Source organism: Melospiza melodia, unplaced genomic scaffold (genome assembly GCF_035770615.1).
Source record: "Melospiza melodia melodia isolate bMelMel2 unplaced genomic scaffold, bMelMel2.pri scaffold_37, whole genome shotgun sequence".
Classification (NCBI taxonomy): Eukaryota; Metazoa; Chordata; class Aves; order Passeriformes; family Passerellidae; genus Melospiza; species Melospiza melodia.
Window position 1 is genome coordinate 2,005,400 of NW_026948690.1, and position 123,845 is coordinate 2,129,244.

Below are 123,845 nucleotides of genomic sequence, written 5' to 3' on the forward strand. Positions count from 1 at the left end.
CCCCCCGCTGTCCCCAATGTCCCCAGTGTTCCCTCACCATGGCGCGGGGTCCGTAGGGGCCGCTGTGGCCGATGGGGACACAGGTGACACCGGCGTCCTGGTAGCGGCGGCACACGGGGACGGCGGCCGCGGCCGGGACCTCGAGCAGCAGGGCCGGCTCCTCGGCAAAGAGCAGCACCAGCGCTGGGGACAGTGAGGGGACATTGGGGACACTGGGGGGACACTGGGGGGGTTTGGGGGGTTGGGGACATTGTGGGGTTTGGGGACATTGGGGACGTTGGGGACAGTGGGGACCTTGAGCAGCAGGGCCGGCTCCTTGGCAAAGAGCAGCGCCAGCACTGGGGACAGTGGGGACAGTGAGGGGACACTGGGGGGACATTGGGGACATTGGGGACACTGGGGACCTCGAGCAGCAGGGCCGGCTCCTCGGCAAAGAGCAGCGCCAGCGCTGGGGACAGTCAGGGGACATTGGGGACACTGGGGACACTGGGGACATTGGGGGGGTTGGGGACATTGGGGACAGTGGGGACATTGGGGACATTGGGGGGATTGGGGACATTGGGGGGATTGGGGACAGTGAGGGGACACTGGGGACACTGGGGACAGTGAGCGGGCATTGGGGACATTGGGGATGCATTGAGGGGACACTGGGGATGCGCTGGGGACATTGGGGACACACAAAGGACACATTGAGGGTACATTGGGGACAATGGGACACATTGGGGACACACAGGGGACACACTGGGGACATTGGGGACACACAAGGGACACATTGAGGGGACATTGGGGACACTGAGGGGATATTGGGGACATTGGGCACACACTGGGGACACACTGAGGGGACAATTGGGGGGACATTGGGGACACATTGAAGACACTGAGGACATTGAGGGCATTGGGGGACATTGGGGAGACATTGAGGTGGCACTAGGGACACATTGAGGTGACACTGGGGACACTGGGGTCACACATGGGACACATTGGGGACACTTTGAGGGGACACTGGGGGCACTGAGGGGACATTGGGGACATTGGGGGGATTGAGGACATTGGGGACAGTGGGGACACATTGAGGGAACACATTGGGGACACATTGGGGACACTTTGAGGGGACATTGGGGACACACTGGGGACACACGGGGACACACAGGGGGTATTGGGGACACACTGGGCACATTGAGGGTACACATTGGGGACATTGGGGACACGTTGGGGCCACATTGAGGGGACATTTGGGGACACACTGGGCACACTGTGGGGACACACAGGGGACATTGGGGACACACTGGGGACACACAGGGGACATTGGGGACACACTGGGGACATTGGGGACACACTGGGGACACATTGAGGAGACAATTGGGGGGACATTGGGGACACATTGAGAGGACATGAGGGACAAGCTGGGGACACATTGGGGACACATTGAGGGGACACATTTGGGACATTTTGGGGACAGTGGGGACATTGGGGGACATTGGGGACACAGAGGGGACATTGGGGGACATTGGGGGGATTGGGGACATTGGGGAAACACTGGGGACACATTGGGGACACAGGGGACAGAGGGGACATTGGGGACACGGCGGACACTGGGGACATTGGGGTCACACAAGGGACACACTGGGGACACTGGGGGCATTAGGGACACTGGGGACACATTGGGGACACGCAGGGGGGGACAGCGCTGTCACTGACGTGTGACGCCGGCGGGCGGCGCGGGCGCGGTGACGGTGACGCCGCAGTTGCCCACGAAGGCCATCTCCAGCAGGCAGCCCAGCAGGCCACCGTCGCTGACGTCGTGGCCCGCCGTCACCACGCGCTCTGGGGACACACACACGGGGCACCGAACGTCACCAAGGGTCACCAAGTGTCACCAAGGGGCACCTCGGGGTCTTGAAATGTCACCCATGGTCAGCAAATGTCACCCATGGTCAGCAAGTGTCACCTCAGGGTCATCAAATGTCACCCAAGGTCATGAAATGTCACATCAGGGTCACCAAATGTCACCAAAGGGCACCTCGGGGTCTTGAAATGTTACCTCAGGGTCACCAAATGTCACCTCAGGGCCATCAAATGTCACCTCAGGGTCACCAAATGTCACCCAAGGTCATGGAATGTCACCTCGGGGTCACCAAATGTCACCCAGGGCCACTAAACATCACGTCGGGGTCAGCAAGTGTCACCTCAGGATCATCAAATGTCAGCCAAGGTCATGAAATGTCACATTGGGGTCACCAAATGTCACCAAGGGGCACCTCGGGGTCTTGAAATGTCACCTCATTTTTATTTCTAGTTTATTTTTGTTCATTTCTACTTCTAATTCTATTTCCATTTTATCTTTATCTTTTTCATTTTTATTTTTTCTTTAATTTGAATTTCAATTTCAATTTTAATCTCTTAATTTTTATTTTTACATAAACTTTAAATTTTTCATTAATTTTCAATTTTTTGGGCTTATTCATATTTCTATTTAATTTTGATCTTTGATTTTTATATAAACTTTAAATTTTCTATTTATTTTCAATTTTATTTTGGCTTATTCATATTTCTATTTAATGTCGATCTTTGTAATTTTAATTTTTTTCCTTCGATTTCCATTTCCATTTCGATTTCTTAAATTTTTACTTTTACTTAAACGGTCATTTAAATTTTTTATTTTCATTTGTGTTTATTTTTTAATTTAAATTTTATTTAATTTATTTTGATTTTATTTTGATCTCACCCCCACCTGCCTCTCTTGGCTCCCATCCTCCTTGGCTCTGATCCCCTGGAACGTTCCGGAAGCCCCGGGAACCCCCCCGGCCTTTATCCGGCCCTGGGGGGGCAAATTCCAACTTTTGTATGGAATTCCTCCCCAATTTATGACCTTTTATGGCATTTATGACCATATATGGAATTTATGACCTTTTACGGCATTTATGACCTTTTATGGCATTTATGACCTTTTATGGCATTTATGACCTTATATGGAATTTATGACCTTACATGGCATTTATTTCCTTATTTGGCATTTTTTATATTTTTCAATATAAAATTTAATGTATGAATTTAATTTTATATTATTTATTGTTTCATTAAATTTATTATCTAAATATTTTCAATATGTTTAATTGCATTAAACCCACTGAAGGTCATAAAGCCCTTAATATCTCTATTATTATTATTATTATTATTATTATTATTATTATTATTATTATTATTATTATTATTATTATTATTATTATTATTATTATTATTATTATTATTATTATTATTATTTTCTTTTATTAAAATATTTATTATTTACTTTTTTTATATTATCCAATATAAAATTTAATATATATAAATTTATTTTACATTATTTAGTGATTTGTTAAATTTAATATCTAAATATTTTCAATATGTTTAATTATATACATTATATACTTTCTTTTATTTTAATGTTCATTATTTCATTTTTTATATTATCCAATATAAAATTTAATATATATAAATTTAATTTTACATTATTTGGTGTTTCAATTAATTTAATAACTAAATATTTTCAATATGTTTAATTGCATTAAACCCATATAAGGTCATAAAGCCATTAATATATCTATTATTGTTATTATTTTCTTTTATTTTAATATTTATTATTCAATTTTTTTATATTATCCAATATAAAATTTAATATATAAATTTAATTTTACATTATTTGCTGTTTCATTTAATTTAATATCTAAATATTTTCAATATTTTCTTTTATTTTAATGTTTATTATTTCATTCTTTTATTTTAATGTTTATTATTTCATTTTTTATATTATCCAATATAAAATTTTTTATATATAAATTTATTTTACATTATTTAGTGTTTCATTTAATTTAATATCTAAATATTTTCAATATGTTTAATTATATATATATTACATTTTTCTTTTATTTTAATATTTATTATTTCATGTTTTATATTATAAAATATAAAATTTAATATATAAATTTAATTTCGCATTATTTAGTGTTTCATTTCATTTAATATCTAAATATTTTCAATATGTTTAATTATAGATACTATATTTTTTCTTTCAATTTAATGTTTATTATTTATTTTTTTATATAATTCAATAAAAAATTTAATAGACAAATTTATATTTACATTATTTAGTGTTTCTTTACATTTAATATCTAAATATTTTCAATATGCTTAATTGCATTAAACCCATATAAGGTCATAAAGCCATTAATATATCTATTATTATTATCATTTTCTTTTATTTTAATATTTACTACTCAAATTTTAATCACTAAATAATATAAAATTGAATTTATATATTCAATTTTATATTGGATAATATAAAAAAAATAAAAAATAAATATTTTTGGGGTTCCAGATATTTCTGGGTCTCAGGTTGGATTTTATCGGTTCTGGGCTGGGCTTTGGGGTTCCAGGACGGATTTTTCAGTTCCCGGGATGGATTTTGGGGTTCCCAAATTTCAGGGTTCCAGGTTCGATTTTGGGGGTTCCAGGTTGGATTTTGGGGTTCCCGGGATGGATTTCGGGGTTCCCAAATTTCAGAGTTTCAAGTTCGAATTTGGGGGTTCCAGGTTGGATTTTGGGGTTCCAGGTTGGATTGTATGGTTCCCAAATTTCAGGGTTTCGGGTTCGATTTTGGGGTTTCCAGGTTGGATTTTTCAGTTCCCGGGATGGATTTTGGGGTTCCCAAATTTCAGGGTTTCGGGTTCGATTTTGAGGTTTCCAGGTTGGATTTTGGGGTTCCTGGGATGGATTTTGGGGTTCCTGGGATGGATTTTGGGGTTTCCAAATTTCAGAGTTTCCAGGATGGATTTTGGGGTTCTTGGGATGAATTTTAGGGGTTCCGGGTTGGATTTTTGAGGTTCCTGCTCGGATTTTGGGGGTTCCTGGGATGGATTTCAGGGTTCCAGGTGTTTCCCCATCTCAGGTTGGATTTTATTGGTTCTAGGTTGGATTTTGGGGGTTCCTGGGACGGATTTTGGGGTTCCCAAATTTCAGGGTTTTGGGTTCGATTTTGGGGATTCCAGGTTGGATTTTGGGGGTTCCTGGGACGGATTTCAGGATTCCAGGTGTTTCCACATCTCAGGTTGGATTTTATTGGTTCTAGGTTGGATTTTGGGGGTTCCAGGTTGGATTTTGGGGGTTCCCGGGGTTCGATTTTGGGGTTCCCAAATTTCAGGGTTTCAGGTTCGATTTTGAGGTTTCCAGGTTGGATTTTGGGGTTCTGGGTTGGATTTTTGGGGTTCCTGGGACGGATTTCAGGGTTCCGGGTGTTTCCACATCTCAGGTTGGATTTCATTGGTTCCAGGTTGGATTTTGGGGGTATCTGGGATGGATTTGGGGGTTTCTGGGTGGGATTTTCGGGTTTCTGGGCAAATTTTTGTGGTTCCCACGTTGGATTTTCAGGGTTCCTCGGCTCCGTCCCCCATGCCCAGCACCCTGAGGGCGCAGTCAAGCGCGGGGGCGCTGTGGGTCGGGCACCCCATGGACACGACGGCCCCGTGGGGCCCCAGGAACCGGGGCAGGGCCTGCAGGGCTGGGGGGCTCCTGGGGCGGATTTGGGGGTTCAGGGATGGATTCTGGGGTTCCCGGGATTGCATTGGTTCCAGGCTGGGTTTGGTGGGTTGGATTTTGGGGATTCCAGGTTGGATTTTGGGGGTTCCTGCTCGGATTTTGGGGGTTCCTGGGATGGATTTCAGAGTTCCAGGTGTCTCCACATCTCAGGTTGGATTTCATTGGTTCCAGGTTGGATTTTGGGGTTTCTGGGATGGATTTCAGGGCTCCAGGGTGAAATTTTGGGGTTTCCACGTTTGATTTTCACTTTTCCTCGGCTCCGTCCCCCATGCCCACCACCTTGAGGGCGCAGTCGAGCGCGGGGGCGCTGTGGGTCAGGCACCCCATGGACACGACGTCCACGTGGGGCCCCAGGAAGCTGCCCAGGCTCTCCAGGCCGATGCCCCCGCTGGCCTCCACCAGCACCCGCGGGTGCGCGGCCTTGACGCGCGCGGCCGCCGCGTGCAGCGCCTGCAGAACGAGGAGAACGTCAAAAAACCCAAAATTTGGGGCTTTGCAACCCAAAACCTGCCCAGTTTCGGTCCCATTTTTTGGGTTTATCCCAATTTTTTTTTTTTGTTTATTTCCCCATTTTTTTGGGTTTTTTTCCCATTTTTTGGGGGTTTATCCCCATTTCAAAAGGTCCACAGCCCCATTTTTGGGGTTTTTCTTCCTATTTTTCGGGGTTTTTCTTCCTATTTTTTGGGGTTTCCCCACATTTTTGGGGGCTTTATCTCAATTTTTTGGGGGTTTTTTCCCCCCGTTTTTTAGGGTTCATTCCTTTTTGTTTGTTTGTTTGTTTTTCCCATTTTTGGGGTTTCATCCCAATTTTTGGGGTTTATCCCAAATATTTGCACCATGTTCTCATTTTTTGGGTTTTTTTCCTTTTTTTTTTGTTTTTATTCCCATGTTTTTTTTATTTTTTCCCACTTTTTGGTTTCGGTTTTTCCATTTTTCTGGCGTTTTCCCCCATTTTTTGTGTTTTTTTTCCCCCATTTCTTTGGGAATAATCCCATTTTTTGGACTTTATCCCTATTTTTGGTGTTTATCCCCATTTTTGGAGTTTTATCCCCATTTTGTGAGGGTTTTATCCCAATTTTTTGGCATTTATTCCAATTTTTTGGGTTTTTTCTCAATTTTTGGACTTTACCCTAGATTTTTGGCTTTCTTCTCCATTTTTGGCGGGTTCATCCCCCCTTTTTGGGTTTTTTCCTCATTTTTGGGGGGTTTTCTGCTTTTTTTTTTTTTTTTTGTTGATTCCCCATTTTTGGGGTTTATCCCAAATTTTTTGAGATTTCCCCCCCCCCTTTTTTTGGGGGGGGATTTATCCAAATATTTTTAAATTTTTTTCCCATTTTTATGGGTTTCTCCCCATTTTTGGAGTTTATCTGTGTGCAGATCCCGGTAAAAGGGGACAATGTCAGTGAACCCCAAAATTTGGGGTTGGGCAGGATTTGAACCCCAAATTGGGGTGTCCCTGCTAAAATTTGGGCTTTCCCCATAAAAATCCCCACAAATCCGGAGAATTTAACCCAAAATTGGGGTGTCCCTGCTCAAATTTGGGTTTTCCCTATAAAAATCCCCACAAATCCGGGGATTTGAACCCAAAATTGGGGTGTTCCTGCTCAAATTTGGGTTTTTTTCCATAAAAATCCCCACAAATTTGGGGATTGTTCCACCCAAAATTGGGGTGTCCACCCCCAAATTCCCCTTAAACCACAAACACCAAAAAAATTGGGATTTTCCACCCAAAATTTGGGGTCTCTCCCACCCAGATAAATCCCAAATTTGGGGGTTTCCAGCCCAAAATTTGCCCAGTTTGGGTCCCCAGAAAAAATGATCAATTTTGGGATTGTTCCGCTTAAAATTGGGCGTTCAAAATTGGGGTGTCCACCCCCAAATCCCCACTAAACCAGAAACCCCCAAAATTTGGGATTTTTCCACCTAAAATTTGGGGTCCGAGCCACCGAGAAAAACCCCAAAATTTGGGATTTTCAACCTAAAATTTGCCCAATTTGGGTCCCTATAAAAATTTATCAATTCTGGGATTATTCCACCTAAAATTGGGGTGTCCACCCCCAAATCTCCCTTTAAACCAGAAACCCCAAAATTTGGGATTTCCAACCCAAAATTTGCCCAATTTTGGTCCCTAAAAAATGTATCAATTCTGGGATTATTTGACCCAAAATTGGGGGTTCAAAGTTGGGGTGTTCACCCCCAAATCCCCTTTAAACCAGAAACCCCCAAAAATTTGGGATTTTCCACCCAAAATTTGGGACCCAACCCACCCAGAAAACCCCAAAATTTGGGATTTTCAACCTAAAATTTGCCCAATTTGGGTCCCTATAAAAACCCATTAAAAATGGGATTATTTAACCCAAAATTGGGGTGTCCACCCCCAAATCCCCCAAAACCACAAACACGAAAATTTGGGATTTTCCAACCAAAATTTGGGGTTCGACCCACCGAGAAAAACCCCAAAATTTGGGATTTCCAACCTAAAATTTGCCCAGTTTGGGTCCCCAGAAAAAATTTATCAATTCTGGGGTTGTTCCGCTTAAAACTGGGCGTTCAAAATTGGGGTGCCCACCCCCAAATTCTACAAATCGCCCTTAAACCAGAAATCCCAAAAATTTGGGATTTTTCCACCCAAAATTTGGGTGGAAAACCCCAAAATTGGGGTGGAAAACCCCAAATCTGCCCAATTTCGGTCCCGATAAAAACCCATTAAAAATGGGATTATTTAATCCAAAATTGGGGTGTCCACCCCCAAATCCCCACTAAACCAGAAACCCCAAAAATTTGGCATTTTCCACCCAAAATTTGGGGTCTGAGCCACCGAGAAAAACCCCAAAATTTGGGATTTTCAACCTAAAATCTGCCCTAAAATTTGGGTCCCTAAAAAATTTATCAATTCTGGGATTATTTAACCCCCCAAAAACCCCGATTTTTTTGAGTTTCTCCCCCAAATTTTCACCTTTTTTCCCCAAATTTTCGCCGTTTTCCCCCAGATTTTCACCGTTTTTCCCCAAATTTTTGCCATTTTTCCCCCCAAATGTTCGATTTTCAGGGTCCCCCGATATTTTGGGGCTCCCCCGTGGGCTCAGAGCTCAAATCTCCACCATCCCCACCCCAATTTTGGTCCATTTTTGGGGTTTTCTCCCCCAAATTTTCACCATTTTTCCCCAAATTTTCACCTTTTTTCCCAAAATTTTCACCTTTTTCCCCCAAATTTTCACCTTTTCCCCCCAAAATTTCGATTTTCGTGGTTCCCCAAATTTCGGGGCTCCCCCGTGGGCTCAGAGCTCAAATCTCCACCATCACCACCCCGATTTTGGGCCATTTTTTTTAGTTTCTCCCTCAAATTTTCACCGTTTTTCCCCAAATTTTCCCCTTTTTCCCCCAAAATTTCGATTTTTGGGGTCCCCCGATGTTTTGGGGCTCACCTCTGGGCTCAGGTTGTCGAGCAGGATGACATCGGCCCCAGCCTTGGCCGCCTCCAGCGCCTGCTTGGCGCTCGTGCACTCCACGCCCAATTTCCGCGTGAAGCCCCCGGCCCGGCGCGCCCCCACAATCAGCTGTGGGACCCCAAAATAAACCCAAAATTTAGGGATTTGCCCCCAAAATTTGGGTTTTTCTATTCAAAATTAATCCTCAAAAATTGGGGATTTCTACTCAAAATTAATCCCCAAAAATTTGGAAATTAATCCCCAAAAATTGGGATTTTTTTTCCCCAAATGAATCCCCAAAAATTCAGAAATTAATGCCCAAAAATTGGGAATTCTTACTCAAAATTAGTCCCCAAAAATTGGGATTTTCCCCTCAGATTCATCCCCAAAAATTGAGAATTTGACTCCCAAATTAATACCCAAAAATTGGGGATTTCTACTCAAAATTTTTCCCCAAAAATTTGGAAATTAATCATCAAAAATTGGGGATTTCTATTCAAAATTAATCCTCAAAAACTGGGGATTTCTACTCAAAATTTTTCCCCAAAATTTTGGAAATGAATCCCCAAAAATTGGGAATTTCCCACCCAAAAATTGGGAATTCCTACTCAAAATTAGTCCTCAAAAATTGGGATTTTCCCCGCAAATTCATCCCCAAAAATTCAGAAATTAATCCCCAAAAATTGAGAATTTGACTCCCAAATTAATACCCAAAAATTGGGGATTTCTACTCAAAAAATATCCGCAAAAATTGGGGATTTCTACTCAAAATTTATCCCCAAAAATTCAGAAATTAATCCCCAAAAATTGAGAATTTGACTCCCAAATTAATACCTAAAAATTGGGGATTTCTACTCAAAATTTAAACCCAAAAATTTGGAAATTATTCCCCAAAAATTTGGGGTTTCCTATTCAAAATTAATCCTCAAAAATTGGGGATTTCTACTCGAAATTAATTTCCAAAAATTTGGAAATTAATCCCCAAAAATTGGGAATTTCTATTCAAAAAATTGGGAATTTCTACTCCAAATTAATCCGCAAAAATTGGGAATTTCCCCGTAAATTAATCCCCCAAAATTGGGAAATTCTACTCAAAAATAATCCCCCCAAAATGGGGAATTTTCCCCTCAAATTAATCTCAAAAAATTGGGGATTTTTCCCAAAATTAACCCCCAAAATTTCAGAAATTAATCCCCAAAAATCGGGAATTTCTACTCAAAATTTCCCCCCCCCAAAAAATTGGGGATTTCTATTCAAAATTAATCCCAAAAATTGGGAATTTTCACCCCAAAAATTGGGATTTTTTCCACCAAAATTATCCCCAAAAATTGGGAATTTCTACTCAAAAATTGGCAATTTTCCAGCAAAATTAATCCCCAAAAATTCAGAAATTATTCCCCCCAAATTGAGAATTTCTACGCAAAATTAATCCCCAAAAATTGGGAATTTTTCCTCAAAATTAATCCCCAAATTTGAGAATTTCCCCCTAAATTAATCCCCAAAAAATAGGATTTTCTACTCAAAATTAATCCCAAAAAATTGGGAATTTCTACTCAAAATTAATCCAAAAAATTGGGAATTCCCACTCAAAATTAATCCCCAAATTTGAGAATTTTCCCCCAAATTAATCCCCCAAAAATAGGATTTTCAACTCAAAATTAATCCAAAAAATTGGGAATTTCTACTCAAAAAATTGGGAATTCCTACTCAAAATTAATTCCCCTAAATTTGGGAATTTTTCCTCAAAATTAATTCCCAAATTTGAGAATTTTCCCCCAAATTAATCCCCAAAAATTGGGAATTTCTACTCAAAATTAATCCCCAAAAATTGGGAATTTCTACTCAAAATTAATCAAAACAATTGGGATCTTCTACTCGAAATTAATTCCCTAAAAATTGGGAATTTCTACTCAAAAAATTGGGAATTCCTACTCAAAATTAATTCCCCAAAAATTGGGAATTTTTCCTCAAAATAAATCCCCACATTTGAGAATTTCCCCCCAAATTAATCCCCAAAAATTGGGATTTTCTGCTCAAAATTAATCCCCAAATTTGAGAATTTCCCCCCAAATAAATCCCCAAAAATTGGGATTTTCTACTCAAAATTAATCCAAAAAATTGGGAATTCCTACTCAAAATTAATTCCCCAAACAATTGGGAATTTTTCCTCAAAATTAATCCCCAAATTTGAGAATTGCCCCTAAATTAATCCCCCAAAAATAGGATTTTCTACTCAAAATTAATCCAAAAAATTGGGATTTTCTACTCAAAATTAATTCCCTAAAAATTGGGAATTTCTACTCAAAAAATTGGGAATTTCTACTCGAAATTAATTCCCAAAAAATTGGGAATTTCCCCACAAAAATTGCAAATTTTCCCCGGAAAAATTGGCAATTTCCCCCCAAAATTAATCCCCAAAAATTTCCCCAAATTTGGGGTCCCCCCACACCCAAAACCCCCCAAATTTTGGGGTGCTCACCTTTGCCAGCGCTCTGCCATTGTCCCGATCCCCCACTAATTTGGCCCCCAAATTTCCCCCATTTTTACCCCAAATTCGGGGTCCCCACAACCGGAACCCCCCCAAATTTTGCCCCCAAATTTTGGGTTTCCCCACCCCATTTTCCACCCATTTTTTTTCCCATTTCTCCCCCATTTCCACCCAAATTTCCCCCATTTTACCCCAAATTTTTCCCCATTTTCCCCCCATTTCCCCCCCAAATTTGAGTGTCCCCACAACCAGAACCCCCCAAATTTTGCCCCCAGATTTTGCCCCCATTTCCCCCCAAATTCGGGGTCTCCCCTCTTCATTTCAGCCCCATTCCACCCCAATTTTTCCCCCCATTTCTCCCCCATTTTCCACCCAAATTTTTTCCCATTTCCCCCCACATTTTGGGGATCCCCCTCCCCATTTCCCCCCCAAATCCGGGGGTTCCCACAACCAGAACCTCCCAAATTTTGCCCCCAAATTCGGGGTCTCCACACTCATTTCCCTCCCATTTTCCACCCATTTGTCCCCCAATTTTTTCCCCATTTCCACCCAAATTTTTCCCATTTCCACCCAATTTCGGGGTACCCCACAGCGAATTTCACCCCAAATCCCCCCAAAATTGGGGTCCTTACCCGTTTAAACCCCTTCCTGTCCCTCACTCAGTTCCACCACCGCTCGGTGCTTGTCCTTGAGCAGCCCAGAGCCCCCATTTCCCCCCCCAAATTTCCCCTCATTTTACCCCAAATTTTTCTCCATTTCCCCCCCAAATCCGGGGGTCCCCACAACCAGAACCCCCCAAATTCTGTAGGGTCTCCCCACAACCAAAACTGCCCCAATTCAAGGGTCCCCCCACTCATTTCCCCCCCAATTTCGGGGGTCCCCACCTGCCGGATCCCCCCCCCCCCCCATTCTCCCCCCATTTCTTCTCCATTTCCCCCCCAATTTTTTCCCCATTTCTCCCCCATTTTCACCCAATTTTTTCCCCAATTTCGGGGCTCTCCCACCCCAAAATTCCCCCAAATTTTGGGGTCCTCACCTGTGTCACCCCCTCCTCTGTCTCCAGTGCCACCGCTCTGTGATTGTCCAGATGCCCCCTCCCCAAATTCCTGATCCCCCTCCCCATTTTCCACCCAATTTTTTTCCCCAATTTCGGGGTTCCCCCACCCCAAAACCCCCCAAAATTTGGGGTCCTCACCCGTTTAACCCCTTCCTGTCCGCTGTCGCTCTCTCTGTGATTGCCCCCCCAAATTTCCTCCCCATTTTCCACCCATTTTTCCCCATTTCCACCCATATTTTTCCCATTTCCACCCACATTTCGGGGTTCCCCCGACCCCAAAATTTGGGGTCCTTACCCGTTTAACCCCTTCGTGCCCGCCGCCCATCTCGGCCATGGCCCTGTGCTTGTCCTTGAGCAGCCCGAACGCCCCCAGCCCCTCCCAAATTTCCCCTCATTTTACCCCAAATTTTTCCCCATTTCCCCCCCAAATTTGGGGGTCCCCACAACCAGAACCCCCCAAATTTTGCTCCCAAATTTTCCCCCCAAATTCGGGGTCTCCTCTCCCCATTTCTCCCCTCATTTCTCCCCTATTCCCCCCCCAGTTTTTCCCGCCATTTCTCCGCCATTTTCCACCCAAATTTTTCCCTCATTTTCCCCCAAATTTCGGGGTCTCCCACAACCAAAACCGCCCCAAAACCCCCCAAAATTTTGGGGTCCTTACCCGTTTAACCCCTTCGTGCCCGCCACCCATCTCAGCCACGGCCCTGTGGTTGTCCTTGACGAGGCCGAAGGCCCCCAGCCCCTGGCGGTGCCCCTGCGCGCCCCCCACGCCCAGCGCGTACTTCTCGGCCGCCCTGAAGCCGGGCGTGCCCTTGCGCGTCCCCGCCACGACCCCTCCCCAGTTTCGGCTCTCGGCGACGCCCCGGGCCCGGGCGGCCATGGAGGCCACGCCGCTGCAGCGGCCCAGGACGTTGAGGGCCGTGCGCTCGGCCAGGAGCAGCCCGGAAACGGGGCCGCGAACCTCGGCCAGCAGCGCCCGGCCCGGGCCCAGCCGGGAACCTTCGGGAACCTTCCAGAGCACGGAGCAGCCCGACAGCGCGAACACCGCCTCGGCGAACGGGCAGCCGGCCAGCACCCCGAAAAATGGGGGGGTTTTGGGGTTAAATGCGGGGGTTTTGGGGTTAAATCCGGCGGTTTCGGGGTTAAATGCGGGGGTTTCGGGGTTTTTGACGAGGATGTGGGCGCGGATCTCGGCGTTCCCCAGCGGCGCCACGGTGGGGTCGGGCCAGGGCGCGTCCTCGTCCAGCCAGGAGCGCGCCAGGGCCCGCAGGCGGTGCGGGGGAGGGGGGGGGCGGCCAGGGGGTCCCCGAAGGGTTCGGGGGTCCCGCGGGGTTCGGGGGCGCAGAGCCGGACATGGTGCGGAGAGACCTGGGGAGAGAGAAAGGGAATTAGGGGGAGGATATTGGGGTCCTTGGGGGGCATTTTGGGGGTCTTGGGGGTCTCTGTGAGGATTTTGGGGGTCCCAGGAGGGTCCTTGAGGGGGTTTTGGGGTCCCCATTGGGATCTATGGGGAGATTTTTGGGTCTGGGGGCGATTTTGGGGGTCCCAGGAAGGTCCCGGAGGGGCTTTGGGGTTCTTAGGGGGGTCCTGGAGGGGATTTGGGGGTGTGGGGAGGGGGCTTGGGGGGATTTTGGGGTCCCAGGGACGTCTTTGGGGGTCCTTGAGGGGGTTTTGGGGTCCCAGGGGGGTCCTTGAGGGGGTTTTGGGGTCTCCATTGGGACCTCTGTGGAGATTTTGGGGTCTGGGGGGGATTTTGGGGTGTGGGGAGGGGGTTTTGGGGAGATTTGGGGGGTCCTTGGGGGGATTTTGGGGTCCCAGGAGGGGATTTGGGGTAATGGGGAGGGGGCTTGGAGGGGTTAATGGGGTCCCAGGGGAGATTTTGGGGTCCCCATTGGGATTTATGGGGAGATTTTTGGGTCTGGGGGGGATTTTGGGGATCCCAGGAGGGTCCTTGGGGGAATTTCGGGGTCCCCCTTGGTGTTTTTGGGGAGGTTTTGGGTCTGGGGGGGATTCTGGGGCTCCCTGGGGGGATTTGGGGGTGCTCAAGAGGAAATTTGGGGTCGGGTTTGGGGGATTTGGGCAAATTCAGGGCCGATTTTTGCCCCTTTTTTCCCATTTTAGGGATTTTTAGACCATTTTGTGTCAATTTTTGCCAATTTTGTGCCGATATTTTCCCCTTTTTTTCTGGTTTTGGGGCTTTTGGGGCGATTTTGTGTCAATTTTTGCCAATTTTGTGCCAATTTTTGCCCCTTTTCTCCCATTTTAGGGATTTTTAGACAATTTTGTGTCAATTTTGGTCAATTTCATGCCGTTTTTCCCCCTTTTTTTCTGGTTTTGGGGCAATTTTGTGTCAATTTTTGCCAATTTGGTGCTGATTTTTTCCCTTTAATTTCTGCTTTTGGGGCTTTTTAGCCGATTTTGTGTCAATTTTTGTCAATTTTGTGCCGATTTTCCCCTTTTTTTCCCATTTGAGGGATTTTTAGATCATTTTGTGTCAATTTTTGTCCATTTTGTGCCGTTTCCCCCCCCTTTTTTTCTGGTTTTGGGGCTTTTGGGGCGATTTTTTGTAAATTTTTGCCAATTTTGTGCCGATTTTCCCCCTTTTTTTTCCGATTTTGGGCCAATTTCTGCTGATTTTGTGTAATTTTAGCCAATTTTATGCCAATTTTTCCCGTTTTTGCACTGATTTTCCCCCTTATTTCTGGTTTTGGGGCAATTTCTGCTGATTTTGGGCAATTTAAGCCGACCTTATGTCATTTTTTGCCATTTTTGTATCGATTTCCCCCTTTTTTTTCCTTTTAGGGATTTTTGGATTATTTCGTGACCATTTGAGTCAATTTAGTGCCGATTTTCGCCCTTTTTTCAAATTTTGGGGATTTAAAAATAATTTCGTGTCAATTTTTGCCACTTTTGTGCCAACTTTCCTCCTTTTTTCCTGATTTTGGGCAATTTAGGGCGATTTTGAGTAATTTTAGCTGATTTAGTGCCGATTTTTCCCGATTTTGTGTATTTTGGGAATGTTTGGGGTGATTTTGTGTCAATTTTTGCCAATTTGGTGTCGATTTTTCCCCTTCTTTCCCGTTTTGGGCCGATTTCTGCTGATTTTGTATAATTTCAGCCGATTTTGTGGCAATTTTCGCCAATTCTGCGCCGATTTTCCCCCTTTTTTCTGGTTTTGGGCCGATTTCTGCTGATTTTGGGTTATTTTAGCCGATTTTATGCCAATTTTGTGCCCATTTCCGCCCTTTTTTCCATTTTAGGGGTTTTTAGACAATTTAGTGCCGATTTTTGCTCTTTTCTTCCCATTTTAGGGATTTTTGATGATTTTGAACCAATTTTGTGCCGATTTTTCCCCTTTTTTCCCGTTTTGGGCCGATTTCCGCTGATTTTGGGTAATTTGTGTAATTTCAGCCGATTTTGTGCCGATTTTGGCCCTTTTTGCCCCAAATCCCGCGGTCCAGGGGCCGTTTTGGGCCCGGCCCCGCCCCCTCCCCCGCCCCTCCCCCTCCCCTCCCCCGCCCCTCCCCCTCCCCTCCCCCGCCCCTCCCCCTCCCCTCCCCCGCCCCTCCCCCACTCACCGGGCGCGCGCCGGGCCCGAATGAGGCCCCGGGGGGGGGGAATCTTACCCGGAGGGGCGGGGCCACAGCGCGGGCGCTGATTGGCTGCCGCTGCTGATTGGCTGCCGGCGCTGATTGGCTGCCACGCGCAGCCAAAAAAAAAATAAAAAATCCGAAAAAAACCCAAAAATAAACCCGGAAGTGTTTGGGGGGGGGGGAGGGGAAATTGGGAAAAAAATGGGGGAAAATTGGGAAAAATTAGATTTGGGGTCATTGGGGGGACATTGGGGACAATGAGAAAAAAATGGGAAAAATGGGGGGAAAAGTTGACAAAAATTGGGGAAAATTGGGAAAAATGAGATTTGGGGACATTGGGGACAATGAGAAGGAAATGGGAAAAACTGGGGGAAAAATTGGGGAATATTTAGAAAAATGAAATTTGGGGACATTGGGGAAATTTGGGGGGAAATTTAGAAAAATGAGATTTGGGGACATTGGGGGCACATTGGGAAGAATGAGAAAAAAATGGGGAAAATTGGGGGAAAAATGGGGGAAAAAATGGGGGAAAATGGGGAAAATTGGGGAAAATGAGATTTGGGGACATTGGGGAAAAATTGAGGAAAATTTGGAGAAATGAGTTTTGGGGACATTGGGGACAATGAGAAAAAAAATGGGGAAATTGGGGGAAAATGGAGAAAAATTGGGGAAAATTTAGAAAAATGAGATTTGGGGACATTGGGGGAAAAATTGGGGGAAAATTGGGGGGAAAATGGGGGAAAATGGGGAAAATTGGGGAAAATGAGATTTGGGGACATTGGGGACAATGGGGGAAAATTGGGGGGAAATTGGGGAAAATTTAGAAAAATGAGATTTGGGGACATTGGAGAAAAAATGGGGAAAATTTGGGAAAAAATTGGGGGAAAATTGGTAAAAATGGGATAATTGGGGGGAAATTGGGGAAAATGAGATTTGGGGACATTGGGATCATTGGGGGAAAATGGGGGGAAATTGGGAAAAAAGAGATTTGGGGACATTGGGGACACTGGGGGGACATTGGGGAAATTTGGGGGCAAATTGGGAAAAATGAGATTGGGGGGATTGGGGAAAAATTGGGGGAAAATTTGAAAAAATGAGATTTGGGAACATTGCGGACATTGGGGGAAAATGGGGGAAAATTGGGAAAAAATGAGATTTGGGGATCTTGGGGACACTGGGGACATTCCAAGGCACTCCCTGAGCTGGTTTATTTCCCTTTATTTCAGGCACTGTCTGAGCTGGTTAGTTTCTTTATTTGTATTTACTATTATTAGATATTAAATATATTACTATATGTGTTTTTAAACGTATTATATTATGTTGTATTATATTATATTATATTATATTATATTATATTATATTATATTATATTATATTATATTATATTATATTATATTATATTATATTATATTATATTATATTATATTATATTATATTATATTATATTATATTATATTATATTATATTACATTATATTACATTATATTATATTACATTACATTACATTACATTACATTATATTATATTATATTATATTATATTATATTATATTATATTATATTATATTACATTATATTACATTATATTACATTATATTACATTATATTACATTATATTTTATTTTTAATTTTTTTTTATGCAGGGGATCGGTGACCCTGCCCTACAATTCTGTCCTTCCCCAGCAAAACTCGATTTTATCTCTGGTTTTCTTCAGATTCCAAATTCCAAATTCCGTCCTGGGGCTGTGAATGCTCTGCAAACACAAAAATCCAAAAAACAGAATTTGGTTTTTATTTATTTTTATTTCATTTCATGTTTTAATCCATTTATATTGCATTATATTATATTATATTATATTATATTATATTATATTATATTACATTACATTACATTAGATTACATTACATTATATTATATTATATTATACTATATTATATTATATTATATTATATTATATTATATTATATTATATTATATTATATTATATTATATTATATTATATTATATTGTATTGTATTATATTATATTGTATTATATTATACTATATTATATTATATTATATTATATTATATTATATTATATTATATTATATTATATTATATTATATTATATTACATTACATTACATTACATTACATTACATTACATTACATTATATTATATTATATTATATTATATTATATTATATTATATTATATTATATTATATTATATTATATTATATTATATTATATTATATTATATTATACTATATTATATTATACTATATTATATTATACTATATTATATTATACTATACTATATTATACTATATTGCATTACATTATATAGTATTATATTTTATTATTTTATATTTTATTTATTTTTTTTATTTATTATTTTTATTTCATTTTATTTTTAATACTATTTTATTTTATTTTATCTTATTTTATCTTATTTCATTTCATTTCATATAATTTCATTTCATTTTTATTTTATTTTATGTTATTTTATTTTATTTTATTTTATTTTATTTTATTTTATTTTATTCTGTCCTTCCCCAGCAAAACTCGATTTTATTTCTGTTTTTCTTCAGATTCCAAATTCCAAATTCCGTCCTGCGGCTGTGAATGCTCTGCAAACACAAAACCCAACAAACAAATTTTGGTTTTTCAGGGCATTTATGGCCCCGAGCAAAGGGCAAACCCAGCCCAGGGAGGAGAGGTTGGGAGAAAACCAATCCAGCAATAAAATCAATCGAAATCAATCAATCAATCGATAAAATCAATTAATCGATAAATAAAATTGAACAATAAAATCAATCAATTGATAAAATAAATCAATCGATAAATTAAATCGAACAATAAAATCAATCCAGCAATAAAATCAACCGAAATAAATCAATCAGTCGATAATATCAATCAATTGATACATTAAATCAAACAATAAAATCAATCAATCGATAAATTAAATCGAACAATAAAATCAATCGAACAATAAAAGCAACTGATAAAATAAATCTATCGATAAAATCAATCAATCGATAAATAAATTGAACAATAAAATCAATCCAAACAATAAAATCAATTGAACAATAAAATCAATCGAAATAAACAAATCAAACACTAAAATAAATCAATAAAATCAATCAAACAATAATTTAAATCAATCAATAAATTGAATCGAACAATAAAATCAATCAAACAATAAAATCAATCGATAAATTGAATCGAACAATAAAGTCAATCCAACAATAAAATCAAACGAACAATAAAATAAATCAAACAATAAATCGATTAAATAAATCAAACAATAAAATAAATAAGTCAATAAATTAAATTGAGCAATAAAACCAATCCACACAATAAAATCAATCGAGCAATAAAATCAATCGAAATAATCCCTCCCAGTCCCTCCCAGTCCATCTCAGTCCCTCCCAGTCCATCCCAGTTCCCTCCAGTCCCTCCCAGTTCCTCCCAGTCCCTCCCAGTCCCTCCCAGTCCCCCCCAGTCCCTCCCAGTCCCTCCCAGTCCATCCCAGTCCCTCCCAGTCCCTCCCAGTCCCTCCCCACCCCCCCCAGTCCCCCCAGTCCCCCTCAGTCCCTCCCAGTCCATCCCAGTCCCTCCCAGTTCTTCCCAGTCCCTCCCAGTCCCTCCCAGTTCCCCCCAGTTCCCCCAGTCCCTCCAGTCCATCCCAGTCCATCCCAGTCCCTCCCAGTTCTTCCCAGTCCATCTCAGTCCCTCCCAGTTCCCCCCAGTCCCCCCCAGTCCCTCCCCGCCCCCCCTAGTTCCCCCCAGTCCCTCCCAATCCCTTCCAGTCCCTCCCAGTTCCCCCCAGTCCCCCCCAGTCCCTCCCAGTTCCCTCCAGTTCCCCCCAGTCCCTCCCAGTTCCCCCCAGTTCCCCCCAGTCCCCCCAGTCCCCCCCAGTCCCTCCCAGTTCCCCCCAGTTCCCCCCAGTCCCCCCAGTTCCCCCAGTTCCCCCCGCTGTTGTTGCGGCTGCCGGCGCTGTGAGTCACGGGCACGCCTGCACTGGGAGCGCTGGGAGCGCTGGGATGAGCCGAACTGGTGTTACTGGGAGCACTGGGATGTGTCACTGGTGTCACTGAGAGCACTGGGATGTGTTACTGGTGTCACTGGGAGCACTGGGATGTGTCACTGGTGTCACTGGGAGCACTGGGATGTGTCACTGGGAGTGCTGGGATGTGTTACTGGTGTCACTGGGAGCACTGGGATGTGTCACTGGTGTCACTGGGAGGACTGGGATGTGTCACTGGTGTCAGTGGGAGCACTGGGATGTGTTACTGGTGTCACTGGGAGCGCTGGGATGTGTTACTGGTGTCACTGGTGTCACTGGGAGCACTGGGATGTGTCACTGGGAGCACTGGGATGTGTCACTAGTGTCACTGGGAGGACTGGGATGTGTCACTGGTGTTACTGGGAGTGCTGGGATGTGTTACTGGTGTCACTGGTGTCACTGGGAGCACTGGGATGTGTCACTGGTGTCACTGGGAGCACTGGGAGGTGTCACTGGTGTCAGTGGGAGCGCTGTGCTGTGTCACTGTGCTGTGTCACTGGTTATTGGAAAAAGGCTCCCAATATTCCCAGTTAGATTGTGCCTGGGCCAGTCTGACCCTCGCTGCTGGGCCAAAGGCAGCAACTGCGGTGTGTCACCCCAGAGATACCTTGGCTTGCTGGAGATTGCAGCTGGGCACTGAACAAGTCCAGGCTTGTTAGGAACCCCGTTTACCTCAGGAGGAATGGCTTCAGGCGATGGTGAAGAGAAAAAGGAGAGGATTCTGCTGGAGGGTTTAATGTCCAGAGGTTTATTCCATGGTTACAGAGGTCTGAACGTGAGCAACTGCTCCAACAGAACCCGACCGCATGCTCTGATTCACCTTTTTAAGCTCAGGTATAGGGGGAGGGGAGGTACAGGTGAGCCACCAACCAGGTGAGAGGGGCAGGGTCTCAGGGGAAGATGACACCCAGACAGGCCAATGACCCCTGGGCATAGGGGCATCCTTTGAACTTGACCAACCACACGACGCCTTGCTGGAATGTTAAGCCTGATTGACAGGACTCACTCAGCATGGGGGCAAGGGGGAAGGGAGAGAGGTATAGGCACACCTGGGGGAATGACCTGGAAGGCCAAAATGGGACATTACAGCACACCACATTACCCGGTAGTACAAAACCCGTACACATCGTTTTAAGCCAAGTACCGGAGGAGCATGCATGGTTGTCAGTCGTGGATTTAAAGGATGTCTTCTGGGTGTGTCCCCTGGCTGAAGAATGCCAGAACTGGTTTGCCTTTGAATGGGAGGACATTGAAAAGAAAAGAAAACAGCAACTAAGGTGGACAGGTCTTCCCCAGGGGTTTAGAGAATCCCCGAAACTCTTTGGCAAGCTCTAGAAGAACTCCTAGAACAGTTTAAACCTGAGAAGGGGGTACATATTTTACTATATGTTTATGATTTACTTGCATCAGAGGGAGAACAAGACAAAGTTAAAAGTTCTAGCATAGAGTTCCTAAATTTCTTAGGGGAAAAAGGCCTAAAAGTATCACAAAAGAAACTGCAATTTGTGAAACAAGAAGTAACATATCTAGGACATATAATCACCCAAGGGTATAAAAGGTCAAGCCCCAAGAGAATTTTGGGAATTCTGTCAATCCCTGCCCCAAAGACCAAAAGAGACGTTAGACAATTACTAGGTTTGTTTGGGCATTGCAGATTATGGCTTGATCAGTATAATAAGAGAATTTAATTTCCATATGGCAAATTGAACGAATCAGAGCCTGTAACCTGGACCTCAAATGACAAGAACACCTTCGGAACCTGAAAATTAAATTGTCCCCTGCCCCTGTACTGAGCCTATCAGACCTTAAAAAGATCTTTGACCTATTGGTAAACGTGGAAGAGGGGACAGCTTGCGGAGTCCTTACACGGGATTGGGGAGGATGCAGGAAGCCGGTCGCATCTCTCTCCAAGTTACCAGATCCAGTAGCCAGAGGGTGGCCAGCCTGTGTGCAAGTGATAGAGGCAACAGCCACCCCAGTAGAAGACACACAGAAACTAACCTGAAAGGGGAAGATCCAGGTTCATACCCCACACAATGTCAAAGATGTTTTAAGTCACAAGGCCCCTCAGTGGCTAACCGACTCCCAAATACTAAACCATTAAGTCATCCTAATAAGTACCAAGGGCCTTGAATGTGTCACTTCAAAATGTTTAAATCCAGCCCAGTTCCTCACAGGAGAGCTGTTAACAGACCTGGAGCATGAATGTTTAGAAATTATTGAAATGCAGACTAAAGTGAGAGAAGATTTAGAAAAAGGGCTGCTCCCATATGGGAGAATTTTATTTACAGATGGATCATCACAAATGGGAGCCAGTAAACGGGTCTCAGGGTATGCAATCATAGATAGGCAGAACATGCAAGTTGAGGAAAAAGGAAAGCTACCCTCAAATTGGTGTGCCCGGTGCTGTGAAATCTATGCCCTGAAGAGAGGGCTAGATTTACTAGAAAAAGATAAAGGAACAATCTATACCTACTCCTGGTATGTATTCGGAATTGTCCATACATTTGGAAAAATATGGGAAGAATGGAGATACCTAAATTCTAAAGGCAAAACTTAAATACATGAAGAGCTAATAAAATTAGTACTAGAGTCCCTAAGGAAACCAATAGAGATAGCCAAATGTCACATAAAAGGACATCAAAAAGGGGATATCCTTAAAATGAAAGGAAATTGATTAGCTGATTATGTAGCAAAAGAAGTAGCCTTGGACCAAGATAGACCAGTTAAAATTCTTAAGATAGAAGGAACACCTAGTAGAGAAAGAAAAGAGGAAAGACCCATCTTTGACGAGAAAGAATTAAGTGAGTTAGAAAAGATGAGAGGACAGCAAAAAGAAAATGGAGAATGATGGACCCCTGATGGACGGCAAATTTTAAATAAAGCTCCAGCCCAAAAGGTGATGACAGAGTTACACAAGTTTACCCATTGGGGAATACAAGGATTATGTGACCACTTTCCAAGGGATCAAATGTGCATAGGAGTACCTACCATAGCAAAGGCAGTTACCAAGGGATGTTTAACTTGCCAACAAATTAATCAGAAATTAATGAGAAGAGTACTGTCTGATCTGGGGGAAGAGAGTTGTCCTTGCGGCCGTTCCAAAGCGTGCAGGTAGACATCATAGAAATGTCCCCTGTCCAGGGACGCAGACACTTATTAGTGACTGTGGATCACCTCACCCATTGGGTAGAGGCGTTCCTGACCAAAACAGAGACAGCCCAAGCAGCCACAAAAGCAATCCTTGCAAACATCATTCCCCAATATGGGTTGATAAATAATGTCGATTCTGACCGAGGTCCACATTTTGCTGCCCAAGACTTACAACAAGTTGTTGAAGCCCTGGGAATGAAATGGAGGTTGCACAACCCATTGGCATCCCCAGAGCTCCAGAAGAGTAGAAAGGATGAATAAAACCATCAAAAACACGTTAACTACATTAGTTACAGAAAGCCAGATAAATTGGCCTAAATGTCTACCCTTAGCACTGTTAAAAATTAGAACAAGTCCTCAAACAGGTATAAGAGTCTCACCGTATGAAATGATGTTAGGACCCTCCTTCTTGACAACCCCGTATAGCACAGGAATTTATCCAGAAGGAGAGACAGCCACCCAAAAATAGGTAAAGGCCATAGGAAGGAGATTCAAAGATCTTAGGAAAAAGGTCCTTCAAACCTCTCCCTTAGACACTAAGAGACATAACATCAATCCAGGAGACTGGGTGTTAGTTAAATCATGGAACTCTGCACCTTTAACCTCTGAGTTTGAAGGCCCTTTTCAGGTCCTACTCACCACCAATACAGCCATACAACCCAAGAGAGGGGGTGGACACATCTAACCCAGCTTAAAGGACCTGTACCACCTCCCACTGAAGAGACAAAACCAACCACATCTCCTACTAAGTCTTCTAATGAATGGGTTGTGACTAATCACTCAGGCAATCTAAAGCTAACCCTCCAGAGGAGACCTAAAGACTATTGGAGATTGTCTATAGTAAAAAACTTGTTAAGAACTGTTAAAATAATCAAAACTTGTTAAGAACTGTTAAAAATTGCAGTTAATGTTATTTATATTTTACTTCTGAGTTTGAAAAGTAGATACTTTCCTGTTGCATGTATTATTAGTTAGTGTTTATTAAAGAATGAAGAATTTTTTGTTTGCGTTGGAGCCTTTGTTTGTTTCGGCGTATGTTATGATTTTGTAGGATTAGGCATAAGGTGTATTATGATTTTGTAGGATTAGCATAAAATCATACTATTATTTTGTAGGGTTAGGCATAAGAGTAAATACCTTGTTATTTGTTTGGTGTGAGTATTTTATCTATAATTTTGGATACCGAAAATTCTTAAAGTCATCTGACCATTGAGTTCAAGATTTTTAGATGAATGTTTTTGTGTTAAAAAGTTAAAATACCCCAGTTTACTCCAATCTTAGTGTATAAAGTAATCTCCTATAGAACATCCCTCAGGGCAAAAATAAATTAGTAAAGAAAAGTCAAATGTGTTGACACTGAGAGAATAAAAACTCTGTACTGAAACCAATGAGCTCTTCCATAGGAGAAAAGCATAACCAGGAGGCAAGGCTGGGTGAGTCTACATTCCGCCTAAAAACAGCCACTCCAATCACTGGGTGCAGCTCAGTAGTTGTAGAGTTTAGGGAATGCCTCATACCAGACTCCTGGGAATGCTCTTACTGATCTTACTGGTTAACATCACGCTGGGAAGTCAGAAGAGCCCATGTGCTCAATGTTACTACCCCCTTTACAGAGGGGAAGAAACGGAATCTTTAATACGAGTACATACAAATTTAAACCTAAACTGTGCCAACCTCTCTCTGTTAGCAACCTGTCTAGGGGAAGGGAAGACTTACTGGATTTCACAAAATATAGAATGACTGCAACGACTGCTTGGGAAGCATCCTATAGGAGATGCTTGGCTTTGCTTTGAACGTAAGTCCAATCAAAAAGGCACAGCAGACTTAATAAAAGAGAAAGAAGTAACAACATCAGTAAATGAGAAAGAAGACCTAGAAACATCTCATGGGAAAAACTTATTCATAGATTTAGTGGAAAAGATCAGGAAAGAGTTACATTTAACTAATTGCTGGATCTGTGGAAATACATAAATGGCCGAAGTCTGGCCTTCGGAAGGGATCAGCTTAAGACCAAAAGAAATCTTAAAATGGACACAAACAAGACAAAAGGTACCAGCTATTGGACAAAGAGGAAAAGAATGGCGGGAATTGAAGTCTAAAATAATTGGAGAAGAGTAGTGTATATCTACGAAAGGGAAAATGTATAAAATGTATAAATTTATAAAACCCCAGTAGGAGAAATATCCTGTAAGAGATATTTAGAAATAAAACATCCAGTAGCTGGGTAGGTCCCTAGAGAACCCAATAAATACTGGAAGTATTAATTATTTTTTCTGTATTGGAAAAACAAATATTATTTATTAAATAATAAACAATACCATTTTAATTTATTAATTTTAATTTTTATTAAATAATGAATATCATTATTAATTTATTAAAATATTATTTATCAAATAATAATAATTAATATTATTTTATTAAAATACTATTTTAATATTATTATAATAATCTTAAAATAATATTATTATGTATTAATGTTATATATAATATTAATATAATACATACTATAACATATATTATATTATATTATATTATATTATATTATATTATATTATATTATATTATATTATATTATATTATATTATATCGTATTATATTATATTATATTATATTATATTATATTATATTATATTATATTATATTATATTATATTATATTATATTATATTATATTATATTATATTATATTATATTATATTATATTATATTATATTATATTATATTATATTATATCATATCATATCATATCATATCATATATGATAATATTGATTAATATATATTATATATATCATATATATTATAATATATATATTATATTATATTATAATTGTATAATATATATTATGTATTATATAACATATATATATATTATATAAAATAATATTAAATATATATAATATATATAATTATATAATATATATAATATACATTAATTAATATTATTAATATTAATTACGTATTAGTTATATATAAGTTATATATAATAATACTATTAATGAATCAATATAGAATCTGTTATATATAATATAATAAATTATAATATAATATAATATAATATAATATAATATAATATAATATAATATAATATAATATAATATAATATAATATAATATAATATAATATAATATAATATAATATAATATAATATAATATAATATAATATAATATAATATAATATAATATAATATAATATAATATATGTTATGTTATGTTATGTTATGTTATGTTATGTTATGTTATGTTATGTTATGTTATATATTAATATATAATAATAATAATAATAATAATAATAATAATAATAATAATAATAATAATAATAATAATAATAATAATAATAATAATAATAATAATTTAAAATAATAAATTTAACACTGAAAATCCATTGGGAAGAAAGAAACAGGCTGTATCTACCGAGAAGGATCTAAACTCCATGAGTGTACTGGAAAAGGAATAAATAAAGGAATAAATAAAGGAAGAAATAAAGTAATAAATAAAGAAAGAAATAAAGGAATAAGAGGAATAGACCCATTCTGGGGAGTGAGAGAAATATCCAAGTACTGGGAATTTCCAATGACTCTCAGTGATGCTTCCTGGAAAGCTCCAGAAAACCTGGTTTGGATATGTGGGAATGTGGCTTACACTGAATTACCCGGGGAGTGGAGCAGCACTTGCACTATCGGAATTATTAAAGCGTCATTTTTCTTACTCCCAAAAGAGTCTGGATTTAACCTAGGGGTCCCAGTATGTGATTATTTCAAGAAATCTAGCTGACGAAAAAGAAACTTAATTGAAATTGGAGGAACACAGACACGGAAAAACACAGTATGGACCCCCCAGGAAATAATTTGCACTCATGGATCGGCGACCCGGGTTAAAGATGGGTCCTGGGGACACCGGACCCCAATTTATACGGGGTTAAATCGGATTCTGAGATTACAGGCAGTACTCGAGATGGTATCGAAGTGAGCCTCTCTAGCTTTAGACCACATAAATTACCAACTATCCCAGACTAGAACTGTAGTGTATCAAATCAGACTAGCAGTAGATTATTTATTAGCTGATGATGGAAGCATATGAGGAAAATTTAACTCCTCTGAGTGCTGCTTAGAAATAGATGTCCGCAGTGAAGTCATTAGAAATATCTCAAAGGAAATCTGGAAGTTAGCTTATGTTGGAACACCAGAGTGGACCCCTACATTCGATACCAGCTGGTGGGACAATTTCTGGTCATTAAAAGGAAACTGGTGGGGAAAAAAAACCTTTTTCATCTTATGTGAAATTGCTGGTTTGATCCTCCTACCTTGCATGCTCCCCTGTATAATCCGAGTTGTAGCATCTGCTGTACAAGCAAGTGTAATGATACCAAAAGAGCTTAATAAAAAAGAAGTAAAAGTAATCATGATAATGAATGATCAAGAACATGAAGATGCCAAGCAAATTTACAACCAATATTAAAAATTGTACTTTCAAGAAGAAACAATTGCTAATTGATGCAAGCTTGAGCCCAATCGAACAATTAGAGGGGGAAATTGTAGAGAATACATTGTTAAGGGAGTTGATATAAAGTTCATTGTTAAAGGAGTTAATATAAAGTTCCAACGTTAGTCATAGATTGTTTGTTGAATGTTTAACAGTTATGTCAAGTTCCAATGCTAGTTAAAGGATTTATAATTATGTAAATCCCCTCACTGTCAGGTTTTACCCCCACTGCTCCTGTCAGCGTTCAGAAGCGCATAATCACGAGAGTGATTCTATGCAGGTGCTTTTATTGAGGAGCTCTGAGTGTCAGGGTTACAACCCCAAATCTGTCTCCGACATGCATTCGGGACAAACATGTTTTTATAGTCAATCCTTATATAACTTTAATGTTAATTATTAAACTTATATTGTTCTATTGTATACATAGATTTCAGCTAAGCATGGGCTCATCGTGACCCCCCCCCCCAAACATCTAACATAGTTTCTCAGAATTCTTCTAATGATTATACAATAATTGTATTTAATTACTAAACAATCATCACATCTACCAATTATATCTTTTATCATATACTGCTTACACAGGTGCAAATTCACATGATCTGGCAAACACAAATTCTAACATTTCCAGAGTCTATTTTTAACATTTTTCTACGGCCCCACTATGTCTAGCTTCTTTCTAATTCCCCGAATTTTATGATTTTAGAATCTTTTACTATCATTCCCACTCCCATCTAAATTGTTGAACTGCCCAACACCATAAAGAAGAGGACTGTGTCAGATAATAACCAAATATGAAAATCCCATAAGACCAGGAAGAAAAGAATGACCTAACAAAAACCCCTAGAACAATGACCCACCATGCAAATGAAGAATTAAAATAGAACCTCTAACCAGAGAACACATAACACAACATCAGGACCGTGGCCAGAGCTCTTTGCCTTCGTCACCCTAACCAGAACAGGCCAAGAGCAGTGGAGGGACCATGGACCTGAAACCAACAGTGGCTACCCAGAGACTCTTGAAAGGAGAGAAAACCCAGCCAAGCCAGGCCTTGCTCATCACTGCAGTTCCCTGCCCAGAGCCTTGGGCTCCCTGCAATCCTGCCCTCAAGGATCTGCTCTCACCAGGCCCTGGGCAGCCTTGGGCACTCCCTGCCCTCACTGGGGCCCAGCCATGCTCCAAGGCACTTGGAGTTTTGCTGCTGACTCCTTGAGCAGCTTCTCCATCCTTCTCTGCGTGCCTGAGGCTCCTGGAGCCAGCCCCAAATCCAGCGTGGGGATGATTAAAATACAGAAAGCCCTCAGGAGCTCTTTGTCTCCCTTCCACTGTTTTTGAGTCTCCGGGGCTTGTGCAATGATTGGAGTCAGTTTGGAGTTCTCTTCAGGAAGAAGATTCCAAAGTGCACATCATGATTTTTCTTTTCAGTCAACGGAATATTTTTTTTTGTTTTTATTTCAGAGAAGAAGGGACAAAAGCATTTCCCAGGTGATCTTGATGCTGAATGTCTCCTTAGGATGTCTGGGCAGGGAGAAGAATGAGCCCCTTGCAGGCTGACCCTGTATGGACAAGCTGCTCCTCACCCCCAACCTCACTATGTCTGACATGGCCCACCGGGGACTAACATCTCAAAACACATAAAAAAATGAAAGTATTTTTCCTTATAAAAAAATTTAATTAATAAATAAAATTATAAACATAATATTCTAATTTCTAATATTTTTATTATTTTTATTACATTAGTTTTATATTTCCCTTTAAAAATCTCTACATTTTTTAGCAATAAAAAAAATTGTCTCTCATGCTAAGAATTCCTTTCATTAATTAATTAATTAAATTAATTAAAAACACAATTCCTTTCATTAATTAATTATTATTTCTTGGCGACTTATTTCTTCCTCTTTATGGCAATTAGTTATATTTGTCGTCTTTTTATCATCTTTTTTATCATCTTTTTCATCATCTTTTTCTCACACAGGGTCAAGGGGCAGCACTTTGGGGTCCCTGGAGACATTTCTGGGGCACATTTGGGGCAGTTTTGGGTCTGGAGAGGGAATTCAGAGAGAACTTGAGGGTCTGGAGGACACTTGGGGAAGCCGGGTGGGCACATGGAGGGGCACTCAGGGATTCCGAGGGACAGTTCGGGGTCCGGGGCAGCACTTGGGGATCCAGGGAGGCCTTTGGAGGTCAGGGAGGGTAATTTGGGGGCCTTCGGCGTCCGGGCGGCCCCTTGGGGGACTCTGACGGGGCTCGCTGAGGCGCGGGTGCGGATGGGAGTTGTAGGCGCAGGTATCATACGATTTAATAGGGCCGCGGAGCATCACCGGATTTCGAGGCGCAGCTGCAATGGCTCTCGGTGGGGCGCGGGGCATGATGGGAGATAAAGTCTCGGCTGGAATAGCACCAGAGTTGCGCCGCGGAGCATGATGGGAGCTGTAGTCCCTGAAGTGGCTCGATCACGATATTTGGGGGTCCGGGACGGCTGTTAGGGGACACTTTTGCGTTCGAGCCCCGACTTGAAACCCTCACGGGAACCTAAAAAATTCGGGAGTCCTTGCGGGGAGCTCGGGGAGATCTAACCGTGCTCTTTACGGCGCGGGTCACGGCAGGAGTTTTAGGCTCGGGACTGTTCTGAGGAGCTCTGGGGCCGCAGGGGATGAGAGGAGATAAATTTCCACAAGTGGCTGTACCGAGCATCTGAGGGGTTGGGAGCACTCAGGGGGTCCGGGGCGCTTTCGGGGGCTCCCGAATGGGCGGTGAGGGGGCACTGAGGGATCGTGGAGGGTCTGGGGAACACTGATGGGACAGATGGGGGCGATCCTGGGGTACTCTGGAGCGCGGGGCATGACGGGCGTTGTAGTCCCAGCTCCAATGGGGCCTAATGAGGCCGCGGGGTGTGATGGGAGTTGTATGCAAGGAGAAAATATGGCGCCTTTTTAGGCATGGCCCCTAGGCCCAGATTCCTAGTGATGATTGGCTGGGAACGGTGATGGGTGGGAGCCTCGGCAAATGGGATGTGGTGGAGGCGGGAACAGCCAAATCACCCCCCTACAGTCCTTCCAGGGACAGTCCAGTCCATTCCAGTACAGACCAGTATAACCCCACTAAAGCCCATTTCATTCCAAGGAGAACCCAGTTCAACCCCAGTGTCCCTCCAATCCCTCCCAGTGCAGCCCTGTCCGTCCCAATACACCTGAGTTCATTCCCAGTCGTTCCCAGTTCCTCCCAACCTGATCCATATGATGCCCCAGTGTCCCCAGTTTTCTCCGCAATGCCACCAGTGTCCTCAGGTTGTCCCAGTCCTCCCCAGTGTCACTCCCAGTATGTCCCAGTGTCTCCCACAGCGTTCCAGTGTTCCCCAGTATGTCCCAGTCCTCCCCAGTGTTTCCAAGGACAGTTTCATTTCTCACGGTGGCTGTGGCAGCCAAACCCAGCAGTGGGGTCAGTGCAGTGCCCATGGCCACAGCCCCTTGCAGGGCCCAGTGCAGCTTGGGCTGATGATCCACCCTCACAGCTGGCCCAGGGCAGCTCTGCAGTGCCTTTGGTGGCACCTGGGGCTGGCACACACCTGAGCAGTGTGTCTGTTTGCAGTGGGAAACTCAGCAGTTTCAGATTGCTTCAAAAATCCCAAAAAAGTGAAAACCCCTCTTAGGCTGGGTGCAGCCAGCTCTGCAAGCACAGCAGGGCCCAGGACAGTGAGGACAGACAGGATGGGGCTGGGCAATGTGGAGCAAGGTTGTCCACACTGGGTCAGAGCTCCAGGCACAGCTTCTGTGAGCAGGCCAGAGCTGCTGAGGAGAGACCCTGGGTCAATATCAATCATAGAATGCTGCAATCACCTCTGCTCTAAAGAGAAATTTAATCGAAGACACCCTTTAAAATAGGAATGTATATTTTATTACTGCTCTTTGAAATCTTTCTCCATAACTGGACTAGGAAAACTTTAATGACCCTCTTGGGGCTTTGCTGTTGTTTACATCAGACTCAGTTTTTGAGAGTCAATAACACAAAGTTAAATTTAAACTCCAAATTTTCTTGAAGTTTTAATGTCTCCCACAATGAGGGACACCACTGGGAAAGTGTCCCCAGGTTCCAGTTAGTGCAGAACATTGGAGGCAGTGATGGCAGCTGGGGACAAGCAAGGCAAAGATGTCTCTGGTGCTGAGCAAAGCTGGATGTGTTTGAGGAATGCCAAGGGCCAAGGCCAGAGCCCCAGCCCCTGGCCAGGCAGATCCTGTCCCTCCCTCCTTGCTCAGGGCTCTTGCCGGGATGGGCACTGGCATGTGGGGATGTGCAATGGCAAGGGCAGGAGCATGGGGCGGCCCCTGCCAGGCTGCTAAGCAAGGACAAGGAGGCAATGAGGCCCCAGGCCTGCAAGGGTCACTTGTCTCCTGCTCCTGCCTCAGGCCCAGCAGCCATGGCCAAAGTGCTGCCCAAGTTGGCTCTGGCAGGGCTGTCTTGCAGCTGCTGCCCATCCCTGTGCCCTGTGCAGCCCAGGCTGTCCCACGGTGTCCCTGCCCTGCGCCTCTGTCCCTGCAGGCTTTCGGCATCCCCCGGCTGCCCCACCTGGCTGGGCCCTTCCTTTGCTGACAGCTCTGCCTCCTGCCTGCCTCTGCCTGCCCACACAAAGCCTTGGGCTGCTCCAGGCTCCTTCTGGGGCATGTGCTGCACCACAGCTCTACCCTGGCAGGGAAATTCCTTTCTCCTTGTGCCCACTCTGGTCCTCCCCAGCTGTCTTTGGTGCTATTATGTCTTCTTCAGGCCAATTCCCACTATGAAGAAAAGCTCCAGTCTGTCTGAAACCACCCTTCCATCCCTCCCAGGTTTTACCTGTTCTGTCCTCAGTCTCCACACCACTGAGCCCAGAGCCTGCATACTATACCTTCTGCTTATGTGATGAGGCCTCCAAACCCCATCTTGGGAGATTTTTGGTCCCCTCCAAGGTCTGTGAAAATGGAAAAATCGTGGTCAAAGTTACTTTCTCCCAAATCTTGCAGTGACAGAACAAGAGTCAATATCTTTAAACTGAATGAGGTTGGATTTACATTTATTAGAAGGAAGAATATTTTACAATGATGACAGTGGCACAAAACTGCAACTGTTTTTGGGATTCCAATTCCCCATCCCTGGAATCATCCAAGAGCAGGAACTTTGTGGAGCCTGACCCAGTGAAACCCTCCCCTCCCCAGTGACAGAATTTCTGTAGTGTGGGTTCTCTGATGTGCTGGGCGCCCTCACAATGCTTCTGCCCAGAATGTCTGCTGAGGGCAGCCAGGCTGCTGCAGGGGCAGTGACCTCACAGCCATCGCCATGGCAGCCCTGTCCCCTGGGCCTGGCTGTGTCCTTTCCTCTGCCCCTGCCTTGGCTCTGCTGGCATGAAGAGTTTTGTCATTAATATCTTGTCCCCAGGGTGCTGGGGCCAATGGCTTCCCAGTCAGGCTCCTGGGGCAGAAGTGGCTTTTCAGAGCCCAGCCAGGAATGAGCCCTGAGGCAGCAGCTCTGCAGTGGTGGCCACCAGGCCGGGCTGCCAAGGGAGGCTTCTGGCCATGGCCTGCAAGCAGCTGCTGCTGCCAAGGTGCCTTTGGTGCCTCAGGCTCTCCCTGGCACAGCTCCCAGCACGGCACTCTGCCCTTGTGCCTGAGTCCTTCCCTGTGCTGGGGCTGGCCTGGGGCTTTTCCTGCAGCGGGACCTGCCCTGCTGATGGCACAGGAAAGGCAGTTCCTGCTGGAGCAGGAGGCTCTGCCTGCTATGGGCTCCAACAATTCCAGCAAGGCCCTGTTGACTTCAAAATTGCTGCCTAGAGCACTATATTCTAATAATTGTTATAGCTCCTGAACTGTGGAATAAATAACTGTGCTAGTGATCTTTCCATCTGATCATGATCAGAATAAGCCAGAGACATATTTATATAGATTTTTTGGGTATTCTATCATTGATTCTGCAGGACAAATTGTGTTAAAGTTGAATTCCACCTGTTCAATCTTTTACACCTTTGACAAATACTGGGGCTGGGATTGGATCCAGCTACTCCCAGTCTCCTCTCTTAAAAGGAATTTTAGAAGTCTAGGGGCTCTGCAGGGGTTTGAGGAACCATGATGTCTAGTGGGTGTCATTTCTTCACCTCATGACTCAGCAGGAGTTTCTCCAATAAAGAAATAAAGCTTTTGCCTGAAGCTCCCACTGTGCCCATGACAGGAACCCCTGTGAGTGTCTGGGACACCCCAGCTCTTTGGCAGCCTGGGGACTCCTGGGATGTCACCGTGGAGCCCCCATGAGTGCCTGTGACAGATCGGTGCCTTTGCCGCCTAAGGTGCCCTGGGATGTCACCACTGAATGGCTGTGACTGCCTCTGACCCCACGGCTCTTTACCATCTCCAGAAACCCCTGGGAGGTCTCCATGGAGCCCCTGTCTCTGCCTGTGACATTCCAGCTCTGGAACAGCCTGGAGACTCTTGGAAAGTCTCCATGGAACCCCTCTGAGGGCCTGTGACAAATCTGATCCTTAGCAGGCAATGATCACCAGACTCCTGTTGCTATGGTCAGTTTCCATGGCAACCATCCCTAGTCCCCTGTTGCTATGGTCACTTTCCATGGCAACCATCACCAGCTCCCTGTTGCTATGCTCAGTCCCTTGGCAGCTCCAATGGAGACCCCATGCCAGGGGTGGTTGCCATGGACACCAGCTCAGGCCTGCAGCCAGAGCCCGTTGCCATGGCAACCATTGGCAGCCCCATCCCCAGGCTCATGGGATCCCAGAACCACAGAATTGGCTGAGCTGGGAGGGACCCATCAGGATCCTCCAGTCCAACTGCTGGCCCTGCACAGGACACCCCAACAATGACAGCCTGGGCCTGGCAGCGCTGTCCAAACGCTGCTGGAGCTCAGAGAGCCCTGGAGCTGGGACCCTTCCCTGGGGAGCCTGGGCAGGGCCCCAGCAGCCTCTGGGCAAAAACATTTTCCTGACATCCAACCTGAGCCTGCCTGAGCTGGAGCAGGAGAGAGGGGGAAAGGGGCACTGACTTCCTCCTCATCTGCCTGGCTGTCCCAGGGCATCTTCCTCTTACTTGCAGCTTTCTCCTCCATCAGGAGAAGGTTTGGGAATGGGAAATTTTATTTTGGGAGGAAAACAAGGGGTGAGCACATTGAGTTTTGTACTGGTTTGACAGCAAACATGAGGGAAAGTCTAAGTCAGAATTACAATTTAATGAGAAAATTACGACCAAGGCAATGATACAGAAACACTGCCTTAAACTGACAGAGTCATGATATAACCTGACACCCTGCTGGTCAGGGTGGTGGCAGCAGTCCCATTAAATGGTGGGTGCAGTCCTGTTGGAGTGATGAACGTGGTTCTGTCAAAGCAGTGATCCTGTAGAAGGGTCTGGTCTTCCTCTGAAGGTCCAGTGGTGGTAATGGAGCTCTTGTCCTCTGGGAATCCAGTAGGCAAGGTGCTCCTGGCGTTGCAAGGCTCAGCTTATATCCAGATAGGAATGCTTGGATCCTCCCTCTAGGCGGAGCATCCCACAATGGGATGATGGAATTTTATCAGTCCTGCAGTGACAATCAATGGCCCATTCACAGAAGATATCTCCCCTGGAGGGCGTTATCAGGGCTGAGTCATGGAAGAGATAAAGAACACTGCCCCACCTGTTTATAGCAGTTGATGAAGATGGGGATTGAAAACATGCATTTGGTTACATCTTACATTGCAACCTGAAACAGTGGGGTAATCCCTGCTCAGGGGGTGAACACCACCCCCTTTACCCAAACTGGCTCAGGTGTAAAACACCCACCGTGGGATGGCAACACACACACAGGGCACAATGTCACACTTTCTCTGCTCCACTCTGTCCCTGTCACTCAGTTGCTCTCCCCTCCTTTTCCCTTTTTTCGATCTCTCTCTCTACCTCACATTTACTGTTTAATAAAATCTACTTTGGATTTGGTCTCGTTAGCACCTTAATTGGGGCAGAGGCATCTCTCTACCAGTTTTCTTCACCATATTGCAACAATATTTTGGCACAGTGAGTTCAGGCACTGTTCTTTGACCCCAAGTGCCTTTGACAACAGCATGGTTCCTTCCTCTGAGGAGATTGTGGTTCTTTCTGGAAGAACTCTTGGAAACTTGGATGCAGTCTCTCCTTCCTCCTGGGGAACTTATGGGAGAACTGATGAAGAAAATGTCTGTTGTGGGTAGCCAGTGAAAAAGAAAATATTTTGTTGTTCTTCCTTGAAAAGTTTGTTAAAATCACTGGAGGAGAGGGAATAAATGATGCCAGCGAGACTGACAAGGTTCATTCACCGCATGGTGAGGAACACAAGGCTGCTGAAAGTTCTACAAGAAGCCCAGCTCAAGTAGCTAAATTCCCAAATAACTCCAGCCAGGGGTGTCCAGGAGAGAGTTAGGAGCTGGCAGATCCTGGACTCGACCCCAGGATATCTCCGGGCTCCCTAAGAGGAGCTTTTTTGGGGGCAGAGGATCCACGATCGCCCCTTGGGAGGGTCCCAGGGGGTCCACGTGGGGATGGCCCGGTACCGACAGGGCGGGACATTGGTTTTGGGGATCCCTGTGAGAACCGGGGCTGTGGAATGGGGGACGCCCGGGGTGGGGAGAGGAGAAGGGGCTATACTGGAGCCGGAGTATCCCTGGCAGCCCAGAGACGACGCAGGGACGGGACCCCCTGACCCTGACAGGGGCGTGTCCTGGGGTGACTTCATGATGCTCGTACCCCATCGGTCTGTTTAGCTCAAAAATGAGTTCTGCACCTTTAATGCTGGTCCTGAGAGTGAAGGGGAGGAGGAAGAAGCTGCAGTTTGTTTTCAGAAACTGCACTCACTCCTTCCCATTTTGGCTCCTGGACTGTTGTGATGCCTCAAGGAGCTGGAATAGAGGCCACACGGAGTTAAGAGGAATAAAGTGGATTTTTATTGAAGTACCTTCAAAGGCCACACCCTGGCAGTACCGGAGCCACAACTTTGGCTCTGCCTGGATGGCTCCAAGATGGGAGCATAAGAGGGCTCGGTCACGAGATCTCACATTTTTAAAAGTTTTAGTCCATTGGCACATAACTGCCCAATTAATATCTTCAAATTATGAAGTTTAATCCTCCTTGCTTGCTTGCCCACCCTCCTCTTTCCATATCGTTTATGCTTTGGGCTTGAAGTTTGAAGAAATTGTCCTTGAGTCTCCAGCTAGAACAGGATTGTTTTGTCTTCACCACTCTGTGAAAAGATCCCAGTAACACTTAATATAAAGCTAAAAGCTGCACACCAAAACACAATAGAAAAACTTAAAACCTAAAGTATCAGTTGGTTGTAGTTGGACGGACAGCAGGACAGAGCTCTCCTCTGCTTTTGGTTAGTTTTTAGCTCGCTGAGGCAGGGAAGTTCCCTGGACTGTGATTTTTCTTTTTCTTTGGAGCTGTTTAAACCTGCTCTGGACTGAACACCCAGAACACCACCAGCACCTCACACCTGTGGCCCACCTGGCTGAGCCTGGGCAGTGGCATTTCCAGTACCAGAGGGACTAATAAGGGACTGATAAGAGACTGATAAGAGACTGAGTGAGCCAAGCTACAGCCCAGAGAGGGACTTTTTGAGCTTGTCGTCTCTTTTGTAGCGGCAAGAGGTTTTATTGTTTAATATTGTTCATTTTTTGTGCTGGTGAATGCTTTGCCTGTTAAATAAACAGGTTTTTTTTCCCGTTTTCTCAGAGGAAATCTTTTCCTGATCTGGTTAGGGGTAAGGGCTGCTTGAATCTGCTTTTTAGAGAAAACCCCTTTGGAGGTTTGCTCCCAAATTTGCCCTAAACCAGGACAAGGCAGTTGGAAGAGGTGGGAGCCCCAAGTGGCTGGATTGAGGGGAGGCTGAAGAGGGGAATCCCAAAACACCCCAGCATCCCTAAGCAGGCCCTGGAGAGAGGGTATTCCCAGGACCCATGGGATTCCCAGCAGCCCTGAGATGGGGGACCCCCGGAACCCCAGAGGAATAAGACTGGAAATGGGACACTCCTGGTGGCTTTTTTGGATTCACTCTTGAGTTTTGGAGTTTTTATGGACAACAGATGTCTTCTAGAGAAGGACTTGGGCAGGAGGAATCCCCAATCCAAGGCATTCACACCTTGTTGTTCCCCAAACCAGGATTTCCCATTCCCAAACCTTGGGTGAATGGAGGAGGAGGCTGTGAGGAAGAGGAAGATACCCCAGCACACCCAGGCAGGTGAGGATGAAGTCAGTGCCCCTTTCCCCCTCTCTCCTGCTCCGTCTCCCAGCCCACGTTGGCCCCCGGCTGCAGGACAACCCTGCTGCCAATGTCGTCCTGCTGGGGATGCACTGGGGGGATCTCCTTCCCCTTCCCTTTGGCACAGAGGCAAATCCCATCCTCTCCTTGTCCTTCCTCCCCCAGACAGGGAGCTGAGGATGGAGACCAGGGAGGACAAATCCCCAGGGCAGAACCTTGTGGAAGAAGCCATTTTGAGCAGTGCCACAGTGCAAAATTACAACAGGGAGGAAAAGTTCCAGAGATCCCACGTTGTCTCAGATTTCCCAAGTACCTCATTCTCTGAAGTTTGCAACCAAAAGTTTGTTCTCCACCCTCCTGAGAAGTTTGTTGTTTTCTCCCCTTGGCCATGTGTCCTGCAGGCTGTGCCCCCTGTGCGTGCTGCTCCTCTGCCCTGGCCGGCTGCACTCGCCCATCTCGCTGTGCCCCAGCATTTCTCACCCAGCGTTTCTGTGCCCTCCCTGGGCTCCCTGCACCCAGCGCTGCCGGCTCCTGGCACATAGAGCCAGGGCAGGAGCCCACCCTGCCAAGGGGCTCTGGAGCAGGGCGGGGGCTGCGATGGCTTCTGAGCTCAGCAGCTGCTCCTGGCATGGTTCCATGGAGACCGAGCACAGCAATGCTGCTGAGCATTGTCCCTGCTGAGGGTCACACACTGCCGGGGCACATTCCCTGCCTGCAGGATTGCTGAGCATTGTCCCTGCTGAGGGTCACACACTGCCGGGGCACATTCCCTGCCTGCAGGATTGCTGAGCATTGTCCCTGCTGTGGGTCACACGCTGCCGGGGCACATTCCCTGCCTGCAGCATTGCTGAGCATTGTCCCTGCTGAGGGTCACACGCTGCCGGGGCACATTCCCTGCCTGCAGGATTGCTGAGCGCTGTCCCTGCTGAGGGTCACACAAAGCCGGGGCACATTCCCTGCCTGCAGGATTGCTGAGCATTGTCCCTGCTGAGGGTCACACACTGCCAGGGCACATTCCCCTCCTGCAGGATTCGTGCCCGAACCAAGCACTGCACTGATGGCTCCAGCATCGCTTTCCAACAAAAACAGGGTAAGGCAAACTGTGTGCAGCTCATGGTATTTTAGAGTGTCTAAAACTTGCTAAGTCATCGATCTTAAAGGTGAGATGCATTTGGAATTCATGGCATGGAGAAGTAGTGCAAGATGGAAAAGGGGATCATGGAAATTAATAAATGAAAACATTTCAGATTTCTTTCCATTTTCATTTCACTTCTGGAATGCTGGTTCAGTTTCCCAGGAATCTTCTCCACAGTGCTGTCTGCTTTTTTCAAAAACCTTTCCTGGAGAACGAGGTCAAGCTCCTGCCACAAGATGTGCCACCACCTGCAGCTTCTCTTGGTTTTCGCACACTGTGCCTGCAGCAGGACTCTTGCAGCAAAGCAGGACAAATGTTTAGAAAACTTGACAGCTTGTCCTTTCTTTTCCTGGTGGACTGGGGAGCTGTGCCATTGGTGAGGTTTTCATTGTTACTGTTCCAGGCTAAGAAAACAGGAGGTGGTACCAGGACTTGTTGGGGAACGCAACCCTGACTGAATTCAGAGTATTTCCAGAAGTTGCAGCCAGAAATGGAGAGTTGTGTGATAATCATTCACACATCTCCATAAAAACCTGTAAAGTAATCTAGAACATGAAAATTGGTTGTCAAAGGCAGTTTCTTTCTGTTTTCAGTTTAGATGATTCTACATCTCTTGTGCTGGTATAAATCAAGAGCTTGATAACAATCAGTTCATGATAAGCAGCAGAAGAAGCTGCACCTCCCAGAATAGAAGACTGAAAAAATCTAAAAAGGAGAAATGCAGGGACTGAGTTGGTGAACTTTGTCTGTAAGAAGGGTATTTTTTTCTAAGAGTTTCTAATCCATTTCCTCTGCTTTTCTCCTCCTTAATACGGCCATTTCCATCCCAGATTCCTCATGAAATGAGAAGCCTGAGCTTGTAGAAGTGCCTGAAAGATGCTCTGTTCCTCTGCAGGGGAAGTCAGGGTGAAACAGAAAGCAGTTTTGAAATAATTGTGTGATAGATCAGTAACGTGATGGTTGAGTCTCACAAAAGGCAGATGTTATGGATATGTTAAGACAAGTTTTATAGATTTACAGTTATGGTTTACCCCCCTTGTATTGTTATCACAGGGTTACCTGGTAGTTGGGGTATTTGGGAGGGTTGACTTGTTACTATGGCAACACCTGACCTCCAATCAAGATGTAAAGGAAGTGACCTCCACCACTGGACAGCAAAGAAAGAGTTGATTAACAAGATTTGAGAGGGGCTAAACGGTTAAAAGGCGAAACATGCATTGTGTGGATGAGCACAAGGTGGGAAAAAATCGTTTACTTCCAGTGCCATAATATTTTCTTTATTCAGTCTTCTGTTGTATTTTTTGGATAAGGTTTTAATAATCCTTTTGAATTTTTGGAAGTAAGTATAATTTCTCACAAACTGGGACTCGTCTGAGAAATACACCTGGTGGCCTTAGGAGTTTTTAAAAGGGGCGCCCCTCACCACATATTGGGCAAAGTCTATTGGACTCTTCCAGTTCCACCAGTCGTTGCAAGTTGTAAGCCCAAAGAAACCAAGAGACTGGATAAAGAAAAGAGAGGAAGGGGAGTGAGCATCCACATAACTATTTTTGGCCAGATTGTGATGCCATAATTCCAGTGTATGAAAGTGAGTTTCACATTAGTAAAATACTGGATCCATCCTGGTCCCTTGAAGCATCTGGATATTGGACGGTAGAGAGGAAAAAGGAACAGTGGGACACATGGCGGGGAGGAAAGTGGGGATCCCATAGACAAGGACCCCATGGCTGGCGGGACACATAAGATTGAAGGGTTTGTGGGGACTTGGGAGCAGGGTTCACCCACTGGGGACCCGCGGCGGGATTCCCATCTAGCACACACCAAGGAAACTGGTGAGCTCCACATGGCACGGTGGCTCGCGTAGTGCTCAGAGTGGAGGCAGCCTCTGGGGTGCAGCCAGCGCTGTAATTTCCAGGGCCGGCCAAAGCCGGGCTGGAAGCGGGGTGATTGCCGAGGGGTTTGCTGCAGGGGGTCACCCAGGAGCTGGTGCAGCAGTTCGTGTGCTGCCGAGCCAAGGGGGTCGGGGCAGTCCGGCTGCCAAGCCAAGCCAAGCCAAGCCATGTCAGGGCAGAGCCATGAAACTGAGGGGATCAGGCTGGGCTGGCTGCTGAGCCGAGCCAAATCAGGGCAGGCAGAGCCGCTGAGGCTGAGCCGAGTCAGGCCAGGGGCAGGACTGCAGCCACCGAGCCGAACTGGGGCGGGCAGAGCCTCCGAGTTGAATTGGGGTGAGCAGAGCCACCAAAGCAGAACCAAGTTGGGTCAAAAGCGGGATGGAACCTGCTGAGTCGAATCGGGGCCTGCGGAGCTGCCGAAGCTGAGCCAGGTCGGGCCAGGGGTGGGACTGCAGCTGCCAAGGCAAATTGGACCAGGGGCAGGCCATCGCTGAGATGTGGCAGGTGAGACAGGGAGCAGAGTGCAACTGTGGGACCAGAGCATTGAACCGAGGAGGAGAGGAAGGGCAGGGACCAATCCGGTGATACGGAAGCCCCTGAATCATAAGGGTTTTTTTATTTTTACTTGTCAAAAGAGAAGTACAGTTTTTTGGGTTTTTTTCTCTCTCTTCCCTTTCCTTCTCTTTCCTCATTTCTTTTTTTCCCGGCCCCCCTTTCCTTTTCCCTTCTGAGAGAGGCAGGCTCTGTCCGGAGGGCCTGTGGTTGAAAGATGGGCTCTGTCAGAGGAGGGCCTGTGATTGGCCGGTCAGGATGGGACTGTGGGCAAATAGGGAATCCCCAAGTGGAGGAGTAGAAATTGAAGAGGTACTAATAGGTCTACCTCCAAATAGCCCACTGGGAAGGAAACTAGCCCAGTGGAAATATGACCCAAATACCAGAGATAAGGATGAGCTCAAAGTGATTCAAAATTGCATGGCAGAATGGACCAGAAGGGATATTAGGAGCAATCATGTATGCTGGCTGAGATACGGGTCAGATGAAGGATGGATGTGTCAGGCATTAAACAACCATGTAAGAACTAAGAAACCATTCAATCAGGAAGAGAGTGACTATGCTGCCTGCTGTGGAAGGGACAGTTCACCCTCAAAGTTGAGCATGTGTAAGGTATCAGAAAATAAAGAATGGGACTCATTAGAACACAGCCCCTCCACCTCCAATAACCCCAGATGCACCTCCCCTACCCCTGATGGGCCTAGTCAAAACACCACAAACAGGGTGGCACAAGGAGAGGAAAGCAGATCAGGGGATGGGAAACAAGCAGTGGGATTATATCCCCTGAGGGAAGTACCTCTGTGTGGGGTGCCGGGAGGAATTAGATTTGTAACCATGCCTCTCAGTTCTTCTGATGTGGGAATGTTCAAGAAATAATAGAAAGGATTACTAGATTATTGGAACAGTTGATTAGTGGAACAATTTCTGGGGCCCAATATTTATACATGGGAGGAGATGCAATCAATAATGATTTTGTTGTTCACATCAGAGGAAAGACAGTTCACATCAGAGGAAAGACATCACAAAGATAATCCAAGTGGCTGAGATATGGATATGGGAAAGAGAGCATGTGAAAGGACCTCCTGGGGACCTGAAAATGCCCATAGTGCACCCCACCTGGGACTACAACAGCACTGGGGGAAAGAAAGACGTGGAGGAATACAGAACACTGATTACAAGTGGTATCAAAGAGGCAGATCCATGTAAAATGCCCGTAAGGCTTTCAATGAGCAGAAAAAGAAGGAAGAAACCCCAACAGAGTGGTTAGAAAGGTTGAGGAAAAATATGAGGCAATATTTAGGAGTTGGCCCTGACACGGTGGCAGGACAGATTTTACTAAAGATAAATTTCACCACTCATGCCTGGCCAGATATAGGGAGAAAGTTAGAAAAGCTCGATGGTTGGCAAGAAAGGAGGTTAGAGAATCTTTTAAGAGAAGCACAGAAGGAGTATGTAAAGAGGGACTAAGAGAAGGCCAAGGCAAAAGCCAGGGTAATGGTAACTGCCATTAGGGAAGGAAACCAGCACATAAAGAACTACCCAGGTAAGGGAGAGGGATTCCAAATGCGGGAATATAGATGGAGGGGGGATGCAGCTCCTTGGGACTGGGCACAAAAAGGAGAATTTGGGAAATAAGGGAACCCAGGAGCAGTTTGATTTTACTGTAAAGAGAGTGGGTATATCAGAAAGAATTGCCAGAGGGAAAAGGAGCTGAGGGTCTATGAGACTGAGCAAAAAGGAGAAGTTGAAGTCCAGGGGTGTCAGGGAATGTGCTGGTTTGACCAGGAAGAAGTGGGAATTCTGGGATGCTGTGGTCAAACCAATGGGTGCTCAGATTTTGATATTGGCACCTGATGTGGCCAGTGGGGTTTGGACACCCCTTCGAGAACACACAGGGGTGAAAAACCAGAGCTTCGACCCTGGGAGGCTGTCTTGGGACTTCGATGCAAAGAGGTCGGATCTCCCTTCCCCGTCCAGCTGCTGCTGCTGGGCAGGGAAGGGGCAGCCATGTGGTAGGCCTGGGCCTGGACAGAGATGGGAGGTGAAGAGGCCCTTGACGGTGGAAGGGTGGAGGAGCATCAAGAGACATCGGACAGCCACCCCCCCCCCCCAAGGAGAGAGAGAGGGAGAGCCAGCGACCAAATGTGATAGCAGCCGGCCCAGGAGGAGAAGGGGGGGGAGTGCAGCGAGAAGGTGCCCGGCAGGGCAGCGTGGGAGTTCCAGAGCTCTGGGACAGGCAGAGACTGAAATTTTTAACCCTTTTCTTACATGATTGAGACCTTGCAAAATGCTGATCCTCCTGGAGCTGAATAAGAAGAGAGATAAGAGATGAGATAACAAGGACTAGGCCCGTGGGAAGTGAAGAAGACTGGCTGAGTGGGGGGAGAGATGATGGAGTGGCCTTTTGGCTGGACTTTTCTTGTGTGGCCATAGACTGAATCATTTTTATTCCTGTGACACAGAGACTGCACTTAGGGGGAGGCAGTACCTCAGAACCAGGAGGGTTCAGTGTGGGTACCCCTCGGCCCCAGGGGGTGAAAAAATGGGGGGGACAGTCCCAAAGGAGAGGCTGGTCTTTTTTTTGGAGTGAGACAAGGCATCCTTAAAAGACAACCCTAAAAGCAGCTCTGGTCCATACACAGTGGTGAGAGCACTGGGCACGGAAGGAAGATGTCACAATGGCAAAAGGACTTTCCGAGCGGGGCTGAGTGACATGGAAGCACACGAGGTTTCAGCGTGTTTCCAGGGGAAGCCTGTGGTGCAAGAAGGACTCCTCTCCTCCTCATGAACTGGAGATTGAGTATTCTAAAGGGTGGTGCCGGACTGAGAGTTAGTGATGTGGGGGAATGTATTGCATTGGGAAATTTGGTGGGGGGAAGGAGGAAAGTGCTTTTGTAAGGTTTTTTGCATTTTTTCCTTCTTTCTTATTTTCTTGTAATTTAGTTAATAAAGTTTTCTTTATTTCTAAGCAGGAGCCTGCTTTGCTTATTCCTGGTCACATCTCACAGCAGACACCAGGGAGAGGGTATTCTCATGGGGGAGCACTGGCTTTGTGCTAGGCCTAAACCATGATATTTTTTGGTGGAGAATGCAGGAGTCCAGGGTGCCTCAGAGGTAATAGGCACTGAAGCACAACTCCTCCTGGCACTCCGACTACCAGTATTGGGGTGGATGTTCAAAGCAAAAGTTCCCTCTCTGCACCATGCCACCAGTGCTACATGAAGCAAATGGATTGCTGTTATCACACAGCACACCCGTATTGGAAAACTGAATCGCCCTGGGATTCTGGAAATAATTACAAACTGGCCCGAAGGTGAAAACTTTGGTCTCGCTGATAAAGGGGAACAAGAAGTGACACAGGCTGAAGAAGCTTCACCATAAAACCAACTGCCAGCAGAAGATACATGATACACTCTTTTCACTGATGGTTCTTGCCGCATTGTGGGAATGAACCAGAAGTGGAAAGCAGCCGTATGGAGCCCCACACGACAGGTGGCAGAGGCCACTGAAGGAGAAGGTGGATCAAGCCAACTTGCTGAACTCAAAGCTGTTCAACTGGCCCTGGACATTGCTGAGAGAGAGAAATGGCCAAAGCTCTACCTTTATACTGATTCATGGATGGTAGCCAATGCTCTGTGGGGATGGCTGGAGAGGTGGAAAGAGGTCAACTGCAGCATAGAGGAAAATCAATTTGGGCTGCTGAAGAGTGGAAAGACATTGCTACCTGGGTAGGGAAACTGCCTGTGAAGGTCTGCCATGTAGATGCCCATGTACCCAAGAGTAGAGATAATGAGGAGCACCAAAACAATGAGCAAGTAGACCAGGCTGCAAAGATAGGGGTGTCCAAAATAGACGTAGATTGGGAACATAAGGGAGAGTTATTCCTAGCTAGATGGGCCCATAATGCCTCAGGCCATCAGGGCAGGGATGCCACCTATAAGTGGGCACGAGACCGAGGGGTGGTTTTAACCATGAACAGTATTTCTCAGGTTATCCATGACTGTGAGACATGTGCTGCCATCAAGCAGGCCAAGCGAGTGAAGCCCCTGTGGTACGGTGGGCGGTGGTCCAAGTACAAGTTTGGGGAGGCCTGGCAGATTGACTGTATCACACTGGCCCAGACATGCCAGGGCAACTGGTACGTGCTGAGCATGGTGGAAGCCACCACTGGATGGTTGGAGACCTACCCTGTGTCTCATGCTGCAGCCCAGAACACCATCCTGGGCCTGGAAAAGGAAGTTCTGTGGAGACATGGTACCCCTGAGAGGATCGAGTCAGACAATGGGACTCATTTCAAGAACAGCCGTATCAACACCTGGGCTAGGGAACATGGCATTGAGTGGGTGTACCATATCCCCTACCATGCACCAGCTGCAGGAAAAGTGGAGAGGTACAATGGACTTTTGAACACCACATTGAAAGCATTAGGTGGGGGATCTTTCAAGAACTGGGAACAGCATCTGGCAAAAGCCACCTGGTTAGTTAACAGCCGAGGCTCTACTAACCGAGTGGGCCCTGCCCAATCTGAGCCTTTGCAGAGAGTAGATGGAGACAAAGTCCCAGTGGTACATGTCAGAGGTTTATTAGGGAAGACAGTTTGGATTAATCCTGCTTAAAATACAGACAAACCCATTTGTGGGGTTGTTTTTGCTCAGGGACCACGTTGCACATGGTGGATAATGCAAAAAGATGGAAGAACGCATTGTGTGCCTCAGGGAGATCTGATTGTTGGATAAAATCTATGTAAATATCACTGATGCTGAATGTTATTACCATTGTCTGTGTATAGCTGTATAATGGAGGTATCATGTATGTACTTGTAGAGTTAGAATTTATATTAGTTTTAGTAGTAAGCAGACGATATGGGGATAAGGGGTGGAATGTCCTGGGTTGACTATATGATGCTTTTATCCCCAATCGTCTCATTCTGTTTATGTTGAGTAATAAGTTTTGTACCTTTAAGAGTGTTCCAGAGAGTGAAGGGGGGGAGAGAAGAAGCGCACAGTTTGTTTTCACACACTGCACTCGCTCCTCCACATTCCTGCTCCTGACTGTGTTGTCTGCGGACAGACAGCGGGACAGAGAGCTCTTCTTTTGCTTTTAGTTAGTTTTTAGCTAGCTGAGGCAAAGAAGTTCCCTGAACCGTTTTTTGTTTTTTTTTTTTCTTTTTCCTTGGATCTCTTGAAACTGCTCTGGATTGAACACCTAGGGGAGCACTGGCAGCTGCAGCTGTGGCCCACCGGGCTGGGCCTGGCTTGCGACAATTCCAGCACCGGAGGGACTGATCAGAGACTGAGTGAGCTGAGCTACAAACCGGGGTTTTCTGTTTGTCATCTCTTTTAGAGTGGCAAGGGGTCTCATTGTTTGATGTTTTTTTGGTTTTATTGTTTAATAAACAGGTTTTTTCTACCTTTCTCCAAGGAGGTATTTTTTTTTCCTCCTGGATGAACTGGAGGGAGGGGCTGATTGGATCTGCTTTTCCCACTGGAGCTCCTTTGGGGGATCCTCCTCTGTGGGATCTCAGCACCTCAGGACTGATGTGCCGAGTCACCAAGACCACCCTTGGGGGGCTCGGAGGTCCTGGAATGTTGCCAGGAGTGTCTGGTGGCTGGACTTTGATCCTGCACGGGAGACGACACCTGTATGAGGATGGGAGGATTTCACTGGGATAAATGGTGAAGGGATAAGTTAATCAGAGTGTGAAACACAAGGTTTAGGATTTCTGTACAGGGGGGTCTAGAGAAGTAAGGTGGAGGAATTGGGGCGTGTCCTGTCCTTCTTCTTCTTCTTCTTAGCCTCCATCTTCTGTGGTGATGGTGGCACTTTGGGATTGGTTATTACTAAAAGTGCACTGGTCAATAAGGGTGAAAGGTATTGGGGGAAATAGGTAAATATTGTATACGTAGTTTTGAGTATAAAGATAAGTGACCGCCCCGGGGGCTCTCAGTGTGCTCATGGCTGGCTTGCTGTGCGGACCTCTGTCGGGCCGAGAGAAAATCTTTTAGATAAAAAACTAATAAACACTGAAGACCGAGAAAACACCTGAAGCCTCTTCTCGTCCTTTGGAGCGTGGGCTGCCCAAGGCCATCCCCAAGCCTTTCCAGGTCATTAAGACAGCCGAGAGACCAACACTCCTCCAAATTTGCTCTAAACCTGGACACCTGGTCCCAAAAGGGCCAGTGCAAAGTAGCGGTGTGGTACTTAGCCCAGCAGTAACTCAGAGTCAGCCAGATTTTACTCCAAAATAATTGGGCATGAGTTTCAAGCCCTGAGAATCATTTGTTTAACTTAGGGTAAGCTTGAGTGTTCCCCCATAAGCCTTAAGTGTTGCTATACTAACTTGTCAAAGTTTTACTCCCTTACTGGTTACTTGTTTTTTCCTATATGGTTATTGTTCTAGAGTGTTCTAACCCCAAGTTTAAATGTTGTTGCTTTTCCTTTGTCTCGGGTCTTAGGATTCTGCCCCTTGTACTGTTCTCAACTTCTCCATGTCTATTGTTTTTCACCCTGTGTTATAAAAGTTCCTTTTAAGCAACTCCATTGATCCTGCTCCTTTTCATTTTCACCACCCTTGCCCTGAAGTCAGGGACCACAGAGGTTTGTCACAGCCACCCTTATTGGGACATTTGGTGCCTGAACTGAGACCATGACATACAGGGCTCCCTGTGTCAGTCACGTCAGCTGGGGTTAGCTGATGGATAGGCCAGTGCTCCCCAGAATTTTGAATTGTGCCAGGCCTGGTGGATTCATCGTTACTTCAAGGAACCTTGCCCAGGATCAGCAGGCACAATGACGGTTTCACCTGCATAGGATTGCAAGTGGGTTTGGGGAAATGCAAGACATTTATTGCCCATTTTGCCACTGTGTTTTTACAATATGCACCCACCTCCCATAATTCATTTGGGGTGTTCTGGTGGCTCTTCCCCATAGGGCAGAGAAAGAGAAAAATGGGCAGCCAGATGTCCAAAGTAGAAAGGAGCATATATGGATGCTTTATTCTCACTGATCAGGACATAATATTTTCAAAGAACAAATTAAAATAAATTATGAGGTGGATCATTAAAAATTTTCCAGATGCCTCTCCTGATGAAATCCATACCACTGAATTTTGGGACTCAATGGGAGTTAAACTGTACAATTTTTGATCAAAAGGGACCCCATTGTATCCCACATGTTCCCCATCTTCCACACCACACTGAGTCACTCCAAACTCAGGACCTCCCCTCAAACCTGCCTTTCTCAGACCTTCCACGATGATCCAAGATGGCAATGGCCACGTGGTCTTGGAGCATCATGCCCTTGAGACTCAAGATGGAAGGAGCCTGAATGTGGCTTGGGAGCCCAACCATTCTCCCTCCATCTTAGCTCCTCCACTTCCTGCTATACAACCTTCTCTTCCGCCCTGAACGAACCTCCAGATTCTATTCCCACAACTGCGGGTCATGCCCACTGTCAATCATTCCACCTCCACCCTGGGCCATGCCTCCAGAAGGCCAGCCCAGAAGTAGGCCATCCTAAATCAAGGCCCTTCCTCCCCAAAACCTGACAAAATGACAGTGCCCTTTGCCTCACCCTCCAGCAAAAATGTAACCCCCATGGTCACAGATACTAAGCCCAACGGTCGCACTATATCTAATCCAAATGTTTCTCCTCCAAGGTATTCTTCCTCCCCAGAAGACAGTTTGGACTCCTCACAGCAACCTCACCCCTCAACCCCAGAAGATCCCTAGAAAAGGATCTGGAAAGAAGCAGTTAATGAAGGAGAATGGAAAATGTTCTCAAAACTTCTCATTGCCCTCGTATGTTATGAAAGAAGGGGGCAGAATCCCAGCTATCAGCCATTGGTTTACGGGGATATCATGGATCTGTTAGGGCAGCTAAAGACCAGAGGAAGGACTTAACCTTGTTTTAATGGCCTAATGAGGGCCATGTTTACAGCATGTATCTTAACCCCCTATGATTTAAAATATATTATGACCATGTTGTTGTCACCTACAGAATACACCCTGTGGGAAGGGGGATGGAAGTATTTACTAAATCAATTAACAGCAATGACTATGCTAATAATGAGGCAAGAGCGGAACTGACAATCAACCATCTAGCTGGAGAAGGACAACATAGCCTACCAGATGATCAAGCAGCAAGTATCCTCAGAGAAGTATGGGATGATATCAAAGAGGTGGCTTTGAAAGCTTTAATCCAGATATCGGATGGCAGCACCCTCAATTTGGACTACCTTGGGTGGCTGCAGCTAAAGATTTAGGACAATCAGACCATCTTGGGTGCCTGTTAAGTAAGCAAACCAATGCTACCTCCCTCACACTGAGTGGCCTGCTCTCAGACATAGAGACGATCAGACATGCCACCCTGCAGAACAGCGATAGAGTTTTTACTCTGGGCACATGGGCAGTGTAGACTCTGAGGGCATGCATTGCATACACCTCTCCAGCCACAGGGAGTCAATCCACAAGAGCATTCAGATACTGAAGGAAGGGTTCAAGAAGCTTCAAGTGGAAAACGAAGACTGGTTCAATAAACTCTTCCAATCCAATGGACTAAAGGGTTGGATGATGTCTATCTAAAACAGGACATTTAATTTTCTTAGCTGTTGTTGTATTGTTAATTGTCTCATCTTTGTTTAGATGCTTTTAGAAAGTCTTACAAAATTCTTCAGTTCTGTCTTTGTTGTAAAACAGAAAGCGGGAAGATACCCAACACAGGCTCCTCATGGACTCCTTGGAGGAGAGAACTGGAGGTCAGAATGGCAAAAAACCTCTCAGAGACTCAGTGTGGGCAAGAAAATCCTTAAAAGTACCTAAAAGTATTCTTAAAACCATAAAGCACGTTAAAAATCTTGAGTATCTCGAAGCATTAATGACCCCACTGAGTGTCAGTACAAAGCTCTCAAGGGACTTGTTAAGGCAGAAAATTGGGACCATGATTGCACAAACGTCTGACAGAGTCAGTATCAAAAGGGAAACACCAAGTACCTTAAAATAACTGAAGTACCTTGAAGCATTAATGAGCCCACTGAGTGTTATTATTGACAAAGGCTCTGAAGGGACTAATTACAGCAGATAATTGGAGGCCATGATTGCACAGACCTCTCAGAGACTCCAAGGCAAAAGCAAAACTCAAAGTCCTTTGAAAAACCTACAGTCCCTGAAGGGAGCATTATAGACCCCCAGGGCCATTGTTGAGCAAGGCTCCCCAGGGACTCCTTCCAGCAGATCCTTGAGGCCACTGGGATGTGGGCTAGGGGGGGATGCTGAGGGCAGGACAAGGGGCTGACAGTGCCCAGCCTGGCTGGGGCTGTGCCAGGAGGCCCCCGTGCCTCAGGACAAGGTGTCTCCTCAAAGCCCTTGGTGGCACAGACCCTGCTGTGCCCCAGGGCACCAAGACTTGGCTTCTCTTTGTCCCCACCTGCCATCACTGCCTGCAGTTCTCTGCTCTGCCTGGGGCCTGGGGACACTTTCTCAGTTGTGTCCTTCAGTGGGACCCATTAAAAGTCCAAGAAAGTTTGGAGTTGGATTCTGACTTGGAGTTCTGGAGAGGTTTCTTCAGCTCCCTCTCAGGGACTGATGTTCAGGGCCTCAGCACAAAGCCCCAGAGGCTCATTAATGTTTTTGACTGTGATGCTGAGCTGGGCTGGGCTGCTGGCACAGAGGCAGCTCCTGGTAACCAAGAAGAGCTTCAAAAGCATATTTCTCTTGATGAGCAGCTCTTCTGCCAGCCCAGCAGGGCTGGGACACTGCCTGCAGCCACGCTGGGCACAGCACAGAGGCACAGAGAGCTTCAATCAGTCAGGGCTGGGAAGGTGCTGAGAAGTGCCTGGGGCAGAATCACTGCCAGCCCTTGGCACAGGAACCTCTGGCTGAAGTACAATGCAGCTGCAGATTTTGGAGCCATCTCCTAAAGCTGGAACATGCCAGTGCCTACAGACCCTGTGAGTACAATTCTGGGTATTTCTGGTGCAGAGGAGGTGAAATGCTCATGAAGTTCTGACATGCTGAGATGTTCTAAACAGTCATAGAATATTTCCAATACAATGATTTTGATAACAAATGAGGAAATTTACAAAGGCTAGGTATTCAGTTTCCAACTATTGGAGCATGGCAGGGAGGGAGGGATAAATATTAGTGGTTTATTATTAATTATGAATTTTCACACTTTCCCGAGAGATCTAAACTGTTCCTTTTAGTGATCAATAGGTTCACAGGCGATCCCTAATGTGCTTTCAGCCACTCTGCCCATGGAAAGCACCAGCATCACCTTTGCTGGACCCATCAGGCTCAGTCTGAGCAATCTTTTCTCTAGGCTAGAAACAGAACCTGCCCCCAGACAGTGCCTTGCAAACAGGCAGGGTTCTGTCAGGCCAAGGAGAGTGCACAGAGATTTGGGGTCTGTGAGTGCTGGCAGGGAGAGATCAGGCACAGGGAAACACCTGCAGGAAGAAAATCTGCAGGAAGCAGAGAGAATATCAGGAAAGGAGAGAAAACAATACCCAGAGATGCTGTGGCAGGGAGAGTTTAGAGATGTCCACAGGATCCCCTCCAGTGCAGCCCCTCCCTCTGAACAAGCCCCCTCCCTCCTGTGCCCCAGCCAAGCCTCTGCCCTCAGGGCCGGGGCTCCAAGGCGTGCAGCCCCTCCTGTGCAGGCAGAGCTGCAGCAGAGCCGTGGGGCAGCTCTGCAGCCGCGGGCCCAGTTCCCTCTGCAGAGCACAGGGCTGGGAGCAGCTGCCTGGCCCTGGGGGCTCTGGCAGGGGGCACAGCTGGCTGAGGGTGATGCTGTCCCCAGTGCCCGGCTCTGGGCAATGTTGTGAGTGCAGCCAGGGAAGGAGCTGCATCTCCCTCCATCCAAAGCCATCATAAGGACACTAGGAAGACTCCCTGAGATTTCAGTCCAAGCTGGGAGCTCCAATCCAGGGTGCAAAGCTGTCCTAGAGCATCTCTGAGGTGTAAGATTGCTGCGGAAAGGCAGAGGTGTTGTGACACTGAAAATGCTGTTGGGTTGGTGAAATGAGCAAAGAGAGCCCTTGGCTAAAAATGTGGAACTGGGCTGTGGTGGATCCATCTGCTCTCAGCAAAGATCACGTTATCTTTACAAAAAACTTAGTAATGAGCATATCCTCCATTTAGGAAAAGAGAAAGCCAAGATAAACTCAAAACACAATCAAGTGTGACCATCTCCCGACAGTCTCCACTCATTCACGTGCCTCAGGGAACTCACTCTGTTATACCAAGGGCATGCTAAGGGTTTCTGATATCCTAGAATAGCAGGAGAGACATGGGGGCAGCTTCAAAAGAAAACCTCAGAACTCTGAAACAGAGAAGCATGTACGTGTGTGTTACAAAGGAGGGTGTATGGGAAATGGCTTTGATTTTGCTTACAGGTATCTCTTATAAATCTTCACTGTCCTTTATCCATGAACAGGTCCCCATGTGCAGCCACAGCAAATGTCCAACAGCAGCTCCATCAGGCACTTCCTCCTGCTGGCATTGGCAGACACGCGGCAGCTGCAGCTCCTGCACTTCTGCCTCTTGCTGGGCATCTCCCTGGCTGCCCTCCTGGGCAACGGCCTCATCATCAGCGCCGTAGCCTGCGGCCACCACCTGCACATGCCCATGTTCTTCTTCCTGCTCAACCTGGCCCTCAGTGATCTGGGCTCACTCTGCACCACTGTCCCCAAAGCCATGCACAATTCCCTCTGGGACACCAGGGACATCACCTACTCAGGATGTGCTGCTCAGCTCTTTTTCTTTATGTTCTTCATCTCAGCAGAGCTTTTCCTCCTGACCATCATGTGCTACGACCGCTACGTGTCCATCTGCAAACCCCTGCACTACGGGATCCTCCTGGGCAGCAGAGCTTGTGCCCACATGGCAGCAGCTGCCTGGGCCAGTGCCTTTCTCAATACTCTCATGCACACGGCCAATACATTTTCCCTGCCCCTGTGCCATGGCAATGTCGTGGGCCAGTTCTTCTGCGAAATCCCACAGATCCTCAAGCTCTCCTGCTCACACTCCAACTTTAAACAACTGGGGCTCATTGCTGTTAGTGTATCTTTAGGACTTTGCTGTTTTGTGTTCATTGTTTTCTCCTATGTGCAGATCTTCAGGGCCGTGCTGAGGATCTCCTCTGAGCAGGGACGGCACAAAGCCTTTTCCACCTGCCTCCCTCACCTGGCTGTGCTCTCCCTGTTCCTCAGCACTCTAATCTTTGCTCACTTGAAGCCCCCCTCCATGTCCTCCCCATCCCTGGATCTGGCCCTGTCAGTTCTGTACTCGGTGGTGCCTCCAGCCCTGAACCCCCTCATCTACAGCCTGAGGAACCAGGAGCTCAAGGCTGCAGTGTGGAGACTGATGACTAGATGCTTTCAGAAACATTAAACTGCAGGCCAGTGTTTGCAAATCACTTGTAATAAAAGTAATTTTGAATATTTCTTGTTGGTTTGGTTGTGGGTTTTTTCCCCCTTTTTTAAGGTTTCTTATATTGTCCATAATAAATATCAGTGTTTGGGCCTTTTCTCATTTTGTTTCTCTCCACCTTCCCTGAGCTCACAGACTGTGTGAACGAGGGGCTGTGTTCTTGGTGGCTTTAAAGGAACTAAACGATCTCCCAGCCAAGTTTTCTGCAGGGATGCCTTTTGTTCCTTCTCTGGGGCTGCAGCAGCAATGTCTGTGTGCAGAGCTGGGGGCAGATCAGGGCTGGCCCAGCAGCTGTGCCCAGCAGCAGCAGCAGCACTTGGTGTTGCCAGTGCTGCTGCCCTGGCCCTGCCCCGCTGCCCTGGTGGCCCTGGTGTTGCTGCAGGGCCTGAGTGCTCTCGGGGCCGGGCACAGCCCTGGGGGTGGCAGTGCCGGGGCTGCAGTAGGGACAGGCCATGGGCACTGCTGGGGCAGCGCTGATGCCTCAGGCCAGGCCCTGGGGGCTCCAGGCTCCTTGCTCAGGCTCTCTCAAGAACACGGCCAGGCCAATGCTCAGCACAGAAAAGCCCCGTGAGCAGCCCCAGGCTGGCTGTGGGGAGGCTGGGGGCAAACAGCATGGCTGGGGCTCTGCAAGGGCCCTGGGGCAGACGGGAAGGAGCAGTAGAGCAGGGGCTGATCCATCTCCAGTGCACTGCACAGCCCAGGGCAGCGTCCCAGAGCGTCCTCATGGAGCTGCCAACAACATCCCCCCTCTGCAGCCCTGGCCTCTCCCCCGGCTCACACAGGTGCCCCATCCTTGCAGGCACAGACACGGCAGCACTGGCTCAGCAGCCCCTGTTTGCATTGCACAGAGCAGGGGGAGCACCCCCATGCTGTTGGTGTGGGGACATGAACCTGAGGGAGCACAAATGCCATCAGCCCCTGGGGCCAGCAAGGGCTGGGGGACACCAGGGAAACCACTCAGCTTTGTCCTGGCCTCTGCACTCAGCCAGAAAGTTTGTTCCCATCAGCTGGGAGTTTCCTGTCCCACTGCAGACGCTGTTGCTCAGAGCCGGGGCTGCCTGGCAGCCACCCCTAAACTGCCCTGAGCATTTCCTTGGCTTCACCTTTCATTTTTTTACTCTTCACTGGTACACATTTCTTCCCATTGCTCACCCCTATTCCCTGCCCTGAAACTGCCCATCCCTGTTTGCCCTTTCCTCTCTGGCCCCACTCCCCATTGCAGTTCCTGACTTGGTGCCATGGGAACGTCCCTTGGGCAGCAGGATCATCCTACAAGTGCTGCAGGAATTGTCTGCAGGCTCCTGCAGTGCCTGGTGCTGCTCCCTTGCCAGCGGCACCCCAGGCCAGGGGGGCACATCTGGGCTGCTCTGTCTGGCTCTGGGGCTCCCTGTTCTGGGCAGTGAGGAGGAGCTGCAGAGGCTCTGCAGGACTGACAGGATGGGCTTTGGGGCTGGCAGGAGAAGCTGAGGGACCTGGGCTGCTGGAGCTGCTGAAGAGGAGGCCCAGGGCTCCTCCTGCAACTGCTGCAAGGGTGCTTTCAGAGAATCCCAGAATCAGCAAGGCTGGAAAAGACTTTGGAGATCATCAAGTCTAACCTCTGCCCTGACACCGCCTTGTGTCTTCTGAGCCTCCCTTTGTCCAGGATAAAGAACCCCAGCTCCCTTAGCCACTTCTCACAGGACTTGTGTTCCAGACCCCTCACCAGCCTTGTTGTCCTTCTCTGGACATGTTCCAGCCCCTCCATGTCCTTCCTAAATTGGTGGGCACAGAACTGGACACACCACTCGAGGTGCTGCCCAACCAGTCCTGAGCACAGGGGAACAATCCCTGCCCTGCTCCTGCTGGCCACACCATTGCTGATGCAGGCCAGGAGCCATTGGCCTTCTTGGCCACCTGGGCACACTGCTGGCTCATGTCCAGCCTGCTGTCCATCACTCCCTGCAGGTCCCTTTCTGCCTGGCTGCTCTCCAGCCACTCTGTCCCCAGCCTGTAGTGCTGCAGGGGTTGCTGTGGCCAAAGTGCAGGACCTGGCACTTGGAGTTCTTAAACCTCACCTTTTTGGGTTTGGCACCTGCCTTTATTCTGTCCTGGAGCCCTGCTCCCAGCATGAGTCCAGTTGCTGCTCCTGTGTCCTTCCAGTTTCCTTGTCACTCCCAGGATGTTCCTGGTCACTTCCCCTCACTCCTGGCAGGATCCCTCCTCTTCCCAGTATGAACCCAGGCACTCACAGTCATTCCCAATTATGATGCAATTTGTCCCCAACATGACCCCAGTTGCTCCTAGTTGCTCCCACTTTCATCCAGTGTATTCCCAGTTCTCCCAGTGTCCCCTAGTATAGTCCCAGTATCTCCCAGTATGATCCTAGTCTCTCCCACCAGGGCCCCAGTCACTCACACTTGCCCCCAGTTGCCCCCAGCATGGTCCCAGTTCCCCCAGCACATTCCCAGTGGCTCCCAGTGTGGTTCCAGTCACCACCTGCATGGTCTCAGGCACTCCCAGCATATCCCAGTTGCCCTGAACATACTCGTACTCATTGCCAGGCACTCCCAGTTACCTGAGTGTGGTTCAGCTGCCCCCAGTTTTATCCCAGTCACTGCCAGGACACCCCAGTTGTCACCAGCATGCATCCTGTCATTCCCAGTTTCTCCCAGTTCCTCCCAGTGTGTGCGCAGGCAGCTGCCAACATGGGCCTGGTAGCTCCCAGTAACCCCAGTCAGGGTCTATTGACACCCACTATAGTCCCAGTAGGATCCCAGTCACTCCCAGTATGATGCCAGTGGCCCCCAGTGGGATCCCAGTTGCTCCCTATCAATGCCAGCAGGACCCCAGTAGCGTCCAGTATGATCCTTATGACTCCCAGTGTCTCCCAGTATATCCCAGTTGCCCCCAGCATTCTCCCAGTCACTCCCACTTCCTCCCAGTTGCTTTCAGCATGATTCCAGTTGCCCACAGCAACTCCCAGTCAATCCCAGTATGATTCCAGTCACCCACAGTGTGATCCCAGTCTCAGCCAGCATGGACCCAGCTGCTCCCACTGTGATCCCAGTATGACCCCAGCTGCTGCCAGAATAGTCCCAGTTGTTCCCAGTTCCTCCCAGTATGATCCCAGTTGTCCCTCGAATAGTCCCAGTCCCTCTCAGCATGGTCCCACTCACTCCCAGTTGCTGCCGGCATGGTCCCAGCTGTTTGCAGTGTGGTTCCAGTGCCCCCAGTATGGTCACAGACACTCCCAGTATATCCCAGTGTGCCCAGTAATGTTCTGGTTAGCTCAGAATGATCCCAGTCTTTCCCAGTTCCTCCCAGTTGCCTCCAGCATGATTTCAATTTCTGGCAGTTGCCTGAAGTAACGCCTTAGTTGCTCCCAATATAATCCCAGTTATAGTCTCAGTCCCCTCAGCATGCTTTCAGTATCTTCCAGTTGATCCCAGCTGCTCCCACTCTGTCCACATTTTCCTCCCAGCATGGGCCCAGTAGCTCCCAGTAACCCCCAGTCAGGATCCATTCTCATCTGCTGTAATCCCAGTAGCCCCCAGGATGATCCCAGAGTCACCCAGTCCACACCAGTATGGTTACAACCACCCCCGGTATGATCCCAGTCACTCCCAGATCCTCCCAGTATGATTCCAGTCATGCTCAGAGTGACTCCCTGTCACTCCCTGTGTGGGCCCAGTTGCTCCCAGTCACCTCCAGCATAGTTCCAGTCAGAGCCAGCACCTTTCCAGTCACTCCCAGTCTGGTTCCAGTAGGATCCCAGTCACTCTCAGATACTCCTAATACTTTTCCAGTCACTCCCAGTATGATGCCTGTCAGTATGACTCCAGCATGGGCACAGCTGCTCCCATTATCATCTAGGGGGTTCCAGTTGCTCCCATTTACCCCCACTGTGGTTTCAATTACTCCCAGCATATTCCAATTACTCCCAGCAGGTTCCCAATTAGTCCCAGTTGTCCTCAGTTGCTTCCAGCCTGATGCCAGTTGCTCACAGCCACTCCCAGTCACCCTCAGTGCAGTCCCAGTTGCTCCAAGTATGATCCAGTATGATCCCAGTTGCCCCCAGCATGGTTCCAGTTGCTCCCTGTTCCTCCCAGTGTGATCCCAGTTGAACTCTGTTGTCCCTTCTATAGTCCCAGTCACTCCCCATGTGATCCCAGTCCCTGCCAGCATGATCCCAGTCATGCCCAGTTGCCCCCAGTGTAGACCCAGTCACTCCCACTCACTCCCAGTTGCCCCTACCATGGTCCAAGTTCTCCCCAGCATGGTCCCTCTTGTTCCCAGTCATTTCCAGTATGATTACAAACACTCCCAGTACATCCCAGTTGCCCTCAGCATGTCCATGGTTCTTCCCAGACACTCACAGTGATCCCAGTAAGGTGCTTGTTATCCCAGTATGTTCTCAGTCATGCCCAGCATATCCCAGTTGCCTCCAGCCTGCATCCAGTAATTCCCAGTTCCTCCAGTTTGCTTGCAGCATGATCCCAGTTTCTCTCAGTTGCTCCCAGGGGCCCAAAGTGTGATCCCAGTTGCTCCCTTTCAATACCAATAAGAGCCTAGGAAGCTCCAGTATGATCCTTGTCACATGCCAGCACACCCAGTATGGTCCCAGTATAATCCCAGTAACTTCCAATCGCTCCCAGTATGGTCCCAGTTGCCTCCAGCTAGATCAATCCAGTCAGTCCCAGTATGATGCCACTTGCTCCCAGCTGTTCCCAGTCGCCCCCAGTATGGGGGATGATGTGCATGGTGTGTTCCCAGTCACTCTCAGACACTCCCAGTATTAGTCCAGTCCCTCCCAGTATGACCCAAAGATGAGCCCAGTGTGCTCCCAGTCCCTGCCAGTATGAACCAGTTGTGCTCCACATGGTTCCAGTTGTTCCCTTTCACCCTCACTTTTGTTCCAGTCACTTCCAGTCTCTCCCAGCGTACCCCAGTTCCTTCCAACACATTCCCAGTCACTCCCAGTTCCTTCCAGCATGATCCCATTTGCTCACAACCACTCCCAGTCAGCCTCAGTGTAGTGGCACTCACTGCCAGTATGATCCCAGTCACCTCCAGCATGACCCCAGTTCATCCCAGTGTAAGCCCAGTGGCTTCCAATCATGCCCATCATGCACCCAGTCACTCCCAGTTCCTCCCAGTTGCTCCTTGCACGATCCCAGTTGCTCAGAGCTGCTCCTGGTCACCTTCAGAATGATCCCAGTCACTCCCAGTATATCCCATCTGTCCCCAATATGGTCTCAATTTCCCCCTGCAGGCTCCTACTCCATCCCAGTGTGATCCCAGTATTATCCCAGTATGATCCCAGTCTCCCTCCATGTGATCGTAGTCTACCACGGCATGGGCCCAGCTGCTCCCAGTATGATCCCCGTAGTATCCCAGTACAATCCCAGTCATTGGAGATGTTGATCTTTGACATCCCTGAATGATCCCTTTTGGTCCTGAAACAGACTTGCAGAATCCTGAAACAAAGAACTGCTAAAGAAAAATCACTAATAACTATTTTAAAAAATGCATTGATAATTATCAAACAATATTGAGAAAATTTCTGGAATGCTCTGGCCACTGTCCTTAATTGAATCACTTGGGCTGAGTCTGACTTGTGGCTTTCGAGTACTTTGAGCTGGTAGCTCTGGCCACCATTTTTTTTTTTTTTTGCACCACTGGGTGGGACAGAGTCCCTGGCCCCAGTCCGAGTGGGCGGACCAAGGACCCCAGACCAGGCCCACAGAACAGAGCCCTGGGCCTGAGTAGGGGGATCAAAGCCCCCAAACCTGGTGGTGGGCAGGCCAAACAGCCCAGACCTGGCCTGCAGGGCGGGGTCTTTGTTCTCACAGCCGACCCCCACTGTGCTGCCGGTGCCTCGGCAGCAGGAGTGACCGAACGCTTTTTCCCTCTCCCCCCAGAACCACCAGTGCACACTGGTGGCTGGGAAGGAGAAGCTTTCCCAGGGATCTCCATCCCGGATCTGCACGTCTTCTTTCCCCAGAACAACTGAGCGATGCTCGCTCTCCAACACCCCCACCCCACCCCACAATTCAAATTCCAGTGTTCCTGTTTTCTGTTCCTCAACATCACCCCCATCCCCTCTGGGCTTGTGGATAGAGGCAGCACCTCTGGGAGCCACATCCCCCACGCCACTGGTGAACATGAGGGGAGTCAGGCACCCCAAATCCCAGCGAAAAGCCCCTGACCAAACGTGAATCAGCCTGTGAAAAATGTTGTGTCCCAGAAAAACAGAGTTTGAAAATTTTCAGCTGGGAGGCCCCAGCTGTCAGCAAATGAGCCGCACCTCCCCTGAGGGACAGGACAGCGTCCCCTTCTTCTCTCCCAGCTCCCACTACAGGGGTATTATAAATGAGGAGCTTTACTGGGCCAATATTCAAGCACCAATCAAGTCACTAATTAATATGGTAAAGTATGAGCAATACAGCGATGGGTACAGTGGGGGAAGTTTTCCCTCCAACACACCAATAGTTGAGGTTTACAGGTATTTATAGGGGTTCTCATCAGCTTTCTCAGCAGTTTCTATTCCCAATTTTTTTGTCAAATTCCATACCTATTGTAATTTAGTTTTCCTCAGGATGTATCCCAGAAAGGAGTATCCCCAGATGGTGGTGGTTTAGTTTCCAAAAGAAGGAAGAAATCTCCCAGATGGTGAGGTCTAGCACTCCAGATGTGGGTCCATCTTTTAATTGCAGAGGCTATAAACCTCATAACAGTGATGTCCAGCTTCCCTTGGTCAAAACCATAAATCCTTGAGTTGATGTTCATCTTCCTTTCTCATGCTGCTTTTCACTGTTTTCTTAAAAGTGTGAGATAAGCATTCTTATATATAAGTTTCTTCTTATATATTGTAAAGCTATAGTTTCAAAGATCCTTACTACAAGCAATATTGTAAAATCATACTTCAAAAGATTATTATTGCAAAATTCTTTAAAGCTTAGCTACAAGCAGAAAAAAAGCAGCATCCTTAAAGCTTTAATTCAAATGCTCCTAAATGAACTTAACACTTATAAAGGTTCATTACGAACAAAAGATAGGTTCAAAGGCCTTCTTCCATGCTTTACTTTCCTCAGTAATTATTAGAATTTGTCTTTGTAACTGTCCCATGGTTGGTTTCCACACATATCACAAATACACACATTGCCTGTATGTACCTGACACGAAACACAGCTTTGTATTTCACAGGGGGGCACGGGGATGGCTCCTGTGAGAAGATGCTGGAAGCTTCCACCATGTCTGGCACAGCCAATCCCTGGTGGCTTCAAAGATGGACCTGCTGCTGGCAAAGGCTGGGCCAGTTACAAATGGTGGTAATGCCACTGCGATAACAGATTTAAAAAGAAATCAAAATAGAGATTGTGGTGCAGTTTTAACTCCAGTAGGAAAAGAGCAGAGGAAGAACATGTGAGAAGAAGATTCTGCAGACATCAAGGTCAGTGCAAAAGAGGGACAGGAGGTGCTCCAGGCACTGGAGACCCAGGGCACCCTGCAGGAGAGCCATGGAGAGAGAGGCCCTGCTCCCAGGCTGGAGCAGCCTGTCCCTGGAGGAATGCACCCCTGGAAGAGTGACCCATGCTGCAGCAGTTTGGGAAGGACTGTTGTCCCTGGCATGGACTCACACTGCAGCAGTTTGCAGAGGGCTGTTGCCCCTGAAATGGACTCACCTTGGAGAAGCTCCTGCAGAACTGTCTCCCTTGGGAGGGACCCACGGTGCAGCAGAGGAACCACTCCTCTCCCTGAGCAAGGGCAGAAGCCATGGGTGATGAACTGACCATAACCCCCATTCCCCGTCTCCCTGCACTGCTGGGGTATGAGGAAGAGCTGGAGGGAGGTGAGTAGCTTATTTATTTCCCCTTTTTCCTGTTCTGACTTTGTTAGTAATAAATGAATTTCACATCTCTAAGGTAAGCCTGATTTTCCCAGGACAGTATTTGATGAGTGATCTTGCCCAGTCCTTATCTCAACCCATGAACCCTTTATTAAATTCTCTTTGTCCAGCTGCAGAGGGGAGTGAGTGAGCAGCCCACATGGATGCCTGGCATTTGGCCTGGGTCAACCCACGACACCTTGGTACCACAGGGTCACAATGGACCCTTGGTTCTATGGGGTCTCATTGCTTCCATCAGGTCCTGCAGGGCCACTTAATTCAGAAGGCCTCAAAGTTTCACCGTGGTCTCCAGGATTCCATGAGGCCCTGCAATGTCAAAATGGATGGTTGGATCCCTGGGGGCCCACAGTGTCACAATGGGATCTTTTGGTCCTACAGCTTCACAATGTCCCCTCGGTTCCATGTGTCCTGCACTGTTCCATGAATCCTTAGCTCCATGGGGTCCTGTAGGGTCACAATGGTCTCCTTGGTTTCGTGGTGCCACAGTTTCCATAATTTCCATGGTATCCCAAGTGCCCTTGGATCCCAAAAGGCCGCAGAGTGTGACAATGGCCCCTTGCTTCCGTGACGCCCTGTAGTGTCACAATGGTGTCCATGATTCCATCAGGCCCTGCAGTGTCACCATGGACAGTTGGTTCAATGACACTCCACAATGTCACCACGGCCCCATGGTTCCACAGAGCCCCACTGTGTCACTGTGGTCCCTTTGCTTCCAAGGCTCAGAAGTGCCAAAATGATCCTTTGGTTCCATCAGGCCTTGAAGTTTCAAAATGGTCTCCATGGTTTCATGAGCACCCCCTGTGTCACAAGAGACTCTTGGGCCATATTTTGAATGCAGGCAAATTGCATTCAAGTGCATTTGAATGCACTCGCTATGATGGGGAGGTGATAATCCCCTATTCCAAGAGTGAACTTAAGAAGGGCTGACTATTGAAGGAACTACAGAGAACCACAATATAAGAAAAGCAGGTGGCACAGGTAATTCTGGGATAGGCAGACCAGAAAGCAAGAGCAGATGAACCAGTGCAGTCGCCACCAAGAAGATCACGTTCACGTGCTGTGGGCAGCAACCCCATCAGGCCGTGCCACGATCCCCTGGTACAAGGGGGGTCACGATGGTTCGTTTCACTGATCTCAGGGTGCAAAGACACACAGCAGGGGACTTTCAGTGTTAACCAAAACAAATGCACCTTTTATTGAGTGCCCACAGCAGATACAACACAAGCATTAGAAAGGAGATAAAGGATAGAGAGACAGAGAAAAGGAGGGGGGAATAGCTGCCAACAGAGAGATGAAATCCTTGTGGTCAGGCCAATAGATCTGTCTTTGGTTAACTCAGGGCTCTTTCATAATCTACCAACAGGAGGGGAGCAAGGCAGTACATGGAGGGAACAGTGGAGAATAAATCCATTGGGAACAGGTACAGACAGTGCAGTTCTGAACAGCACAAACCGGTGCCAGCAGTGAGTGGGGCCCGTTGTTTCAGGACTGGTTCCTATGGGAAACATCCCACTTCCTATGGCAGACATCCCTCTCCAGTCAGGCCAGCACCCCTGCGTTAGAATTTGAAGGGTCTCAGTCTCAGTCCTTGATGGCAGCTGTGAGGCAGATGAGGGATCTTTGGACCATCTCTTACAGACTGACATCCCAAAACATAAAAATAACTCTGCATTTCCCTTTAAAAATAAAATGTACTGAATTAATAAAATGATAATTGCTTTTCTTATTTTATTATATAAAAGAATTATTCTATATTTGTATTACCAAATTTGAATGTTTATATTAAAAAATCCATACCTTTTTAGCAAGCAAAAAATTTATTGGTCATTAGTTCTAAGTAACACAATTCCCTTCATTAATTCATTGAGCAGGTGGCTATTGACTTCTTCTTCTTTATGCTAATTAGTCCTATTTTCAATCCTTTTGTCATCTTTTTATCTTTTTCTCAGACAGTGCAAAAGGGGCCACTTTGAGGTCCCTGGAGAACTTTCTGGGCCACATTTGGGGCAGTTCTGGGTCTGGGGAGGGAATTCAGAGAGAACTTGAGGGTCTGGAGGACACTTGGGAGAGCCAGGTGGGCACTTGGAGGGGCACTCAGGGATTCCGAGGGACAGCTGGGGGTCCGGGGCAGCACTTGGGGGTCCAGTGGGCCCTTGGAGGTCAGGGAGGTGAATTTGGGGCCGTCAGGGTCCGGGCGGGCCCTTGGGGAGCTCTGACGGTGCTCTCTGTGGCGCAGGCGGTGATGGGAGTTGTAGGCGCGGGTGTAATACGTCTTAACGGGGCGTGGAGCATCATGGGAGTTCAAAGTGCAGCTGCAATGGCTCTCAGTGGGGCGCAGGGCATGACGGGAGATGAAGTCCCGGCTAGAACACCGTTGGACATGCGCCCTGGAGCATGGTGGGAGCCGTAGTCCCGGAAGTGGCTCCAACGCTTTGTTTGGAGTTCAGGGAAGGCTCTTCGGGGACACTTCTGCGTCCGAGCTGCGACTTGAGGTCCTCAGGGAAACGTAAACGGTTCGGGAGTACTTGCGGGGAGCTCAGGGAGCGCTAACCGGGCTCTTTAGGGCACAGGGGACGGCAGGAGTTTTAGGCCCGGGACTGTGTTCTGAGGTGCTCTGGGGCCACTGGGGATGAGAGGAGATGAATTCCCAGAAGTGGCTGTACCGGGCATCTGTGGGGTTGGCAGCACTCAGGGGGTCCGGGGATGCTTTTGGGGCGTCCCGAATTGGCGATGAGGGGGCACTGAGGGATCCTGGAGGGTCTGCAGGACACCTAAGGGACAAAGGGGGGGCGGATCCCAGGGGTTTTGTTGAGCGCGGGGCATGACGGGCGTTGTAGTCCCAGCTTCAATGGGGCTCAATCGGGCCGTGGGGCATGGAATCATAGAGAGCACTGTGACATTGCTGGGGCTAATGGAACCAAGGGGATCATGCTGACTCTGTGTGGCTCCATGGAATGTAGGGATCATTCTGATACAGCAAGACCCCATGGAGCCAAAAGTCCATTGTGACATTGCAAGTCCTTATGTAATCATGGAGAGGCCATTTTGACACTTCACAGCCTCATGGAACCCAGGGGCCATTGTGACACTGTGGGGCACCATGGAGCCAAGAAGATCATTGTTACACTGAAGGGACTCATGAAATCATGGAGATCATTGTGACACTATGAGGATCCATGGAATAAGCAAAGTATTGTGACACTGTGAGGCCTCATGGAACCAGTGAGACCATTGTGACCCTGGGGGTCACCACAAAATCAAGAGGACTATTTTGATACTGTGGGGCCTGATGAAACCAAGAGGCCTTTGTGACACTGCAGGGCTGCATGGAGCCAAAGGTCTGTTGTGACATTGCAGGGCCTCCTGTCATCAATGGACCATTGTGAGACTGTGCAGCCAAAATGAGACCATTGTGACACTGCAAACCTCCAGGGTCTAAAGGTCCATTGTGACATTGCAGGGCTCATGGAACAGAGGAGTCCTGTGACATTGTGGGGCCTGGGGAACCATGGAGAACATTGTGACACTGCAAGGCCTCTTGGAATCAGTGGGACCATTGTGAAACTTGGGAGCCACTGTGACACTGTGGGATCCCATCGAACAAGGGGTCCATTGTGACATTTCAGGTCTTCTTGTAATCAAGGAGCCATTGTGGCAGTGTGGAGCCCCACAGAACCAAGGCACCATTGTGACACTTCAGAGCCCCATAAAAACAAAGGAATACAGTACAGGTCTGGCTGGTTTGACCTCCCAAGAGGTCAGGCTGACCTTGGCATGTTGAGGGTCTCATCCGCTATTGAAACAGTGGTGCTCCGTGCTTTCCTTCCTATGAAAAAGATCTGATATTCTGTTCCAAGGATGGCCAGAATTGGAGTTTCACCTCCAAATTTCCTTATATCCAGGGATTGTTCCCATAGGAATATTGCCAGGACAAGTCTGGCTGGCAGTGGTTTCATGAGGGTCACCTCTCATCTGTTCCCAAAACACTTGGCAAGATTCTGTGCTTTCCTTCCTATGGAAAAGAGCTGTCCTTCTCAGCCAGGTGCCCATGGCCAGAATTGGGATTTCACCTCCAACATTCCCTGTTGTGACAGAATGGAGGAGATTGTTGGCTCAAAACATTTCATGTGTGGGGGAGGAAGGGGCAGGTCCAGCCTTGCCCTGCCCTGGAACCCCAGCACTGCCCTGCCCTGGAACCCCAGTCCCCCCAGAGCCTCTATCCCACCCCAGCAGTGGCTGCCAGTCCCTGGCACAGCACAGGCAATGCTCCACAGCCACCTCTGCAGCCCCCAGCCCAGCTCCTGAGGGACCAAATGAGCCCAAGTCCCACCTGCGGGAAGGGTCCAGCAAAACCAAGGGGTATTGAAGGCTGACCACAAGGCATGCACACATCTTGACCCTACCTCCTCTTGGAATTTCCATCTGAACACTTCTGGAATCCAGGAGGTGGTAGCTGTCTGTGTGCTTCTCTGTATCTTTTTGGTCTTTCTCTTTCTATGTCTTCTTCTGTTTCTGTGCTCCTGCAAATTTTGATTAACATTAAGTTAACCAGGCTTAGACTGTGAATTTGAATGGGCCAAGTCAATGTTTTTGAGAAGTGTTTTTTGTTGATCAAATATCTGCCATAGTTTGACATAGAAGAGTTTTAAAAAGTAATAAAAGTAAACCCATAAATAAATAACTGAAACTAAAACCCACCACACTCATCAATACATTAATTAAGAAATCTCAAGATTAAAAAATCTTAAATTAACAAACGAAAAACCACTACAGTGTCATAATAAATCTTTTGGCAAAGCTTGTCTGATTTTCTAAAGTTGCCAGTAAAGGCTGATTTGTTGTTTTGAGCTCCTGAGAATCTCTTGTTGGTATTTCTCTAGAGAGTCCATCTCAGAGTACACAAGCAATTGTAATTTCATTTAAATATCTCATTGAGAGAGTTGTTTTTTAGTGGATGGGAGCAGGGCTTGTCTGTCCTGCTTGGCCCAGCCCAGGCAGGGCTTTCCCAGACACATTCCACACTCCATTTCCCAGCTGGAGCCGCTGGTGCCTCTGAGTTGTGCTGCCCCAGCCCCAGGGACACTCTCCTTGTCTACCCATTCCCCCATGGTCTCTGGGCAGGGATGGCCTCAGTGGGGGCTGCTGACATCCTCAGCACCTTGGAGGCTGCTGCTGAATTTCACTGCTCCAGAGGCTTGATCAGCCTTCAGCTCTTGAGTGCAGGAATTCAGTGTCCCAGGGCTCATTGACATTCAGAACACTTTAAGAACACAACCCCCTGGAGTTTGATTTAAGTGTTGATTTGGTTTAAGTGTTCAAATATTTGTGGTAATTTGATAGATTTCAGTAGTGTGTTCTAAGTGAATGCCTTATATTTAAAAAGACAGTGAGAAAACATTTTTTAGGTCCTGTTTGGGACTTTTTCCTGTTCATAAATCAGTCTGTGCAGTCTCCTATTGACACTAAATCCAAGTAGCTTCTTATGCAGTTGGAATAGATATGAAAATCAAGACCCTTCATGGCTGACAATCAATCACACTCTGTCCCTACCCCCACCCCACCATTTTCCCCACCCAAGCCCTGGCACTCAGAGCAGCCTTGTGCAAATCTGAGCTCCCTCCAGCCCAGGCTGCACACCTGCAGCTTTCAGCTCCGTGGCTCCAACTCCCACCTGCTTTCCTTGGAGAAGGAGCTGCCCAAGAAACAGAGGGATGTTCGTTTAATGTCAGCCAACAAAGCCAAGGGAAGGCACAGCTCCATCAAAGGCCAAAGTCATTGCTCTGCTGGACATTAAATCCACTTTCCATTGCAGACAGTCTCAGAGCAATGGAAAACACCTTCTGTGCCCAGCACAGATCCCAAGGTCCCCCCAAACCCTTCCTGCCCCAATTCTGTCCAGATTTGCTCTTTGCACACACGTGTCACATGCTGAAGTCAGGAGCTCCCCCCATGCCCAGAGGGAGGAAAAGAGAGAAAGGGGACAAAGAGCTCTCCTGTGCAGAGCCAAGGTCCAAGTGCAGCCCCTGCAGTGGGAACCACAACTCATCAGATTGTGTCCTTTGGGGTCAGGGACTGGTGACACTCAGAGGCACAGAAAGGTTTCTTGCCAACAAACATAAGTTGAATATTTGAACAGTTTAATAACCATCACAGCTCTTTCCTCAGCTCTCTGTGATGTCCCAGCAGCATCTGACATGTCCACCATCCCCAAGGGATTTCTGTACAGGAACAGTTTTAGACAAAGACATAAGGTAATTCTGTGATAGATAAAAACACAATTGAGATGATATTTATTATATATTTATTTGAACTTCAGAAATATTGGGCAATTTCTTCCAGGTCAAAGCATGAAGCCAGTTAGTTGAGAGGCACTTGAATGACCAGAGAGCATCTAGAGGAGGAAATCAGAGAGCAGTAGAAGTATATAGATCCACCTGCTTTAAAGGAAGAGATGTCCTTAGACATGGCCATTTCAACAGAAGAGCTGAAAACACCTGAAGGAAAATGGAGAGGAAGTAATAAACAAAATATTGGTCACACCAGTAGAAGGCAAGATCAGTATTTTTCCTCCTGCCATCTGTACACCTCCAGGAAATTCCTGTTCCTGCTGGGAAAACTGTGCCATTTCTTAACAGTACTGAAATGACCCAGATAAAAAAGACTTGCTTGTATATTATGAAACTAACAGGTAATAAAAGCTGTGTCCCCTGTGCCCCTATCCAGGCTGACATCACTTTTGTGCCCATGAACACCCAGTTCCACTTGTGCCCTGAGGTGCCCAGCTGGGATTGGATCTCTCCCAGAGCACCAGAGGGAGAGCAGAGCCCCTTGCAAGCTGCAGGTCCCTGACAGCCCCACAGGGCTCCTGTCCCATCAACATCTCCTCTGCTCCAGTCTGAAACAGGGCCCAGCATGGTGCCGGGATCATCAGAGAGCTGAGGTGTGTGCTGGAATTCAATGCCCTCCCCATCCCGCAGCAGCCCTGCATTTCCCTCCTGCAGCCTTGGTCTCCAGCACAGCCATGGAGGCTCTTTGGGCTCTGGAGTGTTCCTGCAGCCCCCAAGGGCAGCTGAGCTCTGCCTTTGGCACAGTCAGGCCTGGCCAATGCGGGCCATGCTCAGCAATTGCTTGTGTGAGCCTGGCCTTGCTATCAGCCCTGGCAGCGGCTGCGTGGCCCCTTTGTGGCCCTGTGCTGGCCCAGCCCCTGTGCAGAGCCCGGGGCACCTGTGGGGCTGCACAGACAGCCCTGCCCTGGGCTCTGCCGGCCTCTGGGCCGGCAGAGAGGCAGCCAGGCCTGGCCATGGCCGGGAACAAGCCCTGAGCCCCGCAGGAGGATGGAGCTGGGCCACAGCCAAACTCAGCCCAGGCCAAAGCTGGACTCAGCAGCCAGGGCTGCCAACACATGGGGACAGAGGCTGGCACTGACAAATGTCCTGGGCCACTTCCCTCCTCTGTCCATGCCACCAAGGGCACAGAGCAGCCTCCTCTCTGGGCCACTTGCCTGTTTGCAATGCTTTGCACAGGTGCTGGCCCTGCCCCACAAGGCCTGGCCTGAGTCCTGCCCCTGCACGCTCAGCCAGGCTAAGATGGACACTGATGGTTTCTGGGCCAGGCTCTTGGAGCCCAGCCGAGCTCCTTGAAAGATCTGCCAGCTGCCCTGAGCTCTGGGCAGCACCAAGGGTCTCTCCCCAGCCCAGCCCAGCCCAGCCGGCTCTGGCCCCACAGCTCTGCTCAGGCCAGGCTGCTCTGGGCACTGGCCCCACGGCCTCAGCCCCTGGCAAGGGCACAGCAGCAGCTGCCGCTGCCACAGCACTCAGCCCCAGCCATGGGGGAAGGTGCTTGGCCAAGACCAAAGGAGGCTCCCTAGCTGCCCTGCTTGCCCTCAGGCTGGGGTGCTGAGAGCTCTGCAGCCCCTGCTGCCATCCCATCTGCCCAGGGCAGCACAAGAGCTGCGGTCTTGGGGCCCTCAAGAGCTGCTCCTGCTCCACGCCCAGGGCCCATGCCATAGCTGAGGCTGCCACAAAGCTGTGCCCTGTGGGGGCCTGAATATATGTATTGTTATAACAACAACAAGAATACAACGACTGAAGTATAGTAGGAGTCCTTGTGAATATCTATATGTAGTGAGAGTCCTATGTATTGGATAGGTGGGTCCTGTTGCTCTGGATGAGCTACAGCTGCGGGGTCCTTGGTTGGGCAGCAGCTGTGGCTCATGAAGGCAACTGGGATAAAAGGGGGTGGGTCCAGAGCCCAGCTGGAGCCGCTGAGAAGCTATGAGGAGCAGTACAGCAGAGAGGAGCTGCGTGGTAGAAAACCAGCCATGAAGGTATGGACTTTAAGAATATCATAACAAGAGTATGGGACTAGAGAAATATGAAATACAATACAACAATTGGTGACCCCGACGTGATGAAGAACACGCAGCCAAACATCGAAAGAAGGTATGGAATCCCCCGGACAGCTGAGAGCTGTGGCAGCCAGAGAGCTGGGACTTTAGACTATCATATGGCCTTTGAATTAAGGAGCTGTAACAGCAGAAAGTTGTAAGAATATGGCCTTTAAGGAAAAGAGCCTTGGAACATCTAGGGATTTGTGTGTGTGTTTAAAGACAGCTGAGAGCTGTGGCAGCCTGAGAGCTGGGACTGTATGTATATTGTAATTGTATAATTGTTAAAAGAAAAGGGGGGAAATTTGGGGGCCTGAAAATATGTATTGTTATAACAACAACAAGAATACAACGACTGAAGTATAGTAGGAGTCCTTGTGAATATCTATATGTAGTGAGAGTCCTATGTATTGGATAGGTGGGTCCTGTTGCTCTAAATGAGCCACAGCTGCGGGGTCCTTGGTTGGGCAGCAGCTGTGGCTCATGAAGGCAACTAGGACCCACCTATCCAATACATAGGACTCTCACTACATATAGATATTCACAAGGACTCCTACTATACTTCAGTCGTTGTATTCTTGTTGTTGTTATAACAATACATATTTTCAGGCCCCCACAGTGCCCATTTCTGTTCATTGCTGCTCTGATGAGGATGGATCCTCAGCCACTTGGGAGTTGCTGATGAATTTTATTCCTCCAGAGGCCTCTTCTTTCTTGAGCTCTTCAGTTCAGGAATTCAGTGAGAAAAGCTCATAAACATATGCTCAAAACATCCAAACAAGAAAAGCTCATGGGAGTAACTGAAGTTTTCAATTCTTTTGTGGCTAATTAGTCAGATTTCAGAAGTGTATTCAAAGTGAATATACTGTATTGAAAACAATACAGAGAGAACTCTTTTGTCCTTTTGACTTTTCTTTTCCTAATTATAGATTGATATCAGCAATGTCCAATTGACATGGACCCCCCACACCTCCTAATGCAGTTCGAACAGATATGAAAATCAAGACCCTTCATGGCTGACATTTAAACAGACTTTGTCCTCACCCTCTCCCCACCATTTCCTACATTCAACCCCTGGCACTCTGGGCAGATGAGGAATGGAGTCACATCCAGGGGTGTCCCCAGCGCTCAGAATTGGGGCCAGGTCAGTGAAATCCCTTTATTGCTGATCTGGATGAGGCCATCAAGGGCACCCTCAGTCAGTTCACAGGTGAGCCCAAGCTGGGTGGGAGTGTGGCTGTGCTGGAGGGCAGCAAGCTCTGCAGAGGGATCTGGACAGGCTGGAGCCATGGGCCCAGGAAAATGGGATGAGGTTCACCCAGGCCAAGGGCTGGGTCCTGTCCTGGGCTCACAACCACCCCAAATCCCTGGCTGTGCCCTGCCCCTGATCCCCACAGCCTGTCACATGTCCTTCATCCCTGCATTGCCAGGGACTTTTTGGAACAAGGCAGCTCTGCACTGGGTATGGAGGGAGATGCAGGTGCCACCACTGTTGTGAGAACCCCAACTCATCAGGTGTGTGTCCTTCAGGGTCAGGAACTGGTGAGACTCAGAGGCACAGAAAGTTTTTCTTCATGGCCAACGGACCATGGTTGAACAGGACAAAATTTCATAACAATCACACTGCTCCCTGAGCTATGTGCAATGTCCCAGCAGTGTCTGATGAGTCCACCATCTACAAATGATTTCCGAGCTAAAATTAATTTCAGATAAGTGTGATTCTGTGATAGATATAAACACAATTAAGTTCTTGTAACAGGATGCTCGTCCTGGAGTGGGGACAAAACAGCTCAAACAATACCTGATTTGCAAAGCTGTCAGTGGTGGATGGAGAAGGAGGTCAGGCTGCTTTTGCTGTTGAGGAAATGCTAAAACCAGCCTGACTCATTTCATCTCCTCTTGTCCTGGCGGATCTCTCCTTTCCCCTCCCACCCATTGGCTCATGTCTCCCACCAGCCCCCTGTGAAGAGCCTGGCTCTGTGCTCTCCATCCCCTCCTCCCTGGCACTGCCAGGCTGGGATGAGGAGCCCAGCTCCCTCAGCCTCTGCTCACAGCCCAAGGGCTCCAGCCCCACCTTGGAGGCCCTTCCTAGACCCTGCTCCAACTGCCAGACATCTTTCCTGCCCTGGGGAACCCAAACCAGGCCACAGTGACCTGGATAATCCCCGTCCTTTATGTCCTGGTCATACAGCTCTGGCCCCTTGTCCCCTGTCAGGCTCTGGGGTGGATCCTGTGGGACATCCTTTGGTGGAGGCTGTGGCTCTAGGTGGCCCGGGGGGATCCTGGGGGACAGGGACCCTGCTGGGCATGAACAGCATTGGACTTGTTGGGAGAAACTGTGAGGGGGGAGCTGCAGCAGAGTGACCAACCCAGTGACCTGACGCAGCCCTGCTGGGATGTCACACAGCCCCTCTGGGATGTCACACCTTGCTCTGTGATGTCACAGCCCAGTCTCTAATGTCACACAGCTGGTCTCTGATGTCACACCAGAGTCTGTGATGTCATAGTCTGCCCTGTGATGTCACAGCTGGATCTGTGATGTCACAGAGATGACCTATGATGTCATAGCTGCTCAATGACCTCACATAACCCACTCTGTGACGTCACAGCCCACTCTGTCACCTCTTGTTACCAGATGAGAAATTGTCTACACCAGCTGAGCTGATACCTGGAGCTTGTTCTCCACAACCCCAGGCCTATGGAAACCACACAGTGCCCATTGTGTGAGAAGGGGAACTGGAAGCTCACTAGCATCAGTGTCCTGCCAGCTCAGCCAGGCCCACTGGAACATTGGGGTCCACAATCAGCAAGGATCACCAGAGAGACTCCCAGGGCAGAAGAACCCATGGGTAAAGGGGAGGGGAAATATGTTAATGATTTTGGAGAAATTATTATCATATGTATGTTTAGTCCAGGACAATCAATGAATATGTGCGCACAATACAGAATATAAAGAGAAACTTTCCTGTACTCAGCCTGCATAGCTTTGGGAGGAGCTATCCCTTGTGCATCCAGCTGAATAAAGAATGCTGCTTCTTAATGCTACACTGGTGCTAAGGAGTTCTCTCTTTTACTGAAGTTTTGGTAACACTCCCACTGCCAAGGAAAACTCTGTCTCCTGCTGTTCACAAACAGAGAAGGGCTGGTGGCAGATGTGGGGCTCGGAGGCTGCCTGGGGCACAGTGACCATGAAATAATCAAGTTTTCAATGTTCTGTGAAAGAAGGAGGGGCAGCAACAAAACTTCTGCACTGGAATTAAGAAGGGCAGACTTTGGCCTATTTAGGATGCAGATTTGGGGAGCACCAAATCAGGTACTGATTTTTTTAAGTGAAACATCCCTTAAAAACAAAGGAGTCCAGGAAGGATGGACACATTTCAAGAAAATCATCTTTAAGGGGAAGGAGCAGCCTGTCCCAGTGTGGCAAAAGATGAGCTAGTGAGATAAATATCTGGCCTGGCAGGGCATGGATCTTTTCTGGGAACTCAGGGAAAAAGGGCCAGCAACTCAGGAAGTATTTAAGGATATTGTTAGGTTATGCAGAAACAAAAGTTGGGTGGTGAAAGCTCAATTAGAACTTAACCTGGCGGCTTCTGTAAGAAGAATAAAAAATGTTTTTTTAAAAAGTTCATAACAAAAGGAGGGAGAAGAAGAACGACAACACTTTATTGATTGCAGTTGATAACAGAGTAACTGAAGATAAGTAAAAGCCTAAGCTACTTAATATCTTGTTTTAATTTTCAATATTAGGACAGGCTGTCCTCAGGACAAGTGCTCTCCTAAGCTGGTAGATGAGCACAGGGAGCAGAACAGCCCCCTGGAATCCAGGAGGAAGCAGTTGATGACCTGCTGAGACACTCAGATGCTCACAGGTGTATGGGTCAGATGGGATCCCTCCTAGTGGGATGAGGGAGCTGATGGATGAGCTCCCCAAGCTGCTCTCCATCATTTACCATCAGTCCTGCCTCACTGGGGAGGTCCCAGAGGACTGGAGGTGCCAATGTGAGCCCATGCCCAAGAAGGGCTGGAAGGAGGATCTGGGGAACTCCAGGCCTGTCAGCCTGACCTGGGTGCCCAGCGAGGTTATGGAACAGATCACCTTCAATGCCATCACAGGGCACTCACAGGATGGCTGAGGGATGAGAGACAGCCAGCGTGGATTTAGTGGTGCCAAGTCCTTCCTGCCCAACCTGGTCTCCTTCTATGACCGGGTGACCCACCTGTGGATGTGGGAAAGGCTGTGGATGTTGTGTGCCTGGAATTCAGCAAAGCCTTTGACTCTGTCTCTGACAGCATTCCCTGGAAAAGCTGCAGCCCACAGCTTGGGCAGGTTCCCTCCTCGCTGGGAGATTTAAGAGCTGGCTGGAGGCTGGGCCCAGAGAGTGGTGGGGATGGTGCTGCATCCAGCTGGTGTCCAGCCACTGGTGCTGTCCCCCAGGGATCTGTGTTGGGCCCAGTCCTGTTTAATATCTTCACTGATGATCTGGGTGAGGGGATCGAGTCCACCATGCACAAATTGCAGATGGCACAAAGCTGGATGTGAGTGTGGATCTGCTGGAGGGCAGGACAAGAAGACACAGCCTTAAGCTGCAGCAGAGGGGGTTCAGGCTGGACAATAGGAAGAAGTTCTTCACAGAAAGGGTGAGTGGGAATTGGAATGGGCTGGCTAGGGGGGAGGGGGAAGAGTCACTGTCCCTCTCCAGTGGGACTTAGTGGCATGGTCTGGGTGACAAGGCAGTATTAGGGCATTGGTTGGACTTGATGATCCCAAAGGTCTTTTCCAGCCTATTTGATTCTCTCATTCTGTGATGACTGGGACACTCTGGGGCCATTGTGACACTGCAGGGCCTTGCGGAACTAAGAGGACCTGGTGACACCATGCAGCCCCACAGAACCAGGGGTCCACTGTGGTGCACTGGGGCCAAATGGACCCAGGGAGTGCACCGTGACACTCTGGGTCCTCGTGGAACCCCAGGGGCCATTGTGACATTGCAGGGCTTTGTGTAACCAAGGAGTTTCACCATTTTTGCACTGCAAAACCAAGGACACCATTGGGAGACTCCAGGGCTCAGTGGAACCAAGGGGCCGTTCTGACACTGCAGGGCCTCATGGAACCATGGGGACATTGTGACCCTGCAGGATCCTGTGTAACCAAGGGGCCACTGTGACACGATGAGGCCTCAAGGAGGCCACTGTGTGGCCTCATGGAAACAAGGAGTCCATTGTGATATTGAGGGGACTTGAGGAACCACAGAGACCATGGTGACAGTGTGGGACCTCATGTAACCATGGGGCCATTGTGACACTCTGGGGCCCCATGGAACCAAGGGGCCACTGTGAAACTGCAGCACCAACGAGAACACTGTGACACTCTGAAGCCCCATGGTAGCAAGGAGTCCATTGTCACATTTTGGGGCCCCATGGAACCAAGGAGACCAGTGTGACAGTGCAGGGCCTGGTGTAACCAAGAGGCCATTGTGACATTGAGGGGCCCCATGGAAACAAGGACATTTTTGCAAATGACACCAAGCTGGGTGAGTGTTGATCTGCTGGAGCATAAGAGAGCTCTGCACAGGGCCCTGGACAGGCTGAATCCAGGGAACAAATCCAACAAGGTGAGATTGAACAAATCCAAGTGCCAGGCCCTGATATTTGGCTCCAGTGCTACAGGCTGGAGACAGAGTTCCAGGACAGCAGCCAGGCAAAAAGGAACCTGCGGGGATTGAGGGACAGCAGGCTAGACATGAGACAGCAGTGTGCCCAGGTGGCCAAGGAGGCCAATGGCTCCTGGCCTGGATCAGGAATAGTGCGGCCAGCGGGAGCAAAGCTGCTGCGCCAGCACTGATCTGCCCCCAGCTCTGCACACAGACATTGCTGCTGCAGCTCCAGAGAAGGCAACAAAAGGGCATCTCTGCAGAAAACTCTGCTGGACATCCTTTAGTTCCTTTAAAGCCACTGAGATTGCAGCCCCTCATTGACACAGTCTGTGGCCACAGGGAAGGTGGAGAGAAACAAAATGAGAAATGGCACAAACAATGACATTTTTTTGTGGACAATATGAAAAAAGTAAAACAAAGGAAAGAACCTCCAAAATGAAACCAACACAAAGTATCAAAAATGACTTTTATTACAAATGATTAGCAAAAACTGGCCAGAAGTTTAATTTTTTTGAAAGGATCCAGTCATCAGTCTGCACACTGCAGCCTTGAGCTCCTGATTCCTCATGCTGTAAATAAGGGGATTCAGGGCTGGAGGCACTACCGAGTACAGAACTGACAGGGCCAGATCCAGGGATGGGGAGGACATGGAGGGGGGCTTCAGGTAAGCAAATATGGCAGTGCAAAAGAACAGAGAGACCACAGCCAGGTGAGGGAGGCAGGTGGAAAAGGCTTTGTGCCGTCCCTGCTCAGAGGGGATCCTCAGCACAGCTCTGAAGATCTGCACATAGGAGAAAACAATGAACACAAAACAACCAAAACCGAAACAGATGGAAAACACAAGGAGCCCCAGTTCCCTGAAGTGGGATTTGGAGCAGGCGAGCTTGAGGATCTGGGGGATTTCACAGAAGAACTGGTCCAGGGCATTGCCATGGCACAGGGGCAGGGAAAATGTATTGGCCGTGTGCAACAGTGAATAGAGAAAGCCACTGGCCCAGGCAGCTGCTGCCATGTGGGCACAAGCTCTGCTGTCCAGGAGGGTCTCATACTGCAGGGGTTTGCAGATGGACACGTAGCGGTCGTAGCACATGATGGTCAGGAGGAAATAATCTGTTATACCACAGAACACAAAAAAGAAGACCTGTGCAGCACATCCTGTGTAGGAGATGTCCCTGGTGTCCCAGAGTGAATTGTGCATGGCTTTGGGGACAGTGGTGCAGATGGAGCCCAGGTCACTGAGGGCCAGGTTGAGCAGGAAGAAGAACATGGGTGTGTGCAGGTGGTGGCCGCAGGCTACGGCGCTGATGATGAGGCCGTTTCCCAGGAGGGCAGCCAGGGAGATGCCCAGCAAGAGGAAGAAGTGCAGGAGCTGCAGCTGCCACGTGTCTGCCAATGCCAGCAGGAGGAAGTGGCTGATGGAGCTGCTGTTGGACATTTGCGCTGCCTTGGCATGGGGATCTGTAAGAAAAGTAATCATGGAATAGTTGGGTTTGGGGAGCACTTTAAATATCCCAACACAGCCTGGGGGCACTTTTCCCCCACTGCCTGCCCAGGGCTCTGCAGCCTGGAGCTGTCCCTGCCAGCAGCTGCTTCCCTGTGCCCAGGGCTGGGCCCTGCCAGTGTTGCCAGAGCCCAGCCCAGCCCTGGGGGCTCAGCTCTGCTCTGCAGACCCCTCCCAGCTCAGGCACTGCCCAGGGGCAGCTCTGGCTCTGCAGGCTCTGATGGCAACATCAGAGCAATCCTGAGGAGGCTGGAAAAGCCTCACGGATGCAGCCTCTAAGCCGTCCTGTGCTGATTTCTGCATTGCCTGCTTTATTCAAGTCTGAGAAAAAAATGTTTTTATTTTTCTTAGCCTGAACTGACAGATTAATATCTATGTGCTATTTTCTATCATGGCAACCCAGTGTAGTAGATTTAAAAAGCAGGATTTTTCCCTTTTATGCAGCCCCTGCCTTGCTGTGCTCCCTGTATAACCTACTTGTAAATGTTCTGCAGTTAAATGTCATGCTGGGAGCAGTCCTGAACAATGCAGCATCCTCAACACACAAGGAGAACACTTCCAAGCATTACCAGCTGTCTCCTCCCACCCAGATCATGTCCCCCAGCGCTGGGAGCAGCTGCCAGGGCTGGCTGAGAGCGTTCCCTGGCAGGCAGCAGAGTCCCTACCCCAGCACAGCGCCCTGGGCTGCAGGACCCTGCTCTGCAGGACAGCCCTGGGCACCCCTGGCTGCTCTGCACAAGAGACAATCAGAGAATGTACTCACAGGGTCTGTAGGCATTGGGATATTCCAACTTTAGGAGATCATTCCAGGAGCTGCAGCTGCATTGTCCTGCAGCCAGAGGTTCCTTGTGCCAAGGGCTGGCAGTGATTCTGCCCCAGGCACTTCTCAGCACCTTCCTAGCCCTGACTGATTGAAGCTCTCTGTGCCTCTGTGCTGTGCCTGGGGTGGCTGCAGGCAGTGCCCCAGCCCTGCTGGGCTGGCAGAAGAGCTGCTCAGCAAGAGAAATGTGCTTTTGAAGCTCTTCTTGGTTACCAGGAGCTGCCTCTTTGCCAGGAGCGCCGCCCAGCTCAGCAGCACAGACACAGCACAAGTACTTTAATGAGCCTCTGGGGCTTTGTGCTCAGGCCCTGAACATCAGTCCCTGAGAGGGAGCTGAAGAAATTTCTCCAGAACTCCAAGTCAGAATCACACTCCAAATTTTCTTGGACTTTTAATGGGTCCCACTAAGGGACACGACAGAGAATGTGTCTCCAGGCCCCAGGCAGAGCAGAGAACTGCAGGCAGTGATGACAGGTGGGGACAAAGAGAAGCCAAGTCTTGGTGCCCTGGGGCACAGCAGCAGGGTCTGTGCCACCAAGGGCTGTGAGGAGACACCTTGTCCTGAGGCACTGGGGCCTCCTGGCACAGCCCCAGCCAGGCTGGGCACTGTCAGCCCCTTGTCCTGCCCTCAGCATCCCCCCCTAGCCCACATCCCAGTGGCCTCAAGGATCTGCTAGAAGGAGTCCCTGGGGAGCCTTGCTCAGGAATGGCCCTGGGGCCTCCTTAATGCTCCCAGGGCCTGTAGGTTTTTCAAAGGACTTTGGGTTTTGCTTTTGCCTTGGAGTCTCTGGGAGGTTTATTGCAATCATGGCCTCCGGTTATATGCTGTAATTAGTCCCTGGAGGGGCTTTGTCAGTAACAACACTCAGTGGGCTCATTAATGCTTCAAGGTACGTCAGTTATTTCAGGGTTATTTGGTGTTTCACTTTTCATACAAACTCTATGAGAAGTTTGTGCAATCATGACCCCAATTTTCTCCTTTAATGAGTCCCTTGAGAGCTCTGTACTGACACTCAGTGGGGCTCATCAATGATTTGAGATACTCAGGGCTTTTAAGGTACTTTGGATTTTCCTTTCCACACTGAGTCTCTGAGAGCATTTAGTGCCATTCTGGCCTCCAATTCTCTCCTCCAAGGAGTCCATGAGGAGCCTGTGTTGGGGATGGACCTCAGTGGGACGTATTCATGCTTTGAGACACTTTGGGTGTTTCCTCTGACTTTGACTCCTGGAAAGGTTTGTTCAATCTCTTCTCAGGCCCTGAACTTCCAGGGCTCAGCTCCAAATGCACCACAGGGCTCATTAGGATCAAGCAAGTCCTGACAAACCATGGCTCTGCCTTGATTTCCCTCTGTTCTCATGCAGTTCATCACGAAGTTCTCTGTAGTAGTTTTGGATCACTAATATGAGATTTCTTAGCCAATGCATCAATTAGTGTGGTGGGTTAAGTGTTGGCTAATTACCTGTGCACTCACTAGAATATTCTTACTGATTTTCTGCTGTGAAATCAAATTAGGAGGAAGGCAAAGTGGGCTCAAAACTTTAAAAGGGCTCAAAACTCTTAGAATACTTCTCCACTCCCTACAACCTTTTCTTTGTGACTGACAATGTAATGAGACAAATCCTAAAAGTTTAAGTCAGTTTACCACTTGTATAAGAGCCTTCCTTCAGTTCTCTTGGGGAGAGGAGTCTCTCTTTCATTCTATGGAGACTTCTTCATAAGAAAATAATTCTCTCATTGCTCTCAATTTCAGTGAATAGCAGCTGCCAATCAAATCTGCAATTGTGAAGTCCCTCTCATTTTTTCCACAACTTTTCCCACAGCTGTGTTCATGGGCCATGTCTGCTTATGGGGTATTATTTTAAAGATGAGCCGTTTAAGAGCAGGTCCTCTTCACCTATTTCTGAAATCATCTTCATCTCTAAATACAGAGAACTTCTTCTCTTCATGAGGGCATAGGGTCTCAACACTCTTCTCTCTTTATCTGTTCAGACTTCTCATGGGATCACAGCTATTTTAACATTTGCTTACTTTAGCATGGAGGCCTGTCACGTTAAGGGCTCCCGGCTGGGTAATAATAGACATTGACTCAATGATTCACAGAAGGCGGATCAATAATCTTTATTAACAAACCCATACTTTTATACCCTAGTTCGCTACAAGTTGACCTAATTGATCCTCCAATCCAAACACCATCACAATTGGCTAATTAAGAACCCACCCTTTGGTAAACAAATCTCCGTAACACATTCAACTTGTTTAAAATACCAGGTGCAGCAAGTCAAGCTAAGAATTTTTTCTTTTTTCTGATCTTCTCCAAAGGCTTTTCCAAAACAATGCCTGGGAAAGTTGTGTTTCTCTCTATGGCCAGAGAGCTGCTGCCATAGAAGACTTTGCTGAACAAGTAGTTTCCTCATACTTTTCAATGCCTTATAGGGAAAAAGAGAGTCTGATGTATCAATTACATACTTCTCCATAGCTTTACAAGAGGATTTCAGCCCCAAGATCAGGACATCTCCTCATCCCTCCCATCAGGGACTCGATTTCCTCTTCACTGACCTTGGTGTCGTCATGTTGCTCCTCTGTGAGCCGGCACTTTGTCCTTTTCTCTCCCTCGAGGGAGGATGAAAGCACTGAAAGAGTTCACATCTCACCCGGAGCCTGCAGATGGTTCCGTGACCCCGGCCAGACTCGGTGCTTGCGGCCGGAGCTGTTTTACGATGGAGGTTTCTGCAGCGGCTGCGCTCGGGCTGTGTCAGAATGGGCTGTGCTGGGGGGAGGGCCAGGATCTCAGCAGCCAGGCCAGAACACAGCAGCAGCATGGCCAGGGGCCGATGGCTTCTCCTCCCCCTGCCCAGGGCTTGCGGCTGAACCCCAGCGGTTTTTTCATCTTTACATGTGTCTTCACAGAGGCATGTACAGTTTCCGTAGTAGTTTAGCAGATTGTCAATTCTCCAAGCTAATTACTGATTGGTTTTTTGTCAGACATGGAGGACATTCCTAGCATCTTCTCTTAGAACATCACTTCTGTGATGCAAAACTGCCACAAGAGCACAGAGCTCCTTTGTCCATATGTAGTGGTCATGTGCCCGAGGCCTCCAAACCCCTCCTTAGGAGGTCTCTGGGCCCTCTCCAAGGTGTTTTTAAATGAAAACATTCAGCTTTTACTCTAAGAAAATCACCAGAGGACAGGGCCAGCCTGACCTCTCTGTCCTGGCTACTTTTGTCTGGGACCAATCCTTGGATATACAGAATTTGGGAGGCCAAATTCTAAATTTGGCCATGGTCCCTGGACAAGAATGCCAGTTCTTTTCCATAGGAATGAAGGAACAGAGCCCCAGTGTTTCAGGGGCAGATGAGAGGTGATCACCAGAGGCCAAGGCCAGCCAGTGCTGGCAGATTTTGTTCTGAGAGATACCCTTGCACATAGGAAATTTTTAGGGAGAGTATCAATTTTGGCAATGCATATCTGAAAAGAGGAATGGTTCTTTTCCATAGCAAGGAAAGCACAGAGCCCCAGTGTTCCACGAGCTGATGAGAGGCAGCCTTTGACATCCCAACATCAGCCAGACCTGTCAGGTGGCCCCTGGGAGGCCAAGTCAGCCAGACCTGGTCCATGTTCTCTCAGTTCCATGGGGCCCCACAGTGTCCCAATGGTCCCTTGCTTCCATGAGGCCCTGAGGTGTCATAATGCCCCCTTGGTGACACAAGGCCCTGAAGGGTAACAATGGTCTCCATGGTTCCATCAGGCCCCACAGAGTCATAATGGTCTCTGGGTTCCACGAAGCTTGCTGTGTCACCATGGCCCTTTGGTTCCATGGGCTCCATTGGTGCCACAATGATCCCCTTGGTCCTATGGGCTCCAGTGGTGCCACAATGATCCCCTCGGTTCCATGAGGTCCCCACAGTGTCCAGTGATCCCCATGGGAAGGAAAGAACCCAGTCCCAGTGTTGCAGGGGCAGCCACCAGAGGCCAAGGCCAGCCAGACTTGATGGTACAGGCAGATTTTGCTACAGAATTTTAGAGGTCCAGTTTCAGACATGGACACCTATAGAAGAAGGATCGTTCTTTTGATAGGAAGGAAAGCACAGAACACCGGTGTTTGAGGGGCAGATGAAAGGCAGCCATCAGAGGCCTAGGCCAACCAGAGCTCTCTGTCCTGGTAGCTTTTGTCTGAAAGCAACCCTTGGATATAGGGAATTTTGGAGGTGGAATCCCATTTTTGGTCATTTCTGCACAGATATGAAGGACTGTTCATTGCCATAGGAAGGAAAACACTATGCCCCAGTGTTTGGAAAGCAGGTGAGAGGCAGCTCCCAAGAGGCCAGGGGCAGCCAGACCTTTTTAACTTGGGAGCAAGTCTTGGATGTACAGAGTTTTAGAGGTAGAATGGCAGATTTGGCCATGGGCACCTGGTCAAGATGGATGTTTTTCTCCTATAGGAAAGAAAAGTAAAAAGTCCAAGTGTTTTGGAAGAAGATGAGGGGTGGCCAACCTTAGGCCAAGGGCAGCCAGACCTGTCTCTCTTGGCACCTTTCATCTAGGGGCTATCCTTGGACATTGGGCATTTTGGAGGTGGAATCTCAGTTTTGGCAATGAGCACCTGGACAGGAAGAAGAGTTCTTTTTATTGGGAAGGAAAGCACAGAGCCCAAGTGTTTCAGAAGCAGATGAGGGCCAGCCCTCAGGAAGCCAAGGTCAGCCAGACTTGTCAGTCCTGGCAGCTATTGTCTGGGAGCTATCCTTGGATATAGGGAATTCCAGAGGCAGTTTCCCAATTTTGGCCATGGGCACCTGGTCAAGATGGATGTTTTTTTCCCCTAAGGAAGAAAAGCACATGGTCGCTGGGTTTCAAAGGCAGATGAGAGGTGGCCCCTGGGTGGCCAAGGCAGCCAGATCTGTCTCTCCTGGCAGATTTCATCTAAGAACAATCTGTGCATATAAGGAAATTTAGAAGAGGAATACCAATTTTGGCCATGGTCCCCTGGAGGAGAAGGACAGTCCTCTCCCATAGGAAGGAAAGCCAAGAGCCGGAGTGCTTCAGGGGCTGATGAGAAGCAGCCCTCGACATTTCAAGGTCAGCCAGACCTATCAGGTGATCGCCAGGAGGCCCAGCCAGCCAGACCTGTTCCATGTTCCCTTGGTTTCATGGGACCCCACAGTGTCACAATGTTCCCCTTGCTTTTGCAGTGTCACAATGTCCCCGTGCTTCCATGGGGCCTTGCAATGTCACAACAGCTTCGCGGTTCCACAAAGCCCTGATGTGTCACCATGGCCCCTCAGCTCCACGCACCCTTGCTGTGTTACACTGGCCCCTTGGTTCCATGGAACCCAACAGTGCCTCAATGATCCCCTTGGTTCCACAACTTCCCACAGTGTCCCACTGGCCCCTTGGTTCCATGAGGATCTGCAGTGTCACACAGGTTTATGACATTTGTCCTTGCTGCCCCTCACATCCCAGTGCCCCACAAACAGCCCCGAGGCAGCTGTGAGGGATAGGCCCTGCTGTCCCAGGCTGGGCTCAGGGCTTGGCCTTTCTGCTTCCCCCAGCCAGCCCAGGCCGTGCTCAGCATTGCAGTTCCCTGCTCAGAGCCTGTGGCTCCCTGCAACCCTGGCCTAAGGGATCTGCTCTCAGTAGTCCCTGGGGAGCCTTTGGCTCTCAGTGGCGCCCATTGATTCTTCAAGGGAGTTGGAGTTTTGCTTCTGACTCCTTGAGCAGCCTTTTCAGCTTTCTCTCAGTGCCTGAGGGTCCTGGACTCAGCCCCAAATCCACTGTGGAGATCATCAAAATACAGAAAGCCCTCAGGTGCTCTTTTCCTTCCTTCCTTCCTTCCTTCCTTCCTTCCTTCCTTCCTTCCTTCCTTCCTTCCTTCCTTCCTTCCTTCCTTCCTTCCTTCCTTCCTTCCTTCCTTCCTTCCTTCCTTCCTTCCTTCCTTCCTTCCTTCCTTCCTGCCTGCCTGCCTGCCTGCCTGCCTGCCTGCCTGCCTTAGGCATTATGGACAGGAGATGGTGAAGATGTTGCTCAATCATCAACAATTAAAAATGCTTTTGGAACAATCTCTTCCCACCCATGACCTGGAAGATATTCTGAGAAGAATTAAGAAGAAAGTAAGTGCTTGGCAGGAGAAATGTCTCCTTTGTGCAAGTATTGCCACTGCTAATATGAGATCAAACATACCCAATCTGTCTTTAGCTCATTCCTCTTCTGCTGAATCATTTTGCTTCTGGGAATGAGCTGTTAATCCTCAGCCTGTTCCTCTGCAGACTAAAAGGAACTGATATTATTAGGGAAAAGTGGGGTTTTGAATAATTTCAATATCAGTCAAAAAGAGGAAAGGGAAAGAGGAGAAAATGGGTTTACATTTAAGCGTAAGCCCCCACCATGCTCTCCCTACTCTGCCCCCTGTAAAGCAATTAAGTGAGAATTGTGCTTCTGAAGATAACAGAGTCTTTGCAAAGGACACTGGAAGTAGTAGTACCAAGAAAATTCCCAAAATTCCAAAAGATGTCCAAGTCAATTCTAGTTACTACAATTACTGTCTGTCTTTTGGGAATACTGCCCTGCTGTCCAGCCCTGTGGAGCTGGAAGAAGCTTGGTGAATTCAGCAACACCCAGTGGAAAATCCCTTGTTTGTTTGAGGGGGGGGGAATTTCATTTTTTTATCGACTTTACAGAAGGGGTCTGTCGTTGTGCAGGCACAGGGAGAGTGAGTGTTGAAACAAATCATCTTCCAACACAGTGCACCAGCCCCTAAAGAGTCCAGTTTGTTCTGCTGCTTCCTTCACGAGCACTCATTGCCTGCCAGTTTGCATTATTCCCATTTGTGCTCAAGACTAAGGAATTTGGGATTTTAGATTGCTGCTCAGTCTGGTAGCACCCATAACCTGCCTTGGGCTGTTGAAAACAAAGAGTTGGCATCACTGAATCTCTGGTCTGTTTCCATCTGTAAGTTAGGAAACGTTTCCCTAAGCCTTGGTAGCAGTGATCCTGGTTCTAACTTGTGTTTTCAGCAGGGAATTTCCTGTTTTATACTCTAAAGATTAATGGGGTTTCTCTGTGTCCTTGTAGGGGATGGAAAACCAGAAGGCTGAAGCCCATCAGTCAAGGAGCCGATGAAGGAGAGGAACGATGGCTCAGAGGAGCCCCAGGCCACATTGTCTGCTAGCAAACGGTACTGAGCACTTTTGTCAGATGTGACAAAGCACATGACAAGCTTTACATGCCTCTTCCTCAGGAAAAACTTTCTGGAAGAGATGACCAATGCCACAGATTGTTTCCTTTCCCTACAAATGCTCTAGGATAAAAAATGTCTACTTCTGCATTGTGCTGAACACAACTTCCCTGGTGCGGTTTCCACAGAAATGGAGAGACAAACAGACACCCATTGGTTGCAGCTCAGACGATCCAGTGCAGTGGCAAGGGCAGTGTTGTGGAGGCTGGGAGAGGGCCAAGGTTCTGCTGCATGACTTGAGACAAGTAAATTCAAACAGGGCTTTTCTTTCATCTGAGTGGAGTCTTTTTCAGATGGGTGTTTTGATGAGAAATCTTAGTCTGGAAGTAAGATGCCAATCCACAAAGATGCAGTTCTCATCCATGTGGTTTGGCCTGGCTGAATCATGGTTCTCTTACCCTCAAACAGTACCAAGTTTGAGTAGTAAGTAGCAAGGCAATTCCTGAACAACTTCAGTCAACAGGTGTCTGAATGTGGACTTTTTGTCTTGATATTCCTGTCCTTCATGTAATTTGCTTGATGGACAGCATGTTTGGTTTATTTCCCCCTGTGCTGCAATCAGCATTTAAGACAGGAATTGCTCCTTTCTGTCTCTTCATGGCAGTGGCAGAGCTGCTTGTACCTGTTCTCCTCTGATAGCAGAGGGGATTTATTTAGCTCTGTCCTGCTCAGCAGTACCCGGAAAGTGACCACATGCCTCAGTAGCACAGCTGGCATCTTCCCGTGCTCATGGAAGAGACAGGTTGATCCTGGAGAATTGTTCCCAGTGGGGTTGTTAAGCTGTGCATCAAGTCTCCAGGGAAGCAAATGAAATGTGAGTGTAGTTCTGGGATGTCTGGCTTCTGTTTTTATCTCTGTTACTGATTTTCTGAATCCTTCAAATATGGCCCTGTTCATCTGTTCAGATGCATCTGAGCTGCTTTTCCAGATTGTCATGCCTGGTTGCAGAGACACTTCTCCAGAGTGATGAGGTCCCTTATTCTAAGACACACACGTCCCATATGAGGAGGCATTTAAACTTGGAAGTGTCTCTCTTTCTCCACAAAGCAAAGTGACCTGTGTGCCCTGGCAGCCATCTGAAGATAGATCAGATGCATCTCATCCTTGGTTTTCCTGAGTGAGCAGTGGTGAGAATGTCACTTGCAGATTGTCTCCTGTAATGATTGTCATGAGGTCCACATTGTTCTTCAGAGCCTCAGGATTTTCCTGCTTGAAATCATATAATTAGGAAAGCTGCTCAAGATATTTTGCTCACAGTCAACTGAAGGTATTGTCTGTGGCTGCAGCTCTCTCCACAGAGAGCAGCAGGCACAACTTTCCCAGGCATTGTCCTGGGGAAGGATGTTAGAAGATCTGAGAAAAGAGTGAGAAATAATTCTTATCTTCACTTGCTGCACCTGTTGTTGTGAACACGTGGAATGTGTTCTGGAGATTTGTTTACCAAAGGGTAATTTCTTAATTGACCTCTGGTGATGGTGTTTTGGATTCAGTTGACCAATCTGGTCTGTCTGTATCAGACTGTCTGTAAGGGCGATGAGTTTCACTATAGTATAGTACAGTATAGTATAGTATAGTATAGTATAGTATAGTATAGTATAGTATAGTATAGTATAGTATAGTATAGTATAGTATAATAAAGTGATGGATCAGCCTTCTGAAATCATGGAGTCAATGCTAATTATTTCCACGACGGGGATGCCATGCTACGATAATTATCACCACCAGGGCCTCATTTGGTTTTATTTCCCAGGGTGAAATCTCCCTCTGATGGACACCTCCTACCCTGTGCACAAGCCCAGGTCACGTCACCTCCAGCTGTGGAAGAAATGGAGCTGCTGCAGAAGCTTTACCATCTCCTGGAAGCCAAGGGGTTTCAGACAAGGATGGAAGGAGTGGAACTCCTCCAAGAACTGTGCAAAAACAGCCCCCAGCTCATCTCCACTAACATTGCCCAAGTATGTAGGATATCTTCACTGCTCTTTTCCTTTAGCTCCTTTCCTAAGCCTGTAGTAGCAAAGTTAATTCAGTGTGTCTTGCCACTCTGTCCTGGCTGTTTGGGACACGCTGATCCCTCTTACCCAGACAAATTTAATTCAGGTCAAGCTTCAGGACAAGTTATTTGAGTCCAGCTGTATTTGTCGGGCAGGTGCCTATTAATGCTGTTCATCAGATGATGGCAGAATTTTCTGCTGGTGTAACTGCTGCTCTCTCCTACTCCCAGCTGGGTTAAGTGAAGGGAATCTAGCCCCTGAAAGCATGGCAATTGTTCTCTAGACCAAAAATGGGTTTGCACAGGGAAGAGAAGAATCAGGCTGGGTTGATTTAAACCCAGCTGTTTTTTTTTAAAGATTACTTCTATATACTCCATCTTGTCTTACACAGGCACAGCTCTGGCTACTCATTTCCATCCTTGTTCCTATTCCTCTTGGTAAAGACAGTGTTCACCCTTCTTGGGGGTCTTTTTTTCTCTTTGAAAAAGGAGGAAAACAGCTAAGGACTCATCTCTGCCTTCTCTTCCCAGTAGCTGCTTTTTCCCTTTTTCCAGGAAAAGGTGCCTGATAATGTGGCAGTCAAGGGACTGAACCTGCTCTAATGAGAGCTGTACAGCACATTACATTTCAGAAGTCCACCTGTTACCTAGAGAAATGGTCTGGTGTCGCAGGCATTTTTTTCATAGAAATCCTTTCTTTGGGATTTTTTCATCTTCTGGGAAGCTAAGGCCCCAGAAGAAGAATGTAAACAATTGTTATCGGCTGGTGTGGAATGTAACAGGTGCAGCGGTGATTGGGCTTCTGCGAGTGTTTGGATTTGCTGACCACTTACAGGAGAGTTTGTCCTTGCTTTCTGCTGGACACAGAACTTTGTTATTCATTCTTTTCTATTCTATTCTTAGCTTAGCAGCCTCTGCAACTTCTCTCTTTATTCTTTTTAGTATAGTTATAATGTATTAGATATTATATATCAATAAATCCAGCCTTCTGATCATCAAACAAGATTCTCGTCCACTTCTCTCACCGCTGAAGACCTTCATCAGGTCACTGTAATAGTCTGGATCCTGGAAGAGATGATCAGAGCCCTGCTCTTCTCCAGACACTGCCTCTGAGACAAACAAAAGAAAACTTAGATCTCCTCCAGCCATAGTTTTGGCAAAATCATAATTGCCCTCAGTACTTGAGGCAACTGTATAGAAAACCAGGCATTGTAAACATCTGCTTCCATTCAAAGCAAAGGTAGTCTTTAGCATTAATAAATGGAATTGATTTAATGATTTATAGATGGAGAGAAATACCATAGGAACTATTCAGTCCCCAGCCAAACCTCTTAAAAACAGAAGAAAATCTTTCAACCAGCATGAGGTTGTGCCACCATTCCAGTGAGTGGCCCACAGGAAAACAGTGAAATTGTGCAAGCGAGTGCTGACCTGACAGAAAGGATCACTTTCATCTTCAACTTTGCTGACTGCTACATCCACTCTTCAAACAAGGACATTTGAATCCAGCTTTCACGTTGCTTGTTCTCTTCACAGATTTTTGAATATTTTGTCCTGAGAATATCTGACAGCCACAAGAAAGTGCAGCAGAGGGCGCTGGAGATGCTGGCTGAAATCACAGGAGCCCTGAAAGATGCCTTGAACCCGGTGATCATTGGTTTGGTGGAGGGAATAGCAAAGAACCTGAACTCAAAGGATCCCAGGGTTCGTGGGGCAGCTGTGAAAGCACTGGGAGAATCCATTGCTCATTTGGGTAAGGCTGAGCCCTGGCAGGGACTCTCCTCAGCTTCATCTCTGTCTCTCCTGCACAAGAGAGCGCTGAGTGCCTTGACAGCTGCTCTTGTCTGTGGAACCCTCCAGCTGACACCCACCAGAGGCTGTGCAGGTGCAGTCCTTATGCACCATTCCCAACAGGCTGGAAGGGGATCAGCATTTCCCAGCAGTCCCAGGAGCCCTTGGCTCTGTGCTGCTTGTCTGAAGAGCAAGTCCTGGACTGCAGCTCTGCTACAGTTCAGAGGCAAAGGGGGTTTGGAGTTTGCTTGGGCCCCGTCTGACTTCCCAAGTGAACAGCTTTGCTGTTGGCATGAAGGGACACTCACCCATCAGAGCTTCTGCAGGGCAGCCACCTGCAAGGCTCTACATTAGAGGCATTAGCTGCCTATTTTCCACTTTTCTTCTTTGTCTTCTGTTTTCAAAGGGGAACTTATGATTCACCAAGTTCATTTCTTTAGAACAAACCGGTATAAACTCAGCTGTCAATGATGCCTTGTTCCACCTGTTGTTTTGCATGGGCCATGATTGCCACAGCAATTGACTACATAAGCAAGGGCTGCTCTAAATTCCTTTGCCACACAGATTTATGTCAGCTTAGAGAATGCTGCACTGGGGAAATATGCCTGAAAAAAGGAGTGTTGAAGAGGCAGGTCTTCAAGAGGAGTTTCCACTTTCTCCTCCCCAGCTGCTCTGTGAGCTCAGGAACTGCCCGACTCAGTGCCTTTCTGTGTCCCAAGTATGGGGCTCTTCCTTTTTGCTCTGGGATGCAAAACCTTTCACTACTTCCATGTGACTGAACTCCTGAGGTCCCTGATGTGAAATGTTTTAACACAGCTCCTGCTACAGAAGACAAGTTTGGATTTACAACTGTGAGAGGAGAGCCTTTCTTTTGGAATTTAAAACCCTGCCAAGTAGGCTGGAAGGAAAGAAGAAAAGGATTCAAAAATCTGCAGAAATGTACTTTATTTTATAAAATGGGGCTGGCCCTGCCCTTTCTCCTATGACCTGAGAAAAGTGAGCAGAAATGTGTGTTTCCCTTGTAGATAAAGTGTCCCTGCTGAAAGAGTTCAGCTACCAATGGAATCACCTGAGTGGCCAAGCCCTGCTGGATGTCACCGAGCGTATCACAGGTTTGGCCTCCCCTTCTGAGCCCAGAGCTCTTCCCAGGGAACATTTACAGGGAATGCCTGTGAGCAGACAGCAGAGCAGCTCCTCCAAACCAGGAGGTGCTGAGCGTGTCCCTGCTGCCCCATAGCCAAGGCAGGTGGGTTTGGCAGGTTTTCCCTGGCTGCTGCAGAGCTGGGCAGCACCTGAGATGGGGGCAGCGCTTGGCCTGGGGCTGAGCTCTGACTGGGGCATCTCAGAACCACCTCCAGCAAAGGGAGGGCTAAAAATGCCCCAGCTGGCTCCTCTCTGGGGAGCTCAGGGACATCTGTGATCTTTGAGGGGAAATGGTGGCAAATGCTGTTTCAGGGCATCCGTTTATTTTGTCCTCACAGAATTCTTGTTTTTCTCTTGGAAAGTTTTGAGGCTGAACCGTGCAGAGCCTGGGGGTCACAGCTAAGGCCAGAACTCAACAGAGGTGTCAGAGGCACGGGTTTAGTGCAAGGCAGCCTCTGGGGCACAGGGACAGAAGCAGAGTGCTGAGGCTCCCTGCCTGTGCTGTCAGAGGGGCCTTGGACTGAGCCTTTCAGGGTGTGCAAACAGTGTCTGCCTGTGTCAGCGCTGCCCAAAACGCTACAAACGCAGCTAATAATTGATTCCTCAGCAAGAGCCAAGGAATGGAAAAAGGATAATCTCAATATATAGCACAGAAGATGATTGATAGCCTTGCTTTAACTGGGGCTAAATCCACTGCTAATTATGCCAACATCTTTGAATGCAACATTTAATGCACTTTGTGTCTTCATTAGGAATCTCAAAAGGGCATGTTCAGTGATTGGGAATGTCAAAGGCCCTTTAAAGAGCATTTGAATAAAGTAGATCTCCAGCAACAGGGAATTTAGTTTAGCTGTTCTTTGAAAAAGAGGTCATCTTTTTCAAAAAAACGATTTAACCATAAATTTGGAGTACTTTAGAAAGAGCAGATGCTCTCTCTGCGATTTAGTAGGAACAGACAGGTGCTCCTCCTGTTCAGTAGTCACCAATGTCTTTAATTGCATTTAAACTCAAATGAATTCCCATTTAAAATGGGTTCCATAACCCTTTCCTGCTTAGCAGAATTGGTTTTGGGTACTTGCAGGAGCTCTTTCAATGTTGCTGACTGCTGGTGGATTAACAGCATAGAGAAAATGAAGTCTCTTCCACCACAGAATATTAAATGGCTGCTAGATAACATTTTGTCTGATCAGAAAATAAGAATGGTCTCCAAAGCATTTCAGGTTTTGATCTCTCAGCCAAATCTGCCATGCAAGAAGCCTGTTGGTAGTAACTTGTTGTCTGTGTTTGATATAGTTCAGTTCAGAAAATGAGCAGAGAGATTTCAGAGACAATATGAGAAAACACTCGTGTTTTCGTTATATTTGAGTCCCCTGTGTAGCATTTTTCTTTCTCTATGCCCTTATTCAAGTGGACATTATAAGAAAAATTGCCATTAACATTGAGAGGGGAAATGGCATTAAAATGTGGAGATGCCCAAATGCCACAGCAATGGGGTCTGGGTAATTCTCTAAGACACCCTGAGGTTTGAAACAGCTCTTTGTTGGAAGCCCCAAAAGCATTCTGCCAAAGACCCCAGCTGGTCACTGATGTTTCTCATCCAGCTGTCAGGCAGCAGCCATCTCTGGTGGGCTGGAGTTTTGAGGTGTGTTCTAATCCTGCCCTTTGCTGTGTGCCGCTGAGCACAGGGAAGAGCCAGATTAGACATTTGGCACTTGACATCAAAGTTACAAAAATGGAATCATCCTTTTATTAGAAATCTCTCCATTTCCTCTCTATGGTGCATTTCCAAATCTTCAGTGTGGGTTTAGACAACTTCTTAATGGAAATCAAAGGCAATTGGACATTTCATTCATTGTTCATGTAGAAAGAGATTGTGAAGTAATTTAGTAAAGGTAGGAAGTCTGCCACAGGGACAAGGCTCTGGTTGGAGCAATTAGTGCTGAGGGGTTGGTGGTTCTGTTTCCAGGATGCTCAGCTGCTTTGCCCGTTTCTGGACCAAGGGGCTCTGGGTGCTGTTTTGCTGCTCTTGGCCAGAGAGGCTGGCAAGAAGCAGAAGCAGAGGCAGATCCTTGTTTGCAGTGAGGCTGGTGGGTAAGGAGCTGTGTCTCTGTCCCGGCAGTGCTTGTGCAGGGGGTTCATGCCAGGAGTCCTGAAGTCGCCCAGCGCGACGCCCTGCCCGTGCTCTGGCCCTGCCTGGGGAACAAGGCGCTGCCTGTGCGGAGCGCCAACGTCCGCACTGTGGCCACCAAGCTGGCCTCTGCCCTCTGCACGGTGATGGGCACCCCGCTGAAGGAATGTGCTGCCAGCAAGCCTCCACATGTGTGGGAAAACCTCTCCAAAATGCTGGGCTGGTGAAGGCGAGATGTTCACCAGAAGGCTGAGGAAGCGCTGAGTTGGACACCTCTGGATTTGCCTTTTGAGCTGTGCCAAAAATGTCAGAATCCTAAGGAAGGGTGTGCATCTGCCCCCACTCTCTCCATTGCCCTTCCTAGTCAAGGCATGGGGGCCTGAAGCAGCTCCAGATGGAGGACAAGATGAAGGGCAGTCATGGCTCAGCCTCACACAGAGGTGAGGGGGGAGCTGGGCCAATCTCTGCTGGCAGGAAGGGTCTTGTGGCAGCCCAGAGAGGCTGCGCACATTGCCAGGGAACAGCTGTGCCCTGCACGTGCCCCTGCAATGAGCTGTGCTGCTGCCAGTGCCCCTGGAGCTGTGGGGCTGCTGAGCTGTGGGGCAGGCAGAGGAGCAGGAGGGTGCATGTGCAGCTGAGCCATTCCTGGGGAGCACAGGGCTCTGGGCTCCCTGCTGTCCCAGGGCAGCCCAGAGGCCAGGCTGGGCCTGTGCCAGCTCTGGGCAAGTGGCTCAGGGTTTTGCCCTGGCCTGCCTCAGTGTCTGCCAGCAGGAGCATGTTTCCCTGTGCAGCTGTTTGGACATTTCCAGGAAATGTGTCCCAGGAATTATGGAGCTTCAGATGCTTTAGGTTTGCATTGTGGCCTCTGTTAAACTTTGTGTCTCCATTTTGCAGATCTGACTTGTTACAGTCTTACCGAGAAGTTTTCTCTGGACACTTCAGATGTTCCCTCACCCACAAAGTCCTCGCCTCCCGTCCAGAAGAGCTCTCTTTCCTCCAAGCTCAGGAAGAAGTTGCCACCTGTATGAAGTGTGTTTGAAGAATAGGATTGATGTGTTAGGCTTCATAGTTAGAGTTGTACATATGTTCTTATCTTTAGATGCAGTTTTGAATTAATGAGTTTTGATTGTATTTTTCAAATTTGATGACATATTTTTAATTCTATATATTTTATTTTGATGATGAAAAAAAGTAAATAAATAAATAACATTTAAATAAACCAAGAGGAGAATGTCAGACCAGGACCTGCTAGCGCAGAGATTATGGGAGTGCAGCTCATTCAGTGTGCCAGTGTCTCACCACATCCTTTCCTCATTGGGCCTCTCCTCTTCCTCTTTGGCCATGTTTTCTTTGTGTCATTTGTGCTGCTCTTTGTTACTTGGCATTACAACAGAGTCACCTGTTGACCTGTGTGGGGGACAATGGATCCAAAAGATCCTGTCTAGTCAAAGGTTTTCTACCTAGGTGTGTTCTGTGCTCACCAATGGCCTGAGCAAAGAAACCAAGAGAAGTGTGCCCAAATCCCAAAGCTTTGCTCCTTTACAATCTCCCACAGATCTGGCTCACAGGTGTATTCAATCACAATTCCATAGGTAAGAAGAAGTCATGTATTTCACTGGGAAATGATGCACTGCTTTGGCAAAGTCACCTGTACGTATATTTACCCGGGACAGCAGTGCAGCTGTGTTGTTTGCACCTTGTTTGCAGAAGGATGAGTGCACTGGGAGGCCAATAACAAGTGACAAGGGTTCCTCAAATCTACACTGCAGCCTGGGTGCCATTCAGCCCAGAGCTAGGGGATCATTTGTTCCCATGGACCAGTGCTTGCCAATGTAATGAATTCCTGCACAGCTGGAAGAAGCAATTCTGGATTCAGCTCCAGCTGTTGGTGGGCTGCATGATCATTGACAATGCTGCCCTTCCAGAAATTATTCTGCAGTTTCTTTTTATAGTAATTTGAAGCTTTGAAACTTCACATTTTAATTTGCTTTGCCTTAGGGAAAAACACTTCTGGGCCAAGTGCAAACTGTAACCTTTTGGCAGCAAAGTCCTCATGGTTGCCAGCCTCTGATGTTACACAATGTCACCTGGCTGCATGTGTTTGCTTAGCTCTGGGTCTAATCCCGGCCTAGAAAAGCCCAGGCAGGGTGGCACATTGCAGGGAAAACTGGTCCATGAGCTTATGGGGTTGCCATCAGCAGCAGAGTGAATGTGCCCTTTGGGGATTCCTCTGGAGACAAATTTAGGGACCTACTCCATGCCACAATATTCTCTTAGATCTTTCTAAAATATCCTAGAAAAGGCTGTGAAACTTCACATCTCCTTGCACACCCACTGTTTCAAGAGGGGCATTTTTGTCCCTCCTCAAAGTCATTGCTCTTGCACATGAGAAACATGAACATCCACCAACAGGAATGATGCATGGTCCTGCTGCTGCTGCTGCTGCAGAGCACTGGGCAGTGCAGGCCTGGGTGTTACCAATATGAGCACTTAATCAGCATTTCATGCTCCTTCAAGCTGTCCAGATCTCAGGGCTTTTTGTTTCAAAGCAGCCACTGCGCCATCTCTAGGGAAGAACAGGAAATGGGAAACAGCGACTGCCAGCCTTGCAGGGGTGTAGGGGAAAACCTGAAGTGTCTGCATCAAAAGATGAATGGGAAGAGTGTAATTGCCAAAGCAAACACTTCGTTAGGATAGCAGGAGCAGTTCTTTATGCATGCTTGCATGAAGATCACTTGGGAGGTCCTTTTTGTATCTCATGCAGAAAAAGAGCTCTTAATAATACCACGCCACTTAAACCAGATTGGGATGTATCTCTGTAGTGGTTCGCAATGAAGCAGACTGCCTGCTGTGTCACTGCCAGCCCTGCTGAGCCTGCAAGGGACTGTAGTGTATCCCATGCCTGTTTTGCCTCCAAGCAGATCTTGGTTTTCCTTATTACTGTGGAGTAAATACCGGAGTAATAAAATGTACAATTAAACTGGCCACTTTGGAGGATATGCTTATGCTTTCACATGTCAGTCCTGTACCTCATGCTCCCATGGCTTGTTACTCATCATAAAGTATTTTAACAAAAAAACCTCAGCTCTCATGTTACATCTGAATAAAATTGCACACGATCATCCAGAATTCTGCTGTCAGGAACAAGACAAGAGCCTTCCGACACTCACTTGCAGCTGTCCTGGATTGCTGCAGCCCTTTGTGAAAAGCTGCAGCTGACAGAGTGTTTGGAGTTGGTTTGGACCTTTATGAAAGATCTGTGGAGCAGTGTGCAGGGCTCTCCTGGCAGGAAACTGTTTGTCCAAGCCCAGGGACACGGTGCCGGCAGGAGCGGAGCGGCCCCGCTCCCAGCCCGAGAGTCTGTGAGCTGAGCCACGCCGGGGAGGAAAGGCAGCGAGGGGCTCCAGCCCAGCTGCTTCACTGCCCTGCCCGCCCCATGGAGCTCTGCCGTGGGGGAAAGCCGACACCGGATGAGTCCCCGAGCTTCCATCAGCTGCTGGAACTGCTCCATGACAGCTCCTGTTCTTCCTGAGAGAGACCCTGGCTCCTTCTTGTAACGTGTGTCATGGGGGGATTCTGTTTGTTAATAAACTGTTGGGGGTTTCAACTTTCATCTATCAGTAATAATTTCCTGTTGCTGGAAAGGGATTGTTGGCACACTTTAGAGGAGACGACTTATTGTACAATATCCTGTTTGAAGTTGTCTGAAACTGTGTGAGACAGATGGCTTCACACAGGAGCATCCCCAAGGCTGCTGAGGGGAAGGCACAGAGGAAGACAAACCCAGTATTTCTGAGGGAACTCCTTGACACCAAACCAACCTGAGCTGTCAAACAGCAGACCTGATGTTTCGAGACATGGGCCAAAGGGGAAACCTTTCAGTGTGTTTGGTCCAGGCTGGGTTATGCTCGAGGCAAAGGTGTGTCAGTGTGTTGGATAATACTCTTTTCTTGACCTAGAGATGGTGACACTGAGAGGTGTTTTAAAAACTTTTATTCCATTTTCAGTCTCATGAGAAGGGTGAGACAATACCCATAATTCACGCCATCACAATCAGAAGCCAACTATTTCCTAATTACAGTATTTCTTGGTCTATCAGCTTTTTGCCATGCCATGTTGTAGATGCCTTAAAGCCAATTATTTAAAACTACCCCTTGTAGGTCCCACTACAATGCATCTTTCATAGCTCTATTTTTCCAAAGTGTTATTTGCAAGGCCATCTATTGAAACATTTTCTAGCTCCATTTCTCTCTCAACAATATCTGTCCTATTCCATGGAAATTTTTAAGTTACCATTTCTTGTCTCAAGATTTATATACATATTCATACTGTGTGGGCCTTCTATTAGGCTCTAAAAACTTTCTGCAAATCCATTTCCAACATCAGTGCACTTGGCTCCTTCTCTCCTCATTGTGCCTGGCAAGCACAGGAACCCAGGGCTCCTGCAGAACCCATCACAGCACTCAGTGGGAGCAAACTTGTGTCCAGTCCTCCCCTGGAGCTGTGGTGCCCAGCATTCCACCACATTGGAATGAGGAACTGTTCCTGCTCTTTCAGAAGGAGCTAAGGAGGTTTGGCCTTCAGATCAATTGTCTGCAGGCTCCTGCAGTGCCTGGTGCTGCTCCCTTGCCAGAGGCACCCCAGGGCAGGGGGGCACATCTGGGCTGCTGTGTCTGGCTCTGGGGCTCCCTGTTCTGGGCACTGAGGAGGAGCTGCAGAGGCTCTGCAGGACTGACAGGATGAGCTTTGGGGCTGGCAGGAGAAGCTGAGGGACCTGGGCTGCTGGAGCTCCTCAAGAGGAGGCCCAGGGCTCCTCCTGCAACTGCTCCAAGGGTGGTTTCAGAGAATCCCAGAATCAGCAAGGGTGGAACAGGCCATGGAGATCATCAAGTCCAACCTGTGCCCTGACACCACCTTGTCTCCCCTGAGCCTCCTCCAGAATAAACAACCCCAGCAGCTCTCTCAGCTGCTCCTCAAAGCCCTTGTGCTCCAGACCCCTCTCCAGCCTTGTTGCCCTTCTCTGGACACGCTCCAGCCCTCCATGTCCTTCCTAAATTGGGGGCCCCAGAACTGGACACAGCACTCGAGGTGCTGCCCAAGCAGTGTTGAGCACAGGGGAAGAATCCCTGCCCTGCTCCTGCTGGCCACACCATTCCTGATCCATGCCAGGAGCCATTGGCCTTCTTGCCCATCTGGGCACACTGCTGGCTCATGTCCAGCCTGCTGTCCATCAGTCCCTGCAGGTCCCTTTCTGCCTGGCTGCTCTCCAGCCCCTCTGGCATCTTGTTGAGGGAGGGATGCAGGGAGGGAACGGGTCCAGATCTGTCGACGGAAGGGAACCAGGACATCATTTTGATCATCACAGGCTCAATTTTATTGATCAGTACGGCGGGTTAAATACAGTTAATAATGAGCTTCATACATATTGCAAAAGTTGAGCTCAGGATTGGTCAGCTTGCATATCAGCACCTACGCCTACTTCTGCATTCCTATGGTTCTACTTTTGATACTTTCTACATATTCTTAGGATATATTCAGGACTAATCTCAACTCCCTATCCTCATGTTGCAGCAAGGTCGCTGCTGACTCTTCCTTTTAGCTTGCTGACTGCTGACTTTTCTCCTTCAGTTTAACCAGTGGCATTATATCAGTGTGGCCTTTCTCAGCTAACCAATTATTAATAATGCTCTCCACATTTCCCCCGTTTTCTTCTTGTGCAAGGAGATTAGTTTGCCATGTTTTTGCTATTGTACGGCTGACCATGTTTTGGATACAGTTAAAGATACAAGGCAAAATAAGCAAAAACAGTAAAATTACACTCAGCAATCTTATAGCATAGATCACAAGGTTCTTCAGCTACGGTCTGAGTCCTAGGCTTTTAAGCCATTCGTCAATTCTTAAACCGTCTTCTTCCTTAAGTTTGTGAAGTCCCTGTTGTAACTCTTTTATCTTAGTGTGAATGGACACTGAATGATCAGACAGATTCATGCAACACATTCCCTCGAACTCTTCACATCCATGCCCTTGTGCTAAGAGCAAAAAATCTACAGCAGCTCTATTTTGCAAAACAGCATGGTTAACACTTTGCACATCTGCAGTTAGCATGTCTAGAATTTGTGATGTCTTGTTCAGCTCATTCTTTGCTCAGCATCTTAGTTGTTTTGCTAAATTCATAGCTTTATTGGCAGATCCTCCTGGTAAGATAGTTGAAACCACTACCTGTTTGAATGTGCCCCAAAATCGTGGATCTCCTATCTTGCTGCAGTCTAAGTCATGTATGCTACGTTTTCTCCTGCTTGAATTTTGACTCAGCTGCATTAGCAAGGACACATTAGGATGAAACAGTGACAATTTTCCCAAAAAACAGGGTCCACCCTGTGGTTTAGCTGGTATACCATTCCATGCCCTGTCTCCACAAATCAAAAATATTCCTGTGGGTAATTTCATTGGTGCTGTGATATTTGTGCCGTTACATTGACTGTAATGCTGTGGAGAGAATTCACTCACATTCAGGGATGAATCTAGGGTGGCCCATGTTTCTTTAGGTTGGTTTAAATTCTGAGCACCCGAAAGTTTGAAGCTAAACCATCCACCAGCTGTATTTTAGATATGCTGGCATTTGTACTTCCAAAAAGATCCAATTCCTCAGGAGGAGAGTGCAAAGAGGTGTTAAGTGATTGGATTAGTAAGCATTGACGATAGCCATCACTCTGACCTGCAGTATACCCCTGTTGCACCGGCAATGTGATGTTTGACATGTTAGACATACATAAGGTTTGATTGCTTATCAAACTGCAAAATTCTCCAGGAGACCACACCGGAAGTCCCACCAGGCATGTTCGAAATGGGTTAGTGACTCCTCCAAGACTAAGACAAAGTGATGATTGGTTAGTTTGATTAGCAAGTGTTACCCATAAATTTTCCCTTGGTTGATTAAAGTGTGTTACTCCTACTGCTTCACTTGCTACAGCATTGAGCAGTATAACAAGAACAAACCTCATTTTTCTTTCTGCTTGCTTTGCTTCTCCTTTTCTTCCCTCTGCTTACGTTGTTTTTCCTTTCTTCGCTGTCTTTTCCCTGGTTTGCTAGATTGTCTATTGTAAGGCTGAGTCAATTCTTGAATATACTGATCTAATTCTAAATCAGCATCCTTGCTCACAAGTATAGCACGAGGTAAGTTTGAAGGCAAATCAGCTTTGCAGCGAGCTGCTATGATGCGTGAGGCTTTAGTAATTTCAAATATTCTAAGGTTTTCCTGTAACTTCCACCTAAGATATGCTATAACCACTTGTTCTGCACTCTCAAAGAGCTGTAATCCTGTCCGTCCTGGCAGGCCAGTACTTTGTTCAAGAGCTCTAACCCGGATATGATTTCGAATCCACTTTCCAAAACAAGATGTACACCATAAATATCCCAATGACTTCTGTGAATACCAATAAACCTGATTACAATCTGCACAATGCAAAGCTACCCATGCATAGCATTTATCTTTATCCTTTTTGCAAACATAACAAGGAAGCGAATGTAAGTAAGGACCAGTATAAAATTGTGTATCTTCAACCCAAAGCAACCAATTCAATGGTGGTGATCGCAAAGCCTCTTCAGCCTTTCCACTATATGAGGCTAACAGCTCAAGGTCTTTCTTTAACACAAGGTGTATCTTATTTCGTAATTGTAGTTCTTGTTCGTTATCCTCCTCAACAACTATATCCTCCCGAGGGTCCCACAACTGTAAAATTGTTCTAATCATAGAAAATTAATTAGCAATCACTGATACCCCTATTCAAATGAGTTCCCTTTTTTGCCTTCTTTTTCTTATCTGTCTTCAATCTTGCTGCTCCTAATTTCACTGGTCCTGCCACTTTCAAACTTAATTTTTTCAACTTATCAATGCAGCAATCTAATGCTCTATCAGGATCCCCTTGGAAGGGTCCTACAACTGAATGCTGTGTTAAAGGCACTAATTTCCTACACCTTATAGAAACTATACGTGATTTACTTTGAACCTTAATTCTATTTACAATACATTGTATTTCCCATCGATAATAAGCAAGAACCTTCTGTTCAGGAGACTCATAAAGATTTAAAGCTATATATGCGTTTTGCCCCGTTTGTCTCCTTAATTCATCTTGCCAGCTTTTACCCCACGTGTGCTCGTGTTCACAAGTATGACACCACAAATCCCGTAATAATGATTGTTCTATCCAAAAAGTTCTTTTACAACCCCCACAACGTAGAGCTATCCAGGCAGCACAATGTGAATTGTGACAGTCAAGGCAATGTAGTTTCGCTGGATCTGTTAAATGAAAAGTTGATAATGAGTCAATGAAACCAATCAACTCTTGGGCTGTCCGATAGTGACGTGTCAGTGCTCTGTCCACCGCTTCCGAGTACTCCTTCAACTGAAACAGTAGTGGTTGTAGGACTAGAAGCAGTTTCTTCCCCAGTCGCTCCTTGTCCTCCTCCGTAAGGTGATCCACCAGAGGCTGCATCAAAAACAGGTTTAGTCCACTTAGCAGGCACCCACAAAGGCCCTGTAGGTGAGGAAACACAAAGATACCCCCGACCCCAATATAATACCTTTGCAGGTTTTTCCCATAATCCTGAACTTGGGTTCTTATACTTAACCCAGACCTCTGTTTCCTTAGTATTTTCCTGACCTGACCTTGGATGATGTTTCATTGCAGGGGGGGTATCATCTTCCCCAAAAATGCATAAATGATTAATCACATACAAAACCTTAGCCAAACATGCTTGTGGATCTGTCAAATCTTGATGTTTTTCAATATACTGCTTAAGGGTACCGTTTGCTCTTTCCCGTAAAGCTTTCCTTAACTGTATCAGTAACTCATACAATCGTTTATTATTTACTTCCTTAATTGCTGCTTCCTCTATTCGTTTGACTACTCCTGCAACATACATAGAGTCTGTGACCACATTTAAAGGCTCCTGTAAGTTGGACACCACCCATACTACTGCTAACAATTCCAAAGTTTGTAAGCTATCTGCAGGGTCTGCTGTGAGGAGTTGATGCTTCCATTGTCCTTTTTCTTGCCAGGTAACAGCAGCACGCCTTGATTTCTTTCCTGCATCTGTAAAAACTGTAATAGCTCCTTCTATGGGGTTTTCTTCTCTCAAAGGTCGAGTAATCCAGTTCCATTCTGTCATCCATTGCAAAACTCTAGGCACTAATTTACTAGTCTCTACTTTAGCAGGTGACATCAATAATGCTTCTTGTAAATTCTTTGAATTTATCAAGTACTAGTCCAAGATTTCTTTTTCCATAGGTAATCTAATAGTAGCACGTTCTCTACCATCCACTTCAAGAATTCTGAGATGCCCCTTTTTGATTAATGCAGCCAATTGTTCAATTTTTGAAGATATTGTTTTCTTATGCTGTAGTGGTGGTGATAACCATTCCAACACCCGTATCTCCCCCGTTTTCTTTTGCAACTGAGAGAGAGCACTAAGCAAGTGGCAAGGGCTATTTCAAATAGTAAGGTCAATGGGGTGGTCGAGTTGTCGACGAGACACATACCCTTGCTGTACACAGTTACTAATTTGCTGCAAGGCAAGATGATGCTCCTTTGTCAGGTGTACAGGAATAGTAGGGTCCACACCTTTTAACAAAGGCCGTAGGGCTTCTAATAAGTGATTTGGTATTCCCACAATAGGCTTCAGCTACTGTAAGTCTCTCAGCAACTTCTGTGCATCATGTAGAGTTTTAATGTCCAATTGTAATTCCAATTTTTGTGGTATCACTATTTGATTCGTCAAAGTCCATCCCAAATATTTCCAGGGCTTTGTAGTCTGAATTTTCTCTGCAGCAATAACAAGTGAATATGCAGCAAGAGTATTTTTAATGGTATTAATCTGTAAAGAGGAGAATGGCTGTTGCTGTGCAAACAAAATATCGTCCATGTAATGATATATTATAGTTGCTGGCCATTTACGACGTAGTGGCTGTAATGCTGCATCAACATAAAGCTGACATAAAGTGGGGGAGTTGCGCATGCCCTGCGGAAGAGATGTCCATTCAAATCTTTTATCTGGTTCCCCACGATTTATTGCTGGTAAAGTAAAAGCAAATCTCTTCATGTCATCAGGATGCAGGCCAATAGTGAAAAAACAATCCTTTAGGTCAATAATTAAAAGTGGCCAGTGTTCTGGAATCATAGCTGGATTTGGAAGACCAGGCTGTAAGTCCCCCATTGGTTCCATTTGGTCATTTACAGCCCTCAAATCATGTATCAAACGATATTTCCCTGATTTCTTTTTGATTACAAAAATAGGTGTATTCCAAGGGCTTGTGGACAGTCTTAGGTGCCCTTTTGTATATTGTTCCTGTACCAATTCATGGGCATGCATAAGACTCTCCCCTTTTAATGGCCATTGCTTAACCATCACCGGTGTATCCGTTTTCCAGGTGAGTGGAATGGGGAAAGTCCAAGCAATGGCAATTACCCCAAAGGGTGCTGATTAGTTAACACCACTCCCAATTGTGTTAAAATGTCCCTTCCAATTAAGCAGGAAACTGTAGGAGGCAGTTGAACAATTGAAAACACAGCAGATATTTGTTGATTCTCAATGCACACAGACAAAGACGGCGACCTGCTTGCCAATGTAAATCCTCCCACTCCTGTGAGCATGTTTGATGAGGGAAATAGAGGCCAATGTTGTGGCCAGGCTTCTGGAGAAATGATGCTAGTATCTGCTCCTGTATCCAATAATCCATAAAGGGTTATGCTTTGATGCCCATAGGTAATTTCAACCTTTTGTTTTGGTCTATTTTGTAAATCCACAGTTAAAAGTGTAACACCAGTAGAGCCAAAACCTTTTTCATCCCGTGCTTGCCCAGTAAATGATTGTATTCCTGATGTCATTTGTGACAGTGGTACCAATTGTGCAATGCGTTTTCCTTTTGTAATTTTAATCGGAGGATAAAGGGTGTAAACCATAATTTGTATTTCCCCGGTAAAGTCCGCATCGATAACACCAGGCAAAACAAATAATCCCAACATAGTTATAGAGGAACGTCCCAGCAATAATGCTCCACATGTTTGTCCATTTAATATAAGAGGGCCCTTTACTCCAGTGGGTATCCTCTCAGGCCGGTTCGTCATTAGTGTGATGTCTACTGCTGCTGATAAGTCCAAGCCGAGGCTCCGTGTTGTTGCGGGTTGCAGACAGGAGGTAGCAGCGATGTCACGGCAGTAACTTGTGTCTGTCCCTCATTGCCGCATCGGTAACACTTGATGAATGGTCTCGAGCCTCTTTACATGACTGCCAGTGAGCCGCTTTGGAGAGGAGCAAGAGCAGCTAACACTTGATTTTGAGTAGACTATGCTTTTGCAACCCTAATCCTAATTCCTTTAAGGCTTCTGCTATAAATGCCTGTGAAGCTGTTGGCATTAATGCCATTCACTCTAATGCTTCCTCAATAGTCCAATTTGCCCCTAAAGTAGCTAACACTCTTTGGGTTGCTGGATTGCTATTTTGCAAAGCACACCTGCTTCAATAGCGCCCTGCAACACCAGCCCGATCTATAGCAGTAGCTGTTCTATCGATAAAATTTCCAAATGATTCTTCCCTTCCTTGCTTAATACCCATATAAGCCGGTAACCCTCCTGGCTCTTTAACCATATCTATTGCAGCACGCACTAACCACATAGACTCTGTAAGTTTATCTGCTCCCGATATCATCTGTGCCTCTGTACGTAAAAATGCCTCTAAGCCCATCAGCTCCTTTACTGTTACTCCATGTAATGGGTCATGTGCATTAAACAATAACTGCTGATGCTGAGTAAATATCAACCGAACTATTCCTCTTAAATCATTAGGACATAAAACCTGAGTATTAAAAAGATAATCTAACATTTGCTTAACAGGTTCACTTTTTACTCCAAACTGACTAACCGTAGAACGTAGCTGAGTTAACAGCTTCCAATCTAAGGGAGTATATTCTGCTATATTATGCGTAAGGTTCCCCTGTGCATCATACTGTGGTGTGTATGTAACTGGACATGCAAGACTAGAAGCTATTTCCACCGCCTCACCATCCCCCATTTGCATTACTTCCTTTGCCAAAGCAGCCCAAGCTTCCCTCCTCTGTTTAGCCATCTCCCCCCATGGATCACGGTGTGCCCCTGGGATGGGATCTGGCCCTTTAAGGGTGCTATGCTGCTGGCGCTTCGGTGCAGACACCGAGGTTTCGCGCGGGGGGGGCAGTGAAGCAGAGGCTGGCTCGTGCGGGGGAAGCGGGAGCCCCCCCTCCCCCGCTGGAGCTGACAGTGAAACCGGAGCCGGCTCACGCGGAGCCAGCCTGCGAGGGGCAATCCCCCCCCCCGCTGGAGCCGGCTCGGGCGGGGAAGATGACCCCCCCACCGAAGCTGTAACCTGAGCCGGCTCACTGAGGGGAAGCGGTGGAGGCAAGGCTGGCGGCGGAGGCGAAGCTGGCTTGCCCCTACTCCCACCATCCGACCCGCCTGAAGCTGGTGGCGGAGGCAAAGCTGGCTTGCTCCTATCTCCACCATCCGACTCGCCCTCCCCCTCTGACAGGAAAGGTGCAGACGGTTCCACTGCGCCTATAGAGAAATCCTCCACACCACTTTGCTGGGGACTCTTAGGCATAAGTACTTTAGTTACAGAGGGTGCCAGGGGATCATCTTCACGACCATACCCTATATTCCTCTTATGAGCTTCTGTTGCCCTTTCTGCTGCCTTTCTCTCAGAGACCTGCTGAAGTAACGTGTTATACACCACCCGCCATAACTTCCCGAATTTCTTTGCTGACTTATCATCATCTAGTACTGTATCCCACAATATTTCCCCAAACTTTCTCCACTCTGATAACTCATGAACTGTATGAGGATTAGAAAAGATACCCTTAGCATGGCCATAAGCTAATAACCCTGGTAACTCCTTTTTTAAATCTATCCCTTTTATCCCACGCCGCTCTAAATAGGCGGTAAATAAATCATATGCCGCTTGCCTATCCATACCTATTAATCAGCGCGCGCTGTTGCAGCTCTCCAGGCTCCGGCGGACACGTATTGGCTTAAGTCACAGTTGTGAACCTTAAGGGTCCTTCAAATTCCGGCACCGTACCGGCTGCTGGGACCCAAACCCAACTTCCGGACCGTGGCGTAATCCCTTTTTCTTTTAATCCGAGAAAAAGGGCAGAGATTCGGTTATGCCCGCATTCTCCACCATTTGTCGACGGAAGGGAACCAGGACATCATTTTGATCATCACAGGCTCAATTTTATTGATCAGTACGGCGGGTTAAATACAGTTAATAATGAGCTTCATACATATTGCAAAAGTTGAGCTCAGGATTGGTCAGCTTGCATATCAGCACCTACGCCTACTTCTACATTCCTATGGTTCTACTTTTGATACTTTCTACATATTCTTAGGATATATTCAGGACTAATCTCAACTCCCTATCCTCATGTTGCAGCAAGGTCGCTGCTGACTCTTCCTTTTAGCTTGCTGACTGCTGACTTTTCTCCTTCAGTTTAACCAGTGGCATTATATCAGTGTGGCCTTTCTCAGCTAACCAATTATTAATAATGCTCTCCACACAGATCCAATCCTTCCTGAAATGTGGTGTTTGCTGGCACTTGCAGTTCCCAGTTCTTGATATTTCCCTATTCTGGTACAGCCCAAGTGCAGCAACTTGCTGGCAAAGAAAATCAAAACCAAGCAAAACCTGGTACCTACAGCAACCTGATCTCGGGTTTGCTGACACTGCCAGTACCCAGATCGGGAATGTTTCTGATGCCTGCACAGCCTAATTCCAGCAGTTTGCTGGCACAGAAAATTAGCATCTGGAAATTTCTCAGTGCCAGCAAAACCTGGCTGCAAAAAATGCAGCAATTTTCTGGAAAGAAAGCCAGAACCCAGCAGCTTCCCGGCACTGCCACCAGCACTGCCCAGGTCTGGTGTTTGCTGCGCAAGTGGCCAGATCTGGAAATTTCCCTATTCTGACACAGCCCAAGTGCAGCAATTTGCTTGCACAGAAATCCAAAACCTGTGGCAGCTTCCTGCTACTGGGTCTGGCACCACCCTGTCCTGGTTTAGGGCAAATTTGTTAAAGAATCTGCAAAGGAGGGCCCCTCCAGAAAGCAAAACCCACACGGCCCCTCCCTCCAACCGGTTCGTGAAAAAATTCCTTGGAGAGAGGTGGAAAGAACCTGTTTATTTCAGGCACAGCACCCCCCAGCACTCGAAATTAACAATACCCGATGACACCGCTCTGAGAAAGATGACAAAATCAGAAAGTCTCTTCCGGGGGTGGTTGCTCTTTTCTTAGTCCCTCCGGCACTGGGGCAGCTGCTGCAGCCAAACCTTCAGTGTTCCCGGGTCCCAGTCCGGAGCAGGTTCAAGATGATCACAGGAACAGGAGAGGAGAAACAGTCTGGGAAGGAATTTTGACTGTTTAGCTAGAACTAGCTAATAAGCAGAAGGAAAAGCGGGAGGAGAAGCAAGAGCAGGAAAGCAAGCAAGCAAAGTGGCAAGCAGAAAGCAAGAAGTGAAAAACAGCCCTATGTATACTGCCCGTCTCTGTGTCCCTGATAAGAGAAACCCAAACAAAACTTCCACTCTTCAGAGCCGGTCTTAAAGGCACAGAACAGATGAATGGGGATACAAGCATCATAACGTCACCCCAGGACACAGCCCCACATCTTGTGTTTCCTGCACCAGAACCCAGATTTGGAAATTTCTCAGTGCCAGCAGAGCCCAAAACTGGCAGATTTCTGTCGTTGGCAATGACACTGCCCAGATCTGGTGTTGGCTGTCAGTGCCAGCGCCCAGATCTGTAAACTTCCTGGTGCTGGCGGCACAGCCCAAGTCCGGGGATTTGCTGGCACAGAAAGCCAAAGTTTGGAAATCTGCAGGTTCTGGCTCTAGCACCATCCAGCTCTGGTGTTTGCTGGGACCGCCAGTGCCCAGATTTGGAAATTTTCCAATGCCTTCACAGCCCAGGTCTAGCAATTTGGTTTTAGCTAGCTTAGGAAGCGAAGTTCCTTGGACTGTGGCTTTCCTTTTCCTTGAAACTATTTATACCTGCTCTGGACTGAAAACCCAGAAAAACACCGGCAGCAGCTCACACCCGTGGCCCACCGAGCTCTGGGATGCTGCATTCCAGCGCCAGAGGGACTCAGGAGAGACCGAGTGAGCCAACTACAACCCACAAAAAGGACTTTCTGAATTTGCCATCTCCTCACCACTCTCTGAGGTTTTATTTAATATTATTCATTTTTCATGCTTGTGAATACTTTACTTGGTAAATAAACTGGGTTTTTTTTCACTCTTCTCGAGGGAAGTCTTTTCCTGAACTAGTAGGGGGAGGGGCCATTTGAACTTGCTTTCTAGATGGACCCCTTTTGGAGATTTCCTCCCAAATTTGCCCTAAGACAGCACAAACAGTCACAATGAAAATTTCACCAGTGGCATCATTTCCTGGTGGCAAATCTTGTGACAGAAAATTGACCCTATTCTCCATGAGAGATTCTTGCGAAGAGCAGACAGGAGAAGATTCCTGGAAAACTGAAACAGCTTTCCAGAAGTGAAATGAAAATGAAAGAAACAATCCAAGATGTTTTCCTCTATTTATTTCTATGCTCCCCTTTTCCATGTTGCACTACTTCTCTATCCCAGTAATTCCAGATGCACTGCACCTCTAAGATTGGCGACTTAATGATTTTTAGACACTCTAAAATACCACGAGCCACACACAGTTTTCCTTCCCCTGTTTTTACAGGAAAGCAACACTGGAGGTGTAAGTGCAGTGCTGGGGTCAGGTAGGAATCCTACCCCAAGGGAAGGTGTCCCGACAGTGTTTGACCCTCAGCAAGGACAATGCACAGCAGCGAGCGAGGGGATCGCTGTGCCAGAGTGCAGGAGTCAGGGCTCTGCATCTGGGCTCAGCACTGCAAAGTTCCCGTGTTTGGACAGACGGAGGGGTTGTCCCCGGGGCGCGCGGGGCTCGAACGTGGGGCTCGTGGGGCGAGCGGGGAACGGACACGGGGACGAACGGCCCCGGTGCTTCAGTTGCAGCGGCGGCAGCGGCGGCAGCAGCAGCAGCGGCGGCAGCAGAAGCGGCGGCAGCAGCAAAAGCAGATAGACTAGAAAAATCGTTCTTTCTCTTTCTCTCGCTCTTTCTCTCTCTCTCCCTTTGCCGCTGTCGGGCACCCTTCTCTCGGGGTCCCTTGCCCGGCGTCCCTCTCCTCTCCCCGCCTCCCTCTCCCCGTGATGGGCCGGGCCATGCCCCCGGCCCCGGGCGGGGCTGCCCCGTGCCCGGCCCCGGCCGTCCCGCCGCGGTCTCGCCTCCGCCCGGCTCTGGCCGTACTGGCGCTGGCGCTGCCGGGCGAGTATCGGTGCCGGGGGCGGGGGCGGCACCGCCGCCCTTCGGCTCCGCCTGGCCCGAGCCCGGCCCCAGACCCGAGGCAGGCTCCAGTCCCGACCCCGGCCCCGGTCCCGGCCCCGGCCCCGGCCCCGGCCCCGGCCCCGGCCCCTGCTCCTCCCGGGGCCCGCGGAGGACACACGCGGCGCGGCCGCTCCCGCCGCCTCCGCTGCGGCTTCCCCGGCCCGAGCTCCGCCGCTCGGCAGCGCGGCCGCCGGCCCCGAGCCTCCCGTGCCGCATTCCCGGGAGCGAAGGCCTGGGCATGGCCGGCCCGGGGCGGGTGAGGGGCGCTCGGGGGCCGTTGCTGGCCCCGGGCCGAGCGCTGACAGCCGCGTCCCGCCCGCAGGGAAGGCGCAGGAGGCCCTGCAGGAGCGGTACCGCCTGGGATCGCTGCTGGGGCGCGGCGGCTTCGGCAGAGTCTTCGCGGCCACGAGGATCTCGGACGGCGCCCCGGTGAGCGGCGGGGCCGGCGGCGGGCGCAGGAGGAGGGGATGGAGGAGGAGGAGGAGGGCGGAGGATGGGGCTCGCAGTGCGGGCGGCGAGCTCACCCCGCTGCTGCCTTTGGCTTGCAGGTGGCCTGGGTAAGGAGATCTTGGAAGAGCTTAGGAATAAAAAGAGGATGTATCAGAGTTGGAAAAAGGGTCAGGTCTCCAAGGATGTATTCAAGAGGGCTGCTAGAGTATGCAGGAAAAAAATTAAGGGAGGCCAAAGCCCAGTTTGAACTCAGGATAGCGACCGCTGTTAAGGATAACAAAAAATGTTTTTATAAATATATTAATAGTAGGAAAAAGTAGGACCAGCCTTTGTTCCTAATGGACACAGGTGGGAATTTAGTATTTACAGACGAGGAGAAGGCAGAAGTGTTTAATGCCTATTTTACCTCGGTTTTTAAAGAGAAGATGACTTGCCCTCAAGACTCCCGTCCGTCTGGACTGGTAGATGGTTTTAGGGAACAGAATGGTCCCCACATTATCCAGGAAGAGGCAGTTATAGAACTATTGAAATGCTTGGACATTCACAAATCTATGGGACCAGACGGGATCCACCCCAGGGTGATGAGAGAGCTGGCAAATGAGATTGCAAAGCCACTCTCTATCATTTACCAACAGTCATGGATTACTGGTGAGGTTCCGGATGACTGGAAGCTGGCCAATGTGATACCCATTCACAAAAAGGGCGCAAAGGATGATCCTGGCAATTATAGACCAGTCAGTCTGACATCTATACCTGGCAAAATAATGGAACAGTTCATATTACGTGCCATCATGCAAAATTTGCAGGATGGCCAGGGTATCAGACCCAGTCAGCATGGATTTATGAGGGGTAGATCATGTCTAACTAACCTGATCACTTTTTATGACCAGGTAACCCGCCTAGTGGATGCAGGGAAGGCTGTAGATGTTGTTTTTCTGGATTTCAGCAAGGCCTTCGACACTGTTTCCCATAGCATACTCCTACACAAGCTAGCTGGCTGTGGTCTGGATAGGAATACCCTTTGCTGGGTTCAGAACTGGCTGGATGGCCAGGCCCAGAGAGTGGTGGTGAATGGTGTCACATCTAGCTGGCGACCAGTCACCAGTGGTGTCCCTCAGGGGTCTGTGTTGGGACCAGTTTTGTTCAATATTTTTATTGACGATATGGATGAGGGCTTAGAGTCTTTTATTAGTAGTTTCGCTGATGATACCAAATTGGGAATGAGTGTAGATCAGCTAGAGGGGTGTAGGGCTCTTCAGAGAGACTTGGAACGGCTGGACATATGGACAGAATCAAACGGGATGAGCTTCAATAAGTCCAAGTGCCGAGTATTGCACTTCGGCCATAATAATCCCCTGTACCGATACAAGCTGGGGATGGAGTGGCTGGATAGTGCCCAGGTGGAAAGGGACCTGGGGGTGCTGGTTGACAGTCGATTGAATATGAGCCAGCAGTGTGCCCAGGTAGCCAAGAGGGCCAATGCCATCCTGGCCAGTATCAGAAATGGAGTGGCCAGCAGGAACAGAGAGGTCATTCTTCCCCTGTACTCGGCACTGGTGAGGCCTCACCTGGAGTATTGCATCCAGTTCTGGGCCCCTCACTTGAGGAGGGACGTTGAGTTACTTGAGCGTGTCCAGAGGAGAGCAAGGAAACTAATAAGGGGCTTGGAACACAAGCCATATGAAGAGTGACTGAGGGAGCTGGGGTTGTTCAGCCTGGAGAAAAGGAGACTAAGGGGTGACCTCATCACTCTCTACAACTTCCTGAAGGGTGGCTGTAGTGAGCTGGGGGTCGGCCTCTTTCTCCGGGCGACAACGGATAGAACAAGAGGACACAGTCTCAAGTTGCGTCAAGCTAGATGTAAGTTAGAAGTAAGAAGGAAATACTTCACAGAAAGAGTGGTCAGAAACTGGAATCATTTACCCAGTGAGGTGGTGGAGGCATCATCCCTTGAAGAATTCAAAAAAAGACTGGATGTGGCACTTGCTGCCATGATCTAGTTGAACAGTTAGAACATCGGCTGGACTAGATGATCTTATAGGTCTCTTCCAGTCTTGAAAATTCTGTGATTCTGTGATTCTGTGATCAAAAGGGTGCCACGGAACCGCGTCCGGCGCTGGGGCGAGCTGGTGAGTGAGCGGGGCCAGCAGCCAGGGCTGCCGGCCGGGGATGAGCCGGGGCCCGGCACGGTGGGAGCCGCCAGGACGCCCCGAGGGAGAGCGGGCGTGGGGCCAGCACAGGGCTCAGAGCATCCCGGGCTGGCTGAGGGCTTCCCCAGGCCTGGCACGGCATCGGCCCCACTGACGGCATCGTGCTCCTCCCGCAGCCCGACGGCACCAGCGCACCCCTGGAGATCGTGCTGCTGGCCAAGGTGTCCACTGGCTTCCCCGGTGTGGTCCAGCTGCTGGAGTGGCTCGAGCTCCCCAACTGCATCGTGATGGTGCTGGAGCGGCCAGAGCAGTGTCAGGACCTGCAGTGTTTCATTCGGGCACGGCGGTTCCTGCCCGAGGAGGAGGCGCGGGAGCTGTTCCGCCAGGTGCTGGAGGCCGTGCGGCACTGCACCAGCTGCGGGATCCTGCACAGGGACATCAAGCCAGAGAACATCCTGGTTGACCTGGACACCAGGCAGGCCAAACTGATTGACTTTGGCTGTGGCACCTACCTGCAGGACACAGTCTACACTCACTTTGCAAGTGAGCCTACCCAGGGCTGTGCTCCCGCTGATGACATCTCATGGCCCAACATCTCTCAGCCCAAGCTGGCTGTAGCAGCGGGGATTCTCCCTTTTGCTGCCAGTCAGAGCACTGAATCTTCAGCTGAGTTGCTTTAGAGCGGGGCTGGGTGGGCAGCCATCTTCCAGCCCTGCTGGCAGCCTTTGCCAGCCACTCTGCCCAGGACTAGGGCTGGGCTGGGGCAGCCAGCCCGACCAAAACCCCCGTGGGTGGAGGTAGCAGAGAGGGAGGGCAGAACCTGTGCCCCAGCCACTTTGGTGTGCAGATGAGGGGAAGGGCTTGGACTGCTCCACTCGCCCTGTTTCCCTGGCTTCATAATATTTTTGGGGCAATGCAGGCAGGGAGGATAAGGGCATGTTTTTTCCCCAGCATGGAGTGGGTTTTTCCTTTGCATGTCATGGTCGGGCCTAGCCAGGGCTGCCCTCTTCCAGCACTAGAGGCTTCTTTTCCAACCCTAACTTTGTGCACAAGTCCCAGGTGCTGGCGAGAGGGCAGTGGTCACCCTGTGTGCCCCTGATGCAGCCCCTGCACACCCAGGGATGCTGGGGCCAGGCTCTGGGAGCAGCAGCATCCCCCTGATGAACTCCATCTGTATTCCATAGGAACACTGTCCTACAGCCCCCCAGAATGGAACGACTTTGGGTGGTACCATGGCGAGGCAGCAACGGTCTGGTCCCTGGGCATCCTGCTGCACCAGATGGTCTGCGGGGAACACCCTTTCAGGAGGGGCCAGAACCTCAGCTGGGGCCAGCTCCCGCTGCCACAACGGCTCTCTCAAGGTGGATCCTCTTCTCTGGGCACGGGGGGAATCCCAGTGCTGGGAGCCAGCAGCGGGGTCATGGGCATCCTTCTCTGGCAGCTGCTGAGGAGGTGGCACATGTCCGGCTCTCCTCCAAAACAGGGAATTGATGGCAAAGTTTAGGCCCAGCTCTGAGCACATCCAGCATGGCCTGGGCATGGGGATAGTGGGGTAAAGCAGACAGGAGCCTTCTCTGTCTGACCATCACTTTCTGCTTTCTCTCCCCAGAGTGCAAAGACCTGATCAGGTGGTGTTTATCCGTGAACTCCTTGGACAGACCTGCACTGGAAGACCTGTTTTGTGATCCTTGGATGTGGGATATTCCTGTGCCATAGAAGAAGGGAGAGAGCCACAGGCACACTTTGATCCAGAACCCTGGTAAGTTCCTGCTCCACATATGCCTTGGCAATGAGAAGCAAAGGAACCCAGAGCTTTTTGTGCTGCCTGTGTCACTGCACCAGGGTCATGGGATGGGAACGCACAGCCCTTGTGCTGGAGCTGAGCTGCTCTGCCCAGCACTGGTGGCCGCCATCCCAGCTGGTTTTGCTTGTCCCGGTTCTCTGACAGCTGGGGCCCTGGGCAGAGCCCTGAGAGCCTGGTCTGCACCTAGGGAAGGAGAAAGAGCCCCTGGAGAAACTGTACCGGGTGGGGATGCTGCTGCTGCTGCTGCTGGAGACAGCGAGGTTGATGTCAGGGATGACAAGCTCTTCCTCAGCCTGGCCACGGGAGGCTGAAGGTGATGCACTTTGATTCTGGCACCTTCTTCAAAGCCAAACTCAACAGGGAATTTGCAGATGAGTCCCCATCTGGGGAAATTCTGCCAGATTTGGGCATGACCCAGCGTGGCGGGGAACCAAAGGCTCCGCCTTTGCTGGGGCAGATGCAACTCATTCTTCAGTGGCTGCCCAGCTGCTTTTGGCAGGCCTGGGAGGATGGGCTGGGGTGGGTACAAAATGGGATTGGGCTCCTGGCCCTGCCAACAGCCCCCAGCACCCACCGTGCCCCGGGCTGGGGCTGGGGCAGCGAGCCTGACACAAACAAACACCCATGGTGGGAGCAGAGGTGGGGCTCCAGAACCTGTGCACAGCTGCTTTGCTGTGCAGGCAAGGAAGGGCTTGGGCTGCTCCACTGCCCTTGTTTGCTTTGGGGTCACCGTGATTTTGGGGGGCAGTGCAGGGGGGAAGAGAGAAAGTGTGGGTTTCTCACAGCCATGGCTGGGTTTTTCCCTACCATGTAGGCGTTGGGCCTTCCTCAAGGCCCTGACAGAGATAAGAGTTTTTACCGTTTTTCTTGTTTTCCCTTTTTGTCTCTAAACTCTTTTCAATAATGTGTTGTTTGTTATTCCAGAGGAAGCATTCAAGGTGGTCCAGTGTGGATGGCGAAGTGCTTGGGAGCAGCTGTGGCGTGGATGGGCCGTGCCCTTGGAGAAGGCTGAGGACATGGTTTGGGAGCAGCTTTTCTTCCAGCCATGGGTGGCATGAGGTGGGTCCCTGTGTGCTTGGCAGGGTGGGATCAGAGCTTTTGGGAGATGGCAGCGAGCACAGGAGCATCCTGCTCTGGGCAGCTGCTGAGGGCTGGATGTGCCGTGGCTGGCTGCAGGCTGGGCACATGTCCTGCCCTCCTGCTCTGTGCCAAAGGCAGCAGGGATGGGCAGCTCTGGGCACAGCTCTGGGCACAGCTGGCATGGCCTGGGCACCGCAGGCCTTGGCACAAGGGCACAGGAGCCCTCAGCTGACGGGCGCTTTCTGCTTTCTCTCCTTGCAGCCGGGCTCTGTGGGTGCTGAGGCTGCTCTGGGCTCTGCCAGGCCTCTGCTGGGCTCAGCCCTGGGCCCAGCTGGGCTGGCTCTGCCCTCACATTGCTCTGACAGCTCTGCATCAGACGAGCCCGTTGCGAGCACAGCGCCTGAGCTTTCTGCTTTGGTAGGTGAGTGAGACTCTGCTGCAGGCCCAGAGATTGCAGCTGGGGACACACATCCAATTGGAAAGGACCCAAACTCTCCACAGTCCCGGCTGAACACCTGGATCTGTACAGGGTGTTTTGTCTGTCCCATTCTTCCTTCTTTATTGGCTGGAATTGTGCAATTGCACTTTGTTCCTCCTCTAGCAGTTCCACGAGTGGGCCAAAGCTGGCGAGTGGGCTGTGCTCCTGAGGCAGTACAGTCTGGAGCTGGTGGATGGAGAATTGCCCTTCTGCACTGCCAAACCAGAGCAAAAAGTTGTCAGTGGGACTTTGTATCTCTAAGAAATCCCTGACAGTTTCAAAGGGAATGTTCAGCTCATTCCCAGGCTGAGAAGGAAGGTCATCTTCTAAAGGATTTGGGCTTTGACAGAGTTTCCATTCCCAGTCCTGCTTGGAGCTGGAAGGGCACAAAGCAATTTCCTCTTGCTTCGACCACAGTTTCAAATACCAATGTTGGAAACAAAGCCCAAAATCTTTTAAAAGGCTGCTGATGTCAGTAAGATGGATCCATGCCATCAGCACATTTACAATGTAAATGACTGAGTTCTCTTTTTAAAAAGATCATTTACCTCTTAATGCAAAGAATGTAACTTAGCATTTATGTTTTGGTTTTTTCACTGACATGTTATGTTTTTTCACTAAAACTTGGATTTTATTCTTATCTTTTACAATTTATCAAATTTTTTTCCTTTTTTCCCTCTAAATAGAAAACATGTCCTACAGAAGAAATGTCCTTTGCTCCTGGTTCCCGTGTGGAGCAGCTCCCTTCCTGCAGGCTGAGCTGCTCAGGCAGAGCCCGGCAGCTCCTGGCCCTGCAGGGCTGAGGCTTTTCCCCGTTGCTGGGCACAGACTGATGGAGCAGCACTGCTGAACACGGGCACACAGAGGGACCAGCAGCAGCTGCCTTTGGCCACCTGAGGCTCCAAGGCCCAAACTCTGAGCAGCCAGGACTGGAAGAGACTGGCATGATCTGATCCCTGACTCTGGGCCAGGGCTGCACAAATGACCCCACAGCAGCAGCAGCAGCAGCAGCAGATGGAGCTGACTTTGAGCACAGCCCCTGCCCCTCTTGCCTCCCGTGTGCAGCGGTGTCACAGCAGCCTGAGGCACCTGGGAGCCCCCAGTGCCAGCAGGGACTGGAGATGGCAGCCCTGGGCTCCTGGAGACTGTGCAAGGAACGGAGCTGGGCACTCCCTGTGCATGGGGAGCTTCCAGATGGAAAAGGCTGCTGTGCCCAGGCAGCTGCAAGGGCACAGAAAGGAGGCTCTGGAGCACTGGATCTGTGCCAGTGCCACAGTCCTGGGCAGCAGCCAGAGAGCCCTGGGGGAACAGAGGGCACAGCAAGAGGGACAGAACCAGGCAAGGGCAGAGACTGGAGAGAGCCAGGCCTGGGAGCAGGAACAGCTGCTTCATTGCACTCTTGGAGAAAGCTCTTGGCTGGTTCAAAGCTGTGAAAGGTGTGAAGGGCAGAGAGGAGGCCACAGCAAACAATGCTCCTGTTTGCACAGCCTCCCCTCTCCGTGTCCCAGAAGGAATTGCATGGACTGTGTTCTTCTCTCCGAGCCATCTCGTTCAGCATGAGCAGCTCAGCACCAGGAGCTGAAGCCTCAGGCCACAGGAGCTGGGCAAGAGGGAACTTTTGGAGCAAAGGAATGCTGCTAAAATAGCCCCAGCTGAATGCAGTGGATAGAATCATGGAATCACAGAATCCTTTCTCTTGGAAAAGCCCTCTGAGCTCACCCAGTGCAGCCGCTCACCCAGCAGTGCCAAGCCCAGCACTAAACCACGTCCCTGAAGTGCCAAGGCCTGGACACCAGGCCTGAGTGAGGCCTGGACAGCAGGCCCTGAGCCAAAGATGGCCTCTGGATGAACCTTCCAAGCAAAGGTTATCTTTGTATCTGCTCCCTGATGAAATATGCATGGTTATTAGCACTGTGATAGATGTAGCCACTCATTAGTGAAACATGGATTGACCTTTGTGTATTTAGAAGCCAGACAAGGCCATGAAATCTGACATATGGCCTTGTTTGGGGCTGTATGGTCAAAGTCAGCTCCCTTGGTTCCTGCTGGGTCCCTGGCCAGGCTTTGGGAGGGACCCAAGAGGAGGATGAAAGCAGATGTTGCCACCCTAGCAGTGCTGTCAGTTTGTTCATTCAGCACTGTCAGAGCTGGGCCCTCTCCCAGCGGGGTTGGAGCCTCACCTGGGGCTGGAGGCACCTGCAGGAATTCCCAGTGCCCAGGACTGGCTCTGCAGCCCTTGGCTGTGACAGCTTCCCCAGCTGCTGTGTGGGTCTGGGGGATGGTAAAGGCTGAGGGTAAATGCTGCTGGATCTTTCTTAATCACTGCTGCAATCTTTTGTGGGGATGGTTGGGTGCATTGCTGAGCTGCTCCTTTTGTGATTCTTTGCTTCCCTGAACTGCAGGAAATGACACTGATTCCTTCATTTGGACTCTGTGTCTTTGGTGCTGACCCTGCCCACTGGTAAAACAAAACTGGCCCAGTCTGGCCAGATCCCAACAAAATGTCACTTGTTCAGTGTCAATGTGAGGAATCAGTGCCATCAGAAATTCCCAGATGGGAAGCCCTTCCCTGGAGTTCCCTGGCTCTGGAGTGGGCTGAGGTCGGAGCCCCGTGGGAGCAGTGGGGCAGTCGGGTAAAAGAGGCTGAACCCCTGAATGGCTTCAAATGCTTTCAGAAATTGCAAATGGAAAAGGAAAAGACCTTGTGGGTTTAGGCAGACAAAGATGAATTTGTTAAGAGTCCATTGGAAACAGCACCTTCAGAAGGAACAATTATTGTTGGAATGCTCCCACATGGAGCAACAGAAGAAGATTTTAATCTTGAGCTCATATGCACCTGTGCAAGTGAAATAATAGTATAATAAATAAGTATATACATATTTATAGGATAATAAGACCTTAATGTTTATATTTATAGATTTATATATATATGTGTCTATATCTACATATCTATATCTATATTTCTATAACAATATGTACATATAAAATAAGAATAATGTGAAATAGTGCTGACAATACTAATTTGGTATCTTTGGCTGCTCAGGGATGTAACACTAAATACCCTACAGAACAGGATTGGCCAGGACCCTAATGTCAGTGGTCAACTTTGTGAGATTGTATACAATGGAAAAAGGAGGAAGGGAGGAAATTGGCTATTTTTACAGGGTATCCTGATTCTGTGATGCAGAGTGCTTTGTCTGTTCCTGTGAAAAATACAGTGATTAAGCCTGCAGGGTTTTTCATGTACCAGACTATGCACAAGCTGCAGGACTGGTTGAACGGGTTGTTAAAAGAGCAGTTGGAAAAATGAGGAGATGGAATCTTTGCCCATGGAGAGCGCATCTCCCAGATGTGCTCCATGCCCTTAACAATGGCCCACGGGGGAGATGGAAATGCCCTGGCTGTGCACGGCTGCCCCCAATTTGCAAATCCAACCCTGGGCAGTGAGACTTGGGCTGCCTGGGAAATTGTTCTGGCTGTGATGGCCCCTGGCAGGGCCAGCCCAGAGGCTGCAGGGCTGGGCCTTCATGCATTGGAATTAATGTGGAGAAATTCAAAGCAAATGAGAGCTATCAATCCTGAAACAGGAATTCAGATTCCTCCAGGTCACTTTGCTTTGGTAACTGCTCCCTTGGAGCTTGGCCTTGCAAAGTGTTCTTGTCATGGCAGGAGGAAATGATGCAGAATATCAAGGAGAAATTACAGTAATTCTGTTAAACAATAGTGACCAGGATTGGATTATTCAACCCCATGACAGGGTAGCACAATTATTGATCTTGCAATATTAAGAACGATTTTGAAAAAAGGAGATCCACCTCCAGTCACCACCGTTTGTGGAGACAAAGGGTTTGGATGCAGCAGCCCTAATAATGGAGCCAGATTGTGGGTCCAGAGGCCAAAAGGCCATTCCGAGGCAGCTGAAGGAGCAGCTCCTAGGAAAGACAACTCTGAGTCCTGAACCCTGGGCAGGAACAATGGGAATGTGTCCCTGCAGCCAGGGATTCTGTGTGAGAACAAGTAGATCTGACAGGAGATTGTTTCACACATCCTGCCAGACCAGATCTCCCTGTTTGCCACAAGGGCCCCTTTGGAAAATGCTCTGATCCACGGGGCTCCATGTGAAGGCTGCTGTGACACTGAGGGACTTGCACAGGAATTCCATCCAGGAGCCTGGGTGCCCCTCAGGGACTGGGACCCGGCCCCTTCCAGCCAGAGGGGAAAGGGCCCCCCAGGCCTTGTTAGCCACAGACAGCATGGTAAAGCTGAACAACAAAGGGCCTGGGGGCATTATTCTGGAATTAAAAAGGTGCCAGCTCCATGGGCAACAGAATTCTTGTTCCTAATTCGAATGAGATTGAGAAAAAAGAATGAAGAACGGTGTCACTAAAGTACTGCTGATGTCTGTGAGGTGTACCTTGATAGTCAGCCAGAATCTTTGTCTGCCACAAACACCTCTACTGTTTCACCAAGGAATTGGTTATCAAAATGTAATGATGGGTTATGATGGATTGCTGAGCTTCTTTTGTAATTCTTTGCTAATGATGATGTGCTTTGCTGAGCTTATCCTTTTTTAAATCTTTGCAGCTGTGCATGATATAAATGACACAATTCCTTCAGTTGGTGTCTGTGTCTTTGGTAGTGACCCTGCCCACTGGTGAAACAGGGCCCCCTCTTGCCTAAGTGTTCCTGGCAAGGCAAAAGCCCTCCCTCCAAAATTTCCCCCTTCACACCCTGAGCATGATGTGCTGTGGTCTGGTGTATGCCCGGGGTCAGTTGGGGTCCCCTGTCCTGGCTGTGTCCCCTGCCCAGCTCCCCCGCAGCCCCAGCCCCTCCCCAGCGTGGCTGGACGAGGGGCAGGACAGGCCTTGGCTGTGCTACAGCTCAGCAAGAACAAAACCATCTCTGCGTGCTCAGCCCTGTGCTCAGCACCCGGCCCAGCAGTGTCTCAGTGCCAGGGGCTGTGCCCTCAGTCCCTGCCAGGGGTTTCCATGGCAACTGCCAGGCCAGGTGACCCAGGTGTCCCCCAGTGCCGGTTGCCATGGAAACAGTGCCCAGCCCCACCCCTTTCTGTCTGGCTGACCTGGCCTTTGGCCCTGGCAGTGCCGGTGGCTGCTGGTTCCTGGTGCCCGAGCGGCCAGCGCGGCACTGGGCAGGTGGCCATGGCACAGCCCCCAGCAAGGGATCCCCTCTGGCTCTGGGCACTGACACCAGCCCTGAGCACGGGCCCAGGGCAGCTTCCCATGGCCACCAACCATCACAACGGGTCCAGGCATTGGTTGCTATGGCACCAAACCAAGGACCGGTCCCTGTGGCCGTTGCCATGGCACCTGGTGTCACCAATGAGTGTTGCTGCAATTGTACCTGGAGCAGCCCTGGCACCTTTCAGGCTTTGTCCTGAGGGTTGCCATTGCAGCTCAGGACAGCAACAGCTGGGGCTCTGCAAGGGCCCCGGGGCAGATGGGAAGGAGCAGCAGAGCAGGGGCTGATCCATCCCCAGTGCGCTGCACAGCTCAGGGCAGCGTCCCAGAGCGTCCTCATGGAGCTGCCAACAACATCCCCCCTCTGCAGCCCTGGCCTCTCCCCCAGCTCACACAGGTGCCCCATCCTTGCAGGCACAGACGTGGCAGCACTGGCTCAGCAGCCCCTGTTTGCATTGCACAGAGCAGGGGGAGCACCCCCATGCTGTTGGTGTGGGGACATGAACCTGAGGGAGCACAAATGCCATCATCCCCTGGGCCAGCAAGGGCTCGGGGATGTTGAATTTCCGTTTTCTGTTTCTTCTCCCGGCTGATTTATGTCCGGAGATAGCTCAGGGATGCCACTTGTCGGTTTCTCGGCTGTTTAGGTGGCCTGGAAAGGCCCAGGGTGGCCTTGGACAGCCTGGCGCTTCAAAGGACGAGGAGAGACTTCTGATCTTGTCTCCGTCTCGGTGTTTATTAATTGTTTATCTAAAAGATTTTCTTTCAGCCAAACAGAGGTCTGCACAGCAGCCAGCCATGAGCACACTGTGAGCCCCCGGGGCGGTCACTTATCTTTATACCCGAAGTTACATATACAATATTTATAATTTTTCCCCAATACCTTCTACCCTTATTAACCGGTGCACTTCTAGTAAAGACCAATCCCAAAGTGCCACCATCACCACAGAAGATGGAGGCCAAGAAGAAGAAGAAGAAGGACAGGACACGCCCCAATTCCTCCATCTTACTTCTTTAGACCCCCCTGTACAGAAATCCTAAACCCTGTGTATTATACTCTAACTAACTTATCCCTTCACTATTCACCCCAGTGAAATCCTCCCAGTCCTCATACAGATGTTATCTCCTGTGTAGGATCAAAGTCCAGCCACCAGACACTTCTGGCAACATTCCAGGACTCCTGAGCCCCCACAAGGGTGTTCTCGGCCACTCTGCACCTCCATCCTGAGGTGCTGAGATCCCACAGGGGGACACCAGGGAAACCACTCAGCTTTGTCCTGGCCTCTGCACTCAGCCAGAAAGTTTGTTCCCATCAGGTGGGAGTTTCCTGTGCCACAGCAGATGCTATTGCTCAGAGCCAGGGCTGCCTGGCAGCCACCCCCAAACTGCCCTGAGCATTTCCCTTGCTTCACCTTGGCTTTCTTTACTCGTCCTGATACAAATTTCTTCTAATTCCCCACCTCAGGGGACCCAGAACTACAAACAGCACTCGAGATGCTGCCCAAGCAGTGCCCAGCACAGGGAAAGAATCCCTGCCCTGCTCCTGCTGGCCACACCATTCCTGATCCAGGCCAGGAGCCATTGGCCTTCTTGCCCACCTGGTCACACTGCTGGCTCATGCCCAGCCTGCTGTCCATCAGTCCCTGCAGGTCCCTTTCTGCCTGGCTGCTGTCCAGCCACTCTGTCCCCAGCCTGTAGCACTGCAGGGGTTGTTGTGGCCAAAGTGCAGGACCTGGCACTTGGACTTATTAAACCTGACCTTGTTGGATCACACATCCTTTTTAAACCACACCTGGATCCAGCCTGTCCAGGTCCCTGTGCAGAGCCCTCCTACCTCCATCCTCCAGCAGATCCAAACTCACACCCAGTTTGGTGTCATCTGCAGATTTGCTGGTGTTGGACACAATCCCCTCATCCAGACCATTCCATGCAGACATTGGAATCCACGCTGGCTTGCTCTGTCCCCTCGGCCATCCTGTGGGTGCCCTGGGATGGCACTCAAGGTGATCTGTTCCATAACCTTGCTGGGCACCCAGGTCAGGCTGACAGGCCTGGAGTTCCCCAGATCCTCCTTCCAGCCCTTCTTGGGGATGGGCTCACACTGGCACCTCCAGTGCTCTGGGACCTCCCTGCTGAGCCAGCACTGATGGTAAATGATGGAGAGCAGCTTGGGGAGCTCATCCACAGCTCCCTCATACCCCTGGGATGGATCCCATCTGTTCCCAGAGACACCTGTGAGCCTCTGAGTGGCTCAGCAGGTCACCAACAGCTTCCTCCTGGATTACAGGGGGCTGTTCTGCTCCCTGTGCCCATCTACCAGCTCAGGAGAACACTTGTCCTGAGGACAGCCTGTCCTAATATCGAAAATTGAGAGAAACAAGATGTTAAGAAGCTCTGCCTTCTCCTATCTTTAGTTACTATATTCCCCACTGCATCCAATAAAGAGTAGAGGTTTTCCTTACCCCATGTTTTTCTATTAATTTAATTGGGGAAACATTGTCTATTTTTTTTTCACAGAAGTGGTCAGGTTAAAATCTAATTGAGCATTCACCTCTTGACTTTTTTTCTGCACGACTTCACAACATCCTTAAACATTTCCTAAGCTGTTTGACCTTCTGTCCAAAGTTGATGCACATCTTGTTACCCTTGAGTTCCCACAAAATCTCCATGGCCAGCCAGATCAGTCATTTTCCTCACTAGCTCATCTTTTGCCACATTGGGACAGGCTGCTCCTTCCCTTTAAGATTACTTCCTTGAAATGTGTCCATCCTTCCTGGACCCCTTTGTTTTTAAGGGATGTTTTCCTTCAAAGAATCAGGACCTGATTTGGTACTCCCAAAATCAGCATCCTAAAGAGGCAAAAGTCTGCCCTTCCTAATTCCAGTGCAGAAGTTTTGTTGCTGCCCCTCCTTCTTTCCCAGAACATTGAAAACTTGATTATTTCATGGTCACTGTGCTCCAGGCAACCTCTGAGCCCAACATCTGCCACCAGCCCTTCTGTGTTTGTGAATAGCAGCAGACAGAGCTTTCCTCGGCAGTGGGAGTGTTACCAAAAATTCGGTAAAACAGAAAATTCCTTAACCCCAATGTAGCATTAAGAAGCAGCATTCTTTATTCAGCTGGATGCACAGGGGAAAGCTCCTCCCAAAGCCGTGCAGGCTGAGTGCAGGAAAGTTTCTGTTTATTTTCTCTATATTGCACACATATTCATTGATTGTCCTGGACTAAACACAAATATGATTTACAGTCAATGTAACGGCACAAATATCACAGCACCAATGAAATTACCCACAGGAATATTTTTGATCTGTGGAGACAGGGCATGGAATGGTATACCAGCTAAACCACAGGGTGGACCCTGTTTTTTGGGAAAATTGTCACTGTTTCATCCTAATGTGTCCTTGCTAATGCAGCTGAGTCAAAATTCAAACAGGAGAAAACGTAGCATACATGACTTAGACTGCAGCAAGATAGGAGATCCATGGTTTTGGGGCACATTCAAACAGGTGGTGGTTTCAACTATCTTACCAGGAGGATCTGCCAATAAAGCCATGAATTTAGCAAAACAATTAGGATGCTGGGCAAGGGATGAGCTGAACAAGACATCACAAATTCTAGACATGTTAACTGCAGATGTGCAAAGTGTTAACCAT

At 48.1% G+C, this 123,845-nt stretch overlaps 3 protein-coding genes across 3 annotated transcripts; 1 reads left to right on the top strand and 2 right to left on the bottom strand.

The window, feature by feature from the left end:
* Positions 1 to 5,814: 5,814 nt before the first annotated feature.
* LOC134434455 (nicotinate-nucleotide pyrophosphorylase [carboxylating]-like) lies at positions 5,815 to 50,830 on the bottom strand. Its single transcript, XM_063183111.1, has 4 exons — positions 50,794 to 50,830; positions 13,215 to 13,912; positions 8,997 to 9,128; positions 5,815 to 6,021 (listed from the first exon to the last, which is right to left on the bottom strand). Exons 1-4 carry the CDS (start codon positions 50,828 to 50,830, stop codon positions 5,815 to 5,817), a joined length of 1,074 nt encoding a protein of 357 aa, XP_063039181.1.
* Positions 50,831 to 53,092: 2,262 nt separating this feature from the next.
* On the top strand, positions 53,093 to 54,025 carry LOC134434484 (olfactory receptor 14C36-like). Its single transcript, XM_063183137.1, has one exon. The coding sequence runs from the start codon at positions 53,093 to 53,095 to the stop codon at positions 54,023 to 54,025; it is 933 nt and encodes a 310-aa protein (XP_063039207.1).
* A 21,977-nt stretch (positions 54,026 to 76,002) lies between these two features.
* LOC134434456 (olfactory receptor 14J1-like) lies at positions 76,003 to 77,229 on the bottom strand (the record flags this gene model as incomplete). The annotated part of the gene is made up of 2 exons (XM_063183112.1): positions 76,003 to 76,051; positions 76,535 to 77,229. Coding segments are annotated over 2 exons (744 nt in total), but the record flags the coding sequence as incomplete, so codon positions are not given.
* Positions 77,230 to 123,845: the final 46,616 nt, after the last annotated feature.

What these genes read in the sequence shown, in the direction of transcription:
- LOC134434455 (XM_063183111.1), bottom strand. Translation starts at nt 50,830, where the DNA reads ATGGCCCTGGGGGTCTATAATGCTCCCTTCAGGGACT. An exon ending in TAATGCTCCCTTCAGGGACT is followed by an intron (nt 13,913 to 50,793) that starts GTAGGTTTTTCA and finishes CTCTCTCCCCAG; the next exon opens with GTCTCTCCGCACCATGTCCG. An exon ending in TGGGTGGCGGGCACGAAGGG is followed by an intron (nt 9,129 to 13,214) that starts GTTAAACGGGTA and finishes GGGGTCCCACAG; the next exon opens with CTGATTGTGGGGGCGCGCCG.
- LOC134434484 (XM_063183137.1), top strand. Translation starts at nt 53,093, where the DNA reads ATGTCCAACAGCAGCTCCATCAGGCACTTCCTCCTGCTGGCATTGGCA.